This window comes from Oryzias latipes, chromosome 13 (assembly GCF_002234675.1).
Source record: "Oryzias latipes chromosome 13, ASM223467v1".
Lineage (NCBI taxonomy): Eukaryota > Metazoa > Chordata > Actinopteri > Beloniformes > Adrianichthyidae > Oryzias > Oryzias latipes.
Window position 1 is genome coordinate 25,747,854 of NC_019871.2, and position 144,179 is coordinate 25,892,032.

The following is a 144,179-nucleotide window of genomic DNA, read 5'->3' on the forward strand; positions in this document are numbered from 1 at the left end:
AATTAGAGTCAAAAGTCCTTGTATTTAATCAGTTTTCTGTTTTCATCACTGGTAATGCTTAAAACACACAGCTGATAAGACGCATCTTAGAGAACCGTATTGCAATTGCAAATATACTCTATATAGTAAAATTTATATACTTATTTTTTAGTTAAATGGCAGCTTTAACTGCCCTAAGAAAATCTAAACAAACACTCTTAAAGTTACAAAACTGTTGTGCCCCATTGTTTACTAAAAGAAGTCTCACAAATAAATGAATAAAAAAAAAAACACTTTCTGAAATTCCTGTCAGCACCCATCCTACATCTGACTGGACACCTGCATCAATCTGCATCAATGGGAGTTATGCACCAAAAAGTGTTTGTCTTATCTAAAGGCTCCAGTGTTTAGTACTGATTGATAGAACAAGCAAAAAACGAAGAATTTACCAGGTTTAAGAAAATAAATTCTCCTTTACGTAGAGGGAGCTTTCTTGCCAGTCAGACAAATGTTCCCCCCCCCCCCCCTGAGTCTTGTTCTACTTAAAAGTTTCCTTCTAGTATTTCATTTAAAGGGAGTATCCCTCTCAGCTGTTGCCTTTTTTATTGCTTAGTTCAGGGATTACACTAAATCCCAGTTGTAGGTCATTTACCCAAGACATTAGTAACCAATTAGATAATCTATCTTTATTGGACTTGTCTATATTGATTTGGATTAAAAAAGTAATAAATGTTAAAGGCCTGACACATTTTTTTGCTTTATGCAGCAGGTTGAGACGAACTCAGCGCCCATTCAATTAAAAAAATAAATATGATAGAAGCTGTATAGGGAAACAATTTTTTCCTATTTCTGCATATTTATGTATATTTCAGCCTCCTTATATTTTACTGTCCAAATCCATTGTATTTAAATACTTTAATCAAACCAGATTGAAAATGCAATAGAGAGCTCAGTAACTCTGCTGAGGCCAGGCTGCTCCTTATGTAACAATGCTTGGACGAAGCCATCGTTTGCACCTCGTGCACACAACCTCATCACTGGCACACTGCAACAATCCAGACGTTGCTTTGGAATCTGCCTTAGAGCAGAAACTGACAGCCAAGTACCAGTCCAAGTCTCACACATGGTGCAACTTCAGTTATTATTTGAAGACACAAGAGATTTTAAACAAAATAGAGAACATGTCTAATCTAGTATAAAACAAAGAACATATAAACTCCATGTCTCGTTTATTGTAATACAACTGCCATTCCACCAACAATTTAAAAGTCAGTTACGCTTTTCAACAACAAATATCTGAGTGGAGGCACAGTTTTTGATCAGTCCTATATACTATGCTACGCAGCAAGAAGATGCAGGCAGTCTATCTCTTTTAACAGGACTTTTCAAATATCTCACAATCTGATGTGAAAAATGTATCTTTTAGTCAATGGCAGCAGACATCCTGAAAGGCAGTGCAACAATGTGATTCAGCGATGAATGTCAAAAATCTCTCTGTCGCCCTTAGCACAAAACAGCAGCAGTGTGCTTGTGGATATCCACCACTGTGACACTTTTACATGACATGATACAGGGCCACACAGACAGCTAGAGGGGCTGCTGCGATAATTAAATAAACCGCTCAAATGGCACCTGGGCACCTAAGTTTGACAAGTGAAGCCTAATTTGGTGGCGCAAGGAAGGCACATCAGCTCATAACTTCATACTTAACTGTTAGTTGACAGTTGGGAACAAGTGTTCCTCTAAGATGGAAAATAAACACCACAAAGCTGACAGCTGTTTTCATTTCTATATGCTGTTTTCAACCAAAATTGCAATGGCAACATTGAATTGGCCATTACACTATAGACCCATTCAGCTGAAATGTATGTTTTTGGTGTTTTTAACATGTTCTTGTGGTATTTTTCTCATTATGGAGGTCATATATGAAGAAAATGTATGCTGGGCGGGCCACAGACTCCCTGCTCTGCTCCATTCTGATGCATCCACTTGCAGACAAATAGATCCATTTATACATTTTTTTTCCTCGCCTGATCCCGACTCTGGCTCAAATCTGTACGGCTGGATTCCTCCAATATTGCTCCCCATTTTTGTTGCACCGGTAACGACAGGTTGGGGGAGCTAGGGACTGTAAGCTAGCGTTAAAGTGTGTAAAAAGAGAGCTCTCAGTTGTGGGTAACATTAATAGGGGGTGGGGTTGCTTCTCACCAATGATCCCGCCCACAACTCAGAGGCAAATTTCTTCAACGTTTGCATCTCTGCAGAAACTATGTCCTAGAAAACAAAAGGGTTTTTGATTAAGGCATAAAACGGCATAATCATAATTAAGAGACCACTAAAAAATGCTTTTCAATAGATCATCGGATTGGGTCTTTAAAGGTCAGCCCAAAGGATGCTGAGTGTTGACTTTTTAGACGAGAAACGGAGCAATGCTGTGTTGCTTTTAGCATAAAACACAACGGTCATCTTCTTTAACGTGTGATAAAAGCAGCAGAATCCCAGCAGCACCTCAAGGTGGACCGCTCCCTTGTGATCTGCAACCATGAGTGACAGTGTGTCATCAGCATTCTGTCACATTTCACACTATTAGGCCAATCTCATTGCTTTGAAGAAGTTTTTTTTTCTCAGATAAGAAGCTCTCTCTTGATCCTGCCACCTCATTAGACACATGCTCTCAGCGCTTCAACCCTTTCACATGTGTAATTTAGATCCCACACAGCTGGCACACATCATTTTTACCTGGAGCTAGACAGATTTGTGACTTTGGTGGGGGTGACTGCTGTTCAAAGGAGGAAGGCACGGACACCTAATCACCATGCTGCTGTAGCAGCTAACGGCAGCCAGGTTTCATCCTAGAAAAAGCCCTGATTAGATCATAGCTGTCCCAGGTGGCAGCTCCCGTGGCAACAGGCGAGGATCTCTGTCCTTTCAACAATAGCTCACATCAGGTTCATGATTTAAAACAGTCGTGTTTGTTTGAGTTTTAACCACAAGTCTGTGGTCATAAATCTTCCCATCGCCCACATAGAGAACCACTACAATCCCTTTAATATGACTGAGGGTGTAGATACAATCAAAAGCGATGATTCGGTCTCCCTGAAAGGGATAACAATGATTCATGTCAGCATGTTGCCTCAAAAACTAGGACCCATCGTTTCTTTAGCTCAATACAAGGTCATAGGTCGCTTGTGTCAGCTACTTCAGAGAGAAAGCAGAACGTACACCAGTCTGTGGCAGGACCACGCACAGACACACACAGTCACTTCTGATGCTACGTCCACACCAGGCTCAGAAAGGTGCGTCCAATGAAACGTCTATGTGAATACACATATAGGCGCGTTTGGGCTTCTGCCTCTAAAACTCTTGTGTTCACGCATCGCTATGCATGATTTTCAGTCCGTTTGAGTACGTACAGAAAAAAGTACAGAACACTGAACGCTTGCTGAAAGTTAAACCAGTCAGGTTCTCAAATTTGGTAGTGACGCATGGGTAGTGTCCTTTTCAAAACACGGAAGTGCCAATGGGTTAAAAGTCGATCATGGAGCATCTTTGTGCCTGACACCAAGACTTTCATATATCGGAAAAGAGCTGTAAAAGAAAAGTCTGGAGGAAGAGTTACAAGATTTGCACCATTTCAACATTTTGCACAAAGTCTCTTGCAAATTTGGGTACATGCGCTAGTATCTGGTAGCGTCAGTCCTGTGTGAACACCATGTGCTAAAAAGCACGTTCGAAAACCTACGTTCAGCACTTCCTCGGATACGCCGCACATGCCCTGTGTGTGTGTGTAGCTCAAGGGACCTCTGAGAGTCACCAATCAAACTTTGACACATGTGTTTGGGCTGTGGGACGAAGTGCCCATAGAAAACCCACGTGCACGGGAAGAAAATTCAAACTCCTAACAGAAAGGACCCAGTCGGGACAAAAGAAAGACTGAATGTGTTTCTTCTTGGACTGTGCAGTCCAAACTCAAACTGGTATTCTCGATACGTTTGTCAATGCCCAAAAAAATCACTACTGGCCTCAAAAGACATAAAAGCTGCAAGTCACAAATGTGTCCACAAACTGCTATAAACAAATGATTTTTGAACAAAACTGATTTAAAAAAAAACAAGTGAACTTTTCAAACTAAATTTTAAAAGTTAAACTATTTTCCTATTTGCTCACACTTCTGCCCTTAATGTACATTTAGCTATTTTATTGTTTTTACCATATAGCTAATCTTTTGCTAGGAACTAAGATTTTTCACCCATTTTAGCAACTATTTATTTAAATGATAGCTCTTACACTGCTACAAAACTCACAGACTTATGGAAACTTTGATTTGAAGCCCATGTGGTTGTTATTCTTCTGTCCTGTCAGCTGAGGCTGCAGCTGGTGACTCAGCCTCTACCTTCAACAGCAGAATCCATCGCCTTATACAGATCATTGCCATTGCATCTGCAGGAGTAGCAGGTCAAGAATTTCACTTTTTGGGTAAAACAGTGTGACGGGGTCCCGCCGAGAAAGGATGCAGAGGAGCCAAGGTGAGGAGGTTCTGTCTTTATTCAAGAACAGTAAGCACCACAGTTGCTACACGCAGGGCCACACAGCGCATGGCACCTCCGTCACCCCTTCTCTTTCACCACCTGCAGTGCTCCCTCTTAAATGGGACGCCACGCCCACGGGGCGTTGCTCTCCATTCCCTCCAGGTGGCACCACAGGTAGCAATCATTAAATAACAAAATACAACAGTACACAAACAATAAAACCCGGTGTGGCCTCCCCAAAGGCATCTGACGGTGCCACACCGTCACAAACAGTTTTTGTTTTTAAACAAACTTTACATGTACATAATTTCACTCTAGTGTGCTGCTTTTGTCTGTTTTAGTTGTCTAACCACAGCATTTTAATGTTATTTTTGATTTTGAATTTGATTTTGTTTTTTAAAGCTGTTTAAACCCCCACAACTAATTTTAGACAAAAATATATACATTTCTTGTACATATTAAAAATTAATAACGTAAAATAGACAAGATTTAAAAGTGCTTAGTCAGCAGTAAGAAGACAAGAGGAGGACAGGAATTGATAAAAATGTTTATAAAAATACAAATATGACAAATTGTACCAGATTTTTTAGTTGATTTGTTTTTTTGTCTGGCCTAAATTGCTCTGAGTGGCCGGGTTTGGCTCCGGTCGCCCCGTGACCCCGACACGGACAAAAATGGGTCAAAAAGATAAATGAATAGATTAATGTTTTTCAAATCCTAAATGTTTTAATTCAAGAGTAATTATGCATATGTTGGATCAAATGGGCTGATACAAATTCTCACTCACAAGAATCACCTAAAATTTAAATACTGCTGTCTTTTAAATGATTTGTTCGTTTTTTGCACAAAAGCAATTAAAAAATAGTAGATTTACAGTCAGATTTCTGCTTCCTTCTTTTACGATAAATAGGTAAACAACGTGTTATTTTCTCAATGCTGAAGCACCTCTTCATTCATTTGCTTTGCTGGCACTCTTCCCTTTCAAAATAAAAGGTTTCTTTCCCCCTCCCTCCCACATTGTTGTCATGTGATGTCTCTGACTTTGAAAGACAACAATGACACGCACTTTTTGAAACTTTTTTTCTCCTAGAAAAGCAGAAGGAAAAGAAAACTCTTACCTGTGCGTCTGTCTGTCGCCGTAGGGGGAGTTTGACCTCCACCGTTCATGGTGTCCGCACTGAAACAGGCAGACGTAAATTTTTCCTTGGCAGCTTGTCCTCAGCTGGCTCTTCCACTCTCAGCTGAGGGATGAGGCGCCCTAGAGACACGTTCTACCAAACAGGTGTGCGCTCTGTTTGTTCCTGCTGGTCAAAAGCTTTCAGTTCTGTTTTAATATCTATTTTAAAATACAAAAGGGTACAGAAAGGAACACAATCTGAAATATTGAACAAATAACAGCTTTTTAGATTCTCTCAAATACTTTAACCTTCAAAAATATGTAAGATTTTCACATTTTTCTGAAATGTAAAGGCTTACAAAGCACAGTTACTCAACCCTTGTGCTATCCTAGGCACTTTAACATTGGGAGTTGGGTCATCTAGACCCACTAAATAGTGCTCTGAACCTTTTTTCTTCAATGATTTGTGATCTTCACTGGTGTCCATGGATTACATGAAATCTTTCCACCTTTATCCACCTTTGTCATGGTAGGGAGAACACATCAATGGAAGGGTGGGGTCATCTGGACCCCATAAGATAGCACAAGGGTTAAGAAAAACATTGCATTAGATACATTGTTTGAACTTTTTGTGCTACAAATTTAAACCCAGTACTAAAATTATCTTCTATCTTTTAGAAGAATTCAAATCAAACAACATAAATGTGTAAATAAAAGCTCAAACTTTTTCAAAATTGCCAAAGTACTTTGTAGTTGCATTGAATTGTTTTTTTTAAGAGATCCACTAGAGGGAGCTTTAAACATAGCTGTACTGATTCCAGGGGCCCCAAAAACAAACAAACCATATTTAATGACCTTTTAATGTTTCTTTAAGCATAATTAAATATTTTATTAGTCGGCATTTACAATGACAATAAATTCTACTTGTGGCAGGTGACTTGAAGAAATATACTGATAGTAATCAAAACTCATCAAAGTAAAAGAAAAAAAATGTTTTGCCACAAAAATGGAGCTCTATACTTCAGTTTGTTAGCAACACCTCTTTTAAGTTTCCACAGGTTTCAACAGAGATTTGAGATAACTAATCTAAACTGATTATGCCTGATATGTGATTAAGGGTTTTGCTCTCATTAAGATCCCATCAGCATCCCTGATAACAAGAGAGCTATCTCCTGTCAACCACAAAAAGGTGAAATGATTGAAGTAATTATGAAGGCCTTGTGTGGGAATCTAGGCGATTGCAGCAGAAAATGAGGAGTTGGTATTGTTTAGACAGCAAAGACAGCTCAGAACCAAACTGCTCGTATTTGCAATGCACCATTTGATTACCACTATGTGTTGCTGCGTGAGTGTCTCTAATGGCGTGAGAGAAATAGCAAAGCCAGACAGATGTAGGGGAGCTATAATAATCCTGGTAGAATCAGTCATGAAAGATACGTTTCACCAAAGGACAAAAGCTTTCATTGACCTGCTTCGGGGTTCCTCTAAGGAGTCCGTATCAGCAAACGATACCAGTAGGTTTCCTACCTGTATGGCAAAAACGTCACTTCTTATCTCCACAGCATCAGTCATTAACCTTGAGGTTCACAATCATTTTTCAGTTAACATTAGGAGGGTGGATTTCACATGAATGAGGTGTTTTTTGTGTTCTATTCACAAATTCCTTTTTCAATGTCCACATCATCCACACTGATGGGATATGAATGTGTCACATCAGCACACACCATCCCGCTCATTCCACACGGTTTCATAACCTTCATTATAATATCAATGTTGCTGGCTGCAACAATCGACTGTCCGTAAATGCAGCGGGAACATGTCAATGAATGACATTTGCAATGTTTAACATTGGAAATTCACTTTTTAGCTGGCCCATTGTGTAACCAAAAGTAGAGCATGGATGGGATGAATAAATGTGCAAAGGTATGTCAATGTGATGGGTTTATAACAGTGTCATCACACAAGGCCAATCATGCAGAACAATAGGAACAAAGCATAGAACAGGACATGCGGAAATAGGATTTGCCCTGAAAAATATGATCCTGCTTAATACTGAGGCGGTACTTTTTCAAAAGATGAACAGCCATCTCCACAATTGCTGCAAATATCAGGGAACATGGTGACTGTTTGAAGCCCTTTCAGTGATCATGTCTTAATTGCAGTTTTTAAATTCCCTAAATAGAGATGAAGTCACACACTTTCCACTTTAACAAGGGAAAGAGAGACTCTCCATCTTTGCAGCTCAATAGGCTGTGCACACTAGAAGGACTTTTTTCACAGGGAAGAGATGAATGTCAGTCAATAATTAGCTGACAGGTCAACAGATTTCCCTGACCCCATTGCCACCGGCGTCAGTGTCATGCTGACAGGCAAAGGAACTTCATGTCCAGGAGAATCGAGTCCTCTGCTCTGGATTTCATTTTTAGCTACCAAAAGTGCCCTCTAAAAAACACTATTAGATTTTTGTTCATTCAAAAATATACTTAATGTGAAACCATAATTCTTCGAGCATCCTGTTTGATACAAACACTTCTGCAACACCCTATGCGGTAAAAACTTCAGAAAATATGTTCTACACTGCAAAAAACTGGGAAAACTAAGAAAGTAAAAAGACTTTTTTTCAAGAAAAAATGGATGGATTTTTCAAGAAAATCCAGGAAATCGATAAAAATATGTGGGTGATCATAAAAATCAATAAAAATAATCTTAGTTTTGGAAAACAAGTCTTACTGACTGGAGTTTTATTTTTCAGGAAATAGGAATTCTTGGTTAGATCATTTTTGTTATCCATTAGTTGATTTCTTTGATTATTAAAAAAAAAGTTTTCAACTTTAAGTGTATTTGTATTATTCCCTTTTAATTTTGCTCCTTAATTTCACTATTTTCAAAATAATTATTTAAAAGGAAAATATATACCTCACCGAGGGAAGATAGGTCGACATGACCGTTATCACATTAAAACTGCAAAACAAACATTTTTAATACATTGAAACATGTACACACCCACAAATACACAAACCTCAAACAACACACGAGTCGAAAAATAAGGGCAGTTTTAAATCAAATTTAAATATGAAAATATTATATTTATCTGTGTCTGATTTTGGATTTGTTTGCATATTTCAAATTAGAAGTCTTATCACCTTTCAGCTTTGCTACATAATTATTGCTTATCCATATGCGTTAAGGATGTTCTTGAAATCCACATGAAGCTGCCATTATAACAGTAGTGTAAGCATTTACGCGATTATCTTTTTATTATACCATGGTCCGGATGAATACGCGATTCTGATTGGCTGCTGGGTGTGCATTAAAAAGTGATAAGGCACAGTGATAACTGCACGCCCCAAAAAGAAGTTCCGGTCACCTATCTTTATTTTTAATTAAAATAATTTTTTTTTTTTTTTCATTTTTAACTTGTCCTGTCAAACAGCTGAGCAGACAGATGAGAGAGATTTCCTGATACATTTGTGTATGTTTATGATATTTGTTTCAGAACAAGCTTTTTGGTAGATTCAAATTCCAGCTGGGGGAGCTAAGTCACATAGAATAAAGACTCTCTGAAAATAACGCAGCGCTCTTAATTTGAAAAATAGATTTCACGATGGATATATTTTGAACATCAAAGCAAAGGCAATACAAACGGTCCATCCAAACAAGTATACTTATTTGACTCTCAAAATTCATCCAAATCTAAATCAACCCAAGTGTAGACAAATTCAGTTGTTATAGAATATTTTATTTGCAAATGAAAGAGTAATAACTCAGAGGTCGTAAAAATATACATTTTTTTTTTGCTTGTGATATTTACATGGATTGTATTCATCAAACGAACAAAACAAAAACATAGTTGTAGTTTTTTTTCCTTTTTTTTTTAATTAACTGTTACAAAATCAAAGAGAAGCCTGGTCAGAAAAAAACGAGAGTATAGTAAACAAAAGTGTATTACATTTCCCTTTTAATAAAGCCATGCTGAGCCAGTCTCCTCCCCAACATCGAAACAACGCAGTCAAGAGGAACAGCCAGCCGCACATAATCCACGCAGGCCGGAAATGGGCATAGCACACTTAACAGAACAAAGTACATAGATGAAAATAACAAAACAATAAAAATAAAAGCTTTTGATGGTTATATTTACAATTCTACATTTTATTTTCTTTATGTGTTATTTTTTATCTTTAGCCGATTACAGTTATGATACATCAAAGCAAAGCATTCCCGTTCATCAGCTCAATCTTCTGTGACATGCAGGTACTTTGCTCTCGTCCTCTGCCTGCTCCACCTTCTTGAGGTTAAATGAACCATATTTCCATCTAAAGTAATATTCCAACACATTCTCTTATCCTCACAAGGCTGAATAACATTTGCCCTGCTTAGATCTTTAATCAGAAATAAAACCTCTATTATATTGGCTACATCATGTACCGAAGGCTCACCACTGATTTTACGGAACCTTTGAGTGCTGATAACAAGACAGTATATTTTACCGATGGATGAGTGTTTTAAAGAATGTTGGATGTGCTTGTGACACTAAGAGGTGTAGTGAGACCTTCTTTCCGCCTCTATTCACAGAACACACCAAAGTGCCTGAAAATTAATTTCTTGAAAGAATAAAGGAGAAAAAAAAACAAGTTGGTCACATCCACAAAGCAGGGTGAAAGGTGAAAACTCATAAACTAAGGAATTTGCCACCCGAGACTCCCAGATGCAGGAAAACAAATTGAAAAGCTTGGTGGAATTTTACAGCTGGAAGACTTAAATGCCAACCTCAATCACGACTATTTCTGCATCTGTGGTGGAGGGAATTTCAATGGCTTGAGCCGTCAGCCCTGGCTTAGTATCCATCCAGTTTATGCAGATTTTTATGAAGAAAGAAATCATTTGACGATAGATGTCCAGATTGTTAAAATCCATAGACATTTGTCTGTGTTTGCACCTTTGTGTTCGCTATCAGTGAATTCCAATCATTCCATGTTTGGATTAGATCATCAAATTGAATTAAAAGGAATAAAAGATTTCTTCCAAAATCTTGGGATTTCTGCATGTGTCGCTGCAGTTGCGTAAAGATCCACTCCATTAATGAAACCTATCTTTAACACGTTCTTGTAACAATTTTCTCATGATGGAGGACATCTATAAAGAAATTTAAGCTCAAAATTGAATTTCTGAGTGTTTCTTCATTCAAATCGCTGGGAATCAGGAGCAGGTTAAAATAACGTCATTGGAAAAGGCTCGTAGCGGGACGTAGAACCTACAACAGCAGGCCACAAGCTCCCTCCTCTGCTCCATTCTAATGCCTCCACTTGTTTGATTATATTCCATGTATATCTTTGTTTTTTTTGTGAATCGACATCTGGCTCCAAACTGTACAGCCGGACAGCCCCAATAATGCTCTCCATTTTTGTTACACTGGTAATGTTAGGTTGGGGTCTTGAGGGGCTGTAAGCTAGCAGGAGACATAGTACACAGATGGCTGACGGGAATGTGGCATAGTTACTCTAATCGAACAGTCCCGCCCACAACTTGGAGGCAAATTTCAAACGAACTGCTGCTGCTTTGTAGGAACTGTCCTTCAGTCTGGGCAAAAAAACGGCATAATCATGATTAAAAGATCACCGGGAACACTTTTACAATAGATTAAAAGATGATTGGAGTAGGACTTTCAGTTATGCGCACAACAAAATTGTTATTCTGTAATAAACGCAACTTTATACCTAATTCTTTTGTGTGCCTAAAAAAGCCACTTGTACACAGAGAACCATAGACAGCAATAGCAGGGAAGAAGCGTACAAGTGGCCTCCAGATATGACAATAGTTATGAATTATGAACGTTCTCTGTCTCAGGACACCGCCCCCACAAGCAAGAAGATGACTGCTCCCTGTGAAGCTAAGTCCATCAGGCATATAAAAGTTAGCAAAGGGTAAAATGAACACTGCCAGTGTGCAGTCATATAAATTTAGATTGAGGTTACTTTGCTTGACTGGATCTTTCTTGCTCAATGAATGGCTAACTTCAGAATGTGTGGGTGTGGCCTGAGGGCTTATACTGAATTTACATGCAAACACCCACACATGCACAATCACAAGCATGTATGCATGCAAGCACGCACACACAAGCACCCCCTGACCCCGACACACAAAGTAGCCTTCCTTGTCAAATATGAACTGCTGTCTTGAGTTAATAATAAAAGGCTTTTTTTTGTTGTTGTAAATATAACTTTCTCATACTTTTAAGTCACGTGAAATCCCATGTGTGAAGTCAAACCACATGTGTTTTTCAGACAGGCACTGCAGCTTTATTAGGGCTTCTGTGAGCAAACGCCTGCTTGATCCCCAAAGGGAAGAGCTAAATAAAGTGCTGAACATGCTCATAACTTACTTTGCTGTTGGGCTGCAACAGTAAATGATTGGGCTAAAAGATACATACAGATGCTATAGGAGCAGGAGGAAACAACAACAGGAAGAGTGTTTGAGTAGGGTCAGAATACTTTACTCACCTCTTCAGAGGCTATTTATAGTATATTTCATTGAAAGATAAAATGAAATTATATAAAAACATTCTTGATTAATCAAGTTGACAAATCAGAAGAACCGTGCCCCCCACACTAGGCGCATCCAGCTTTTCTTTCAATTCTTACCCGTCTGTATTGAGTAAAAAAAAATGTTTTGTTGCAGAGAACCCCGTTAACCTGATTTCAGATTAGAAGGCTGTTCAATGCTGACCAAAATGTTCTTCGTGAAAAAAACCTGACGCACAGCAGTGTTGCCTGAAAACTCCATGGGTTATTAAATGAAAGAGGTCTGTGAGGGAATACAGGTTAGTCAACCAGATTCAAGCAAGAGGAATCCGAACACAGAAATATTAATTTTATCTTGACTAGGATCAGAAATTTTGATTTTTTTTCTTCTTGCTACATTTTTACCACAAGTCAAGATAAAATCATAAATTTCACATTTGACATGAGGATTGTCATGTCAAACAGAACAAGTGTTTAAAAAAAACACACAGGGTTTAAATTCACCTTGGGTTTCTCATATGACTCCTTTGGAAGGAGGAAATCCCCCCCAGATACCCTTACTGTTGAAATAAATGACATCATGTGCATATCTACCTGTATGTACAATATAAAACAGGATTGGTTACAGAATGTACAGTACATTGTCCCATGGGATTTCTTACTTAGTATTCACTCTTTCTTGTCCTTCTTTAGCTAAATCTGTTCTACCAGGGCAAGGTAGTGATGTTGCATTGGTAATCCTTGATGCTGGCCCTCATGACTGCATCTGACACAACCACTGGTGTGCTGTAGATAAGGACAAAGAAAGAAACCATCACAGGGAAGAGGAATCGCAAAGGCACACTAGAAAGGCTACTTGCCTTTTTCTCTGCTACTTTCAATCAAACTGCTTGGATCTGCTTAAAGGTGTGATAAAAGGGAACGGGCTGACGATACAGCTCAACTATTGACCGGATAAGTGACTCCATGGAACGGCAATTGTGTGCAACACCACTGCTGTGGATACAAGGAGAGTTTCAACAATGACATTGCAAAACACCCTTAAGAAGAAAATGTTATCAGCCGCCATCCTACGCCCATTCCATTTAGACATAATGTTGTAAAGCAGAGGTTATTTCTTTGCACCTTAGCTTAATTTTTTTACCTTAAAGGAGGCTAAAGAGAAAAGGTTTCACCACTTTTTTACAACTCACATTCCTGGTGACAGATTTTGGCTTCAGTTCAGAAGTGTAGTGGGTAAACAAAAGCATTAAAAAAGTAACAATAACCCAACTTTGGGATTGGTGGCACTTCTTAATATGGACGATTGAATACATGGCTGCTTGTCACCCTTTATGCCCTGCACAGGGTGAAGAGATTTAGGATTGCAAAAGAAAAGAAAGTCAAGCTGGTCCATTAGATGCTAATCCATATATCGCTATAGGCCTAATAAATACTAGTATTATATTCAGGGAGGATAACTAATAGCAGACAAGGGTGACAGTAGGTGTAGACAGAATGTGGGAGGGTAACAGTTTCAGTCATTTGACAGCCCTGTCAGTGCTACATCCTCGTACCTGAAGTTTCCCCTGCTGTTTGGTAGAGCAGCTGAGCTCTGGGTGAGTCATTCACAGAACCTGGGGTTTCTCCTGGGTTCCGTATGAAAGCACAAGTGACCCAGAGCGCTGAGGCAGATGATGCACATGCCACACACTATGTCTGTCCACATGGATGGGCACAATCAACCCAGCCCACGGGGAGGGAAAGCGGTTTGTGGTTTCGGAGCAAGTGCTGCAAGCAGCCGAACAGAGGTGCAGAGGGACGATCAGAAAACCACCCCATGCTGCCTGTTGTCTCATTAAGAGAAAAACAAAAAAGGATGTTGCAGTCACAGTCAATTTCATCTCCTTCATGTCTACCATGCTTGCATACATCTAGAGAACCGATGGTGAACAGAGGTGTGACTACTGACTACAGGTTTTACTTTATTACCTTTTCCCAACTGCTCTTCTTGTCTCACTCCTCTCTACTGCATGCCTACCGCTTTGAATTGATGAATAAATAAAAGCTCTACTAGGGGGCATCTTCCACCTCAATGCACACGGTGCTTTCTCTGCGCCTCGCATGGCCAAACCAAAGAACTCAGAACACAAGTTCTGCTTTCTGCCACGAGACACAGACACTGCTACATCTCGCGTCTCTGCTATTCTTTTGTGGAGTTGTGTTATGTAAATCAGTAAGGGACAAGCATGTTTTTTTCCCCCTTTTTTAAGTATGCATTCATTAAAAGTACTTTTGGACTTGAAGTATTTGATTTGTTAAATTACATCACTTTAACTAGTTGCATTTCTTTGTTATGGAAGAGTCTCAGTCTTTGGATGGGCTTTGGGCCTTGGGTAGGGATGGGAATCTTCCATGGCTGTAGGAAAGAATTGGCTTTCAGTCCTACACAGTCTGAAATGCCTTGGTCTGGGCAGGGACCATAAGGGTTGGAGGTGTGGGCCCTGACATGTTCCTGGAGTTGTATTTGGGAGTGGCAGGGGGTTCAGGGGTCTTGGGGGGCACCACTGTAGTGTAGGCTGGAGGGGACTGAGGGAAACCTGGAGGTTGCCCGTTTTCCTTGAGAGCTGCAACAGCGGGTGGACGAGGACGGTGACCACGCTGGGCACTGTTGTGCACCATAGACTGGGTGGAGGAAGCACCGGAACGTGAGCTACCAGATCGAGATGAAGACAGGGAGTTCGGCTTTACAAGCTTGGCCTTGGGGGCTTCGGCGTCCTCCCTGTAGGTTCAAACAGATCAGACAAACACAACATTCATTTCTTCTGAAGTCAGAGATAAAGACCATCTGAACTCTACCATGATGAACTGCAACTCAGAACGCCACATCCCACAACTCTGAGACACAAGGGACTATTGCAATGCTGGGGCCTCATGTTATTCATGAGGTGCCCCCCCCCTCCAAAATTTGCATAGAAGAAAGAAATCTGCTGAAAATGAAATTTCCCTAGACAGAATTATTGAGAGGAAAACTCTTTCTGAGAAAACTTTTCTGTTGGAATCTATTTTCACCTTTTTCTTTTTTAAAGACAGCAAAACTTCTTTGAAGATGACAGAAGAATAGACACTCAATGAAAAAACACATTTGCTATTGAAGTTTGTGGCTGTGGTACGGAGATAGAGCGGTTGACCACAATTTGGAAGCCCGCAAGGTTCAATTCCTGCCCTGCCAGCCTATTTGTCGAAGTGTCTTTGAGCAAGACACTGAACCCAACCTTGCTCCTGGTGGGTATAGGTTGGCACCATTGTTATGCAGTAGAGATGGCATTAGTGTGTGGATGAATGTGAGCATGGATGAATAGGACTATATGACTGTAAAGCGCTTTGACTGTAAAGCACCTTCTAAGAAGGTAGTCAAGTGCTATTTAACCCTTGTGCTCTCCTAGGCACTTTAACATTGGGAGTTGGGTCATCTAGACCCACTAGACAGTGCGCTGAACCTTTTTTCTTCAATGATTTGGGATCTTCACTGGTGTCCATGGATTACATGAAATCTTTCCACCTTTATCCACCTTTGTCATTGTAGGGAGAACACGTCAATGTAAGGGTGGGGTCAAAGGATAGCACAAGGGTTATGTACACACTATTTACCATCACCTCTACAAAAATGTGAACACTTTGTGGGTAAGTGACAATTTTAGTCGATTTGTTTTGAATGAAACTCAATTATTTTTCAAAAAGGGTGAACAAAAACAAACAATTAATAACCATAGAGCTAAACCTTTCTCACTGAGCTCTTCAGTTTGTTTCATTCAGAAAAAAAAGTTTGTTTATTATGTAAATGAAGAAGTTAGACTTGTGATCAATACGTATTTTGTGTAGGTACTCACTTTATACTGCAATTTAGATTATCTGTTCTCAATTTGAACCAAAATTTGAAATTTGTTTGAAGTCTGTATTATAAGGTAATTAGGTAATAATCTTGAACAACAGCTGTTTAATCTTCTATATCAATAACCATCAGCTAATTTGTAATCCCAAAAACAACTAACTTAACTATCAGGTAGGTATTGGTGTATGACATAACCAACCAACTGGTGCTTAATGTGCAATACTTGGTTCAGGAAAGTCCAATATCCATTTATTCAATTCTATCAGTGACACTGGATGTACATACTTGAGGCATTTCAGATGTTATATTTTTCATATTTTATATTTATTTTTATTTTTAATCCTGACTTTCATTTATTATTTTAAACACCACCATTAGTTATATTATACATTAACTTAAAAGGAATTTCTGAATCTGATCCTAATAATAGAAATTATGACAGTTTTTCTGCAAGTTTTAACAACTGACAGAGGGAAATTTTGCATCCCTTTTACACAGAGATTCCTTCACTGTCCTCAAACATTTTAACAATATTATGAATGTGAATAGAGTTGTGAATAGAGTTGTTGGCAAAGTACTTAACCCCACACTGTTGCGTTTAGCATTTGGTGAGCGTGACAAATAAGTAATTTGTAGGCTAATCGAGAAGTGCTACAGACCTTATGCAACAGTTCTTATTTCATTTGTTAAAAAAACTTGGAATTCTCATTTTTTCTACATCTTTTCTTTTTTGGCTTGAATACTATCTATTTGCACACAATAAACTCTCGTATTAAACACATTAATATACATATGGACACACTATATATGTTTAATGACTTACTAATAGCAGTAATTAAATTAATAGAAGTATATTATAGATTTATATTATGGTAAAAAAATACAAGTCAGGCAAAAGATAGAACTTTTTTGGTTCATTGTTTGTACTTAGACGATTCACAGCTTTTTATACATTTGCATTTTTAATGCTACCCTAACTTTGTTTGATTCATTTTTGTAAATGTACTGAGTTCCTGGGAGGTCTGGTAGAGGACATTAGTGGGAATATTCAGACTCTTTTAACATTGTATAAGTGCAGAAAACACTTCATCACATCTGCATTATTTAGTTCCAGCCATCTCCCAAACACAATACATTTTTCATTGTAACATCTAAAAAACTGTGACTGGTTGAAAAGTGAAAATAAAGGCAAAAATGATGAAGAAATACACAGAAAAACAGTTCTATACTGCAATATGTGTAACAACATCATATAGGATGAACAAAATACATAAAAGGTTATGTGAAGAGAACTTGGATCAAAGAACAACTCTATTCTTCTCAGAAACACATCAAACACCCAAATATTTATGGGATTTTCTCTGTTTTATATGAATAAGAAACTTGGACTTAAACAAAAAATTTACTCAAACTGAACTTCATTCCGAATATTTGCATTTCAGAGTTACTTAGTGTAAAATCCATTCATCCATTGCATGTTTAATTTATGTCTTTTCTGTGAGATTAAAGAGAATTTTTTATATTTAAGTAAACCAAAATGTCTTTTTTAATGGTTTCATTTTACTAAAAGCAGCAATAGTTTTGGAAGTGGCCAAAACTTGATTGAATTTATAACTGTTGAACACAGAAAAACGGTAAAGTATTTATCCAGGTGATATTTTCAAGACAAGTACAGTTACTCTACTGTCAAACATTTACATTCTTACCTGATTACTTGACCATTTACGTATTTCTGTCAAGGATACATTTAGGTCCAACTTGTCACTTGTATATTTTCCATGATTGATTACAACTCAGACGGCAGGAAAACTACCTTTACTTTCACACACAGATTTCTTTCTTTTTCACAGCTTAAACGATACCTTTTGCTAATCATTATTAAACAAAGATGGCAATTTAGTGAAGTTTCAACAGACGGCCATGTACAGGTTTTTTAGATTTGCAGTAAAAGTTTTCCTCGCTCAGCAGCGGAGCAGCGGCCACAGAAAGACAAGCTGCTTGATCATTTGCCGCATGCACTCGCTCAAGAATTTCTGTTGGAAAAACTGTTAGGTAACAACCATAACTCACATTTTAACAGATATTAGAATGTGTTTCGTTCTCTCACTCCGCTCTGACGTAGGTTAACTGATGTTTAGCTTGGATTGTGCTTTTAGAATGTTTTATTTTAAATGACCAGCTGTTTTGAAGCTGAATGATTGGCCTTATCTCTGTCACACTATTTACAAACCTCTGGCCTGAATTTGTTTGATTTCATTTTCTACTCATTTTTACAATAAGTTTTACAATGAACCATTGCTTTTCTGAAATGCTCGTAAGAAATAGACGAGATCCAAGGATCTGCACAAACCTGATCTCATTGGGGGTCTCCTCCTCCTCGTACTTCTTCTTTTCTTTCTTCCGGAAAACGAGCCAGATGATTATTATGACAATAAGGACAGCGAGGGATATCCCCACCACTGCACCTGCTACCATCCCTACATCCTTCACATCTGCAATAAAAAGGAACAAATGAAAAATATATTCAAGAAGTGTATAGGGAGAAATAATAGGCGTTTTTTTCTTTACTGGGCTTTGGCTCTGGTGAGTTGAGAGTGCCATAATTCTTTGTGACTTTGACAGACAGATTAAACTGCAGTTTTAATAGAGGAGAACGTCTTTTTATCCCTCATTACTATGCACTGTCAGAGGCGGGTAATAAAAAATTAGACTTACTTAGTTACATACAACTTTTTGTAGAAGTTGTAACCCTAGGAGTAACTTTACTAGCTCAAACTGTAATTTCTACTTTTATGTACTACAGATAAGGATAAAACAGTTTGCTTACCCAGAAAAACCATATTCACCTACCCACTTTTTACTAAAACCCTTGATGCCTGACTTTATTTTAAGCTATGAAAAAAATTACAGGTTTTTGCTTTCCAGTAGATGCTAAATTAAGGTAATTTTGGAGCCAAAGTGATTTGATTCATATTTGCATCAATTGGTGTCAAGGGGTTGAAAATATTTTTGCCACTTATTTTAGCCAGGCGGTGCACAAAAAGCAAAAACATTTCATCAACATAACTTAACTTCATCTGTGCCACCAACAAAAGCAGCAGTCATGTGGAGCAACAGTTAATCCTAAAACTTTATTTAAACTGGAAACAAGGAAGGACTTGATTTGATGTATTAAATAAAGGAAAGGAAAAGTTTAAACATTTTGATTATCTGTCTTCAACTTAATTAAGATTATGAGCAATTTGAATTTCTAAATCCAATACAGTGCATCCCCATTTTATTCTACATTTAAGTAAAAAAAAGACAAGAGAATATTTCAGTTTTCTTTTATATTTCTAGTTCTTATTTCAACATCTGATAATGTTAGAATTCACAAATCAAGTTGTTCAATTTACCCAGTTTTAGACATCAAATTAAATATATTCAAACTGTAACTCAGTACATTTTTATTAACCAGTTAATTTTATTCAGGCTTTATTTATGAAAAAGCGCTTTTCATACAACACAGCTCAAAGGGCTTTATACTTAAAAACAAACAGACACGTTTTTTTTTGTTGAAGTGAATTTCTTTTACAGTAAAGCTACTTTTTTGGTACAATTTTGTGACACTGCTTCTGCTAAACGCTTCTGGTAATCACAAAAACAAGCTATAGTCATTCATTAATAGCTTTACTGTACATTGCAGAGATGAACTACCATCCTTACTAATAATGCCAAGACATCAATATTCAGCTTCAAATTTGGGCTGAAGAACTGTTTCTGCTGATCAGCTAGATCTGTCATTTCATCGCATTGACCTTGTTCTGAGGCTGTTCGTAAATGTACTAGTGTTAAAGTGAAACGCTGCTTTTGGATCAGGGGTGTTTGCCAATGACCAATACTTCAGTTTTACTGCTTCCCAGAATGAAAGAGCGAGGGATAAAAGGAGGTAGATGGTAAGGCAATGAGGGGAATAAATGTATTTCCAGCTTCAGCTCAAAACATTCCCATCAATCACCGTGGTAGTGTGGTGTGAGGTCAAATCCCCACTTTTCATGCAGAAACTCACGCTGCATTGTGACCTCGATGGTGCAGTTTTCCTCCCCAACGTCATTGCTGGCTGTGCACCTGTAGACGCCAGTGCTGTCCATGGTGAGATTCCTCAGGGTAACTATCTCTGGATTTTTGAGATCTGAGGGATAACAAACAGCATTTTCACCAAAAGCAGAAAGATAGTGAGTGTTATCATATAACTATTGAGGTGTTTTTTTGGTGTTAATGTGAACTGAAAGGGGTGCATTTCTGCGAAGAACTGAGTCGAGGAGGTTAACACCCATGAACGGTTTGTGCCGCCTCAGAGGAGAAACAAAGGGATGGAACAACCCTGCTTTCAGCCTTTCTGCTCCAAACTGTCTCTGTTTCTATTTAGAGTCAAAGAAGCTTGATTGTGATCCCTGTGAGTGAAGTGTGCCTCAGGGCTACAATGGGAACTTCTCTTTCCCCTGCTTTCTTCTACGACTATCAAAATACTTCATTTCAAAGTTAGATTTAAGTCCAATTGGTAAATGGGTCGAATTCATACAATCCGAGTTGAAATTTTGAGTTCATCTGAATGATTAAAGCATATACAGTAGATTATTAAAGCTAATATCCTGTAAGCTTTCTAACTTAAAAAAATATTTTTGTTTAAGGGCTAATTTATTAAATTTGAAAACATTTAAAGCAGCCTAAATATACTAAAAGCCTCCAAATTCAATGGATTACATGGTGCAAAAACGTCCTCTATCTGCCTCTTGAGCACAATGCTGTAACTTTTACTCATCAGCGAAGCAGCCAAGTCGGTAGAAAACGCAGTTCAAGCGTCAGTGATCAAAAAAATGTATGGACTCGAAGATGGGAGGAGTTGAAGAAAAGTGGCTTGCTCGGCAAAATTCTTTTTCTAAATCTGCACTTAAGTTTAAAAATGAGTCTTCATAGCCTTTCACTGCTGTGGGTTTCAATGGTGAATCAGTGTTTTCTTAACAGTCGGTGATTTTTCTTACCTATCAGTGCCAGGTTTGGCAACTTGCCCAGACTTTTGCCTTTGTCCAGCACTCGCTCCCACTTGTAGCTAATGGGGTCTGAACCGTCACTGGATTCACAGCCCAGCTTGACATCACTTCCTTCCAGGAGTTTGCCATCCATCCAGCATCTCGGCTTGGAGGGCTTCACTGTAAAAATTGTGGGAATCAGAGATAGTCCCAAATAGTTTTTCCCCCCCGTCAGATAAAAAAAAATATATATTTCGCTGTTTTTGTTTACAGAAAAAGTTGAACTCAAAGCAAAAATCTGACCATCAAATGACTGAAAAATACCTATAAAATAACTAATAAAATAACTAATAATTTAAAGTTATTAAAATAGTGTTATTTTAATAACTTTAAATAACACTGACTTTATGCAAAATGTCAGGAGATTAGCATCTTTGTGTTGAATGTAGGTTTGCGAATAAATTTAAAAAAAAATCAACACCAAAACAAGCTGCATATGTGATTTTGTTGGAAATCAGGTATGCATGAAAGCAGGAACTGAATGATCTGTGATCTACACATTGCAGGAAATGTCTGCATGCTCTCAGAGGAGACTCTTTAAAACTGTTAGCAGCTACAGCAAGTCCAGCTTGATAGGTCATGACATGCTGTATGTGTGGAAATGTATTTGTATATATGAACTGGTAAGAGAATTTCATTAGGATAAAAGTCATCACTGTGATGGTGGGCCTTGCATCAGACTGGTGACCTGGTTAAGAAAGCAGGTTAAGAAAATGGATGGAAGGATTGATTGTGTTGTGTGTCTTTTCTTCTCACATGATTCGATACGCATCTCCACACATGGTCCACAAGGAAGGTTGTGATTGGACGTATTTTAGCTTACATCACATGTACAAAAAACAGGCAAAGACAGCAGAAAACACAACAGGAAGAGAAATTGACAAAGTTTGCCTGAAACTAATTATTAACTTCCTGATTAATTTCATATCTTTTTGTTTCTATCTTTGGTTTTCATTCGATACTTCTGTTACTCTTGGTGCTTGATCAGTTTTTCGATATGAAGCTCTATCTTCCACATCCCTAGTTTTTTGGTTTGTTTATAAGTTTTTTTTCAACATCCAAGGCCTTTTGTTCAGATGTTTTTTTTATCGGTACCATAAAAAAAAGAATTGAAGTTGATTATCAGGGAAACCAATTAAAAGAAAAAGTTTGCTGTACATCTGTCAAAAATGCTGAAGTACAGCTTGTGATATTTTGACCTTTCTTAAGCAAAATTTACTGTTCCGATTTCAGTGTCTTAAGTTCAAATCTGGCAAAATGTGCATCTGCCTCAAGATTGGAGGTTATGGGTTCTAACTCACAGTTGCTGGACCCAATGGATCTTCTGCTTGACACTCAGCACTAAAGGTCAATACCACAGATAAGTAACAAAAGTGCTCAACACTCCCTCAGTCCACAGCAAATATCTGGTGTGTGATTTCAATATTTTAAAGTCATTATAACAGCTTACACAACAAATGGATAATTGTTGTGCAAAATCTTGAAGGATAAGATGTTTTCTACAGGTCCATGGTTCTGGTTCTACTCAGACGTCGATGTGAACACGCTGAGATCTGTACAGCTGCTTTGCTTACTGACAGCTACCGATTTGTAGCGTGTGGTTCCAGAGACGCTTAAGATATTATAGCAGCAAGAATCTGCAGAAAACTGAAATATTCCGTAACCGAAAGAGAGAACACCCAGTGATAAACACCAGAATTTGCATATAAGGACATAGGGAAAAACCACTGGAGGCACACATGCACTGGCACACATCTAAATGAATCATCTTGCATTCACTGTCACACGGCAAGCCAGCTACCAGCTCTGCTGCCAAGCTTTTATCTTAGCGTGAGGAATGGTTAAAGAAAATGCAAATGTTTGTTCCTCTCAAAATCAAAAGTGTCACCGCTAAGCTGAAGGCAGTTTGTTAAAAACTGAGCCTCTAACTCATTTAAACGTCTTTCTGGAAGTGAGAGGATTAACTGAGTGTTCCATTAGAAAACCAATAACTGCTGGTTGAACTAATCTCCCACAATGTTTTAATAAATCGCCTACTTTTCTGACATTGAGAACGATCTGGCTCCTCTCATTGGACTTCGTGTCTGGCTTTTGTGATGCCGCTGCTCCTTGGCTCGTCCTTCAAAACTCTTAAGCTATTTTTGATTTGCAGGCAGAGACACATACTGCTTTGGACAAACTGTAAAGCTGAGCCATTTATAGCCATCTGCTATATTGGGATAAATTAAGGGGGGGGGGGGGGGGGAAGTAAAATACACAGCGACTTTGTTGTGGCTCACACGGACAGAACAAAACAGGCTCTCTAGTGCATATAATAATCTCAGGGGCTTATTTTTAGATCAACTTATCCGGGTTGATTTTTTCAGTGTTATTCTAAATTGATAAATATTATTACTATGGGTGTGCATTGGCAAGAGTCTAGCGATACGGATCGCGATACAGATGTCACGATAAAAATATATATTTCGATGTATTCCAAGACTGCATCAGAGACAACATATCACAACTTTATAAAGACTTTCAAAAGACTTTCTATGAATATTAATGCAAGGTTCACATAAATAAAATTGGAAAATACATTTGATTTAATGATCAGAACTTGAAATAACTGCATCTCCTATACAAGTTGGTTTTACCAAAGCACATTTATAGTGCTTTTCTTTTGGTAAATTGTTAAGAAATAGTTTTTTAGCACTCAACATTGTCTGATTTACACAACATCATATTTTTCAGTATATAAAAAACAAGAATAAATGTGCCTTAACTGATAAGGCTTTATAAGTATGGTTAAGAAAATAAAGTGTTTGTTTCTATCTAACACTGTTGAATGTAGTCGAACCGGTACTTTTAAAATGGTGAACAGTGCTTGAAGAGGTGCTTCAAAACATGTAACTGTGATGCAGCAGCGTCGCAGGGTGAATGTGAGCGCTTGAATGTGCCTAAGATGCTTTATTTCTTTGACAATCTGCACTCCAACACCACATCTCTGTTTTCACACACACGGAAGTAAACACGTACTTTACTGTTCATCGCAACAACGATGGTCTTTTTTTAAAGCACTGTACGCGTGACTCTGATCCATCAGGTTGCTGAATTTTAATCGTCTTCGAATTTCTACGAAGTTCAGCAAAACTTTTGTTTTATCTGTACAACCTCACTCCTTCCTATATGAGCCCGCCTCAAAGCACCAAAATCCACGCTTTTATATGTTACCGGTACTTCCAAACACAGTGGTACTGGTAGCAACTTGGCACAGACTTTCAGTATCTATTTCTAGTTAAAAATTACCGGTAAGTTGTAAAATATGTGTCTCGTTGAGTTCTGTAGCAACAACAACCCCCAGACTAATCAGTGAACATCTACCACAAGGTGGTTCTCATTAGATTTTGTTGCTTTGACGCTGTGTAGGGCGATACAAGTATTGCCCATTGAAATATCGCAATATTTCACTACATTGATTTTTTTCCGCACACTCCTAAAGATTACAAACTGCTGCAGCTTTATTCTGTCTTGGACTTCATCAATCAGCTGCGTGCCCTTCCAAACCCTCTTGCATGTTTCTGGTCTCACCTCATCAACAACCCAATCCAAACAGTGCAAGAAAAATCAAATCACATTGTCTGAATCAAACTGAATCATTAGATCAGTCAGCATGACGGAGGAAATGTGCCAGGCTAATGGGCTCCTGATTATGCCTGTATGTGTCAGAGAGACAGCTTTTTTTCATTCTAATAGGTTTCTTTATGACCTGGACCTGTGTGCTCATGCATTATGCGTATGTCTGGAGCTTCTAAGCATTTGCGTTCCCTTTTTACATGCCTCTGCAAATACTGACCAAGCACAATGAGGTTGACCTGGCTCCAGTGGTACTTCCCACCGGTCTTGACTTTACAGTAGTACTCCCCAGAGTCGGTCAACAGCAGGTCACTGATCAGCAGGGAGGCGTCTCCACCCAGATACTCCCCAGCAAAAGACAGACGGTTGGCCTCACTGCCTGTGGCCTCTGTGTACACTTCCCCCCCGAAGAAGGTAATAATCTGGAAATAGAAAAAAAAACATAATTTAGTGTAACATTTGGAAAAAAAACACTCAGAGTGTACCCAGCCTTTGTCCAATAGTAACTGGGTGGGCTCCAGCAACCCTGTGACCCTGACCAGGGCAAAGCAGATTTAGAAAATAGTTGGATAGCATTTGGAAACCTGTTTATCTTACCAAAACAGCTGCAAAAATGAACTTCTTGTAGCCCTTTTAGTGAGGAATTCATAGCAGATGATCATTTTTTTTCGTTCTACTGCTGCTTCTTGTATTTAAACTGCTTCCAATTTCAATATTCATCTTATTAATGCAACCAATTCCCTGAATACAATTTTCAGGAGACCGAGGAGCACATTTGCTTGAGTTAATTTCTGTGTCTCAGCAGATATGCTGGACTGGTTGACTGCCAGGAACATTTAAAATTACATAACTTTAAAGATGGTTTATGCATAGCCAAGAGCTTTCTACACAGTCTGTCACTGGCTGCTTATCTTGAGGTAAAAAAACAAACAAAAATATCCTGGACCTTAGAGTGTGAGTAACAATGTTAACAAATACTTTATCATGAACACTGAAATAATATTTTTCAAATGAATGCAGCTATCCTGACAGGGTTCATTTAGCAGATTACACGTCAGCATTGTCTCCTTGTGGTTATTTGCACTGGCAGAGCTGTCAAACTGGTTGGAGAAAAGGAAAGAAAAATCTATTTTGGTGCTGATAAAAGATTCAAATACCCCCGGTGGCACCAATGTGGTGTTCACACAAAATAACAGGCCACACAGAAAAAGGAATGCCAGCATTTTTCAAACATTGGCTTTTTAAATAGATTCTTTTGCTTGGCCTGTTTTGAGTCTTGCATAGAAACTAGTTTTGTGTTTGTTAATTTAATATTTTACGAAGCCGGTAGGAAAAAACAGATAATTAGTTTGACAGGAATAAGTAATTTGTCTGGAGACAGTAGTGCTGCATTTGAAACTCTGTCAACCTTAGTTGAGATGAGCACACCTGTTTGTCATATGCCCAGGTAAGAACAAACTGCTGCTCTTGGACTTTGGGGGGAAGCTAAAGAACCTGGGGGCAAATACCTGCAGGCCCACAAAGAAGATGCAATCTCATACACAAACGCTTCACCCAAGACTCCAACTGTGAACCGTCATGCTCTTGGCAAAACCGCTAACCACCTTAAAGGCCATTATGCAAATCATTAGACGAATTAATTTGCTATATTTCCAAATGTCAACTTCTTTTATCTCATAATGAAATGCGGTTGCTTCTGTAAGACTGCCAAAAGTCTGTATCCTGGCTCATTTAGCATAAACTGACAGAAGTCTCTGCATATGGGGTCTGTTCCATCACAACATTCAACCATGAAAAGCTCACTACATTAAAGAATTGACAGAAAATTCAATTTTTGGGGAATTAAGATGTTTTTTAAGCCCTTTGTTCTTACAATATCATTTATTTTATGAGATAAAGATAGAATCTGTTATAATCCAGCAGGTGACTTGGTAAGTTTTTGCTCACAACACAGTTAGTTTATGATAGAAAATTATAGACATGAGCGTAAAATCCCCTTGTTTAGCCACTGTCTCAAATATGGTATAATGGTATCATAAAGAAGTCATTATCAACAAATGTTTGCATTCTTTAAATACAGAAAGTAGTAATTTTAAAAAATAAACAACAATAGACGAGTTTTTTGCTACCATAAAGTTTTTGAAAGTTTGCAAACCTTTTCCCGCCAAAAGTGTTTTTGAGATTTCACGGAAGCAGCCATTTTGAAATTAACAGGGAAAGCCCTTCTACTGCCCCTAGTGGAATGATAAATGGGACCAAGTTTTAGACAATGGGGTTTTTTGAAAAAAGTTTAAACCCTTTTAACTAAATTGGGGTCTTATAAATGCTATATCAAATTCATTTTATAATGGTCTTTTCCCCTCAAATGTAAAAAGACCAGATATTAAAAGAGTACTAAATAAAAGATTAGTCAAAAATTCAATATTTTAGAATGTATAATATTTTTATTACCATCTTTTGAAATTTTTATCTCTCGGGAAAGGGACTGGGGTAAAAAGATTGACCTGAATTTGAGTTTCTACGTGCCTTCCATTTGAAATAATTCTGCTTTTCTTAACAAGGGTTTTAGATGTAAATCTTCATTAAACCGCTTTTCATTAGCTGCATTTATTCTGTATTTGCATGGTTATGTCTTATCCTGTGGTGGCGGTGTGTGAGGCCCTCTCGTCTTTCTCGTTTGCTCCCTCCAATCCACAAACACAAACAAACAAAGCTGTCACAGTGGCCTATTACTCAGGGCAAGTGAAGGCCTGCAGAGGGGGGTTGCTAAATGCTGGTGCCACAGCACATCAGAGTCTAAGAAACAAGGGCACCTGCTGCGATCACAGGTGATGACTGGCCACTTACACGTATACCGAGACTATCACACCACCACGCTAGCTTCTCAGTGTTCGTCCACACTGTGGTATGGATAGATGTGGGTTTGAATTCATGTGCTATGCTGCAGGCAGACAGAAATGACAACGACCGGCAGCCGGAATAAAACAGGCATATTTGAAACGTTTTTGCTGGTGGGCACTTTTCTTCTCTTTAGTTGTAAAAATCCATTACTCACAGATATGTAGGTGCAGACTGCGCCTTATGAGCGTGTGTATTCATGCCTCTGGGTATGTCTGGGTGCATATACACGCTTATGAGCTCAATGTGGAGATGCTGGATGCGGATAAAGGTAAAGAATTTAGGAAAAATTTGGGGAAAATGACCAAAGGCTGTCGGCTTACTTTCCAATTAAAATCAGGTGCTCTGTTTATTCAGTAAATGATTGGAACAAACATTTTAGCGAACCTCTGGAAAAAAGGAAAGGAAATTGACTTTTTCTCTGTTGTACCACCTAAGTAGTTAGCCTGCTATGACTGGAGCTTCATGACTGAATTATATATTTTTGAAAGAGTGAAAACATGATTTATGCAGATGTCACAGTCATGTCAATAAGGAGAAAACAGTCAAAACACTGATAAGCTGTCATCATAAAAATCAACAGTTACTGCTCTCTTACTGATAAAACAACAGTCTCATCCGTCTGGGATGAAAGCAAAAAAAGAAATGCTTATCTGAATAAAAACAACAATAATAAACTAGTTTTTTTTTTAGGTTAAACCGAGGAAACAAAGCTTCTTGACATGATAAATCGCAAAGCATGATCATTTTTGAAGGAAATGAATCACATCGAAGGGGATGAGAAAAAAACAGAGATTATTTTTACTCAAAAAAATAATTTAAATGATCACATTTTGGTTTTCATTTATGTAATTTCCTGTATTGTATAAAAGCTTTCCCTGTAGTCATTTTATATGATTAGTCATGTAAAAACAGTTTTTCATGACGAAACAAATGATTTTTAAACAGCATTTGACAAAATGAATCAATTAAATTTAATCAAATAGAATCGTAAATCAAATGGAATTGTAATCTTGTGAACAGAAATAAATTAACATATGATGTGCATTCAAGAACGCAAGAACGCTTGAACCTTCAATTTTAGCACGGGTTGGCACCTTTGTGAATTAAAGGGGTCGCCACCCAAAGTCCCTGCCAAATTCAAGTCCCTGATTGGTCAGAGTTTGACCTGGTTTAACTCGCAATGAGCGGTCATTGGCCAAGTGTTTCGTACATAGAGCTTGAAAACAGTTGTAGAAACCTGTGTAGCTATACGTGATGACGGGAATTTTGAATCCTGTTTACATAAACTTTCAATAGGAAGTGGCCCTTGAATGCACGCTGCTAAAGGTTTTGTGAACATAGCATCAGGTGATGTGAGTTTTCACAACAGTGCAGCTGGTATTCAACCTCTATAGAAAGTTCTGTATACTAAAATGGAATTGACCCAACGTGTTTCGGCACATCCATCCTCCATAGCCCACTTTTTCCTGTGTGGGATCACAGCCAGTCTATCACAGTGGTCACTCACTGACAAACAACCATGAACACATTCACTCTTCAGGTGACATGCGCAGTCACCAATTAACCTACAAAGCATGTTTTTGGACTGTGGGAGGAAACCGGAGTGTCCAGAGGAAACCAAACATGCATGAGGAAAACATTTAAACTGCACACAGAAAGGTCTTAACTGGGTTTCAAAATGTATTGTGGTAACACCTACAACATCCTGCACCCTTATTACGGCACACATAACCTAAATAGAAGGACAACATAAATTAATGTCGACTTTAGACTTCATTTTTAGATACACTTGGTATGAAGACTCATGTTGTTCATGCTTTTTTGTTGACCTTCTGCTGTTTTTTTCTTATTTCAAAAACCTCTTGTTAAATGTTCAGACTGCCCAAATAAACCTTGGGTTCATAACCCATCAACTGATGGTGTCTCCATCATATGTTTCCCTAATATTTTTCAGAAAGCTGTATGTTGACGTGTTGCTTTGTTCTTCTGAGCATGGCCTCCCAGCGGAACAGAAGGATGATTTATTCATTCGGCTACAGGCACACTGTCTTTGCTAATCAAACTTTTAGATGTTTGATTTTAATTAATGGTGCTTTCAATGTTATCTTCCTTTTAAATATTCATCACAATGTGGCAGAGTGTCTGTAACATGTCCCTTAAAAATTATCAAAGCATAATCTACATCTTTTTCTTTATTTTAATTTCCATTCCTCCTTTCTCCTTTATTTTCTCCAGTCCACTTCTCTCTTTCAGGTTTGCTCTTCTCGTCTTAGAAACACAATACATGAATGATTTCCAAAGAGAAAAATAAACACATTTTCACTGCTTAGAAATATTTGGATCGTGTTTCATGGTCCGTTATAAGAAAATTCCCCATTTGGTGACTAAAGCTTTTATTCAAACCCATTTGCATCAGAATGCAATGAAAGACCATGGTTATAGACACACACAGTCAGCCTATTCATAAAAGTTTAAGGAAGATGCCAAACGGTCAATATAACAAAATCCCTTTTTTAAGAATTTGAAAAATGCATAATAGTTTAAATAATTCCTACTTCTCCAAGGAAACCTAGTTATATCAGAATGGAGTTTTTTTTTTCAATTCTGATTGAAAATAAATATTAAAAATATATGAAGAGTGCTGACTCATGTTTTAACAAATATTTTGAATTAACTTTGCAAAAATGACAATGCAGACTGTTATAAACACTGAAGGTGGCCTCACTAAACATTAGTGGGTCATTTTCATGTGCCTGATGTTTTTGGTGTGGCATCCCTCTCCCACTAGCTTACAACCCCTCACAACCCCAACCTAACATTTCTAATGCAAGAAAAATAGTGAGCTTAGCTATCCAGCCATACAGTTTAGAGCCAGATTCCAGCTCAGAAGAGGAAAACAAAGACGCTTATGGATGTAGTCATCTACAAGTAGATGCATCATGGAGTGGAGCGAGGAGCTTTTGGCCCACCTAGCATATTTTATAGGTCACAAATACGCTCTTTTTTTCAAATGGCACTTTTTGTTTGCTCCTGAGTTACAAAGATTTGAATACTTTTGAATTTGAAGACTCAGAAACACAATTTTAAGCTTAATTTATTCATCTTCTTCCGTTTAGTTCCTTTCGGGGTCACGGGGCTGCCGGAGCCTATCCTGGCCACTTGTGGACAAAGGCAGGAGGCACCCTGGACAGGTCGCCAGTCTGTCGCAGGGTAGAGTGTTCACAATCACACACCCACCCACACACTCTCATATTCAAACCTATAGGGACAATTTAGATCAACCAATTGACCTATGAAGCATGTTTTTGGATGGTGGGAGGAACCCGGAGTCCCCGGAGAAAACCCACACATGCACCAGGAGAACATGCAAACTCCACACAGAAAGGTCCCTCATTGATGTTCTGGTTCAGCCGGGGACTTGAACCGGGGGTCTTCTTGCTGTGAGGCAAGAGCGCTAACCACTGCTTAAGCTTAAGCTTCATTTTCTTGATATGTTAAAAACACAATTTTAATCAGAGTGGGTCTTTAACTTTTTAATAAAACAGTTTTAACTTGTTGTCACCTATAATTAGTTTTGTATTTCTTCCTATATGTCACTTAGAGTCAATGTCATTTTGCTGATGTAAAAATTAGTTACATTTATTTCACTTAAACCAACAGGCTTTTTAGTTTTTCCTTATTTTTCACTTCCATACTTCCTTTAATTTTCTGTGACTTTCTCGATTATGGTTTAGTCCCTCTAAGTTGAACAGAGAATGAACTAAATCCAACAATTAAAGTGAGAAGCTGTAGATCAAAATGAGAAGAAGATAAAAAATCTTACCACTTTCTGTTTGGAATTTGGTTTCTGCAACAACCACTCAATGTCAAGCGAACTGGACGATGGGAACTGGTGGTGGCAAGGTAACGTGGCATTGTCCCCAACAACCTTCTTCATCTCTGTCTGAGCATCCGCTGACAGCAGACTGGATAGAACTAGAGGAGAAAAAAACCGAGATAAGGAGTCAAAGAATGAGTGACAAATCAGACTGAGACAGTGGCTTGACCCAAGAATGATAAGGGACAGAATTTCTGTGCACAAGGCAAAAGCTCTCTGACAGAAGAGATTCTGCTAGGAAACACTCAGTGACATATGACCCTGTCTGACACATGTTCAGATATACCATATCACACGGAAACAGAGAATAAAGAAAATTCTAAAAAGTTTGTGGAGTTTTGGTTGATACGTTGCCAGCATACACACGTCTACTAAAAACAGAAGTGAAACGTAAAAAAAAAAAAGATTTAATCACATGCTTGTCCACAAAGACTGCTACTGCAGGAGCAACTACAATGATAGCTGCAGCAGAAACGTCCACAGGTGTCTCAGTGAAACGTAGACAATAGTAAATAAAAAATACCTTTGTTTGGTAGGCAGACAGGAAAGAGCAGTAATTCAATCCGGAACCAACACAGCTAATTTATTGGAGGATGTTGGACAGCAGAAGGTGTCAAGAGTGGTTTTGTGGAAGATGTCTAAGGCATACTGCATGTGTATAAAAGATAATGTATTCAGACAAGCCGTGCATTGGTTTGAGATATTAGACACCCATACCTGATAAACAGAGACGCAGAAATGTATTGATCTTCCATGCTCATTTGTGACTTGTTTTTTTGGCTCTCCAACATTTAATACTGGCGTCCAGAATTAATTTGATTGGTGTCTCAGCCTATAGCTCAAGGGAGCTTTGACTGATCCAAATAAACCTCATTCATCTTGGCAGATGCTCATTTAAGGTGAAATGTTGAGACTGCCTTAATATTGTTCTTGTGATGAGGATGCTTCTCATTGAGGCCTCAAGAATAAAACCTGACCTTCATTACATGCAATTGTGGCACTTTGTGCTGAGTGACCGACTAACAGAATGCCTTTGTATGCAGCAGAGGCAAACACAAGCTGTCAAATGTTCCACAAGAGGCCAGTTCTCTCTGGGCTTTTGTCCATTGCTCCACCCCATAGGAGCCAACAATCTGACCCTAAAGTGATCTTTGGGCCAATGAAAATGTCAGCTCTGCATTGTGAAACTAGTGAGTTGGGGCTGACAAAGGACACAAAGGAAAACAGTTTGAGAAACTGCTTCTTTTCCAAAAAGTTCATCTATGCTAATAAAATCTGGTGAAGTGGATACGTTTCGTAAACTTGGTTTTTCTTTTAATTCTGTTTGAGTTCCAAGATTTAGACCCAGGAAACTGTTTTTGCTAAGTGCAGTTTTTGCCTTCTGCTTGTTCGTCTTGATACTCCAAACTATTACTCAAATATAAGGGCCAACGTTTCCTGCCTAGGAACTCTTGAGCCCTAAAGATATTCCTGCTTATGATTTTTTTACTCTTCATTTTCAGGGTCATTCATCTTTCAGGCTCCTCACCAACACTGCTTTGAGTGTCAGTAAAAGAGGAGAAGACTTTAAGTATTGAGAATACTAAAGACAGCAGTGCCTACACAACTGCACAAAGTGTTAATGAATGATGATACAGATGTTTGCTGAGAAATCCTTGAATTATCTACAGCTGCTTTGATGAGCTTTGTAGTTGGCTGCTATGCAACATGGGACTAAAGCTACCATGTCACTGGTTTAACAAAGTCTCCAGTCCAGTCCTGATATCACATCATTTATACTGATTAATCTAACTTTATATTAATTATTTTACACCACAGCTTTAGCTCCGGTGTTGACTTTCCTTTGACTAAACTATTTATGCAATTAAGGTAAATCCAGCGCATTCTGAAGCAGAGAAAAACAGCCTTGCCCTGACATGCAACACTTTACAGCAGTGAAGTGCTTTCGCAACGTAAATCAGCTGATTCTGTCACGTCATTATGCAACACTTTACGTTAGTATTGTGTTGCATATCGGTGCATGAATCAGCTGATTCATGTTGATCGCGTGATCAGTCGAGGATTCACGGTGTGTCAAAGAGCATGTGTTGTTTAGGTGAAACATCTCTAGTGTTAAAAGGTTAAAGAAAGAGCTCAGGCAGACAAAGTGGGACATTTTGACCCAGTAGTTTTTGATTCAATGTACAATGACTAAATGCAGTCAGCTTCTGAACTTCGGCACTGGGGGTGTGAACGCTGTTTTGATTATGCAGCTATGGTCTAAAATAATCTGTTTCATTAACCCAGAAAAATAGAGTCTATGAGACATGGTGTGTGCATCATAAAGACTGTTGTAGTTGTTTTTGCAAAAAATACTTGCTTTTGAGGTAAAAGGGGGTAAACTGCCCATTAGAAAATCCTTTCTAACCACTTTTCTGTTCATTTATGATCCTGAATGGGGGCTTTTGTGCAGTGGAATCAATGACAAAGTGCTCCTTAAATAAGCTGGCCTTGATGTGAGTTGGTGCTCACATTTGGGTTAGCCTCGTTTTCAGTGTGCACAGCTGGGCTGGATGGCCTGCGCTGGCCCATTGTTTGTGCAAACATCAACACTGTGAAACAACAGGCTGTCTATCGCAGCTTTGCAGAAACACTAGGAAAATTGTGATAGGCTTTTTGCCTTGGCTTTAAATTTTTGAAAAGGTGACTAACAGACAGCCAAAACCTGTGAACCAGTGTTAGCTTAGCAAACATTTTGTTGTGCGTCATGATGCCCATGGACTAAAGCCTCTCTGTGAGATTCCACACTGGCATTAGAGATGCCAACGAAACAAATGTGGCCATCTTGAAGGTGAGATAAATGTAGAAAGGACTTGTGATATGAAATTGCTGCACCCTCCATCTGTTTTTCCCTTCAGTGGTGTCATTTTGTTTTAGCTTCTTTTGGCAGAGCTCCATGTTTTGTGGCTAGTATCAGACTTTACCCAATGAAAGAGAGGAAAGAAGCGTGTCACAATTAACAAATATGAAAGCTTACAGTTGAGGTTTAGACACAAAGACTGTGTGTGTGTGTGTGTGAGGGAGAGATAGTCACATTTGACGAAAAAAAAGAGAGTGAAGAGCTGTGGTGAAATATGGAGGAACCAATTTCTATGAAAAGGCCCTAGGGGGAGTTGTGCTCCAGTAAATCCGCCTTACAGAGCCCTGCAATCTCATTATAGCATAGCCAGTGAGACGGACAGACATACAAACAAGACAGCCCGGGATCTTTCCCGCTGCCCCAAAGTCAGGCTCCACATCCCCTCAGTCAGCACAGCCTGGCTGGGACCTTTGCCACGTCCAAAGCTTATGACCTCTGGTACTCAAACACAACAGATCAGAAAAGGAGACTGAAAGGGGAGAGATAAATGGACTGGGGATGGGGTGGAGGGATGGTGCATTGCTTTATTTAGAGCTCTTACTGCAGGCCACATCACTGGTGTGGAGAAGATTATAACCTCACAAAGGTAGTATAAGACACTTGCACAAAAAAATGAAGACACTTTATACTGTACGATGCATTTCATCTGAGTGGAAGTTCTTAACTTGTATCCACTGTTCTATATTCAGTTACATAATATGATAAAACTAATTCAATTGGCATTTATCAATAAAAAAGGTAGATCATATTAAATGTTTGCCACACCTTTTCCTTTGCAAGTTGTTCAATACATGATACAATTGTCTCACTCCCTTTAAATGTACATTACTGGATTATATAAGTTTCATTTTTATTGTCTGCATGGACTTTTTAAAATTTCCTTTTTATTGGTGACTTGTCCAGGGGGTATCCAGCCTTCGCAGCTGCAAAAGGCATTAGCTACCCCCATGATATTGCACAGGAATAAGCAAACAGCTTTTTTGGTAAAATGTTCTATTTCTATTCCACAAATTCCAAGTTCAGTTGTTTGACGTTTTATTTGCTTTGTGAGTGAAAGCTTCACCACATACATAAGAACTCTTTGTGAGATGCAATCGTTTAACTCCTATTTGATTGACACTCAGTGTAGCAGCAACAGGAAAAACAATCATTGCAAACAGGCTTCCAATCGGTGCCAGAACTGATTACAGTATCTCTGGTTAATTGCAGAATTAACTGAGATTGGATTTTAATGCAGGGGCAGAGGAAAGACAAAAGTCTGGGATTGACGGAAGCAGATAGAGATGATTTCACAGAGCAAACGCAAACACAACCCATCCGTTCGTACTGCTGACATAGAGCTAGGTTTTTTTTAGCTGACTTGGGGACATGCTGAGAGGAGCACAGGACATGAGGAAACAGCAAAATAAATCAAAGCTCAGCTTGTTTATTTCACAAGCTATGTTTTACCCAACCCATGGCAATGAGATCTGCACTGTCTCTTTAGCTGCATAAATATATACAACAAAATCCACACATATTTGCAGTAAACCCGTCTGTACCTCTCACCTTTACTCTTCTCTTAATTGTTTTTTGACACGCAGGTAACAAAAAATCCCACCTCATTGGAGCTCTTCAGTCATCCCCTGCTCGCTCTTACATGCAGCTTCTATAAAAATTTACCAAGCCATCATGCTTCATTTGAACTCGTTTTGCACACTGAACTATTCTCCTTGTAGTTTCAAGGTCTAACTTCAATGGCTGTATTATTAAAAATGAAATGCCGACTTGAGGCTGATCTATCGAAGGTAAAAACTCTCAAAAACCTTTTTTTGCCTCACATCCAGCTACTGACAACACCTCCTGCTGACAAAGATCTAGTGTCCCTTAACCTTGAGGGCAAGACTCATCAAAAAAGAAGAAAAATCCCTTTAGTACTGCCTAATCACTGCCTTAAATTACTTATAGTAACACTTGCACTATTGTACTTTTGTTGTTCATGTTGCATAGGCTGTAAAAACAATGGACGAATCGAGGTGTGACGTCATCCATGGGAAATGCCTTAACGCAGGTGCTCTCTTGCAAAATGAGGCAAAATCCCTCACCATGGGCATCGCCATGTTGGAACCAGTCGACAGTGATTGGTCCGAGTCGCTCTGAGTCATCGCATCAATGGCAATGGCAACAGTATATGGCGGCGCCGGTGTCAGGAAGCAATGATACTTCCTATTTGGGAACACGAGAAGGGAGAGGTTGAGCTGTCCATTGCTTCTACAGCCAATGTGACGTTGTTATTTGATTTTTTTAATAAATGATTTATTAAGCATTTTATTGAGTTAGTTCTATTTCCTGTGTTGAAAGAAAACCTATCTATCTATCTATCTATCTATCTATCTATCTATCTATCTATCTATCTATCTATCTATCTATCTATCTATCTATCTATCTATCTATCTATCTATCTATCTATCTATCTATCTATCTATCTATCTATCTATCTATCTATCTATCTATCTATCTATCTATCTATCTATCTATCTATCTATCTATCTATCTATCCCTGCATATACTCATAAATATGCTAGGAAGAGAAGGTAATCACTTCAACTGAGTAAACAACAATATTTTACTTATTTACTTTTTTAATTTGACTTTTTATTGTAATTTTGCTCAACATATTTCTGTATGAGTCAAGTTTGATTGTTTTAAATACAAGCTGAGTTTGTGACATCTTTATCAGTAGTCTTTTTTTTTTTAGCAATACTTTTTGATTCATTTGCCGCCTGAGTTCATATTGGGAATAATACCTTCTAGTTTTGTAGGTTCACCTGGCTCACACAAAGGGGGTATGGAAGTTTTGTTACAATACTTTCTTTCTGATTTGTTCAATTTAATTGAAAATTGAACACACAAATCCTTGTGTAATCTATACAACTCCCCAAAGCACCTCCCCATTTCTCAGCAATAAGGTCTGAGCATTAACTAAACCTCAATTTCGTTTGCTATTTCAAAAGCTCTGGTGGATATAAAGCTGTGCATTGGTGAGTTGCATGACTCTTCTGTTGCTCAATGGTTAGCTCTTAGACAAACAACCTTACATTAAAACACATTCGGAAAGGAAAGGTTTCCTTATACCAACTATCACAGCTCAAGCCACACAGCTTTTTTCAATTTGTACTGTTCTGGACTTTAACCTTTTACATGCTAGCTGAAAGTCTTGGAAGCAACCCTGGGGTTGAATTTTTTTTCTTTTTTTTTCTTTTGCAATTTCTCTGAGCCCTGCACAGTCTGACCTTGACCTGAACTCCTTGTTACCTCCACTTCTGAGAAAGCTGGCAATAGTCTTGTTGTTTCCCCCTGCTTGTATTTCTCACCATAGAATGATGGACTCCAAACTCTTGGAGACTGGCCTAGCGCCTTTCCCAGACTGATAAGCAGCAACAATTGCCTCTTGAAGATAACTCCTGGTGCTGTCTCTCATCCAAACTAACAAATTGCTGAGATGTCTGCTTTTACAAAGGTGCTCACTCTTCCTGTTAAGACATTACTCAAGTGCATTGCAGCACTTTGCTGACATTAATACATGCCAATAATAATGTTTACGAATAATTTATAATCGTTAAATTACTATGTCATTTTTCAATTAAAGAGCTATTAGAACCTGTTTTCTACAGAAAAAACCCCAATCAGGCTAGAACCTTTCTGACATCCATTATACAGGCTAACATATATCTAGCCTTTTTATATCTATAAACAAACGGTGTGAATTTCAGTCTTAGAAAATATAAACATGGCATTTCTGCATGCTTAAAAAATATTCTGAATAAAACAAAAATGTTTTATTTTTCCACGAGTTTCTCTGGTATTTATGTAATGAGCAGAACTTCAACAGTCAACTGGCTGAGAACTAAAAATGTCATCCACTCCTCTACTGAAGGGCCAAAGGCATTTAAACTTTAAACAAAAATTTGTTGGCTTTCTTAACTGGTTCAATCTCTAAAACAGACTGACTTAGACTTTTCAGAGCTGTGGTGTTCAACCGAGATGTACTGATGCTTATAGAAATGTTTTTCCCCTCTTCTGGACTCACAGAATCAGTTTGTAAAGGACGTCTGCAATACAATGAGGGCAGAATGGAAACACTCAGAATTTATTTATAATGTCAAGAGCTTGTTTGACCTCTCTTCAATCGTAGAAGCAGGACAGTGAAACCTTCTGTAAACTGCTGGTGCATCCTTTCCCCCGAAGAGCTGTGTAGGTTTATGAAGGCGTTGTTGTCATGTCCACCAAGACGTGGAGCTTTCCAAACCACTTCACCTGGTCCAGCTCAGGAAAGTTGAGCCCTTTCCTTTTCATTTCAGGAATATCTTCACCTCTTACAAAGCATTTCAACACCTCCTCACAGGACGGCCTGTGTTGTGCAAGCATAGCGCTGAAAGCTGCACACAAGTTAGTCTAAGTTAAAAAAGAAATGATTAAATCAAGAGGTTTTCTTCAATCGTTTATGTCTTGACAGATGAACCTTAAAATCCACAAGACCTTAATATTTTACCTCACCTTAAAAAAATATATAATTTTCTATTGTTTTTCGCTTTGTCTAAATCTAAATTTAACTAAGTCCATTTAAACAGGAACAATAGACTGACAGAACTATAGAGACATTCTGCTGCATCCATCTTTAAGAGTCTTCCAGAAAAGTAGCTGGGATAGTATCTTTATTGTTGAGATTACAGAGAGGGGAAAGCAGAAGCAGGGGGAACCTTTCTCACAACCTGAAAGAATTACCTGAATAATCCCAAATCATTTGGTATGTAGTGCTTATGTGCCTTTCTCGTCTTGATCATTGCTGTCATGTTGAGTGAAAGCAATACTATTCGTCTCACAAGTCCCCAAAATAGACACAGAATGAGTTTTGTGTCAAGTACTTTTAATTCCCCTGAAGTATTCTGCAGTTTCCCAGCATGCAAAAGAGGGGCGAAGGAAAGGAGATGGAAAAAAGGCTAATTACGCTATTCCCCAAGGGACTGAGAGGCTGTGAAACCTGCTTACATGGCTATACTCATCTTATCAAGACTGCATCTGGTGGCATCACCCATACTCATGGGTGTAGCTGTCTAAGATGAACTGGCTGTTCCATAAATCTTCCACTTTTAGCCTAAAAATGTCTGGAGAACCTACAATACCTTGTTATCAAAGCAAAACTGTTTTTCAAATATTCCTCCCTGACAGCTGGAGCATATTTTTTGAATGCCCCCTCTACAGGTTTGAATTGCTTTTTGAACAAATCTTTCAAACATGTTTTTATGAAATCTGAAATATACGGTGGCCTTAAAAAACAAATCACTCAATGCAAAAACATTTGAAAGATCACAACAACAACTAAAAAAAAGCAACAAAAAAAATTGTAGAAATCAAAACAAAATTCCAGAAACCACAACAAAATTCCATAAAAATAAAATACAAATGAAATGAAACGTTTCAGAAAACAAAAAGTAATTTCCAGAAATCAAGAATAAAGAGCAAAACACCATAAGAAAACAACCAAACCAACGTTTGTCCATCATTGTAACAAAAAGTTATTCGGTATGAAGCAATACTGGATATTATCATCCAATCAGCTATGTTCCATAGTTCCAACCTTTTCCGGTTTCTTCTTTCATTTCTTTTTTTTAGCACTTTTTCTTGATTCTGGAAATTTCTGGAATTTGGACTTCGTGGCCACCTTGGAAATAAATGTGTGTACTATTAAGTAATAAAAGAAGAAACTGTTCAAATGTGCCCATAACTATAAAAACAAATAAAAGAATGACTTAGCTCTTTTATTGGCCACTGGTGAGAAAAACAAAGTAAAACATGACCAACGCACCTCTAAGAAAAAACAATTCATAGTTTTTGCACAAATACTGACAGTCAATGATGGAAAATCTTCCATGTAAATTAGTATCCATTTTATATGTTAAAAAGCATAGGCCCATTTTAAATGTTAATTATGGGGATATATTTCATATACTTCCTCAGCTGACTTGCAGAAAAATCTCCACCAGATTTGGAGCTGTTTGAGCATTTAATGGACTCTGTTCTGCTTCCAAAAAAAATTCTGTTCAGGAATCTTTTTTCTTATTTCTTCACTGGCTTTAATCTTTCCACTGTGCACAAAGTCCAAATGTCAAATGGTCTGTTTTGCACCAGATAACATGATTCAGTTAAATGGGGCTTGGACAGTGACCTCTCTGTAACAACGGATCTTCCACACATCTGGCTAAACCTCAGCACACCGGTGTTTGTGGAGAGTTCCTTCTTCTGCATGAGCATCTCCGCATCTCAGAGGGTTGAAAAGCGGGCAGCAGAGGACAGAGGGAGAAGATGTCTTGCAGAAACTTATCACCAAGGTGACTGAAGCTCTGTGTTGGTGTGTGTGTGTGTGTGTGTTGGTTTGCGTGTGTAAAGGGCAAACCTTTCCTGAAGCACATCCACACAGCTTTGAATAAACCTGATGTGCCCCACTGAGAATACATTTTAAAGGAGAACAGGATAGTGTGTCCTTTTACATAGGAAGATATTTCTGTAAAAAAAACCCTATACATTTTTGTTTTTGCTGTTCTCAAGGACATTTTGCTGAAACTCGCTTTGGCTTATATTTGTTTGGAACCAAAGATACACCAATTTTATTTGTTTCAGAGTCAGCAAATATGGGATATCAAATAAAATAAAAACAGCACAAAATCTATTTGAAGAAAATTGTATTCCATTAGATAAAACCAGACTTTAAACATCACAAACAAAGCTTTCTCACTATTACTGCCCAGACCACCTTTTTCATTCCATTTTTTCCTAAAATCAACAACAACTGTTCGGAATCAAAGTTAAATCAAGTTCTGAGGGTTTAAAGGATGGCGTTGTTTTTGTTTTTTTTTCAGAAAAAAAAACTGAAGAAATAAAAGCATAAGAAAAGTTTGCAAAACTCGGCTCCTTGTGGAGATTAAGCTCTGCTTGACCCCACATTGACAGCAGATGGTGAGCTGAGAAAAAAGACGAGCTGTACTCATTAAAACACCTCAGAAGACAGCTCTGGTTGCATCTGATCAACTTATCCTATTTGCTCTCTGGCGCTCTTTATCATAAGAGCCAAGTGCTGTCAGAGCAGAAGGGTTTGCTTTGATTCAAACAGCTGTATAGTCCTCAGCGTACATATAAACAACATTGCATCTTTAGCTGGGACACCAGGTAGCCGTGTTGATGCATTTTTGTGTCGGTTTGCACAGTTGTTTATGAGCTCTAATCTTAATTTGTGGCTGGCGAGCGTGTGAATGAACTCCTCTCACATTGTTGGAGTGCCTGGAAATAGGCACTGACCTCAGCAGATCAATACTTAATAAGCTTTTGTGCTGCCAAGTCCATTTTGCTGCAACTGCAATATTTTATGTCCATTAGGTTGAAAATAGAGCTGACGAAGTGTATGGCCACAGGAAGTTGAGTGAATCGTGGTCATCCTGATGATAGATGTTTTATAATGGTGTGAAACTGATGAAAACTTCAAATACTTTCTATCGTGCTCAATAAAGTACTTCATTCTTGGCTTTTATTAATTGCAATTCACTACCCCGGTGGTGCATCTGCGAAGCATCACCGGCTTTTTTTGTGGGAAGACAATAAAAGCCACAGAAGACAACGGGTGAGTTTGCAGACATGTGACAAACAAGGGGAACGGGAAGAAAACAAGCCCAGAGGAAGAGTTCTATTTGGAGCAGCGTTAAAGTTTAGCCTCAGAGGCGATGTAAGATAGTTCCTGTCTGGACATGTAAGCATTTCGTGCTGTGAAGTCATGCTCAGATTCAATGAGCCTCCTTAATTCTTATTCTTTACTTGCCTCCATACACAAAAAAAAGAAAAAAATTCCCTCCCTTATTTAGGTCACTACGATTATTTGTCATTGTCTGAAGTCCAAGTTCACCTGGGGTTCGATGCCGAAGCCTCACAGCAAAGAAGCTAATTTACTTCACTGCGTCCAACAGGGAATAGGATCTGAATGCAGCAGAGCAGCTCCCATGTTGTACATTTCATTGGTTAATTGAAAACAGACAGGACGCTAACTCTCCTTCGACATCCGCCCAGCATCAGCGGACTACGTCACTGATATATGAGAGCTGCCTTCAGTCTTATGGTATGCATCTGATATGCACCGACTTACTTGATCGGTTAAGCGGAAAATAACAAATGCGGGGAATGCTTCATGCACAAACGACAGGATGACGCTGTTACCGCCCTAATGTAGCCGCGGCAAAGGACAAAGAGGTAAACTATCCATCCAAGCCCTTGACTGCGAAGGACACATCAATGGCTGCCATTTCCCCAGAGGTGAGCAGATGTCACGTCTGTTTTGGCAGCTGTACACTGAAAGGTGTTGACTGGTGGGGCAGCTGATAGAGCTGGAGAGGTGGCCGCATGATAGCCAGGGGGGTCAATGTACACTGCAAGACTTCCAGGAAAGGCCTCACTTAGGCTCATTTAATAGAGCTAACGGACCAACCCACCATCTGTTCCTATGATTAGCTAGGCTTGTTTATAAAGGGCCCTACTCTTCTTTCTGTGCAGTTTTTTAGGCCAGTAAAGGCAAAAGCTAGTTTTTTCTGTGTTAAATACACACAGAAAATACATTTTGAGTGCAGAGAAAAAGAAGAAAAAATAATGTCTTCTTTAATTGTATTGAAATTTGAGGAACCACGTGCAATATAAATATAAATTTGCAATTTTGCCAAAAGCAATAAAACTACTCACAGGAAGTGACTATAGGAATCCATCGACTACATTTTTTTTAAATTAAATATACAAAAATTCACAGATTTGGTATAATATTCTGAACTTTGTATATTGGGGCATGGTAAATGTACCTCATACTATTCATAGATCCATTCATTTACTTAAACAGCTGTATCCTGAGGTCATGAGGTTGCCAGAGCCTAACCTGTCTTGTGTTGGGTGAAGCTGTTGTACACTCTGGACAGGTCGCCAGTCTGTCGCCGGCCCACACAATTACACACTATCACAGTCACACCTATAGGGACAATTTAGAATTTTCAATTAACCTATCATGCATTTTTTCCACTGAGGGGGGAAGTGAGAAATACCACCCAAATTATGTTAAAAATATAACATTCCAAAAATATCAACAAGAATTGTTTGTGTTTTTACTTATTCTGTGTTTAAACAAAGGAATCCATATCTTAGTGTTTGCTATCTGTTGTTTTTTTCTTTTTATATATTGTTTTAAGACAGAGAACCAAAGTGTCCAGATGGCTTAATTATGAAGGGGTAGTTTTCAGCTTTCTGTTCTACTTTCACTGTGACAAAAAAAATAAAAGATTTGGAACACATTTGTTATTGTTTTCATCACTGTAATTTATTTGAATTGTCTATCACCATAAATCAAATGGGATTCATTAACACTTAACAGATTCAGAAAAATAAATAAAAAGAAATGATATGGAGTTTTCATGACTGCAGCTATTTGCCAGAGTATTCTAAGGAGAGAAAATCTCAGCAGTGGCTTTAGAGCCCATCAATCTGGAAAGGATTTGCTTGTAAAGTTATAAGGCAAGATTTGCAGAAAGTTTCCTGAAAATGACAGTTTTGCGGCAAACAATAATGAACCCATCATTTCTCAGGGGAAAAGGTTACCTGCAAGTGGAAAAGAGTCAACACAGGGGTTAATCTTCCCAGGTGTACCTGTCTGAGTGACTTCACCCGAAGTCCAGACAAAGTAATGCGCAGAAAAAAGAAAAGTCACAACTCACCAATGTTTAATAGCCATGTAACTAGGACAGGGCTGGAAAAGTAGAGTTTAGACACCCCCTTACCCCTCCCCAAGAGTCAATCCAATTAACATGACGCCCTGGTTTTAAATTGTTTTTTAATTCTTCAACTGCAAAACCAACACAACCACAGATATTTCAATGGTTTTTCAGTGAACACAATGTTTTAGGTGTGAGCTACACTGAGAGATCATCTACCACACCACACAGCATTCCTAAATCAGTCAACTGGGTTTTGCAGATGGAGTTTGTGCAAGTGTCTAATGTAAAAGTGATGTGAGCATCCATTCACATGAAGGATCTGCTCAAACTGCTGTCATATTTGTTTTGAACAGTATTCTTTTTCTCTTACAGATTCTGAGTCTAATTCATCACAACTTGCCTTGTTACTGGGAGAAATCTGCCATAGAAGTACCTATACTTCCAAAGACCATCAAGCACTCGACGGATGCTACCAAAACAGTGATGCTTTATGAGGAAGGCAGACCGACCATCTTTAGGGCAAACCCGTTGATCACACCTCTGTGATCGGATAGAGCCTTAGTCACAACTGCCCTTATGGGTGGATATGGGTAAACCTGTACGAGGAACCCAGGGGGCCACAAGAAATATCAAGGTTATACTGTCCGCTCCGTGAGCCCTTAGAGCAATATATTCATGCGCCTTTTTTTTTTTCATGGACATGTTGTAAGACGCAGGTGTGTGGTATGTTTTTTCTATCATTTTTTCAGGCCCCTAAACCCTGAACACTGTGCAAGGAGCCTGTTAATGCTGTTCAAGTGATAAGTGCACGCTCTTTGGAAAATGTTTAGCCTGACAGAAATGAGGAAATTAGACAATCAGAGCATAGTTGATGTAGGCATCCAACAGGCATCCTACCAGCACTTTAGTATCACCTACACACCCTGTGCATGCCGCGTTTGAGCCAGGTCAGAAAGAAACCAGTTTGCTCACTTTTGTAATAGCTAGTGTGTATAAGGGCACCGTACGAAAGCATCACCCGTATGTCATAAGTGCGTGCAACGTATTATTACAAACGCTTCACGATACACTTACCACATTCAAGACAATTGTCAATCCATTTTCATGACTGCAAGAAGCAACTGTCTTCTTCAGATGTGGCCGCGACCCTCCACAGGTCCGCACAACCCTAAAACCTGCAGCACCTGTAGGGGGTCAACCTCCGTACAGGTGCATGTGACTACGGCTAAAGTCAGCTAAAGAGAGACATCCTCTGCACTCTGATGAAATGTGTGATGTAAAAAAGAAAAACAAACTTTGATTAGCTGTGGCTTCTGAGTCAAACTTACATAGTAAGTAAACAAAATTATCCTCCTGAGAAACAATTCCATGACTAGCCATTTGTAACTTTTTATTTCATGTCGAGAGTCTACTTCATAAAACAGCAGTTATCTCATTTTTTTCAAGTATGAAGATTCAGAAAGCTACATCCTGCATTTTAACTTGATTCAAACACACACAGACACACTTCCCCAAACCAAATATGATTGTACTTTGTGCAGCTCTGCACCACGTCTTTCCACCCCCGTGTCTAGAAAAAGAATGCCCACGCGGCCAGAGCTGAGGACGGGAAGAAGATTGAAACCAGATGAATGGGGCTTGGTTGCAGCATTCTCGCTAGGGCAGTATTTCACTCCCCAAAGCCTGATTAAAACTAGCCGAGGCAGTAGCTGAGACGAGGCGGCTTACTCTGACTCGTAGAAGGGCGTTTGCTTCAAGTGACACCCCAGGCAAAAAAAGGAAACTTGGCAGAGGTCAACAGTAAAGACTGAAGAATAGACTCACAATATCCCAGCTGAGGTTTCCCTGCCAAGTTTCTCAAATTTTCACTCTTCAAGATAAAACCACAGTCTTCATTAAACATGGATTGGATTTGATCTTTCTTGAAACATTGAGAAGCTGGGTTTTTTGAAGGGTGCACTGGTTGTTAAAGGGGGATGTCTAAAGTAGGCTACTGGGGGTGTTAGCTATCTTGCCAAACGAAATGAGGGCAGACTGCAAGAATTGTGGAGCAAGAAGTATCCCCATCATGCTGATGTAAAGTGAGATACAAGAACCAAATTCAGCCTGCATACTGTACTTCTTAAACTCATTTCACCTCATTACCAAATATGCCAAATTTAGATTCATGTTTAATTTCAAAAAGCTAATTATTTTTTCCTGCTCATTAAAGTTAAACATTAAAGTTCAAATTGCATCATCAGTTATGTGTCTATCATGTGATAAAAAAAGACGTGTAATCATTTGGCCTTTAGGAATTAAAGCTGTAAGGAAATAATTTACACACCATTTTTACCCGCACCATAAGGCGCACTTAAAAGCCTCAATGTTTAAAAAAAAAAAGAAAAATGACAGAGCGCTTTCATTCTGGTCGTGCTAACTGACGTCAACGCGATTTTGAGAGGAACACGCACGCTCTGTCAAAATGTCAGTCTGTTTTTTTTTAAGTTGCTGCAAACAAGGTTGGGTTATTGTGAATATGCTAACATGGCTCATATGTAGAAGTGTCGGACTGTGTTTTCTTTCTTTTTAACCTTGTTACCAACAAGGTAGAGAGTGACTGTAGTCAAGGTAATATTTGTTTTAGCTGTATCAGTCTAGTTTTTCATGTGTTGCAAACAAGGTTGAGGAAATGGTCTATTTCCAAACTTATATCATATACCCTATCAGGCGCACCAATGTGAAACAAAAAAGTCAAAGAAACCTCAGACTTTAATACTGTAACTGCCCTTCACAGTAACTCTAGAACTTGTTTGTGACACACTACACATTAACCACGTCAGAGGCGTCAGCATGTTCACAACATCATTCATTATGGTACGCCTTATAATCCGGTGCAGCCTACAGTGCAGAAAATACAGTATATAGTTTGTGTCCTGAATGTATGCGAGATCTGATCCCATTTGTGAGGCAGGAAGCTCGTGTTTGTGTCCACAGTTGAGCAATGTGGCGACCGCTGGACAAGAATACGCTTGGACAGTGGAGAGGAAAGATAAGGAAAGAGGACCAGCTAAACATGCCATGTGCTGTTCCCCCTGCCTTTACCAGTTAGCCTTAGTGTTCTCATAGAGGTCATGCTGTTGTAAGCATGTTGTGTACACAGCAGGAAAAGGCTTTTATTTGCATTTTTTTTCTCTGAGTATAGAGAGCAGGGCCGCTACACAATGTGACAAAGACGGACTCTGGATACTTTGGGTGTCCGCCTGTTTTTGTGCGTGGAGCTGAGCACATGCGAGAGTGTGACTGACTGATTAGCAGCCTGTTTTCATTGACGACATGGCGTCTCCTCCCCAGAGATAGCCAGGCATAGAAGGAGAACTCGGAACTATTTTCCAGTGCTGCTTGCTTTTTCCTTTCTTCCCATGCAGCTGGTTGGCCACACTTGCGACTCGACGCCAAACACGCTCCTCTCTATCCCCTTGATAATTCAGCAATGTTACCACTGAAAGACTTGTGGCTCGCCTTCCTGCCGCCTGCCTGTGCACACGAGTAAATAAAGCTCAGCTCACTTCATTTGGTCATAATGTTTAATGTACATTTGCTTGGTGAATGAGAAGTTAATCTCATTACCTTGTGCTAAATAACATGCTTGCGCATCCTCTGACAAGACGAAAGCTAGTCACCAGTTAATTAGGGGAACAATTAAAAGGAGACATCGAGCCGCAGTAACATTAGTAATGTTAGCTCCCCTGACACCACTGCATTGATGTTGGGTAACATCATCCTCCATTCATCTGTCACAACTGATAAACCATTCGTTAACATTCACAAAGCAGACGAGTTCCACTAGCAACAGATTAGGCTGACGTTAGATGATCTTTGAGGCTGAACATGTGCTTCACACCAACCCTTGGAAGGGATTGTGGTTTGGTGTGTGTGGATCCCCAAGTTGAAAGCAAACCTCACAACTACACTTACGCCCATGCACCTACTAAAAAGTTAATTAACTCACAACATTTTGTTTAAAATGCAACGTGCAATTAGTATGGATTAGATCGGGGAAGGCTTAAAGATCCACTCCGATCATCTTTGAGCTATTTTATGAGTGTTCCCACTGGTCTTTATATTAGCGCAACGTATGAACAATTATTCAGATAACCAAAGCATAAAAGAACATGCGAATAAATCTTCTAAAGTCTTGATATCTTTTCAAATCAATAAATCTTTTCAATTCTGTCTTGTCAGGAACAATTCTACCGAGCCTCGCAAAAGACTGAGTTCTTCTTCTGCGTTGATGTCAGTAGCAAATACTGATACACACACCTACAATGCCCTCTAGTGGTTGTTGTTTTTATTATTTAAAAAAAAAATCACATATTGGTCACACCTGAGTATGTCGCACCCCTGACCAAACTATGTAAAAAACACGACTTTTCCTCTGAAAAATACGTTATGAAAATTTTAGCCAAAGTCAAAAAACCTTTTGGTTTCTGCAGAACAACAGTAGTTCTTTAGTCTGAGTTGTGGGCAGGATCAATGGTGCAAAGCCTGGCCTTCTGTGTTACCAAGAACTATCTGTTTACACGCTCTTCTGCTAGCTTACAGCCCCTCACATCCCCAACCTAATATTAGCAGTGTAAAAGAAACGGTGAGCAATATTGGAGCTATCCAACCGAAGTTTTGAGTCAGATGTCAGCTCAGACGAGCAAGTGGATGCATTGGAATGGAGCAGAGCAGATAGCTTGTGGCCCGCTCAGCGTATGCTCTACGTCACAAATAAGCTCTTTTTCAAACAGAATTTTTTCGTCTGCTCCTGAGTCACAGCGATATGAATCAAGAAAATACTCAGAATCCAATTATAAACTTAATTTTCTATATATATGTCTTCCATCATTACAAAAATACAGCAAAGACACATTAAAACCACTCAAAATACAATTTTGATTGAAGTGGGTCTTTAAATCCATGGTGTCATGAAGGGTTAATATTCGAACATCTTTTTCTGCTAAACCACAGATAGATAGATATGAGACAAAACAGAGGAAAGAAAAGGCAGCAACTTCCTCAAATTATTTATGTAATCTATAATAACAAAACACTATTAATTGTTGGGGTACGTTAGAAAAAAACCTTGAAGTCCTGAGCGTGACCCTGTCTGTTCTTTTTCCTTAGTTCCTCTCTCCTGCTACATAAAATGAAATGTCTCGATGGAGGACTGTGCCGCAGGACTTAAAGCAAAAAGGCCACATCTCCTCAAAACAATCTATTTTTGCAAGAGTCCCCCCCCCCCTCCCATGTCATCTCATTGCGCTTGATGAGGCACTTTTAAGTGTGCAGTGTCCTGTTAACAGGCACAAAAGTGAGTGAGCAGCGAAAGGAGCCTGCTAGCTGCCTTCCCTCTGGGTACAAGGAGCGGTTGCAGCCTCCCTCCAGATGAATCATAAACAAGTCCCCTGGCCTCTGTGACTTAAGCCCCTGTGACATCGTCACGGGGAGACGGATAGAGAAAGAATGCAGGGAAAAGCAAAACATGCCCTGTGTTCAACTTTCACGTGAATAAAACATTAGAGTGAATGTGAATGAGGTGTATCTGAGGATATGTCATTGGATTGAGGCGGTAATTTAACAGATGAAGAATCCTGGTTGTAAGGATGGATATTTCAGGAGGGGGTCTTTGGGGAAGAGCTATATTTGAGTTTTTGGATGTATCAGTCATTTCATCTCCAGTTTGAGCTTGAAGCCTTGCTTTTTCTTGCCCCTCCAAGTGTGAATATGCTAATTCATTCATTCATCCACAGTCCAACATCCTGCTACTTTTAGAACTAAATAAGCAAACCCAGGGGAGTAAATAGATTTACTTGAGAAACCGGAATGAAGATTCTGAGCTTGGGTCAGACGTGGTAAGTGGTAAGTGCATCAGCCCTTTAGCAGTATTTCCTATGTGATAAAAAAAAAATAAGTAAGAGGAGAGGTGGGAGCAGCCCACCTCGGTGTATTTTTTTCTAAAAGTTTGGTATATGATTCTCACCCTGCCGGTTGTGCTGATGCAAGGAGCTTTTGTCTAGAGATTAATGAAAGATGTTCAGCTCTCTGGCATTTTAGATCCCACACAAAGGTTATGAACAGCCTCTGACCAGTAAAAGGTTTATGTGACACACCCCTGAGAACGTGGTCTTTCGTGTGAGAAGCAATTTTTTCATCCGTCACGTTCTCTTTCATTTTTACTGACACAACAAATAAAAAAGTTGAATCTCAGCTATATATCTGCTCCAAAACTGCATTTGCTCTGCAAAAAATGTACATGTCAGTCTGCAAAAGATATTTTTTTTTATTTTGTTTTTTTTTTAGTCTTTGAAACGTCCATGTGATCCTGCAAGCTGGTTATTGCTGTGGTTCTCTTTGATAGAAAAAATAGGAATCAGCATCTGGAGCTTGTGGGCTAGAAATGCTATATTATCCTGATTCAAGGAGCCCAGTGAAATTGCAAATCCAATCTGTCTACTGCATGTCAGGTCACTTGTAAACATTCATAACTCAATGACTTGTTCACGTCATAAATTAAAAGCAACAAGTCGGGTAAGGAAACAAACAAAAGAAATACAAAATATACACAATTAAGTTCTTATAAGGTTTTTTTGTTTTAAAAGGGCACACATTACCCCCATTTTATCCTCCTTGCACTGGCTCCCAATCAAGTGGCGTATTGATTTTAAAATTCTAGTTTTAACCTATAGAGCTTTGAATGGACAGACCCCAAAATACTTATCAGACTTGCTCTGTCCCTACGTTTCCAGCCGTGCCCTCCGATCCTCAGATCAAAATCTTTTAAAGATTTTTAAGACCAAGTATGAAACCAGAGTTGACCGGTCATTCCAGGGAATAGCCCCCAGACTCTGGAATGCCCTCCCTCTGTACCTTCGTGTAGCCGACACCGTCGATTCTTTTAAAAGTCAACTGAAGACACTTTTATTCAAAAATGCTTTTAGCTGACTGGTTTTATTGTTACTTTTATTCTATGTTTATTTTTCGTCAATTTAGTTTTGCTTTACATTATATCTAATTGATTGTTTTTCTGCTTTTACTGGATTGTATATTGTTTATTGTTCAGTGCTTTGTGATTTTATCTGTGAAAGGCGCTATATAAATAAAAATTACTTACTTGCTTACTTAAGGCAAAACTGGAGATCTGGAATGGTATTTCCTTCAATAATGGTATGTCTATTTCCAGAGTATATATACTTTGGAGAAAGACAAAGTGGCCATCACATCTTAAACCTCCCCTTCATTAGTAGTTTGTGGCATTTTTGAGCATTTTTTGTCTACTATACAATTCCCTCTGTTAGTTTATACATTATAAATCATGTTTTTGGTGTTTATTAACATGTTTTTTGTAGCATTTTTCTCTTGATGGAGGATATTTTGAAAAAATAGTTTTTGTACTATGTGTATATATATATATATATATATATATATATATATATATATATATATATATATATATATATATATATATATATATATATATATATATATATATATAAATACATATATATATATATATATATAAATACATGTTTTATTGGTATGTTTTTTAGGTAAACAATATTAATGTGGGGATCTGTGTCATTGCAAACAGCCAAGTTGGTTGGCAAAGTCACCAGAGACAACAGAAGGTTAAATAAAAGTGAAAGGAACACATTCTACATGCAGGATTCCTTATAGTAAAACATTCCAAATGAGAAAGATGCTACTTTGGTGATCAGCTTTCTGACCTGGAGGTAATCTGTGACAGGCCACACAGCATGACTTTACCAGGGTTATGAGTTATACTGCACAGGTGCCTCTAAAACCAGGTACCAGTTTCTGTGCAGGAACTCCCACATGGGAAACAGTGGGAGAGGTTAGCATCTCCAGCACTGCCTAACCCCCCCACCACCATCATCTATCTTTGTTTCCTCTTATCTCCTAGCCTTGCTGCACACCAGGACCCATAAAGAACAAACTGAGACGGTAATAGCAGTAAAAAAAAAAAAAAAAGCTAGGGAGACTTTTCCAGGTCATGACTGGTGTCTTTTCTCCTGGAAATACATATTTCCATGAACAATTTGTGGCTGGAGCAATGGGAGGATGATGACAACAGTAACTCTGGTGAGCTCAGTGGAAAAAACATCCTATGCTATTGCTAATTAAGCATGTTCCGAGTGCAAGTTTCACAAAAGCCCACACAAAGACGTTAAAGCTCCTGTCAAGGACAAAAATCTGACACAGTTCTGAGTTGCTACTAAAGTAGCACGGCACAACTCAGAACAAAAAAAAAAAAAAAACTCTCATTGTTCCCAATAAAGCATGGAAAATGTAACAAGCTTTTTTTTTTTTTTACACCTTTGACATCAATGTGTTCCAACATCAATCTTAGTCCCTATTTGAAGTAAGGGATAGTGCCCTTCAAGGTGTCTATTATTAGAAATGAATGGAGGCGTGAACTGTTGGATGGTTCACACCCTCATGTTGTCCATTAATTGCTTGTACCAGGGCCAAGATATAAATATTACATCAAATATTAGTACTTTAATTTTGTTATTTTTTAAGGTTTAAATTGTTTTTTTTTTACAAGACTATTTGCTACATGAAACGACACACTGTCATGATAACGGCTAGCAAGCCTGCATCAACGTTACTTTGCTTCAGCTGGCGAGAAACCCATGGCGGAAAGCGATTTATAAACTAAACGTCTTGTTCAGCATCATTTCAGAGGAAAAAAAAGCACTTTTTTATCGGTTAGTCTGTGTGTAGTTTCCTAGAATGCTTTTATCCCAAGAAATATTCACCATTTACCCTAATCATTTAATATGTATGAGCAATGAAACTATTTATTTCATTGTTTATTATAAAATGATCTAAAAACATGTGTTTACTCTGTATAAAGCAACAACATGAGCAGAAATACAGACAGCAAACTATTTAAAATTGATTGTAAAATTTGGCAGATACTAGCATGTTCATCATAAAGCCATTTGAAGGACAGGAATAACATCTGACCACCTATTTCCAAGTGTTTGTTGTTCTGGTTACCAACTGGCGTTAAGGACAGCTCAGTGTTATAAAACATTCAAGCTATGTGACGTAACTTCTTTGTAAGGTGTCAATTATCATGTTTAAAGCCCTCTGCAAATGGTATTTTGGTCTATTTTTTATGATGAGGCCATTTTTAGAGAAAATTAAAAAAATCTGTGTTGTCGTCTGGGTTTTAGTTTCTGTAGAGCGGCAGGAGTTCATCAGAAAATTCACTTCTGAGTTGTGGGCAGGACCCCTGGCATGGAGTAAGTTTGCCCCTGTTTTATTATCATCCCTTTGTTTACACTCTTAGCCTCTAACTTCCAGTCCCTCACACCCCCAACCTACCATTACAGTTCCAACAAAAACGTCGGACAATATTGTAGCTATCCAGTCGTACAGTTTTGAGCTAGATACCAGCTCGGACAAGGAAAACAAATGGATCTAATTGTCTGCAATTTGATTCTTTAGAATGGAGTGGCGCAGGGTTGCCAGTTAAATTAATGTTTTTTTAAGCAATGTGTAGAAACATCCGTTTACGGTAAAGGATTTCTGATTCTGGCCGTTAATGTCTGCAGCCATTTCCTCTTGACAATATTGGAGCTATTCTGTCCAGTTTTCAGGTCAGTTACCAGTGCAGATGAGGAAAATGAAGATCTACATGGATCTATTTGTCTACAAGTGGATGCATCAGAATGGAGCACAGCATGGAGCTTGTGACCGACCCTCTCTTTTTTTCTACAACACAAATGGGATCTTTGTCAAACTGCATTTTTTTGTCTGCTCTTGATTCACAGCTATGTGAATAAAGAAATACAGAGAAATGCAACGTTTGCCTCAATTTTCTTCATAAATGTCCTTCATCATAAGAAAAATGCCAAAAGAACATCAATAAGAACAGCTACCCCAAAGAAAGAAGCCTAATTGCAACAGACTTGTTTTTATTTGTCTCAATGTAGCCAGTCGTGAACATTTTATCTCCTCCATTCTTGCTGGATTAAGCACTAATCTGTTAACTGAGGGGGAAAAAGAAAATAGAGGGAGTGAGAAAAGCTTTTTCCTATCATCTCCCACGCATTAACGTTTCTATTAGTGGTGCCTCCCTGTGATGCGAAGTGACACTTGTGGCTCTGCACGAGGAGTCAGACTAATAGGGAGAGGGAAAGGGTGAGTTCAGTCTGAGAGGCAGAGGATGTCGTTCCTGGGAGAAAACATGTGGGCGCAGACGGTCGAAGTCAAACGTTTGGACACTCCTGCTCATTGAAAATGAAAGGGGATGCAAACCTCTGACTCGCGCTGTGAATCCACGTGAAACACGCAAAGAGGCAGATTCCACAGAAAAGTGTTTGAGATTATGTGGTCTGAGATCCGTGGATGTACCGTGTCCTAATGTGTAATGACGAAGAGGACCAACACTGCAAGTTTTAATGAGCAGAAGAGTTTAGGGTGGGTCGAGGTGTTTAGATGCAAACACACACCTTATCCCCTCCGTGTATTTTAGACAGAAACAACATTCCTAATAACCCATTTAAATCACAGGCACACCACTCAGATGGTGCCTTTCTGACTGCACACAAACACCAGCACATGCACATTTGAGTGGATGGGTAATGCTGCTCTCAGCAATGTGTAGCAAAGCAACCTTCAAGCTCCTGTGTCCTTCATTCCTAAGGTGTCCCTACTGAAGCCTTTCTTCTAAATCCCTACCTGATTTGTAATAGGGAGGAGTAACAACTGCATAAGCCGGAAAGTGAGGCTTAAACAGTAAAATAGAAGGTGAAAAAAAAACCCTTTCAGCACATCCACTCTGACTAACTAATGCATTCATATTGTTAGTGTAACAATAATTCCCTTTACTCGTGCTCATCTTCACACAACATAGCCAAGCGCAGGTTCACGTTCCATATTCATGAAATGTTAAACATGTGCATCACAAACGCATTCAATTTTCCATGCTCATAAAGGTGATTTTCATTCTGAACACGTCGGGAAGGAGGCTCCATCCCACTCCATCAATCCTCAGACGACCCTGTACTGTATGCAACTGGTCATCTCAACTGGTACAAGCAAGGAGGAAAATGTCTAATGACATTTGAAAGGCGGTTCATAAACTGGCCCTTCCCTTTCCAAAGGAACATTCTTCACTTAAGGAAACACTGGATTGAAGACCGCTCGCTCGCTCGGTGGTTGTGTTCAATTGGTGTAATGTCACTGGGTTTTAGTGAGAATTGGCTTTAATGTCAGTCTGTCTCCCAGATCAGAATGTCACTGGCTTTTAATTGGCCTGCTGGTAAAGCTAAAGTGTTACATGTGTCTGGGAGCTGTGGAGGATTATGTAGCCTCAAATAACAACAAATTCCAGACGAAATACTAAAGTACTTAGGAATGTATTATGGAAACAAAACATGCAAAATCAAGTGTACTTTAAAGACCCACTTTGATCATCTTTTAATCTAGTTTAAAAGATGATCAAAGTGGTCTTTAAATTATGACAGAGTAAGCATGCCCTCAATTCCCATCATTCTATAAGGGTTCTGCTTTTTAGTTAAGTGTCTGGTTTTCAGTTGCTCAGAGTCAGGTCATCTGCTCTGCTCCGCTCTTGTGTACCCTAGGTGCAAGAAAAATGAGGGGCATCAGGCTATGGAGAAGGTTGCTTCCGACATCATAGGAGGGAAATGAAAATTATACAATTTAGTGTAATCCTCAAAAATGGAAAAAAAAATGCTATTGATTGGGTTGCCAGTTAAAGTGAATTAAAATTAGTTAAAATTTTAAGCAATATGGGACTTCCGTTTACGGTCAAGGACTCTTGATTCCGGCCGTTAATGTCTGCAGCCATTTCCTCTTGACAATATTGGAGCTATTCTGTCCAGTTTTCAGGTCAGTTATCAGTGCAGATGAGGAAAATGAAGATCTACATGAATCTATTTGTCTACAAGTGGATGCATCAGAATGAAGCGGAGCATGGAGCTTGTGACCGACCCTCTGTATTTCCTACAACACAAATACGATCTTTGTCAAACTGCATTTTTTTGTCTGCTCTTGATTCACAGCTATGTGAATAAAGAAATACTGATAAATGCAATTTAACCTCAATATTCTTTACAAATGTCCTCCATCATGAGGAAAATGCTATAAGAACATTTTAAAAACACACAAAAAATGTTATTTTCACCAGAGCCAGTCTTAAAAAAATATTGCAGGATATTTGTGTCCTAACAGTCTTATTTCGTCCATGTCTGCATTTTTATTGAGCCCTGCACGGTCCTGGTGACCTTCCCACGCTCCAGGACAGCCTAAGGCTCCAGCACCTCTGCAAGGTGTGAGGAGGATGGAAGTAGTCAAGAAATTAGGTGAGATAGTCAAGAACCGGCATCCTCCCCTTCTGCAGATGCACACGCAAAATGTGGCTTTCCATCGTCCTACTAAAATATTCATGGACGTCCTTGGAAAATGTTATCCTGAAGGAAGCACAAGTTAGTTGAAATTCTCATTAACCTTTTCTGCATTACTGCACCACGGGGACCCATACAAACACACATTAGCTTTTTGACTGGTTGCTACTAATCTGGATGATTTCTTTTGTTTCTGTCCAGAGCTCACTGTCTCCATTTTGTCCTACTTTTTTTTTTTTTTTTGTCTTTTAAGGTAATCTCATTTAGCTACACATTTAAACTGTGAAATGATCTGACTCAAAAGCTTCTGAGCCCCATAATAAGTTGTATTGAATTCCTCTGCTTACTTTATGCTCTATAGAGAAAAAAATATGGATATCCCTGTCAGTTGCTGTCTCTTATAAATAACTTTTCTTTTGTTCATTCGTTATAAACAGATAAATACAACTGAGGTATAAATAAGTTGTCCTTTATCCAGCCTTTGTTTTAAATAGTCTTTTCTAATGTTCTAATAATTAATGCAAAGACTATATTTATTAATTAATGCAAAGACTATATTTATTGTTTTAAAGACATGCATAAAAAATGTTTGCCTCTAATTTGTTGTATTTTCAGTTCTGAATCCAAAGTGCGTTTTATTACACTGCAGCAAAAAAGCTGTGCCAAATAGCTAAAGAATCAGGACATGCACCATTACAAATGGATCGTTCTCGGCTGCAAATGACCTGCGCCGAGGCTGCATTGTGTCATTATTGTAAAGAATACACAAGAGTGGAAGAAAGTGCACAGAAGGTAAAACTTAATCGGTGCCAAAAATAGTTCCACTTAAGCAAAGGACAGTGCAGAGTTTGTTACAAACGAAACAGCAAAACAATGCAAGACTATTCATTAAAAATAAACATATGCTAAAATATGTAATTGGTCAGTTATCCAGAAAAACTATATTATCAAAATATCAGCTTTCGGAAACAAATACGGCAGCCTAGGATTCACCCCGCGAGTAAAATATTCAGGGGTCAGGGGCCAAACCGGTCACAGCTGCTGTGAGGTCCATGGCCGATGGGCAGCGCGGACACATGGAAACTAATCAGAGAGTCCCTGTCTGCTTTCAGATGCTCACACAGACATGGGCAATGTTATTTTTCAGAACAATTTGCTGAGACAGAGCGGGCACACACTTTCACATCGCAGCCTGGAAAACCATCACAGGCAAAACTTTCACTGCTAGAAAATCAAGCTTTTGCAAATCTCGACAGTATTTCAGCGGGCCCCCCCGAGGAAACGGCAGATCCAATGTCAGCGGTAAAGTTCTGAAACGCAACAGGCATCTGAGGAGAGTGCCAAAGGGGACTAAGTTGCATAAATGTGACTGGAATCCAGACGAAACTAAACAGGCAAAAATCAAAACTTTTGACAATTATACAGCTTTTTTCAGCAGGGCTAACAATAGTCTGTTTACTTGGAAATGTGGAATAACTTCACTTTGCTTTTGTAAAAATGTTTTCCTATTAATGCCCCTTTCATATAATCCCAGTTCATCCAGCTAGAGTTCATTCTCCAGAGCTTTGTGACTATACATGGCAATCAGGTAAGTTAGGGATAAAATTAGATCATCACCCTTTCTCCTTCTCTCTTTCACACAAAGAAAACAGAAGAGAAAAAGACCAAGTCTGTTTCTTTTTCAAGAAACGTTGACACACTCTCATTCTGGTTGACCCTCTGTGACCAGCAGTGCCGACATTCCTCATTCCGGCTCCGCCAGGGCTTTGTTTGGGTTAGCTGAGAGGGAGCAAAGCCCCTCCAGTCCCTGCGGCTGCACGGCACACGTCAGCCTGCTGCTTGGGTTGCACTCCACCGAGATGCACACCCACACAAGTTGACATGACATGCACTCCATTTTTTGTGAGCAATCATCCACATGCATGGCCAAACCAGAAAAAAAAAAAAAAACTCTTGGCCACGCAGCAGTCAGTACAAAACAAACACATGCAACACCGGCTGGTCATCTGGCCTTATACAGGCATGCTGGACGCCCATTGCTTTTCATAGGAGTGGGCTTCCTGACATCCTGTCATTAGGCTATTTTTTTTCAGGCCACCTAGCTCATTGTAAGAAAAAAAAAGCAGAGGAAAAAGTGGAGGCAAATGCAGACAACAGCATTGGTAGAGTAAAAATGGATGTGGGATGGGGACATAAAGTAGTGGAGGAGAAAGGTCAGATGATGGGAGTGATAGCAAGAATGCAACAGGGTGAGCAAAGACAAGGCAGGAAGAAAACCGAGCTTTTGGCAGCACACAGATGGAATGAAATGTTCTTCCAAACTGTTTATGTTTCAGCCTTTTGGCAAAAACATTCTCCCCCCACAACGCCTCTCTTCCCAGATTCTGTGACACCTGAGAGAATCGAGATCCAAGGAGAGTTAAGACTGTTGGAGTGTGAGTTTCTACAAAGCTTAATTTAAAGCTTCATTATTTAATATAAACCCGTTTTGGCACTTTTTTCCCCCCATAGAATGAAGTACAGTGTTTGAGTTGATGACCAAACCAGCAAAACAGAAAAATATAAAGCTAAATAATCTGCTGACTTATGTTCACAAATAGATTTTTAGATTAAAAAAAAAAAAAGTAAATCCATCAATGAAAGAGACAACACTGCATTGCATAAGAAAATGCAAAAGGACTGTTGCATCACATGCTGCATGGTAACAACGGGAAGTGGAGCTGCACACAAAACTGTCAAACTAAAGATCTGAGTTTGATGCTGTCTAAACCGATCATGCTTGACAGCATCTGAACTTACTTTAAAGTTGCTGATTTGCATTTTTCACAATTCAAAACGGCGTGGGCGTGACATAATGTAAGACGTGCCCCTTATTGCATTCTGTGTGAGGCAGATCTGCTCATTGTCTGAAGATACAAGCTTGGAAAGTTTCTTGTAATTTAGTTTTTCATTTGCAGATTTATATTGATTTAAACACAAAAGGCAAGTTAATGAAAAAGGACTAATATTGATATCAACTTTTATATATTTATTTACTTATATTATTGTCCATTCCTAAAAGTCTACCTAAGTTCTAAGTATGTTGCTGTTTTATGTTTTTTTATTTTACAAAATGTTACCTAAGCAACTAACTCAGTGAATATAGATCACTCCACACCTCTGTTGGGGACAGTTAACAGTTGACACGAGACATTAAACCAAACAATATATAGAATAAAATAGAAAAAATTAATAAATCTTCTGATCCCACAACAAGGACATAATTGTTACTATAGCTCTTTTGAAAATGCAGCAAATAATACATAAAACTAAAAAATGCCCCTATAATTTCAATACTAATAATAATGTCCAGTGGCTATGAAGCATTGTCCTTATTCAGACAGATTTTAATATTTTGACAGACATTCATTTGAGGGATATTGATTACTTGATCAGAATCTCATAGATTTCAGGGTGCTTTTGATTTATAGCTTTTTTGTGAAGTTCTAAAGTTTTTTCTAGTTCTTTCTTCTGGCCTTGTGAAGTTTTTATGCAAAATTGACTGTAATTAAAATGTACTCACTAAATAATGACATCTGAAATCATCTGGAATAAGCTGAACACTTGATTTTGCTGCCTTGACACTTACACAAAAAGGGCAGAGTTTCTCCTTGATTAGGAAAGCTAAACCTTTGGTGTATTTCAATCTTGATGCTGTCACATGAGTTTGTTGAAATGTTTTTATAAAATTGATGTTATGCTAATTTTTCCTGTCTTCTGGGGAACGAAAATGGCAGGGATTTAAAAAAAAAGTAGTTTGTAAAGATGTTTTAAAAAAAAAAAGTTTGCACATCATACTAAACTGAATTTATTTAGGCAAGTTTCATTTTTGCTTTTTTGGTTTTTGTTACAAATAAGTCTCCATTTTTGAAACAGCCGACTCATTCTGCTTCTGTTTAAACAAACAAAAGTAAAAAAAAAGCAGGCAGCTGGAGTTTTGCCTTGGAGCCAATGTAACTAAATCCAGCTGCTGTGTGTTAAATACACACATCATTAATAGAGGGGCGTCATAGTAACATCCCAGCTGCACTCCTTCAATCTGGTGCTAAAAACAAGTTTACTGTTGCACATCCACACCTGTCCTTCTCCAACAGCAGGTTCTGGTTGGCTCAGGTGAGTCATATCCGAAACATCACAAATGAACAAACTGCAGCGCGGCTACAATAATCACAACATGACGAGCTCATTTTATGAAAAAGGACATTCACTGCTTTTTTTTTCTAAAGCAAAAGACTTTCCAGAATATTGATTTTAAGTTGAAACTCAGCAGAGTGACTCAAAGTCACTGCAGGAACAGCTGGGTGGACATTTATGGCCATTTTCTTAATGACTCCTCCTGAGGTGTTCATGCTGGAGCAGAAAAAACAAAGCAGGCTGAGTGCAAAGCGAGCGTGGGCCAAAGTAATGCTTATGTTTGATGTATGACAGCGTGGTAAGCGGGTGTGGGATGACGTCCCACGGTGACTCAGTGGATTGCGCCTCAGTCAAAGCCTTTTAGGGGCTGGTTTGAAGTGTGTGAAGGAAAGCAGAGTTCTTTTGCCAAACCATGCAGGAGTGATGTTGCAAAGTCTGGACATCGTCAGATATCTATGGGGTAAGATAAGTGTCAAAATCAAACATATGCATATGGACAAAGCTATACACAAATTAATATTTTGTGTACAATTTTGCACAAAAGAAAACTATGAATACAACATTTTGTTTTCAATATAACATCACTGTTGTGAATAGGATTTTTTTTGTGCATGTCCATACTGAGGCTCATTTATCTAAGTAAAAAATAATAAAAAGGAACTTTATTAATGCCACAGTGGGCTATTTGTTACCATAGCAGATTTTTTGTCGCTTCGCCATTTTGTTGTTGCCTAGAGACAACAGCTTATCGTGTAAACAACCCGACATAAAGACCGTTTCAGACCCACAAGTAGTGAAAATAAATCTTATAATCCGAGATTGATGAGCCAAATACAGGAAAGCTAAGTCAGGGCTAAAGTAACGGGCAGCCTATCGTGGTGCCAGTTAAAAAAGTCTCATCACTGGGTTCAAATTACCCAATGATCTTTCTTTTCCAGCTGCTGCTAACATTTTGTTTCAGCTTGATTTATACAGCACTTAATGTGGTGTCATTAATTACTATTAATTATTTTTGTATTATGTTATTGTACATAACATCACTGGTTTGTCACCAACCAACATTACCAACCACATCAATGGTTGATGACCATTGATTGTGACCAATGGTCACACAATAAAATATTTGTTAAAAAATAAAAATACTAAAGTCGTTTATAAAACATGTAAGCTGTTCAACAGTTCCTGATTTTTCTCCTTTGCGAAGGCACATTTTTATGTCTGACGTTCTATCTAGGTGGAAGTATGTACACGTGTTTGCCTGTGACATATTTTTGACAGCAACTTAACGGGAAATTTCGTCTTCAAGGCAAAGAAAAGTCGTACTTAAAACAGAGAAAATTTGTACAGACATTAAATGTAAGCCAAATGTTGTATTCTTCCTTTTTTCCAGTGTTCACAACTTTGTCTATGAGCATACGTTTCATTTTGACAGTAATGCTTCCCAATAGATATCCTCCCTGCCAACAACGGTAGACTCTGCAGATTCACAACAACAGAATGACCATTAAAAGTGCCTTTTCCAAACTGCAGGCTACTTTGCCGTGCGTGGCTAAAATGCTACGTTTTGACCAACGCTGATCGAGTTCTCCAAGAAAATAATCCATGCTCCCATCAGTCATGCTACACTGCAATGCACCACAACCCCCCTCTGCTATCGTGCACTCTCGACCCAATCCATCATCCTGGAGTACGGTGGCCTGGAGGCAATGACTAGGGGTGCCTTCTGAAGGAGTGTGGGGGGAAAACAAAAGTGGCAGAGTCAAGAGGGAAACAGAAATGTAAAACAGAAATGCAGGGCAGGAAGACAAGAACTCAGAGGAGATGTGGAGGCGGCAGAGCAGGATGCTTTTAAGGGTGTGGTGCATGACAGACCGCAGGAGGCCACTCCCATGCTGTGTCTCAGCTGCGTTTGCCTGCATTTTGCAGTTTCCTCAAGATGGAGTTTCAGCACAACGTTGCATTTAATTTTCATCAAGCTTCTCATTGATTTTGTTCCTTATGGTCCTCGTCCTCCTGCTGTTTTATATAAGCTCAACTTTTCCCTTCGTCTAATTTTGAAATACTTTGCAGTTTAATCATTCATAGTTTCCTACTTCCTCGCACCTTTTGCTATCACAACGCCTTTTATTTTTTCCCTCCTATTTGACCCTTTAAGCGTCTTTGTGACACCATCTCTTTCCATCTTTTTTCTCTGTTGCCTTTTATATCTGTCCTCTGTTTCCCTTTCTTTCCCCTTTACTGTCTCATTAGGTGGCAGCTACAGAAGCACTCCCATGAGAGGGTCAGATGAAATCCTGAGAATACTGTGACCTTTGTTTCATGCCCGGATCACCATCAATGACAAACCATCATCAAATCCAAATGTCTTCATGTGTGCTCGGCTGCGAGCGTGCAGAACGCTCGCAGAGGCACAAACTCTGCCCCGTCAGGCCACGTAAACATAAATTACCCAAATCTGAGTTTATGTCAGCAGGCTTCAACCTTCAAATAGCTATTCACCAAGGCTGAAGAGGCGACACATCCAGCTGAACAAAATGATAGCCCTCTGCACCACCTTCCCTCTCATCCGCTCTCATGATACGCAGCACACGCAGGCTATGGGGAAGGTGTTGGTGCGGACAGTCTGCTGGGGCCGGAGTCCTTGAGAGACGTGCACACGTAAACAGAACATGCAACGCTCTCACAAGGGTCATGCTGTAAATAACACCTATCAGGCCCTGTTTTATTCAGCTTCAGGGACGCTTGGGCGCTCCCAGCGATGCTAACAGGCCATCTTTCACTGATGCGGTGAGCAGTGGGCTGCATTGATTTGGACGGTCAGTGTCATCTGACCCCCCTCAGATGGGATAGTGATATGTTTGTAAAAGGCTGCACCTTAAAACCGGAGAAACAGCTATTGGCCAGAAAGAATAACGACCTTTGAACCAGACTCATTTGCCAGGCAATGGAAGGTTTAATCAGACAACTGGTTGGTTAACTCACACACAGAAACTGACTGCCCACTTTGAGACAGAAGAAACAATGAGGATTGTGAAAACCCTCGGCTGAGATGACTGTGAAGGATTAGCGGATGCCAATTTAGAGAGAGGCGGAAAGAGCTGTCAAGTCAGTTTCTGCTTTTTGCCATGATTAGGTGTCTTCTTAACACTCAGAAAACAAAAAATGCATTGTTCAGCAATGTATCCTTGCAATTTAATCATTTTCTGCATTGGATGTTGTCCCTGATGCCAGTTAAAGATCCTTTTACACTGTTCTCTACCAAATCACATCTTTAGAGAATAAAAGATGAAGACATAATATAAAAAGGCCCTAGGAAGTAAAAAAATAACAGTGAAATGATTCACTAAAGTGACAACAAAAGTTGAATAGAAATTTAATATAAATTAAATTGTATGGGTTTAAAAAAAAAGATTGGAGATGAACCCACTATTTCAGGAAAACAAAATAAAAAAAGTCTGAACTTTAGTGAAGAATTCACGTTACGTCAACCAGTCAGGGACTCAGCTATGGCCCGTGACGTCTTGATGACATGATCAGTGGTTGGAGTCCAAAACCAAGATGGAGGAGGCAGTATTTTGGACGCAGCTCCTGCAGGGGATGGTCAACCTCATCATACTGGGAAAAGCTCTTAATGATGTCATGAACCCAGATGTGGAGACGTAGAGCTCTTCAGAACAAATAAACCTGATCTCTCATTATCATCATTGACTATATATGAGATATACAATACAGTCAATGCTTCCATGCAGCAATGACGCTCCCGTCAATTTTATTAAAAATGTTTGTTGGCCAACCGTTGAGCAGCAAATTTTACGTGTTTAATGAGAGGTGGCCAACATTAATTTGACACACGAATTGCGTTTGTTGTGAACACAACATCAGACAGTTACACACATGGGTAGTCCAGTAGGTACAGACCATTCCCATAACTTTTTATTTTTTCCTTTCTTAATGAACCTCCTTTTACCAGCTCATCTTAGGTGCTTGGTTGAATAATGTCCCCTTTATTCCACATCAACACTCTTTCCTGATTTTCCTTTTCAGCTTGTGTGAGGCCCTGAAGAGGTATCACAGGCTTCAGGCCATCAGCAACAGGCAAGGAAAGGTCTGGGAATGTGTGAATGTGCAGGCTGGGCCAGATGTGTAAACAGTGCAGAGACACACAAAAACCAAAGAATCCTCTTCTCAGCCCAAGAACTACAGGTTGCAAAGCTGCTGTGAAGACAAACAACCATTTGTGGACCTTTTTTTGTGTGTGTTCACATTTACCTGAGAGGAGTGAGAAAAATGAGTCCAAAGAAAGTCAGAAACATTGTAATCCCATCTACTTCAACCCTGTGGCACTTCCATTTATTTCCAATAATAATAATTTAAAAAGAAAATCCCTCTTGCTTTGCTGTCAGGTAGATGCTAAATTAAGTTTGGAGCGGAAGCAGTTTGATGCGTATTTGCATCAATCTGGGTTTTTAAAACAGATTTCTGATTTGTAGCTCTCAAAGTAAAATCCTTCTTTTTGATTTTTCTTTTTTTTATGTAAATGCCATGATCTGATTGTTCCAAGATTGCACTAAATACTACATCAGATTACAGTCAATGTGAATTGTGAAATTAAGTGAAGCATTAATTGTGAAATGTGAATTTAAAGCCCCGTTTTATGTCTCATTTGCGACATAAATGTCAATTACCAGCTACTCTACAGAATTCTAAACATAAAAGGCTTTGAATGGTGCCTTAACTGTTGTGTATGCAGGTAAGGCCGATCAAACTGACCACATTTTTTTTATTTTTATTTACAAGCAATGGATGCACCAAAATGCCTATTGGCTTAATTTACAAGTCCACCTGCCCTGCCGTTGACCAGCATGTCGGTGTAAGGGTGTGCCAAGCCCAGCTTTAGAGTAATGGGGAGGTGTCTCTCTTGCTAGAATGGATCATTGGGCTCCAGCTCCCAGGTGACACATGAGATAATTTGTAGGAAGAGGCAGAGTCTCAAAGTAGACGATGATTTAGCTTGAGAGCTGTAGACTTGGACAGATTCAGCTCAACTTGTATTATAGGAAAGAGTTAATAAAGGCCAGCCGTTAGTCCACTGAATAAAAAAAACAGATTTAAGTTGTAATACACCAACCACATAAGACGCATTCTAGCAAACGTTCTTTGAGGTGTTTTCAACATTTTCTTTTTATGACGATGGAGGAAGAAAAATAAGCTTTGAATTGCATTTCTGAGTATTTCTTTATTCATTGTGAATCATGACTAGTAGACCAAAGAATGCCATTTAAAAAATGTCGTATTTGTGACGTAACAAATATACTGGGCGGGTCACAAGCTCCCTGATCCGCTCCATTCTGATGCATCCACTTGCAGACAAATAGATCCAGGTACATCTTTTGAGTTTTGTTGTTGCACTGGTAAGCTGTAAACTTGCGAGACAGAGTGTCAACGGCTGGTATCGCCCCACTCTAGCTGTCCTGCACACAACTCAAAAACATTTCTAATTAACTAAAACTACTGCCACTCTGGAGAAAATATGTCCTAGGAAACAACGCAGGTTTTTCAGATTTTGGCTAATCAGCATAATCACAGGGAAAAGACAAATGGGAACGCTTGTAACCCTTGTGCTATCTTAGATGACCCCACCCTTACATTGACGTGTTGTTCCTACCATGACAAAGGTGGATAAAGGTGGAAAGATTTCATGTAATCCATGGACACCAGTGAAGATCACAAATCTTTGAGGAAAAACGGTTCAGCGCACTGTCTAGTGGGTCTAGATGACCCAATCCCAATGTTAAAGTGCCTCTTTTGGATACCCTTGTGGTATCCAAAAGATACCACAAGGGTTAAAATAGATCAAAATATGAATGGAGTGGGTCTTTAAAAAAAAACTAGATAAAGGTAATATCAACACAAGAAACAATGTCCAATTTTTGTCACTCCATGAGGGTTCAAACAATATGTCAAACAAGCTAATCAACAAACTGTAACAGTGCATGAGGAGGTGTGGAGAAAGGCCACTGAGGCATTCCATCATTAGCGTGCCATGCTTCCTGCTCGACTGTGCTCAAGCTTAGAATTTGCAACCAAAGAGCTTTATCTGGCAGACGCCATGTGAACTCGAGTGATAAGGATCAGCTCCCACACTGGCCACTACGAATGCTGATTCATCATCAGAAACAGTCCTCCAGAAAGCAATAAAGGAATAAAGCAGGCTGAGATTAAGCTGCTCCAAGCATCCTTTTTCCTCCTAATTAAATTCTTTGTATTGATTAATTAAAATCTTAATCATGGCGGATGCAGTTATAGAACTTTTTGAGAAGGAGTTTGGTCAAACTTTCCTCTTTGCTTTTGGGTCGCAGGTGAGAAAATATTTAAACTGGTCCAGTTTCCACGCCTCAGGATCAATCAGTCCCCCTCCTCCTGTGCTGATTTAAGCCTTTCAAAGCCGAGTTTAGAAACTTTGCCTTTGGATTTGGCAAACTCAGAGAAGAAACCCCGGGCAGCAAGTGAAAGAGAAAACATTTTAGGTATAAGAAAATGCAGATTACCTTCGTTTTTGTTGTTTTTGGTTTGTTTTACCTTCAGAGGCCAGCCACGCTACACAAAGAAGCAGAAATTCCATTGGCAGCACAGATCGCCATTTGAGTTGAAGGACTAAAAAGCAGATTAAAGCAGATTTTTCATGTAAGGTTTTACCGCTTTTTTTGCAAAGCTTTCCCCTTAATGAGTCCAAGTAAAACATACTTCATGCAGCTGGCTGCATAAAACTGACTTCCAAAGCCAAGAAAGTGATTTCAATAAACGAGGACAGCTTGAATATATAGTTTTTTTTCCCTCCAAATGTATTTTTTAAGCTGGTTTCCAGAGTGCACAAATATCTTAATCTCCATTCGAAATGATTTAAAAACAGACAAATGACATAGACTAATATTTTTTCTAAAAAATTACACATATTGAACTCATTTGTACTCTTGAAAGCTAAAAAAAAAAGAGAGAATATCTCATCATAGTTGGCTCCAGTTTGTTTACAGTGAAGTCTGTCACTTCCAGCACCTAAAAGCATTCTAACATTTTTATTTTAGCTATGCAATCATAACTGTTTGGTGTGGGAGTGAGACAGTCATATGACGGGACAAGAACATTATGACAGACATCTTTTGAGGTGGAGGGGTGTTTCTGAAGACAAGAGTGAGGAACCAAAGCTCCCACAATCCCCAGTGCCATCTGACTTGGTGTGTTTTATTTACTCTGTGCGGTGTAGGACTATGAAGTGATCTTGGAGTGGGATGATTGCACGTTAATTTGCAAAACAGTGGGGGTGTAAGACTAAAAAAAGGAAGGAATAACACAGACTTGTGTGAGGATTCTCAACTAGGATTTAGGTTTTTATTTTCAACCTTTTCATAATAAAATCCATCCATTCTTTGAATGTATTTGTAGCTTGTTGGCTTTATCTTGATAACTATTGAACACCCACTCCAATCATATTTTGAGCTATTTTAAAAGTGTTCCCACTGATTATAATCATGCAGTTTTTATCATAATAATAATTTAAAAAACCCGTGTTGTTTTTTGTGACATAGTTTCTGCAGATCTGCAGTAGTCCATTTAAAGGTCAGCTCATCTTATCACCCAGAACAGAATCGTATCAGATTAAATGCAGATTAAATGAATTTGCTAGCTAGCGGTAATATTTTTGGATCCCGCAGAAGTCCTGAAGTAATATTTTAGTATTTTTTTTGTACCTCTACAGAAAAGAGGAAACCAAGCCCTGCTGTTTTACGTTTATGCATGCAAAGAAACCTTTGTCTGAAAAGTTAGAGTGCATAAAAATGATTGGAAAAGATGTGCACATCTATGACTAATGTGTGAAGGGAGGGGCTTGGACATCATGACAACACAAAACATTGTGAAATTCATTTACAGCTGTAGATGTGTTCTATCTTGTTTTTTTTTTATCTTCATTTCCACTACAAATATGCTAGCTGCAAGATGCTGTTATCTTCACCCTGACTACAATCTTTTGTTTTTTTCTCTACAAAAAAAAAGAGAGGAATTGCATCTCAAAACTTAAGTAGAACTACTACTCTTTGTAATCAGAAGAATAGGGTTGTATCTGTTAGGGAGCATGATGAGAACAAACTAAATTTGTCCTTTGAAGACTCACCCCAATCATTTTTTAGCTATTTTCAAAGCGTTCCCAGTGATCTTTTAGCTTTACTCTTGCAATTTTTTGCTAAAATCAAAAACCTGTGTTGTTTTCTACGACATAGTTTCTGCAAAACAGCAAGAGTTTATTAGAAATTTGCCTTTGAGTACTGTAGTGAAACACCATTTTTTTTGTCTGCTCCTGATTCAAAATAAAAAATATATATATTTAGAAATGCACACATTTTCATCGGTGTGGGTCTTTAAAACGCAATTTATTCATACATTAAAGCTTAAATCGTTTTTCCATTGGAGGCAGTGGATTTATGGTTGGCCTTTATTAACTCTTTTCTAGATACCATTTTTTGAAAACTATCCTTTTTCTTCTTAAAACCAAGCTAGAAATAATTTTAACACCAAAAGCAGGACCTTTTATCTCCTGAACTTTCTTTCTTCTCCTTTTGTTGTTGTACAGCTGAAGGCCTATAACAGGCCTACAGCATCAGGGTCACATTACAGAGAACTCTCAGAAGATAGCATTAGATAGTAGCTGAAAATATTTGAGTATCATATAGTACTTGATGAAATAAGGACAAATAAGCCTGCATGTTTAAGTACTGTTTCCTTTTCTTTTTAGTATTACATTAGCAAATGGTTACGATATTGCACTAACAGCCATGCACGCCAATGCATTTCCAAACAGCTTTTTATAAATGTAGTCTTGCATAAATGAAGATACACTGAAATGACACATTAGCAAATGGTTACGATATTGCACTAACAGCCATGCACGCCAATGCATTTCCAAACAGCTTTTTATAAATTTAGTCTTGCATAAATGAAGATACACTGAAATGACACATTAGCAAAGATGTGCAGAAGCGCATGCACTGCCTCTTCTTTATGATCTTACTTACAGAATGGCAGCTAAGCTAATCTTTTTTTCTCTCACGCACATAAGCAAACATACTACAGCCCAGCACGGGGATGAATTTTTATCACTTAATTCATGCGCTGATTTTAGGTATGCTTATCCCAGGATTTATTACAGGTTGAGCCTGATTTGCTGACTTTACAGCTTCCCTCCAGAACCCACAAAGCCACACACATTCGGAATGCACAACTATTTGTACAAATCTCTGTAGTATAATACCTGTGGAGCATCTGTCTCTGCACTGTGCTGTTGTAAATAACCCATTCTGTTTTAAAGGGGGACCTGCTAATGAAGCCTACTGTATATGCCACTGCAGTGCGTAACTTACCCAGGCTTGCTGGCCGCAGAGCAGACTCCTACTCACCACGCCACTAGGCTTTGCTTTGTTACTGGCTTATACTGCAGTGACATATTGATTCAAGAATGAGAGGGATCATCGTGCCGCTTTTAACTTGTGGACCCTGCTCTCACTTTCACTCTGGTACATCATACGGGAGATAGCTCTGAAGGTAGTCATTAGAAATCCGCTGATGGAACTAGAAGGCAGGATGGGATGCAGATTATATATCGAGATAATAAAAAGCTGTCTAGTGTAGGAGCCCTCCTCCTTAATGTGTGCCACACTATCATCTTGATGTCTTTGTGCCGGAACATTGTTCCCTAGTTTGGAAAATGAGGTAAATCGGATTCAGAAAACAAGTGGATTAACTTAATCACCCCTCGGCTTTGACAATGACCTTCGCTTCTGAGGCATAATAAGGATTAGTTAGGAATGGAAGGACATATGCCATGCAGAAGAAAAGATTATAGCTCTCCCATGACAGAATGATTGAAATGTGCTATTCCTTCCTGGTGAGAAGCAGAGATAAGAGGCCACGGAGAAACACGCAAAACTCAAATGCAAATTCCAAATACAACTGGGAATGAGATTTGTACCTCTGCACAGAAAAAAAGACCTTCAGGGTTGACAAATCTGATTTTGAAGTATAGAAGTGCGCACAGACAGTAAAGCAGGAAGAGAAAGCCTTGCATTAACATTCACACTATTGATTTCAGCGTACCTAACAGGAATTCTCTACAATTTCTAGCTTTATTGGGATGGAATATCTTTTACAGGCCATGCCACATTATCGATCCACAAACAGGAAGGAAGTTATTCTTAGAGTCGTATGAAATACAATACAGGTATGTCACTGAGGACGTCAGTGAAAAGGGTCATGCCAATTATTATCAGGTGTGGACCTTTATTTAGCCTAAGCGGGAATGTGAGTCTTTCTGCGATTTAAAGGGAAATAAAAGATTCAGATACTGATCTTCAGGCACACCCAGGAATTTCTGAGACCGTTAGTTTAAGAAAATGTTTCTTAATAATATGTAAACACTGTGAAAAAAATTCTATAAGGGGAAGGCAAGGGGGATCAAAACTGTGAGTCAGCTGTCTGTGGCTGCTGTTGTGTTTTGGAGTCAGAATTGATGTTTTTGCTGATATATTTGGCTGAAGGGGAAGATGAGCATTTGTATGGACTTCTAGCTTTATGTCAGTGGATCTTTCTATCTCAGGCGAGTGCGGTTTGTTCTCCGAGCAAAAAGGTAGAACATGTGAGAATGAAGAGGGGAGCAAAAGGGCATGTTTTCCTCTGTCCCGACCTCTCCTCTCTTTTTTTTACCTCTTTAAGCATCCTGCTTTTTTCTCGTCATTTCATCTCACTGTGTCTGTAACCCACTTGCAGCCATTTCTGCGACAGCATGGTGCTGTTTTGAGAGAAATGACATTAAAATGTGCTGAGTGCAGTTATGTAATAACAGCAGGTAGCAGAGTTTAGTCTGTGTGCATTTACAGACTTATCATAGCTCCGGTTATGACACTGTTTTAATTATTTGCAAGATGCTCACTAATTGTCCCAAATGTAAAAAGAATCTATTGTTTTTTTGGGAGTTATTACATTTCAAATGTCTGTACACCTTCTAAATAAAACATTTTGATAACGTTCTAAGAAAATTCGGTTTTTGGGAGGTTTCCTGTTCAAAAAAGCCAAATGATTGTGCTTGTACATCTTTAAAAGGCTTTCAGTTTTTGACTTTTTCGTTTCTGAATGATATGTACGTAAAAATGGTTTTGAAGTCAAAGCTTAAAAATTCCAAACTTCATGGAAGAAAGAAAAATATTATTACTGCAATTTTGAAGACTTTGTGCTTAAAAATATACTTGTGCTCGTGTTAGACTCACTATAAGGGGATCATATTCTGGGTCTAGAAAAGTCGATTTATTTCAATACTAAAGAAATAAAAAACTACCTTGGGAATCACACACCCTGTTTATTGTTTAAGAATCAACAGAAAACAATGCACAATATGCACAGTAAAGGAGAATTGCAATTCAAGCAAAACAAATCAATTTAAACTCTTTTGCTACATAGTTGAAGAAGAAAGGACAAAACAAAAAAAATCTGCCATAATTTAAATTAATGACCGTTACCGTATTTTCCGCAGATTAAGGTGCACTTAAATTTTTTTTTTTTTTTTTAAAAACATCAGCGTCCCTTATTATCTGGAGTGGTTTATATAAAAGTTTAATTCTGGTTGTTTTTGATGTCAAAAAGATTTTGAGAGGTACATGGCGCTGTGTCCGATGTCAGTCTCCTGTTTTTTACGAATTGCAAACAAGTTTGGGCGTTTTTGTGAAAATGCTAACATAGCTAATGTGTAGCGGTGCCGTCGTAGGCACCATGGCAATTCAGCCTGCAATAACCGTTCGGGGTCCTTGCGACTGAGGATGACGTCATACTAAGGTAGCCCCACTTGGACAAACTACGTAGCGTGGAGATCTGTTCGGGCTCTACATATTTTCATTTCACGTTTTCTTTTGTTATCTAAAGTTCTTTTCCCTCATAAGTTGCGTCTGACATTATTCTTTGTGGTGTTTATGGAGAGATTTTGCCACAACCCACTTTGTAAAAAGATCTGTGGCTGCACCACACAAGTGAACCGTGTCTCTGATAGGAGCAGCTGGAGTCTCGAAGCTTCTTGTTTGCAGGCAGGCAGGTGCTTTGTTATAGTGTGCAGTCCGAAGGGTTCAGAACGGTGTTCGTTCTGCTGCAAATGCACTTAATAATAATCATAACAATAATAAAAGCTCGTTTAGGAGATAATTTCGCTCCATGTCTGAGCTCTGTTTGTCTACAACGGACCAGATCATATCTTCTTCTATGTTAGTATCGTAATTTGTCCAGATCAATCACTATCTGATCTGTCACCAGACCAACGGACAGCCAATCAAATAATATGACGTCAGCACTAGTCGGAGGACCCTGAACGGTTGTCGAAGGCCAAATGGTTATGGTACCTACACCGTACTGTTTATTTTTAGATGTTACTAACAGGGTTGGGAGTTAGCGTAGTTACAGTAACGTTTGTTTTTCCTGTGTCACCAATTTCCTTTTGCACGTTACTAACGAGGTTGGAAATGAGCAGTAACAGTAACGTTTATTTTAATGGTAGCCTTTCAGTCTGTTATTTTACGTGCTGCAAAGTTGGCTATCCCTTCTAACGTGTCTAGCCCTTCTAATACGCCTAACCTTTCTAACATGCCTAACTCTTCTAACATGCAAAACCTTTCTAACATACCTAACCATTCCAACATGGCTAACTCTTTCTAAGGTGCCTAACCCTTTTTTAACAAGCCTAACACTTCTAACGTGCCTAACCCTTCTAACGTGACTAACTCTTCTAACGTACCCAACCCTTCTAACGTGACTAACTCTTCTAACGTACCTAACCCTTCTAATGTGACTAACTCTTCTAACGTGACTAACTCTTCTAACGTGACTAATTCTTCTAACGTACCTAACCCTTCTAGCATGCTAACGTGTACATATACAAACAGGTTATACAGTCAAACAGTCTGAAGGATTTATCTCTGACTCTTGTCTGGCTTAATGTGCCTCATATATGATGTGCCCTAGTTCAGAAAATACGGTTGGTTATTCTCAAATTGCAATTTCCTTGTTTTTTGGATCTAAAAGGCCCATATTTGGCTACCTAGCTGTTCACGATTAGCATTGGACCATGTGGGTCAACAGCTGTCAATCAAAAGAACTCTAACATACTTTTCATTGCTGCAGCATGAACTTTCTGTTGATAGGACCCGACCCTGCAGGAAACAGACTTTTAGTGTTGTCTTCTGAGCTTTTGAGGCTATTTGACTTATTATAGGAAAAACTAATTATGTTGCTTTTTTCTTTCAGGGATCAAACTTTTTTCAGGTGGTAGGACGACTCTGTGACACTCCTGATTAGTGAAAAAGAGGTGTAACTGGTGACAATAGGCTTGGTTTGGAGCAGCAAAATACACACTATAAATAAAAAATGTGTCAAGTAAGTAGGCTTGTCTTACTGTCATGAATTTTATTTTTTTATTTTTTTTGCCAGGCATGCATTTCTTTGACCATGACACGTATTCCCCTCTGCAGTGATGGAGGGTGTGTCCAATGAACAGTAGTGCTTTGTCGTGCTTGGAAAAAAATCTGTGAGCTGAGGTGGAGGATTCATGCCCACCACAGCAGTGGTCTGGCATGCTGTTGTGTCTCTTCAGAGACGAGCATAAACAGATTGATAGGGCTGCTTTACTGCAGTTGCTCGTGCTGACTCACCCTTTACATTAATGGCGATGGGGAGGCAAGGGGCGGCGAGAACGTGGGATGCTCACAAAGTCGTCCCTTCCATCACCTCCTCTTAAGTCAGCAAAGGTGATGCCCCTCCCTGCCGATGTGTTATAGATCAGCTGTAGATGTACAAAAGCTCTTAAATGAAGTGCTCGCCTTGATTAAAAATTCTTTCCGCAATAGTTGGATGTGTAAACCTGGTTTGAAGCCTGAAAGGCGTGAGGGATTGCTGCATTTTAGCAGGCCTGGGAAGGGGGCTAGGGACTCCATTTTTCTATTCCAAAATGGGCCCAATGTCACAGTGACAGAGCAGCTCTCCTCTGAGGGCAACATGGGCCAGGGGGAAAATGATGGATGAGTCGCCAAGCACCCTCTCCTGCTCTATCACCACGTGCATGGACACAAGCGCAACACACAAAAGCAAACAGGCGAAAGCAGGGAAACACATAGACCTGGTGTATTCACGCAGTGACAATTCATACCTTGTGAAACATTCACACACAGGCAGATACACAAACAGTCTCCTGCACAAATATATATAAATAACAGATGAGCGCATAAGGCCATTTGGGAGTACACACAAACACACTCTTTGAGTGACTCATATGTGTTCATGTGAGTTATAATTCAACAGTGTGATATGAACTCTCCAAATGCACATATTTACAGCATTTATTAGTAGCGCAAACACAGCAGACTTGCAAAAAAAGTCACAGCGCCGGCCGGCTTCATTACGGCTGCAGCTCAGGCTAATGTTACCAGATCAATGACAGATTCTCTCCCAGCCTCTCTGCTGCGCCCTCCCCTTGTGCCTCTGACCCAAAAGCATTATGTGCTTCCACGCATATCACCCAACCGCATTTATTCCAACTATGACTGAGTATTAGCCTGCACTAATGTCCTCTGGTCATACTGTTGCTAAAGCATATCAATGCATTCAGTCATATCCCATCAGCCGCATGCAGCACCCTTACCCCAACCTCTGATATGGGGTTTGGGCAATTACTTTTGAAAGCAATTACTCAAAGTGCTGATTACCTGCAGAAAATTGTAACCCTCAATCCAGCCTCAATGGGTAATTGATGTCACACTCCTGAAAGAGCTTTTAATTAAGTGGAGTTCATTTCTATCAATGATTCTGTAAAACATGAAGAAATTGCATAATTTTGATGTCACAGTGGGGACAGTGCAATAACTCTGGAACATTATAAGCATTTGTGATTACTGCATATTTACAGTAACTGCAACAAATTACAAATGTCATCTTTTTGGAATCAGATTATCTAAACTCCATTAGATTCAATCACAAATCACTCAGCCACGCCAAGCTCACAGACAGCAGCATCCATGTAGACACATAACTGAAGGCAGCGAGTTATGGAGGCAGTCTGCTTGGGACCCTTACCCCCCTGCTGTTGACCTCAAAAGGTACAGAGACCAGGGAAGAGGAAGCAGAGTAAGTGACTCGGCTCAGAAACCTGCTCCCTCAGGATAAGGGAGGGTGCTGCGTAAGATCCTCCAACAATGAGATGAAGGAAAAGATGCCCTCTTTCAAGATTGATGGACTTCGCCTCTGCACTCGCAGTGTTTTTCCTGCAGCAGCATACACACATTTGTACAGTTATGATTACTTTTAGTCAAGATGTGGCTCAGAATGGATGGAGTAGAAAGTATGATATTAGAATTAATGACCAGGCTGGGCAGTCGAGTGAAACATCATCCACGGTTCTGTTCTGGTGCAAGACTAGCAAAGCAGAAAACAACTTTTCAGTCAAACATAGTGAGGAACATAGTGTGACCGAAATGAAAAACTAAAGTCAAAGTAAATTCAACCACTGGTAGTCATAAACAAAAAACAGAATCCAAGAAAATGAAGGATTTCCAAGCTTATATTGCGCTGCACATGCTAATGCACTCAAATCATGTTTGTCATAATACATCAAAACGTCTGCGCCTTGGACAGAGCAGATGAAACTGCTCCTCTGCACATGACAGCATTCACTTTCCCTTAAAGAAAAAAAGCTGGAACATGCAGAGGTAAATAATGAGTGTGTAGATAAAATTGGTTTTTGTGTCATTAAATATGACAAATAAATCTATGACATCATGTTGTCAATAAAGATGATTCTCGGTACTCCCTATAAAGAAATCAAACTATTTTTGAAGACAAATCAAAACAATAATAAAACAAATGAAAAAAATAAATCAATGTAAACTGGCAAATTTCTTAAATCGTATTATTTAGGAAACAATGTATTAAATGTTAGGCGAGAAACATTTTATAGTTCAGGGAATCTTTATGTTATTTTGAATTTAATGGTCAGAAAACGGCTACAACAGTAACTGGTCATAAAATGTTTACAGTTTTCAGTCTGTTGAACCATAATCATTAAATTGACTTTTAACTCAGGTTGTGTTTTAAAAGAAAAGATTTTTAATAGTGCTGCTATTTTTAACATTTTTTTTTGCATTTCATGTTGTCTAGACTAATATATATATATAATTTATATATATATATATATATATATATATATATATATAAATATATATATATATATATATATATATATATATATATATATATATATATATATATATATATATATATATATATATATATATATATATATATATATATATATATATATTATATATATATTTATATATATATATATATATATATATATATATATATATATATATATATATATATATATATATATATATATATATTTATATATACGGGCAGTTAAACTTGATATGTTATTAGATAAACTACAGAGTGAGGTCAAATCTATTTGCTGTTGGGTGGATGTATTATGTAGCTAAAGGTAAAGATGAACAACTTTCTCTCCGTCGTTTCCCCTTCTTTGACTCATGACTTGAAGCAGCAGGGTCAAGAAAAAAACAAAGTCAAAGGAATATTTAATTAGATTCTAACCCTCACACCCTGCCTGTTTACACCCAGGCCTATGGTTGGGTCAATGCTTTCAGTCAGTATTACTGACGGTATTACAACATTTTGGTCAAAATAAAATGTGAAAATGTAAACTTGTTGTTTTGCAGGTTCTGCTTGTGAATTAAGTATGGATTTAGAAGATGAACATGTTGATATGTTTTGTTGTGATTTATAGCTTCCCAACATTTATGTAAAAGCGTTTTGTTGCTGAAAAAACCCAAAGAGTTTTGTGCTCTGATCGTGCCAGGAGAGCTTACTTCAAATTCCAAACACCACTGAGTTATCTTACGGGACACTTTGCCTTTTAAAGGCAGAGCGCAGAAATGCTGTATTAAATGTAGTGTTTAGTCATTAATTTTTACCAGCTTTAAACACATGCTCTCTTTCCAGGGCGTATCATTGCTAACAGCTCAGTGTGTCTGGCACCCTTGCCACCATGCACCTTTAGTGTCCTGTAACTAAAAACCATCCCCGCTGCCATCCTTCAGCCAGGCTACTCACACCAAGCATGGATAATCACTCTGTATTGATCGAGTCACATGGCAAAGATAAATATGTTGGTGGTGAAACCCACATGAAAAAGGCTGAGGTCTGAGCAGAAAAGTGCTTGTTCTTTTTGTTTCTTTCCTGAAACCCCCCCGGCATGGTGCTCAAGTGTTAAGAAGACTTTTGCGGGCCTAAATAAGTCCCTTTGAATCTTATCTGATAGGCTGTGGCAGCCATATAATGTAGAGGAAGCTTCAAAAGACCAGAATTGATTAAAAAAAATCTGCCTAGACATCTCCGGTTTCTGGTTCAGTACACCTTTCCGCAGCTAATGAGCAGCCATCTTTACTCCCCACTGAGTAAGATGTTTTATCTCATGCATTGTGTCAGAAATCAGGAGGAAAAATGGTGGAGGGGGAAACAGTATGGCGATTAAGCACGGGCTTTAAGACAGACAGCTATATACCGTAATCCCTTCTGAGCACCCTTAAGCCTTCAGTTATCGCTTGCTGGAATTGTGCATCCCTTTAACACATTAACTCGGGCCCTAATGCTGGCCCTTTTTGTTTGACACAACAGCTGCTCAAAGCAGACAGTTGCCATGCAGAGACAGAAGAGGCGTGTTAATCTTTGTAAGGTAAAAGAGGTGTTTTTGTGAGCATCAGCACTTTTCAAAGCATCACTGCTAACCTGGAAACCTGGAAAGGCAGACGATGTTCTATTCCAGGCTTTTCAAAAGAATGTCTGACATCCAAACACACGACAAAACACACGGCAACAGTCTATCAATGCTTGCATTCGGTTGTTTTTCTCTTTTTCCGTGACACATGGGCATTGCTCTGCGCATATTGTCAGCAGGTGCAGACAAATTTACAGTTATGTTAAATCTACCTCACCGAGTTTTTATTTATATTCTAATCAATGTATTATTTGATATGTGAAATGGGTCTGATATATCTATGTTTTACATTTTTTATAGTAGTATCCAATTATTTAAATGCTTGGAATATATCAAAAACATCAAAATCAAGTTATTCATTTAGATTATGTCAAACAGCCTCCCCACTTGGTTACACTGTTTGACAGTATATCCTAAAAAAAAAAAAAAAAAAAAAAAAGAACAAGATCAATCAAATTTGCATTCATGGCTTAATGAGAAGCAGCAGAACTGTAGAATTAATGACTATCAGGGAGTATATGTCAAATGTTTTTTGTGTGTGAAAACTCTTAAAAAAAACAGTGGTGCAAAAAAAGTGGTGCCAATCTCTTGAATCTTGCTGCAGGCTTTTTCCTTCCAGTATACGAAAGACTCTGTGTCATACGATTCCAACTGGACACAAACCATTTTTAGTCATTTCTCCCCAATGTTCAATTTTCAAATGACTAAGACTTCTGGGAAATATAAGGGACAAAATTGATAAGTGACTATCAAATCTGAGACATTGACTGGTCAAAGTTCAACTGATTTGATTTTCAACGCTTCAACTCGTGTTCAAGGGCTGCGTGTTTTTACGTAGGTACTGAAAACGGACTTAAAAGTTTGCGTAGCGACATGTGAGCATGAGAGTTCTGAATGCGGAAGCCCAAAAGGCGCATTTACGCATGTTTACATAGACCTTTCATTAAAAGTAGTCACTTGAAGACGTTGCCAAGCCTGATGTGAATGTAGCATCACACACACAAAAAAACATTAAATTGTACCAATTCTATACAATTTCCATCACTCCAAGAGTGGACATGTTTTTGTTTTTTTCTGCCTTCCATTTGCTGAAGTGCAGCATGCTTGGATAGACAAAGCCCCGTGCTGCTCGTGCCATGGGTCACGCTGACGAGGTAGAACCACAAGGACTGGGCAACCACTACAGCGGAGGAGGTCTTGTTATGCTTTCTGACTGCTGCAGGACTGAGATGCTTGCTGTTAGCTGAGGCAGCAGATGACTTGCTCTAACAACCCTTTGCTCGACCAAAGCAGGATAGGCTTAATTGCCTCATTAGCAAAAGGGCCAACAAGGATTCGGCCTCTTCCACATTGTTCAATGACAAGAGTGCAACTGAGGGAAAAGGTTAATAGAGTAAACAGCGTCTCCATCTCCTAATCGTAAAAAGAATTTGAGTATCATGAGTCGGTGGCCAAAACCTCCTTTTGACTTCCACTTTCAATACATTTTTTGAAATTATACGCTCATTTCATGCTGCAACAATAACAGACTGCCTCTGTGGCGCTGTAACTCCTAAAGCTTCCCCTTTTAACTTTAGACCTGTCGACAAAGCAATGTCATCGTGCCAAGTGTAATTATTTTAAGAGCTTGAATCTGCCAACTCAGCTGTTTCCTTCACAGCTCTTCTGGATCCAAGGCGGCCAATCAAGCCAAATGAAAACACTCTTGATTTCCATCTCAATGACAGATGCACAAAAATCAAAACGATGTCTTGTATTGACAGAAAGCGTGAGAATAATAAAAAGAAAAGCTGCACAATGTATACTTTTGTCAAATCCAGCTGCAATGTTATTTTAGTGAATTAAACTCACCTCATCCCGCAACCGCAAAAAGACAATTGATGCTGATCCGACAGTTTTTGCCCCTATGCCAAACCATGACATGAATATTGAATGGTGTGCAAAGCTGCTATCTGTTCCTAGGGAAAACATAGGATGCTTTCTAATAGGCCCTCACATAAAATTCCAAATTTATCATTATGGCAATATCAGCCTGTGCGATAGCCATGTCGCTAAAGATGGCATAAACTGTGATAATTGGTAACCTTAAATATTTACACACATGGTAAAACAATGTCATGGCAGCATGAAGTATTTAACGAATCAATAGAGCCATTCATATGTTAACTAATCGGAGAGAACCTTTGGGTCATTTGGAGTATAATTTACATGATTTTGTCTTTTATTTAAATAAAACTTGCTGTAAAATGGAAATATTTTATTAATTGTTTTGGTAGTTGTTCATGCATCGCCAGTCATATCATCATTTCAATATTGATCACTTATTGTATATCATCACAAGTTTTTCCTCACATCATGTAGCCGTGCTTTCAAAGTTAGATCTTGCAAACTGTAAATAGATGAAGAAAAAAAGACTAGTAATGACTTAAAGGGGTGGTTATGGTGCACATGTAGAGTGGTCGACCTCTGGTCAGAATATCACACGTTCGGTTCCAGCCCTGCTCGCCCATATGTTAAAGGGCAATGGACAAGACCCAGAAGCCCACATTGCTATTGGCGGTTTTAGGTTGGCGCCAGTGTTGGGCAGTGGAGCCACCATCAGTGTGTGAATGTGTGTGTGACTGGGTGAATGGGACTGTAGAACACTTTGGGCTTTCTAAGAAGCTAGTAAAGCGCTATATAAGTATACGCCATTAACCATTTAAAGACATAACAAAACCGTTGTTTATTCCCTGCTGAATGAACTCAGTGTACAAGAGTATTCTGCCAAATTAATTTGTGAGTGCCATAAAGTACCAGCTGAACCATCAAATTACAGATACATCACAAATAAACACAGTTTCTGAACAAATCTTGTCTTACTGGTCTTTGAGAAATGCACGAGATTTTGGAAAATACTGCACAGAACCTTAAAACGTACGCTAATTCAGGGTATCGCTTCCACGTTCTGTGTTGTAGTGCAGTTTATGACAGAGGGTGAAATAAAAGATGTACAACTCCACATCTGCATGGGCGACATAGCGTAAAGACTCCATTTCATCAACAAGTCAAGCCTAACGAGTTGGAAAAAAAAGATGGTGGTGCCATCTGCTCTTAACCACTTTGCTCAGAAAAGGGAAACGAAGTAGGAGGACAACAGGGAGGGGGGAAAAAGCTTTCTCAGCAATGACACTGTACTACAATAAGAACACTGTTTAAAGGCTGGAACAGCTTCCTTTAACTCCTGTAGAGCAACATCTTAAAATAGAGCTTGATAAAATCCTCTATTGCTGTTTCATCAGAGAGAGTGCTGCAATCAGGGACACCCCGTACTTAATTTGTGGACAACTTACAAATTGATCAATGATATTCAGTTTACAGGGATTTTGCTGTGCTATGAAAGACCAAATGGCTGGCATTGTGGGTGGATAATTAACTCATCCATCACCTAACATACTCTGCAAGAGAACAAGAGTGGCGGGACAGGACTGCACCAGAAATATTGCCTTTTGCAGTCCTCACTGAACGCTAACTATTCTAGGTAAAGTTCTGATGACAAAGGATTTTGTTCCTATAAATAAATAATCAGCAGAACTGTGTGTATTGGGCAGAACAAAAGGTCACTTCTAAGGGTTTGCTGCAGCTTGTAAAACAGATTAAAACCATTATTTACGCTCAATGTAACAGCAACATTACACTTTTCTGGTTGATACGACATGCCGTGGCTACACGGCCAAGACCTGACCAGCATTACGATGATGAGGGATTCTCCAGATGGTGCTCAGGTCTTCAGGTAAACACTTTGTCCACCAACACTGTAATCATTGCCCAACAAAATCCCTCTCTTCCAAACAAACACCATCTATCTTGAGGTCATTTCTGGCCCCTCTGCGGCGACTGAATGCAACTGAAGATGAATGTGTGAAGGAAGAAGCAGAGTGGCCTCAGATGATTAAAGCTACAAACGCTTTAGGGAAGACCGGCGAGCAAAGGAGGAAATGGAGTGAGACAATGGAGCGTGCAGGTTCAAAACACCTAATGAACTATCCTGCTTGCTGAGCTAATAGACTGCTTCAAATTGAAAGGAACAGCAGGCATCTAAATAGAGCGACGTGGAACATTTCTTCCTGTTCACTCAGTCAGCTCCCAATTGGAACAAGGAGGGTGATGGGCGGGCGGCGGGGCGGGCAAAAACATAGCTGACCTGCCATTCTTTAGTGCAGTGCAAGTTGATTTCATTCATCTGCAGTCAATTTGTGTGATTGTATTACGCAGAATCCAATGTAGAGGGAAAGAAGACTCAATATTTTGTGCAATGGTGCAAACATCGGAAAAATAATACAATCCTAGCTATTTTCTTGAAATCCTTTGCTTTTTGTGGATTTACCAAGACTCCCCCTGTGTCCAGCTGGGAGCTTTATTCTCTTGCCGTTCCTCATCTTAAAGGCAGGGAACAGTTTCAATGTCCAAGATGAAATCTGGACATGATAATCAGTAATCACAGCATGAGAAGAGGCACGGCACAGATTGGGGTCTAGCAGGTGCACACCATGACCAATTAGAGCGCTTAACAGCTGAGGAGAAGTGAACGGTTATTGGATGGCGCTGTCTGTGTTGGTTTTGACACGGAAATTTTTAAGCAAGCAAATGACTTATCTGGCAATGATTATCTACATGCCCAATCATGGTTCAGTCTTTTAATGAAGCTGTGAGATGAAATTAGCACCTGATTTCTCCAGGTCAGTCATGCTGCTTGGCATCTAGGCAACAGTGACGGCTTAAAGCAACCAATGTCACCCCCGTGCTGCTAATTGGCTATAAATGTTTAATCAATAAGTGCAGTTTTTTCCCCCCCCTTGTTTGTGGCATTGATGTAAGCACTATGCTAACTTGCAACTCAGTAACGGGGACTTTGCATTTTTACCTGCTTGTTTACCTGGACAGCTGTATCGCACAGCTGCACACAAAACAAAGAGATTTCTCTGGTTTCGGAGACGGGGAAGATAGATCAAAAGCGCCTTCTGCTTAGAGAAGACAAGCGCGCTGGCTTTATGCTGCACCGCCAGATTTTCACTAAGGCAGAAAGCATTTGAAAGCATCACAACAAGGCTGGGGGCTCCGGGGTGATAGCATCTCAACTCCACCATGATAAACAAATCACTTTTAAATGGTACTTTTTGTGAGCTCTGTGAATTTTGATCACCTTTGACCCCAATCCTTGTATCCTATTTGAAGGCAACGCCGATATCTACCAAGAATTAATAGGGTGCACCTTGAGAGGGATTAATCGATGCAAGACTATTCTATGTTTCATCACACTGACAACATCAGCATTATCTCAGCATCACTGACTCTTTGATCTACTAACTGATTACAGAAAACAATCACAGACTTTGATTAAAATACGGTGCTAATGCTAACAATCTGCAAATTACTTCACATTTTCCAACACATGAAAAACCCATGAATAGATCTGTGCCAGTTGTTGTACATTTTCATAAAAACTCGTCCAGGTGTTTCAAATGGAGCACGTCTACAGCTGGATGAAGTTCAATAGCAGAAGGGTATAGAGGGCAATCTAAAACTTAATGTCAATATTTCAAAGACCCACTCCAATAAAATGGTTTTGTTGGTGTTTTAATATGTTCTCGTAGCATTTTTCTGATGATGGAGAACACATTAAAAGAAAATTCATCTTAAAAATGCGTTTGTGAGCTTTTTTTTAATAAATCGTAGTGAGTCAGGAGCAGATGAAAAAAATGCAGTTGGAAAAAGCTGGTAGCTGCTCCATTCTGATGCATCCTCTTGTAATCAAATAGATACATTAACGTCTTTATTTTCCTCGTCTAATTTGGTATTTGGATAAAAACCGTACAGGTGGATAGTTCCAACAGTGTTTGTAATTTTTGTTGCATCGGAAATATTAGGTTTGGGTTGTGAGGGGCTGTAAGCTAGCAGGAGAGCATGTAAACATGGATGATGGGAAATGGGGAGGGGGAAACTTTGTACCAAAAGCCCCGCCTACAACTCAGCCTACAGATGCAAATTTCTTTTGAATTCCTGCTGCTCTGCTGAAACTAGGTCCTAGAAAACGACAGAAGTTTTTTGATTTCGGCTATAAACATCATAATCATATATAAATAAAAGAAAACACTGGGAATGCTTTTCCAATAGATCTAAAGATGATCTGAGTAAGTCTTTAATGATCAAGGCAGTGTGATTCTTGTTTGGTCCATCTAAAAGTTTAGTAAACTCAAAATCCATTTCTTGTAGCTTAGTCCCATTCCTAAGCTATTACATAATTTGTTAAGAGCCATCCCTTATGAGTAAACCCAGGACATAGTAATGCATTTTCCATAAACCAACTATGCTCCATTTGTCTTGTATATTCTCTGAGGGGCAGAACTCTTTGGAGGATGCAGTCCCAGAAGTTGGACTCAGCCACTGCGGGCTGGTTGGAGTGTTGTTACTGACTGCAGTGGTGATGGTGTGCGTGACACAACGGCCTAAAGTAACATGGTGGGGAACCAGTCTTTGGCAACAGCTCACCTTCATTTATTATGCTTGTTATTTATTAGAATAAAACTTCTTTTTCTCACCATATCTGTCCAATAAAGGCTCATTGTTTTGCTCTTTTTTCTGTAAAAATAAATGAAGGACAAACAAGAGGCAAACCTTGAAATGTGCTTTGTGTTCATTTTCCCTCAAACAGATCATCAGAATGACAGTCACCCTTTATGAATAACATCTTTTTCTAATAGTGGGGAGTCTTGAAATGAGTGAGACAGCAATGTATAAACGTTCACACCAAAGATGTATGTAGATGACACACATTAGAATGTTCAAGTCTTTAGCCTCAATGTTTATCACACTATGAACTAGAGCCGGGTTTACAGATTTCAATGGATTCAAATCAAACAAATCTTTATTTAGATCTTCCCTTAAGAAAAACGTTTCCTTAAATCAAATTTTTAGGGGTTAGTTTTTCATTACTTTTTATTAAAAAAAAGGAATGCATATTCTTTAACCCTTTAACTCCCTGTGTAACCCTTGTGCTCTCCTAGGCACTTTAACATTGGAAGTTGGGTCATCTAGACCCACTACAGAGTGCGCTGAACCTTTTTTCTTCAATGATTTGTGAACCCCACTGGTGTCCGTGGATTACATGAAATCTTTCCACCTTTATCCACTTTTGTCATGGTAGGGAGAACACGTCAATGTAAAGGGGGGTCATCTAAGATAGCACAAGGGTTAAGCAAATGGTCGGGCACCTTTAGAAAACGTATTATCAAAAACATTGATGTGTATATTACTCCCCAAGGAAAAAGCAGCAGGAAACAAACAAACAACACAATTATTGATTTTGTCTTGCTTAAAGGGTTAATTAAACGACTGGATTCCAACACTTAAAAGTGTTACCTTTGTAAAAATGTTTGGTTAAACAGAATTTATCCTTGCAATGAACAATTGGCAAATGGATTTTTAATCAAACTTTCCTAAAAATAAAATTCAATAAAAGTATTTTGGCAGGTCTTAAAAGAGTCATTTTGCAAATGTTGCTTGTTTTCTCTTGAACATGCAACTAAGATATTGACATATTCGTTCAGTTACCGGTAGTTCAATAGTAAAAACTTTAATTTGTATGATTCAATATTTCCTCAAACTTATGGCTACATTGTGTGGAGCTGTTTCTCAATGATTTATGACAAAAATGTTTTTATTTAAAAAATGTAAAAAAAATGTCCAAAGTAGGAGTGAAACGGAAGGTTTCAGTACTTTTACCATTAGCTGGAAACCTCCTACGTGGGTTCTGTGGTCTCCCCAAATGGCAGTTTTTGAATTTTAAAAATTCCCACTCAGCATGAAGCAGATAATTGTCCTTTATGTGGTCAAAAATGTTGACCACTCATGAAACCATAAAACTAAATGATATTAAATGATAGACTTTAACTCATCTTCTTCACGCCTGCCATAAAAAGGCAGATCCTGCATCTCTTATTTTCAGCACAAGAGATTGTCGATGAGATTGAAGCTGCTGCAAGTGTGCCGAAACAACACAAAATGTCTGCCTCATTCAGTCTTTCCCAAAAGAGCTCCACAGTTCAGGGTGCTTGCGTGGAAGTCGTGTGTGTGGAGGCTGCACATGTGGCTTCAGTTACTGCGAATGTGAGCCTCCCCAGAACATCTGTCAAAGATTAGCAGTAAAGTGAAATAGGCAGTTCCTGTTCATACATTCCAAAATAATCTGGGAGTCATTTTTTCCCGTGAAGGATGAAAGGGGGAGGGACCACTGGTCAGAAGCCCCTCACAAACCCCGGCCCTGTCAAAGCATGTGTCTCACATGTAACAACATCTGTATGACAAAAGGCCTATACAGAAAACTGGCTGGAGTGGCTGGAAAAATGTGGGTGTGGCCAAAAACACAGTACGGAAAGAAAAAAAAGAGATATTGTAGAAGCCGTCGTGTTTGGAAAAGGCTAAGAATAATGCCAGCATTGTAACCTTTATGTTTTTTTTTGTTGTTTTTTTACCTCATGCAACTCAAACCTCCATGGCCAGGAATAAAGGCTGTTACTGTATGAAGGTGCACACAAACATTGCATTCGATTCCCTGCGTTGGAATACAAAGGCTTTCTGTCTAAAAGCACCATAATCAATGAAACATGACAAATCCCCAAGGTACAAAAATAAGATAGCTTGTTATTTTTGGAAAGTTTGCTGTCATTCAGTGACGGAGCATTTGAAGGCAAATCAGCATTTGTTAATGATGAGGGTCATTCCTTTTGGGCACCTTTAATCTTCTGCGGGCCCTCGTCTGTCACCCTTGGTGGGAGGTTTTGTATTCCGCGCCGCACCATCGTTGCTGAGACATTTAGATCGGCCACTTTAGCTCCTCAGTAATACAATCTGCTCATTGCAGGAATCTGCACTTTGTTCTGGATGTGACTGACATTGTAGGTCATTTGAAAACTGTGCATATTTTAAGGTCATCCTTACTATTTCGAGCACGGCGTTGGAACAACTAGATTATAATTGCGGGCTTCCTTAAAGTGTGTGCAAGTGAAAAAACTGAAAGGTTGAAGTTGAAAAATCATAATTTTGTGAATGCTCATGAGTACAGGTGAGATTGACAACCCTCCTCTCCTCTTATGCTAACTGACAAATGCCTGAAATATCTCTCATGTCCAAAACCCCACCAAGCAGAGCTGCCAGTTTTCTCACACACTCTCTGAAGACAAATATTTTCAAAGCTGAGATGAAACATGGGGTGGGGGATGCCGAGAGATAATGCTGAAGAATAATGTATGTCACAGCTAGAAAAAACGCAAGCCTGAACGTATGGTAACTAGATGTCAAATATCGAAAATGTCTCTGGGTTTGGAATGTCAGAAGTCTTGGGCTGGCTGTGTGTGGGAGTGTGATTCAGGCACAAGCACGTCAAGATGTCACTTCATAACCTCTGGCTCAGGAGGCTCCTGTCATCTTCACATTTCAGAGAACCTCTGCCTACCCCGGCAGACATGCTAAATATAGAATGGGGACAGAAATTCTGTTTGGAGCCACTGCTCTCTTTATCTACATCTAACACAGGCATGCGCGCATAAACACGGCCATCTTCTCACTATTACATCCACCGATGGTCCCATCAGTCACGGTTCAGACCCTGTTTTGCTGTCATTATCACTCACATCTGAAGTTTATGAGAGACTGATGGGGGTTCATCCCTACAAGGGAGCAGGGTGGGGGTTTAGCGTTTCTATAAAAGCTGCTCACCCTTTTCGATTTCTGTCGAGCAACTGACACATGATTACAACTTAAGTCATTAGTTGAATGCATTTTCAGCCTGGCAAAAGGACATGCACAGAGTAGTCAATTCTCCTCTCTACCTGCGAAATCTTCACGTGCACCACTCAGCGGGAAAGTTATTTATGTGACATTGCCCTGTTTCTTACTTTTGTCTGAGCAGAATTACCGAAGGGAGTTACCCAGCACCCCCTGGCAATAATTTGAGCTATATTATCTGTAATGTGAACGGTGGAAATTACATCACTTACAGATATTAAATTAAGGCTGTCTCAGGACGTGCACGGTTGAAATAAAAAAATAAAAGAACCAAGTAATGACTATTGATTTTTTTTTTTAAAGAGCCACTTTTTTCCAATTTTTTTTAACACCAATTTGAGAAAATATCCTAAACTCTTGCATTAAATAAATAAAATGAAATTAAGGCGTGCAGTCAGAAACTGCATTCTGCATCCAGATGATTTTATTGTTTCCATTTGAATGAAAGGCATTCTATTCTAGCATAAACATGACAGGGTAGGGGGGAAAAAAAGAATGTCTCACCATGGCAACAACAAGTCTTTTCATACTCTAGGCAGAGCTATGTGGTTATTTTTGGAAAACGTAGAACTATTATTAGCTGTGTACATTTTTTTTTTAGCTCGCCTTGTTCCGTTATCTTTATCAGTGAAAAAAATAAAATTCAAATCACAACAAAGGGGATGAAAAAGGATGTGCTGCTAGATTGCAAGCTTTGAGCACAACCGGTGGACTTTCCTTTTGTCCAGTTCATAACAACCTTCACCTCTCGAGTTCGAATGTTTGTGCTCCACGCAGAACTACAGAGCCGAGGGATAACTGCTGGAGATAAACAGATTAGGGAGAGTAAATGAGCGCGTGACAGCTCTTGACTCTTCCTCCACATTACAACACAGCAAAGAGTACAGGAACGCTTTCCGGGAGAACGCACAGGCACAAGCACACACACACACACACACACAGATTCCTCACCCCTTCTCCACTGACACGGAGAACAAAACTTTTTCACTCGACGAGAAGGTGTTTCCACTTCAGACTGCAAGCAAGCCTTACTGGAAGTCAGTTTCCAGTGCAGCCCCAACTTCCAGTCAGTGGAGTCATAGTGGGATTAAATATCCCTCATTTAGCTCAGGACCTGGAAACTCCTTCAGGCCATTGAGGAGATTATAATCAAATATTTAGTACTGGAATTGTGGAAATCATAATCAGATATGTATTACTGATTTATAAATGTGTTGTAAACTCAAGCCTGATGAAGAATAGGTCTCTACTGTGAAATTTGAAAGAACGCTCAGCAGCAGCCTTAAAAGGGCAGTGAATGATGTGGGTAAGAGCAACCCTGTGCTAAACTTTATGCTTTGTCAAAAACACCTCCTTCTTTGGCACAATGTAAGAAGCTGAATGTGTAGGAAGGAGATCATGTATTGTGAAACAGGATACGAGTGTTCAATAAAAAGGCGAGATTTTTGACACAGACTGAGATGAGAGGTTGTAAGCAGCTGTGTTGAATTCTCCCTCTGCAGAGGCGAACCAAAGTTTCACAGTGTAAAGTCTCATTATTAGAACCTTCAACTACAGGATCCTTCTGACTAACCCAAATTAAAGAACCCGGGGAAGTCAATTTGGACTTCAACACCATCTACGCCACACTTCTCCAACAGGAGTTCAAGCAGTCATGGAGCAGAAAACATCATAAATTCATCCACTAATAAGGAACCATTTTTGGATCGTATCCAGTATCCATACAATGTGGCACAAATAGCAACCTTTTCTCTAATCAGGTGCATTTGAAAGCAGCCTGTCTGGGCATGCTCCTGTCTTTGAAAACAAGCTGGGTGGCAGATTTAAAGGGAGGGGTCAGGTGAACTTTTATCTCCATTGTGCCACTTTTCCTGAGCTGCAAGAGGAGCAGCAGGGAGGCTTTAGAAGTCATGGAAATGGAAACCTTTCTGTGTTTTTAAGACCATTAATTGTGGTTTGTCAATAACGCGTCTTTGCATCGTAGCAGATACGCTGTAACGGAAGGGAGGTAAATAAATAAAAATAGTCTGCCATCATTTTGGATCCTTAAAGAAAAATGAATAATCAGGAACAAATGGATCAGTGTAAACAGACTGGCATGCTTTGTGAATGAAGTGTCTTACCCAGAAACAAAGAGCCAAATAGCGCAGACATGACGGCTGGAAATCCCACATGAAACGGAGCTGGAAACAATGCGCTCAGAGTGCCTTCACACTCATTCAGCTGACCTCAGCGCGGGCACCATCAGCGAATTCAAGACGAGAAAAATGACAGCAAAACGTCTCCTCTTCTTCTTCCTCCTCTTCTTCTTCTTTTTCTTCAGCGAATGAGTCCAAGGGCATCATATGTTGCGCACGCCCGACGCATCTAAACCTCCCGAGAAGGAGAAGACGCGGAACAAAGGTGGCCGCTGCGCCTCATGCTCCTTCTCATCGCAGGGCGACTTGGCGTCAATTCAAAGTTCCCCGGCTGTCTGGCTGTGGCGTGGGACGTGTTGTCTCTGGGTCTCCTCTGTCTCCTCCTCGACAGCCTCTCTTCATCTCCTCCTGCGCTGCACAAAATGCCAAAGAGGAGGAGGAGGAGGAGGAGGAACAAGAGGAGGGCGATGAGGTTGATGATGTGGGGGGGGGGGGGGGGTGCTGAAGGATGGAGACCTCTAGAGTCTGAAGTTTTCTTAACGCAGCAAAGATTCAAAGAGCTCTGTGGATAGTAACATCCACACCATCCCTCAAGGAAGCTGGCTTCACTGGAAACACGGGAATCAGGAAAGTGAATCCACCCCCCTCCCCAGTGATGCACTTTTTTCTACTGATCCTGCAGCAAAAAAATACATTATAAAAGTGCAACTGTGTGCCCTCAAAGGAAAGCAAAAGAAGAGTGAGCATATTATGCTTGACAAAAATCAAGTGAAAGGCAACAAACACTTGTGAATCTGTCAACAAAAAGACACAGAGGTCCAAAGAATGTCACAATAAACCTCAGGTTTGTGTGGTTTATTCCACATACACACACACAAAAGTGGACAAATAAATAAGTATAAATATATATAAATAGTATGACAGTGTTTTAAGGCCACTCAAGAAAAATAAATAAATAAAATTAAAAGAGATAAAGTCATAAATGTAGGGTTTTTTTATCGTAAATTTACAACTTTAAAGTCAAAGTTAAATTTAATATTAAAGTCAAAGTGAGCATGCAAGCATGAAATGCAATAAGTGAACGCCATGCAGCAGCAGGGCAGACCGACTCAACTTATTGAACAGGTGAGCTGAATGTTTATTGATAACGTTACAAATGTTTGGATGCTCATTTGTTTGATTTACGATTTATTAATGTTTTATTTATTGATGGGCGGCTTGCAGGATCTCTGCAGCCCGTTGATGAAGCCATCGGTATCCCTGCAGCTCTCCACTTCAACCCTTCTTCCTCCACAAAAGACAAGATCTCAACGTCTGTGTGACGCCTTCGTCCGAGGAGGCGCACTTTTTTTTTGGCATTTTCAACATTCTTCTGCTATTTTAACAGTTTACTTTTATCTTTGTTGTTTTATGTTGAAACGATTCGTTTCATCTGGAGGAGGGGACATGTGTAACACTGTTTTCCTACCGGTTTGGTCTTCTGTGCATGACAGATACATGACGGAAGGCGACAAATGGACTTCTGGGTATGTGAATGATCAGGGCAGAATAAAGTAGCAGTCATCTACACCCTAATGTGCCTCCGAGCTCTTTATTTTACAAATGAAACTCCGCTTTGTCGACCCCAAACCCAGGAAAACCGGCTACACTAACAACAATTGGATTTTGATTGTCCAAAAGGTTCAGAATTTTGGTTTTTTAAAACCAATCCGGACATAAAGCTTCTCCAAGCATAATGCTCCACATTTTTTATCTTCAAGCAAGGCTCTGATAAATAGACAACTTTTGTGTTTTTTTCTCGTTAATTTATGACTTTTTTTTTCAAAGTTTTATGACTTTAAATCTTGTAAATTGAAGAGGGCCAAGTTTTAGGGCAAAGTAAACTGGCCTTCCAACTCTGTCGTAACATAGAGATACCAAACAGTATGGAGTTTTTGTCTTAAACTGATTAGAAAATTGAAAATAAAATTATGTTACCTTTCAGCATCTAAAATCTTCATGTTTGTTTTGATGATGTCTTTAAAGATCAATAAAGTCTCTATCCATCCGTTCGTCCATCACATAAGTGCAGATATTTACATAACACATCTCAGCTCTTTAATCAGATACCTTGATGCTTCTTGGGTGAATGACACGTCACCTGACACCTCGCTTCTGGGGAAGTTACAGAAAAGTTGCCCTTACTGGCAATTTATTCATTTAAAAGCTGCCCTTCAAGTCCAAACATTTGAATGTTTAGGATGTTTTTAAACGTTTTTTTTTCTTGTAAAATGACATTTTCCAAGACTGATACAAATGAAAAGGGAATAAAAAATTAATATGTCATGAAACAAAACAAAGCTTATTTTAAACACAACTTTCTTGGAAATGGTTAAAGTTTCAAAAGTACAGGCTCACTCAGGTCGTTGTGCTTTTTTCCTCAGATAAATGATAATGATCAGCAGTGAAGATATGACCGAGTGTCTGAAAACTGAAGAACGTCAGTGTTTTCTCTTGTATGTCAGACCTGCAATCTGGTCTCAAAGCAACAATGTTGAACTGCTGCAGCAATAAATGAACTTCACAGAGCCAGAGAGCAGCTTCGTCTTTTGTGACTTCACTATCCTTGTTTTTTGTCAAGAAGCGGTTGTGGAGGACTCCAAATGTAGATGACGCAAGATTTAGACTTTAATAAATATTCTACACAGGACATAAACAGCTATAAGTGAGAAACAAAAAGATGATAATGATGAGGGGGCTGAACTGAAAAGCAGACTCTTAAACGCTCTGAGGATGATAGTTTGGTAACAAAGGACAGCTGTAGATAATCAGCAGCATCAATTTGGTTCGACTGTGACAGGTGAGGAAGAAAACAACAGGAAATGACTTCAACCACAGAAAAGATACTGAAATAAAAACAAAGAGAATCAGAAAATCCTCTGTTGTGATCAAAACACTTACTGCACATTCAAATAGAGGTTGGATGAAAAGAAAAGAAAGTAGATGAGAGGTTAACAGTCTGTTGACACGGATGCATTATGAGTAAAAGCATTATATGTACTGTTTAGTTTGAGAAAAAAAAACAATATCCTTTTGCCAAATTCCTTTTAGATTACTTAATGTTTAAGGGAGTTTAAAAATTAAGATATTTTGGCGCACAAGGTTTTAAAACCTTCCTTCTCATACAGTCCGGCAGTGTTTTAGAAACAGTAAAATAGGAAAATATCAGCAAACAGAATTATGGAAAATAAAAAATCATGATGTTTTGGCATTCAGACTGAGGTTCTGATCGGTCAGTTGTCACACCTTTCCATGTCATTTTTTCCAAACAGTACAACTGTAGTATGTAATAGCATTTCCTTTTCCTGTACGCTCAGTGAAAAAATACAACCTCCCCATTTCCCATAAAAGGGGGAAAAAAAAAAGCAACACAGAACAAAAATAAAACGAAATAATGCTCCTGGTCACTGGGGATCTCTCAGGGCTCCGTTTTAGACCCTCTTTCATTCTCCTTTTATTTAATATTACCCTGCTTTTCACTGTCGAGCAGATGATTATCAACTCTAAGTGTCGAACAAGAATAGTCCATCTGCTAAAACAAACTTTAGAAATGTCTTTTGGACGTAAAGTCATGGATGAATATATATTTTTTGGGCCTCAGTGGCATTAAAACAGAGGGGATGATTTTTGGCGACAGCTCTGGGTCCTTTACTGCTTATCCAGCATCTTCCTGAAGGACAAATTCATTTAGTTGTCAAGCATTTTTCACTTAAGACAGCTTGCAAAGGTTAGCCCCATTAATTATTTTAAGCATTTAGAATGATACTTTATTATGTGTGTATATATATATATATATATATATATATATATATATATATATATATATATATATATATATATATATAGGCTAGATTATTGCAATTCCTATATGTGGGGGATAGCTTCAGCCATTGGTCGACCCCAGCTGGTAAAGTGATCATATTTCCCCTATTTTAGTGTCATCATACTGGCTGCCCATTCATTCTAGAATTGATTGTAATGTAATCTTATGGGTTTGAAATCCTTGCATGGGTTGGCACCTGTCGACCTTTCTGAGCCGCTGAAGCCTTATGTTCCCTCCTGCCCTCTTAGGTCAGCGGATCAGCTGCTTAAAAGCACCAAAGACAAAGTGTAAGCTGCAGGGGGCAGTGCTTTTGCCTCAGCACCTCCAAAACGTAACAATGTAACTATGAAACCATTCCAGATAAATTAGACAGACAGACAGACAGACAGACAGACAGACAGACAGACAGACAGACAGACAGACAGACAGACAGACAGACAGACAGACAGACAGACAGACAGACAGATTACTATTTTTGTTGAGCAATGGTCCAACGTTTTTTTTTTTTTGTGGTAAAGCATCAAGAATGTTTCAGAAGGGTTTTTGATGAGTAAGGATCGGTGATGGACGTTCTTTGGGTGCATGGCTGGGGGATGGTTCTCCGTATTTGCGAACTCTGCACATTCGTGTCTCTCGTCCATGACCCCTGCACAAATACTGTACTAAATTTTGGTTAAGGGATGTTTTCGTTTTATAATATAGTTTGTCAAGTTTAAACCCTAATGTTTATATTTAGAACTTTTATGAGTTAAACTAATGTGAGGCAAAGCATTTAAGCATTTTTTTTTTTAAACAGAAATCCTATTCCTATTTGTTTACCTTCCTTTTTTTGTTCTTCCTTGTCCACCTGCTTGTGTATTTTGCCACAACAAATGTAGCCCTGCATTGACTTTGGGTGAGATATTTTCCAAGTGCAGGATGGCCCGAGCTAGGTAAGCTAACAGCAAAAGGAGGAGTGCAGCCATGTGCTCTGAGACCCCGGAACAAATTAATCCGCCTCTCCGCTGTGTCTCCTCAGTCATCAGAAATAACAAAAGGATTTTCGTTTGCCTGTGGCCACTCTGCTCCCGCTCCCTCTTTCCCCCTGGAGTGCCCTGCTCTTCAGCACCAGCCTTCCTCGCTTCCTTTCCGTTCCAATAACTAGATAGCTTGAAACAATGTCTCACATGCACAAGTACATATCCACACATCCACACACACCCTTCTTTCTCTATTTTTCAGAGAAATAGCAGATGGAGGACCCCAAAAAATAAACATCCTAATTTCAGATGTCAGAGGGGACTGATAGTTCACCCCAAAGGGATAATCTTAGTCGTGCTCGAGTGCCTAATTTATTTGTTCACTGTTCTTTTTTTTTAATTATTTTGCTTCCTCTGACTGTCTTTGTGTTTTCCGTGAAACAGAAAAGGTCAGAGTCTCATTGGAACTCATCTCCACAGAGGTTGGTACTCTCGGTAGTAAGCTGCAACACAGTGGAGGGAAGTAAAGAAAAGCCTCTGCAATATCCAGCTGAGGAACTTGCTTTCAACAGGCACTTGTTTTGGTTGGAAATACATAAAATGTTAAATTAATTTAAAAAAAAATAACATAAAAAATTACCCCTTTAACACCAATAAATCTTCTTTTTCTTTACTTCCAAATGAGTATTTTCCAGGGATCGGAGGGCAGGTTAAATAATTCTGTGTCGCAATGCATTAAACAGTACTGAGGTCATGATGTTTGTACTGTTAAAAAATGGCTTCACTTATGCATAAGTGCATGACAACCGTACATGAGGCCTGGAGGCAAATCCACAGTTGATAGTAGTGATAGCATGATAGGTTGCTTGTCTGGCATGCAGCATGAACAGTGCCATCGGAGGCAACCTGTCTGTGTTTGGTGGCTTGGCCTTGGTGCATGATGTAGCACCCCAATGCAGATGGCCTCGCAGATGGTTGATATTTATACCACAGGGGCCTTGAAAAGTCACTTGTGTGGAAACTGCTCTTTCTCCCTGATTAGTTTTACATCACTGAAACACAGAAATCTACGACAGCCTTTCTCGTTGGTTTGAAAAACCCGAGCAGGTTGGGAGAGTCGTCGCCTGACATTGTTCACGAAAAAAGTAGAACCTTTCTACTTTGATGATGAGTTGGGGCTCTTCTTCTGCTTTGGGGCATGAAAATGTAATCCTCCTAAGTGCAAGGTGCATGATTCTTTCAAAAATCTTCCAAGCTCAACATGGCTTGCATTTTAGCTGGGAGCGCTTCTGACTTGTGTACTTTAAGTGGATCTGCAATTTAAATTGCAGCAACAAGATGCACCTCAAACCTCGTGGCAGAGATGGAGCATTCCCACCCTCCAGAACAGCTGTGCGCTTCTCATCATGACATAATAGAGACGTGTTAGTGTTTTGCTGATGCACGGATGACACCCTTGCAAACGCACATGAGCACGCTTTGATGTCTGAACCTCAGGGAGCGAAAGAAGCGGGTAGTTAAAAGGATTTTTGAGTAAAAATGTGGATGAGAGGAGAAAGTCTTTTGTTTAGACCTCTCTATTTTTAGCAACCGATGTGGTGCTGTGCCATTAGAGCTTCACGGCTCACGGAGCCTTTATGATTTAACGAGGGAGATGACGGGCCAGAGATTTATGGTGAACATCTCAAGTTGGCCCTGCCCACTCAGCCGATTGATTCCAATTGAATGTTTGTGTATGGGTCAGTGATGCTTTTGCCTTTAATCTGCGGTGCTATGAATTCCCAGGCTCCTTCTTTAAGCCAATAGTAAAAATAAGACCGCAAATGCGCTAATGAGGTTGCTAAAATCTCTAAATAATAAAGTTGCAATATTATATGTTTAGTTAAAACCTTACACTGTATGGGAGCCCTGGACTGAGCACCCCCTTGGGTTCCAAACAGGAAGTATCTGTCGGCTCCAAGTAGTCAAAGGCCCATAAGCTACAAACACATCAGGCGTATGGTGCAAGTTCAAGAACGCGTTAACCACAGGTTCTCAAATGCACATTTAGCCCATCGTGTTCCCAGTGGACAAACAGGGAGGGGCTTCTTTTGTTTTTGCCATTTTTTACTAGCGCATGTCTGCCCCCTACAGTTGGAAGAGTCTTGGTTCCAAATGTCAAAGGTGTGCAAATCTCGAAAATCTTGCTCCAGGCTTTTACTTTCACACCTCTATTCTGGTATATAACAGACTTGGTGTCATATTATTCCGGCTACAACTATTAATTTATCTTTCATGATCATTTTTGAAATGGTTGACACACACAGTAAATGAAAAGGGACACCATCCATACTTTACTACCAAATCTGACTCCCTGATCAGTCAAAGTTTGACCTGGTTTAACTTTCAACACGAGTTCAATGACTGGATGAAGCTCATCTGTTGGACTTTCAATGTGTAGTTGTAGGGTTAGATAAATTAATTCTTTATTGAGTTTTTCCTTACCGTGAAGGAGGGTCTAAGGGCAGGGATGTCCAGTTTTAGTTTAGTTAGTTCAGTTTAGAATCTTTCTATTGAATTGTGTGTGTTCATGAGCCTTTTGATTCTATGTTTTACCGTACATTTATCTGCACAAAGCCCACCGAGACGACTGTTGTTGTGATTTGGGGCTATACAAAATAAAATTGAATAGAAAAATTGAACTGTAGTGCAAGTTATTCCAGGTTTAAACTGGCCAATCAGATGCCTCAGTAGAAGTGTGTGCTTGCGTTGAACTTTTAACAGATTCTCCATAGCCTGCTTGGTAAGAGTGTGTACATCCAATAAGCTCACTCCAGACTGGGGAGATTGGTTGCCATAGACACGTGGGCTCAGACCAATTTGGACCAGTCAACCATTACTGACAATAAATGTCTGGTTCCGACATGTTGACTTTTGTACTACAAAAAAATGGTGACTGAATTGACTTCCTTTAATTGGAGCTAGAGGGAAATAATTTCCTACGGGTGACACTTCACCCATAAGAAATTATTCACTCTGTCCAGTTTTTTTATACAGTCAGTGGTAAAAACAATAACATTTGAAAATTTCCTAGGTCTAATTTTTCTGCATTTGGATTTTTTTTACTGCGACCTTGGAACAAAGGGTTTACAGACAGTATAGCCAGTGGTGGCAGGAAAAGGTCACATCACAGTGTGTTTAATGCTTCCTGGACAGCAAACAGAACTTGTCAAACAAACTGAACTTCAAAAGGTGTAAATTGCTGACTATTCAAAAGGAAAAATAAAATGTGCTGGTCCAATAAACAGAAGATGAACACTTGTTCCATGCATACATTACATATCTTTTCCTAAACATGAGCACATGTCCTTGAGCACAAACCTCCCACCAGTGGGACAATATGTTCCCCTGATAGTCCAAATAAATTGCAATTTCAACCTCATTTTGTAAACCAACAGCTCACATTTCTAACAAGGTTGAGTGACTTCTTTCAGTACAAAACAAATGAAACAAAAACACTGCATCAACACCAGCCATTTTAGCATTGTGTAAATGTAAATGGGACCTTATTATTACACTAAACAGAGTGTCATTATTACGCCTTTTATTGATACTGTTTGTGCAATGTTCTTTTCATTTGATTTGCAGTATCAAAGTTGTTCAATTATTAGAAGAAATCTATTAATCTTACCAATCTGGAGGTCGTTGCACTATTGAGATAACTGTATTGGTCCAATGATTCTGATTTATTTCTTCTGGACGTTGACAAAAAATGTGGTTTGTGGGGACCAAAATGCTGGAGACCATTGTGGACACGAGCTTACTATTTTAACCCTTTAATTCTGTAGTATTAAGTGTGTTGACACTTAATGATTCTTAATTCTGTCCGATAAAAATTATGAACCGGATAATGATAAATCATGTAATAAAGTGGTTACGGTAGAACAGGGGTGGGGATTATATAAGTTTGCTTCCTTCCACTCCTTTTCAAGCAATATTTATTAATATGTCTAATTTTCCTAAGTTTGATTCGTCGTTGTATGAATGTATGACTGATGATTGTATTTTTTTGTGTATTCTTATTTGATTGCTTGAAATAAACCCTTTCAAATCAAATCAAATCAAAAATACTAAAGATATTGCAGGAGACACCTAAAGAAACACATGATCTTCGACATTCCGTAACTCTTCGAAAGTGTTGCATAACAGCACAAAGTTGCTTATCTGCTCTTCAGAATATACTGGAATTATATTAATTGTGTAAAAACGGTCAAAGACTTACTGTATTTAAAGGAATGTCAACACTGCTGCTAAAGCTTTGGTGACAAATCAAAAATATGACCAATGCCAAGACAGTAAACCAATTGTGTTGTAACAGTTAATAAGCTAAAACAAGATTTGAACATGAGGAAAAGAGGAACTGAAAACCAAACTTTCTGCACACAAAACACGACTCAAGCCAATATATAAATAAACAAAAACAAATAAGAAAACCAATCCTAAAAAGGGCATTTATCATCCAAAATATCTTCTAAAAAATAAATGTTTCCTGTCTTAATTTATTTATGAACTTTGCACACGGCCCATGAAGTAAGCCGAGACAGTTTAAAGATCTCTTATCAGTGCTCCCATTAAAGGTGAGGCGCACATTGGAAACGATCGGGAAATCATGGGCTGACTTTATATTCATTTGTCAAAACTGATCAAGCAAAGAAAAAAGCCAAAACAAAATAAATAAATGAGTTAATCAAGTGAAAGAGGAGCAAAATGACTGATTAGTCCAAGCGCACATGATGGTGTAATTTGGAGGAATAAGATAAGACTAATGGTTGCCACTTCAAGTTGAATGACTTTGGAAAAGATGGGAAATGGTAGCGTGCTCCAGACTGGGATAAACAGATCAATCATGTTTGGAAATCATTTCCACAACACTGCATCCTTCATCAGAATTTGTTTCTTTTAAAACTGACATTTTCCAGTCTAGCAGATGCATAAAAGCATGGCATCATGGGTGCTGCTAGAAGCTTGCTAAAAAATAAAAACCAAAAGCATTTTAATCTATTTACAAAAGTCTATATCATGAAAGTATCACTAAAGGATAAATTGCATCCCCAGTCTCACTTTGCTAAACAACGTTAACCTTAAAACCTGACATGAGACTAGAAGCTAAACCGATTTGACAATAATTTCATTTATATACACCCAACAAGCTAAATATTTATCCCTGATTACACTTTAAATAATATTAAACTCTTCAACTGATCAGATAAATCATAATACAGTTTTCTTTAATAAGAAATCAGCAACAAATATAAAAAAAACTATTTTTGTGCCATTTTTTTTCTTATTAAAACAAAAAAATTAACTTTTAGTTACAATTTATAGTCAAACCTGAATTTATGCCTACCCCAGTAAAACCTTTGATAAAGGAGGCCCTGAGGGACAGAAGTTTACATGTAAATGTAAGTAATGACTTTTGTTTTGACCTTTTTAAAGATATAAAACTGATGCTGTTAGGCATTTTTCGAGCGCTGGCTGCTACAAGCTAACGTGGATGACCGGCGACTATTGATGACACCATCGAGTGAGAGTGATGTTTGAATTAGAAGACGCGATTTTTCTATAATACTCTGTTTGGAGGTCTGAATGTAGGGCTATGGAGAAGAATTTGGATTCCTCCATGATCTTAAACTGGGAGAAAAAAAACAACCAACAAAGCCACATTTTTAAAAGATCTGGCAGCCATTTCTAGTGTGGCAAGAGAAATTGTGAGAAATTTAACATTGAATATTTATCCTTAGCCACTTTTTTAACTTTTACTTTTTTAACCCCTCTTTTAAAAGTTGTAAGGATTATGTGCTTCAGATTAGTTTTAAAGTTGTGGATTCGGTCATGATTTGAGTTGCTTTCCCTATCAGTCACTCCAGACAGACAGACGGAGAGACGGAGAGATGGATAGATTCAAATCATGACCGCTCGATAGATCGATCCTTATTTGTCATTGTCACACGTACAAAGAAATTAAAAGTGCCTCCTGGTAAGTGCAACATTCATTCCTTTAATAAAACAACAACTTAAAACTACAAATAATAAATAATACATAAAAGTGAAAAAAAAAAAATTTTTTATGTTGATCATCCACAGATGTTTCGTTTCTGTAAATCATCCTCAGTCAATTTAACAGTCTGGTTGTCAGGTCATTTTCTCTGCTCTGTAACCATTTTGTTTCATGTTTCAGTTTATTACTTAAATGTTTAAGTTTCTGCCATCAAGCCTGGTCCCCTGCACATTTGGCCATATACGTCCAGTTCTTCACAAGTTTGTCTTTGTCATTACTTTTGTGTACAGTACAGTTTATTGGAGGGGAACTCCAATCCTCACTGGCCGGCATGTCAGAATGATTGCCAAACATCTAGGCCCTACTTATTGTTGATTACCTGGATCAGATGTGTCAATCAGAACATGCCAGAGCTTGAAAACAAGCAATGTTTGTTTATTATTTAAAGGCTTGGATTTTTAGGTGTCTAGTTTTTACGATGGAGTTTTAGGGCCACCAAAAAAAAAAAAAAAAAAAAAAGTAAAATTCAGGAGATAAAAACTCGTAAATTTACGAGATAAAAGTGGAAGTGAGCATGCAGAGCAGCAGGTGAACGCCGCGCAGCAGCGGAGCAGACCGACTAAACTTAGTTAAACAAGTGAGCTGAAGATTTATTGATAACGTTCCAAATGTTTGGAAGCTCATTTGTTTTGATTTACACTTTATTAAAGTTTTATTTATTGATGGTTGGTTTGCAGGATCTCTGCAGCCCGATGAAGCCGTCCTCCCTGCAGGCAGCTGTCCACTTGAATCCTTTCTTCCTCCACCAAAGACCAGATCTCTACGTTTGTGTGACGCTTCCGTCCGAGGAGGAGCACTTTTTGCCTTTTTCAACGTTCTAATGCTGATATAACAGACTATTTTCATTCATCTTTGTTGTTTTATGCTGAAACGGGACGTTTCATCTGCAGGAGTGGGCGTATGTAACACTGTTTACTTCCGCATTGGTGTTTGGTTGACAGGTTCATGCCGTAAGATGACAGATGAACTTCATGTGAATGAAAAGGAGAATAAAGGCTGCAGCGGTCTCTTTACACCCAAACGTGTCTCTGAGCTCCTTATTTTACAGATGAAACTCCACTTTACCGACAACGAACCCCGGAAAGCCGGCTCCACTGACAATAATCTGATTTTGAGTCGCCAAAAGGTTTAGAAACTCTTTGTTTTTTAAACCTATAATCCGGAAATAAAGCTTCACAAAACGCTCCCCATATTTCATCTTCAACGTAAATTTACGAGATTTTAAGTCGTAAATTTATGAGATAAAATCTCGTTATTTTACTTTACTTTTTGGTGGCCCTAAAACTCCGTCGTGAATTTTGTCACATTTTCTGCATTTAAAAAAAAATATGAGTGTGTTTGTTGTTTAAAAGGCCAAGAAAATATTCTTGAAAACACAAACTGCTTTTACAAGTGTCAAAGAAACATGTTTACAGCTGTAAATATTTTTATAGATACATTTTTGAGCCATAATAGGTTATTTACACCAGTGTTTTTCAACCTTTTTTGAGCCACGGCACACTTTAACCTTGACAAAAATCCCGCGGCACACCAGCATCCCAAAAAAAAAAACAACAGAGATTCATGGTCTGTATTGATCGACAGCCCCCCCCCCCCCCCCCCCCCCCCCCCCCGCAATCTCACGTGCATTTTTGTGATAATTGTGGCCGGAAAAGCAGGAAGTTGCGGCTGTTTTTTCTTAGAGATGAAATGAAAGTTAAATTAGAAAATTTAGAAACTGTTTGTTTGTTGTGGTTTCAAGGCGTTTCGCAAGGACAACTCATTGTGCGCTGGGACACTGGCTCTTTAAGCCAATGCATCATGGGAGATGTAGTGTGAAAACTGCCGAAAACTTGCAGAAAGACTCGCGTCTCTGAGCTTCATTGGATTGTCCACTTGTTTCACGGTCTGACACCGGACTCTGTGGAAAGCTACACCGCTAAAGACGAGCTTTAGCTGGTATTTTTGTTAGAACTGAGCGACTTGATCAGCAGAATTAAGAACAAGGAAGTGAAGACTTTAAGCACTTCTGATTGGTCAGACTGATGACATGTGATTAAGCCTTCAAGAATGATTGGTGGAGACAGTTAAAGGGGCGGGACTTTTCCGCAAACTGTCATAGCTGCAGGGAAATCGCGGTAGCGTCATTCTTATCAAAATTTCTTTAATAGAATTAAATAAACACAAAGAAAAAGTAATTTTAAGATCTTTTATATTCCTAACTACTCAGTGTTTTATCAGGGCCTGTTTGGATGAACAAAGAGCTGATATCCTGGAGATGGGAAATGTTTTTAGATCAGTTAATGATTAATGAGGGCAATTTCTCCACGGCACACTTGACCATCTCCCACGGCACACTAGTGTGCCGCGGCACACTGGTTGAAAAACACTGATTTACACAATGACAAATTCTTTTTGCAAAAGCACAACATTCTACTATTCATTATAAGGCTTATTTACTTGCGTTACCTTAATTTTACAGCAACAAATTGTGGTTAAAAGGGAAGTAACTTCTTAGAGATGCCCTCAGAAGGTGAAAGAGCTTGCTCTAGATTTTATGGCTTTCAATCTTTTCTTAAAAGAATCTCAGCATGAAACAGACAAAAAGGTTTTTCTTTTTCATTGCATCACTTGGTGGTCTATATAAAAAAAAACACTTTAAACTGAGCTAATTAGCTGATTAGCCTCTGATTTAAACATACTTTGAATGTCCTCTTTGCAATTGATTGCTTTGCCTCTTTGAGTTTATCGACGAAACAGAAGAGCTTGCAAACCAATTTTTGCCTGCAAAGGCACGAGACTTGATTACAGTATAAGAAGAAGGGGGCTGGAATGCAGGTGAAGTGCTGCTAGTCCAGTTCTGATTACCTCTGCTGCCACCGCTGCCCATTCCTTGATGAAATGGTCTCCATCCTGGACACTGAGGAGTGAGTTACGCGACCCATATGGGCGAGAAGAGCGGACATAAATCAGCAGGCGCTTTGCATCATACTGTACGTCAGTTGCTGGTGTAGCTGAAGGGGCATCCATCTCCAACACGTCTCCATTCATCACTTGTGGGAATGACCAAGCTGTTGATAAACACTTTCAGAGTAACAGCACCGGGAACATTTTACGAATCACCTTCAGTTACTCAGAGGATATCCATACAGCTGTGGAACCAATTACTTAAGTGGTGCTTTTTACAACAAAGCTGCACTCAGAAGTACCGTCACTAAAGCCCATTTCTTCACAGAAGCATGACACTGCACCTCTTCCATTAGTAGACGGCAACCAGGCAAACAGACACAAGTGTTGGTGTTAAAAGGCGAGGCCTTCTTTTGTAATGTCAAGGGGTTCTCGGAAAAAAAAAAAAAAAAAGCATTCCACTTCTCTGTGAATTGACAAAAGGATATCTCCATAACCTAGCAACCACAGCAATCTTCGAGGGAATTCATGCAACAACCTTTCCTGTGTCATATTTGCTGCAAGATATCTTTCACCTTTTTAAGGAAAAAAATTGAGGTAATTTGATATGAATCTAACACTAAACCTGAAAAAAAAGCCCATTTGTGAAGGTAAACACTGGATTTTATTGTTTAAAAAAATGCACAAAAGCAAACATTTTTTATACATCTATTGACAGTAATTTGAAAGACCCACTTTAGTTATCTTTTAATTTATTTTAATATCATCCGCAGTGCTCCTTTTAACATAAATATTCATTTTTTACCTTAAATCAGAACACCTGTAACCTGTCATTTTTTTAGGACATATGCACAGTGGCAGTACTTTATTAGACATTTGCCATTGACATTTTGTGGGTAGGATTTTTGGCGTTGAGCAACCTCACTCCCCCTTCCCTTCCCTGTTGTGGAGCAAGGAAATTGTGGCACACCCAGTGTATTTTCTTTGTCACAAATCAGGCCCTTTTCAAACGTTTTAAATATCTGCTCCTGATTCACAAATATTTGAATAAAGAAATGCTCAGAAATGCAGTTTTCAGCTTCATTTTACTCATTTTTTAATTGTCACAAGATTACATTATAGATGTGATTTAAGAAAATACTCTCCTGTATTTGAGGTTGACTTAAAAAGTCATGTACAATTATTTTTGCTAGTTTCAGGAGCTGCTTGGCTAACTTCGAAAATTGGGGACTAAAACAGAAAAAAGAAGGAACACAAATCATTTTCAAATTGAGCTTGTCCCCGAAAATTCCCTCTTCCAAACTGGAGTACTCTTGAGCTAAGGCAATTTCCAGAGCCATTCTTGGCTGAGGCATGGCTGATGCAGTGACCACTGAGGCAAGATCATTTCTTTGACAAGGACTGCCAAAATAGGAGAGATGAAAAGAAAAGCTCAGCACAGCAATAAATGGTTTGTGTACTGTTCTGGATGCCTTTTGTTTTGCATCTGTTCTTTAAAACTGTAATGATTGATGTGACAAAATGAAATGATCAGCATCTGAAGATTTACACACAAATCAATCATTTGATCTAATAATTCGTTAAGTCTCAAGACTGTTCAGTTCTGGATGATTTGTGAGCTTCAGCTCTCAGAAGACAGTCTCTAAAGTAACACCATTACAGATGGAAAGACTAACAATTTTTGTCGTTTATAAAAAAAAAAAAATCCATTTTGATTAAGTCAGTAATGTTTGGTTGAGGCCTTGAAGGTATTACGTTGTCGATCTTAATTCCCCACCTTCTTCCTCACAGACAAGTTTGTTTTTAGACTTCCTAATTTGTCTTGATGGGTACTTCCCAAGTGTGTACGCAGTCACATCTTTGAAAAGAAAAGTCATGAGATAGAATGAATGCTTGTTTGGTTAGATGGAGTAGCATGGGATAGTGAGAGTTCAGCATTAATTGTACGGTCCCTGTTGGACATGAATGTGGTAATCCAGTCCTCTGGGCTGTCAGTCAAACTTGCATAAATCCCAATAAAAGCCTGAACACGGGAAGGATACCCTGATGAATGTAGTTATTAATTCTGATAAGATAAAGTCAAAATCTAGAAAAATACACTGAAATGTTTTTCAGTGTACATTCAACATTTACCTAAAGCAAATAAGAAAAAAAAAAGGATAAGAGACATTTATCAAAGAAGAACAACTCTAGAATCAGCTTTTTCCAGTTACAAAACCACGAGGGAGAGTCAAGAAATATTTACCATAAATACACAACAATATACTTGAAATTATCTGTCTTTTGTTTTTGTCACAGTCAATAAACTAGTGTGTCTAATCCTTATTTTTATCAGGTTTGGCTCATTCAGAAAAAACGAAAACGTGATTTTTTTTTTTAGTCATACAAACACGCCAACAAGGTTACAAATATATACGTCAGTTCAAAGACATAATTCATATTTTTCCATTAATTGCTTGATTAATGTATTCATGTAGAGAATGTTTAGTGGTTATTTGGGGGATCTTCTTTTGTTCTTGCTTCTTATTTCTGATCAGCAGAAAACAATGTTTTAGCTTTCTTCAGCTTGTGAAACCAGCTTGTATAAATTGTGTTTGTTTTTGTTTTTTTGCATAGTTTGGCCAGGGGTGCGACTTATACCCAGGTTTGACTTTTGTTTATTTATTTTTTAAATAAAAAGGCTCACATATTGATTATTTTCCCACTATCAACCACTAGAGGGACCTGCAGGTGTTTGTATCAGTATTTGCTACTGACAGCAACGCAGAAGAAGAAGCGACTACCTCTACTGAATTGTTTAGAAAGCGACAAAATTAATAATTCAATGGATTTAGCCATTTAAAGTGATATAAAGAGTTTGGTTGACTTGTTAGCATCTTCTTTATAGATATCTTAATTGTTGTTTATATGTTGTGGTAATATACTAGACACATCCTCTATTCCTTCATGTTTCATGAAGCTAAATCCAATTACAGTAGTGATAGTGAAGCGTGCATATATTCTGTATACTATTGTTATGTATTTTAAATTGTGAATTTTATATAAACTCTGTTCTTGTTCCTGTATTTCGTTCAATAAATTTAGCCCAAAAGTGCCACTTATACTTGATTTTTTTTTCTTATTTAATATACATTTTTTGGTGTCGTGCCACTTATACTCTGGAGCAACTAATAGTCAAAAAAATATGGTGTAATTGTCACTGACATGTTTTTTGATGTATATATATATATATTTTTTTTTTTTACTAACCATAACATCATGTTTGATTGTTATTATAATTTTATCTGCCACCTTTAAATTCCAAACCAAAATATATTGTTTTCTTTAATAGTTTGGAATGAAAATCTAAAATAAAAATACAGTAAACAGATACTGAATCACAATCCTAAAAACGATTCATACTCGTGGTAGATTTTGGACATGATACATTTTTTCAAACGTTAATACAAGCTAAGACTGTTTTTTTTTTTTTTACACAGTAATGCTTTATCTTTTTACGCTTTGCATCATTTTGAAACAAGAAGAAACTTGCTGGTTGAATAAAACCCACTCTGAATCAAAATTTGCCAGAGCTACAAATAGTTTGCACCTATAGTAGAACCCATAAAAATAATTATCTCTGGTATGTTGTCAAACTTCCAAACCTGCAACAGTAGTACAGTTTAGCAGAGTGATTGTCAGGAGCTGGTGGTGGAGGACCCAAAATGCAGGAGACCAGGCATGGTGACAGAAAATAAAACATTTTAATGAACAAACTGGAAAAGACAAAACCCATGGAGCAACAAAAAGGTGACACAACAGAGCAGATGACCTGACAAGGATGAACTGAAAACCAGACACTTAAATAGGCTGAGGGCAATCAACTAAAATGACGACAGCTATGGATCATGATGGTCCGGGAAACAGTGTGACTGAGGGTAACTCAGAACATGACCAAAAACCACAAAAACCAAACAAAACCGCAGAACCCTCACAGTGATGATGCTATGTTACATCAGTCCTTAGGTAGGATAAGTGGTTTTGTGTACTTAAAACTGCTGTTTGCTTGCTGCTGGAACAAAGTCGGTGACACATTCTCACATGTAATGAGCTGGGACACAGAACTGGGGTTTTATAAGAAACAAATTACAACCTAGCATGCAGCTGTCACTTTGCTTTAGTCTGGAGGGCCACCCACTAAATATCACGTAGCTCATTATTGTACTTTACAGCGCGTCACAGATGCTGAACATGTATACAGGACTAAATGACAGAAAATAAATATCCCAGTTTGTATTAAGCTTGGATTGTACAATTTGTGTATTTCTGTGTTGTACATTGCACAGATTCAGAAAGGCTCACTAATAATGCAGTCAGCTCTGGGAGTGTCACGAATAATCCAACTATATCAACATGACATTGTGGAAGTCACTTTTCCTGAAGGTATATTCACAAGATAAGGTTAAACTAGGTATGTTTTTTTTGTATATGAGAAGCCCCATGGGAATAGTTGCCATTTATGCATGGCTGGAGCGGTCTGTACCAAGCAGGGTCAGCTGTTTCACTGTAGGTGCATAACTGTGCATACTACTTCTAACACGTGTTCTCTAAATAAAACCCAACATGGGCTGTGGGTAAACGAAAAAAAAAAACCAGCTCTGTTCAGTGTTCCGGAGCGTATCAACCTCTGTGGTCACTCGTCAGTGCTTTGAGCACCAGTGGTTGTTCCACTGCAGACACCGGCTATGGAAACCCACTTGCATTGCACTGACTGATTTGTGTGCCTGCAAAATAAATGTGTTGGGTCGATGCCAGCTGGGCAGCCTCTATGTCTTCTCTCTGTCACTACTTCTTGCCATTTCTACCTACAGTCTTTCATAACCTTCATTCATCTTTTCTCTGCTGTGCGTCTGGGTGTGTGCCATCACTGCTATTTCAAAAGAAAGCTTTGACTTTGCAGATCCTGGCGACGCAGATGTAGAACATTTTTATATGGCTCTTAGAGTATTTCTCAAAACCACTGTGCTCATAAGAAATCACTGTGTAGCGTTTGAGATTACTTGACATTTACAGACAACGATAACTTCCTGAATAGAAAACAATTAAATTCTTTGATTTTCCTTAAAATTAAGACCGTTTCTTTTGATCTAATAAAATCAATTTGGTCAGTTTTTTCTCTGTTCAGAAGACAATGCAGTTATTCAGTGAATTTTATGGGTCTTGTTTACTTTCAAACACATGACAAAAGAAGAGTATGAATCAAGGTGTTTGCTGCTTATACTTCTTCAAAGTTGTTCATAAACCTCTTTCAGAACAGCAGAGGCAAGGTGACAACAAGGGGAATCTATGGATTTCTTTTTCTTTCATGGATAAGTCTGGCTCGAGGTCAAAGAAGAAAAGAAGACAACAGAGTCTTCTGTAGTTTTCAAGAGGAGGAAACAGGAGTCAAACAGAAGTGAAAAATGCCCAAGGAAGCACACTTCTGTTGCTGCAGAATTTAATTCATCTGCAATAGTACTGCAGTGTCAATGAAGTCTTATGTCCAATGTTATCTATAAGAAAATGTTGTTTTTGTTTTGTTTTCACACTTGTTTTATCATTTAAAGTAGGTCCAATGTGTTAAAATGTTGAATGTCTGTGAGAACTGGACTGAGTGAGAGTGACATCATCTATAAAAAATGACTTTCTTCTGGCTCCAACAGAATAAAGTCAGATTGGTCGACATTTTTTCTCGATATGGACGCTGTTGTGTTGGAGCCAGATGACATCAGTAAACTGTAGTCATCATTTGTATGGGTATCATTCTCACCAGCTTGTTATGAGATGTTGTTATGAGTCCACGCTAAGTCAAATAAGGTTTATTAAATTACTTACTTAACACATTTACATGCATTATTATTAGGATGTTTTTAAGATGCTAATGATACATTTCTTGGCATTATAGATGCCTAACAAATTTGTCAGTGTTAATAGGCTTAATAAGATTCATTAACAACTTTTGTTAACAAATTAAGAAGTATTATTATTGTTTGGGGTTCTAGTAAGACATTTATTAGCATTATAGATGCCTCGCACAAGCCCAAGTGTTAATAAGCATAATACGTTTTATTAACTAACTTAACAAATTAAAAGGCTTTATTAATGTGTAAGATGCTAGTAAGATATTTATTGGAATTATAGATGTCTTGCAAATACCTGAAAGTGTTAATAAGATTTATTGACATCTAAAGTCAGACTATTGTCTTTGATTTTTTTATTTGATTTATTGAATTATTTCAAGCATCGTAGTCAAAGCAATAAACAATTTACACATATTTACCAAACTCATTACACAAATTATAAAATATTCTTCAATCTTCAAAATCCATATTACTAAACTGCTTGTAAGCTTTACATATGTATTAATTAACTTTGTTAATAGTTTATTAATTGTTTTGCAGGACATCATCTAAAGTGAGGAATGTTTTTACCACAAACAACCACGAAGCATAAAGATTGTAAAAAGAACTTTATAACATTAAAACAGACTAAACATACAAAAATCTTTCTGTAAACCTAAAGAAATATCACAATTTAATTCAGACAAATTTTCAAAAGCATCTGTAATGCTAATACATGTCTTACTAAAATCTTACACATTAATAAAACCTTTTCATTTGTTAAGTTAGTTAATAAAACCTATTAAGGTTATTAACACTTGGGCTTGTGTGAGACATCTATAATACTAATAAATGTCTTACTAGAACCCTGTACAGTAATAATACTTCTTAATTTGTTAACAAAGGTTGTTAATGAATCTTATTAAGCTTATTAACACTGACACATTTGATAGGCATCTATAATGCCAATAAATGGATCATTATTATCTTCATGATAATTAGCATCTTAATAATAATCTTACTAACACCCTTTATTATATAAAATTCTATTATAACGCTTGTTAATCTGTTAACAAAGCTTGTTAAGGAATCTTAATATAAAGTGTTACCAACTTTTCAAATGTTCGAAGTGAGGCCAGCGTATTTCTATTGAGCCATCTGATTGGTCACTTCATAACTTGAACAACATCCACTCCAAAAAAAAACAAAAAAATGCAACGCATCAGAGCAAGAATGGTTATTCCGACAAATAGAATGACAGAGTAATAGCTGTTTATGTCTCTATAAAAGTGTATGGGACTTTGACTTCTTAGAGCCAGCGGATACTTCCTGTTTGGAATGTGAGGGGGGAGGAGTCACTCATTCCAGTTTTCTTATACAGTCAATGGTTAAAAGTGAAACCCTAGTTGTCTTTAACACTTTAAAACTGGATATGTCACCAGAAAATACTGAAATAAATCAGTCCAGTTCGATGTGGGTCTTTTACATATCCTAACTCTTCGACTGTTTACGTTAACAACATGAATCAGCTGATTCTGATGCAGACAAAATCAAATCCTCTTTGAACGTCAGTAAAGTAAACCCGCTTTTCTCCATGACAGAATCAGCTGATTTTTGTTGATTGTGTAAACACTTCACTGTTATAAAGTATTGCATTTCAGCGCTAGGCTGCTTTCAGAATCCGCTGGAATCATGGTGAGTGCATAAATGGCTAAATAGCTATGGTATTTGAAAGAATGTAAACACTGTAGGTAAAGCTCTGATAACATAGGGGTAACCCTTGTGCTATCTTAGGCACTTTATCATTGGGAGTTGGGTCATCAAGACCCACTATAACCTTTTTTCTTCAATGATTTGTGATCTTCACTGGTGTCCATGGATTAAATTTATCCACCTTTGTCATGGTAGGAATAACACGTCAATGTAAGGGTGTGGTCATCTAAGATAGCACAAGAGCATCAGCTAAATGTTATTTGTTGTAATCTATTGTCGTTCATGTTGTTCATTTGTTTAGTCTGTCACTAAACAGGGCGGTAGTGGCTCAGGCGGTTGAGCAGGCTGTCCAATGATCGAAGGGTCGGCGGTTCGATCCCCGCTCCCCCCAGCCAACTGTCGTTGTGTCCTTGGGCAAGACACTTCACCCTCCTTGCCACCAGTGTGGCTCCACTGGCGTGTGCATGTGTATGAATGATCCCAGTGATGGTCAGAGGGGCCGTAGGCGCGAACTGGCAGCCCCGCCTCTGTCAGTCTGCCCCAGGGCAGCTGTGGCTACAACAGTAGCTACCATCACCAAGTATGAATGAGGAGTGAACGAATAATGGCCACAATGTAACTGTTTGAGCGTCTGGAAAAGCGCAGATAAATCCAATCCATTACTTGTGGTTTCACCATCATGTTGGTTGCGGAAGTGAGGAGGAGCATGGATGGAGAGGCAGGTGGTGCAGTCATGACCAACATTGGACAATTTGCAGTGGTGCAAAAAAGAAAAAAAAAAGGAAACCAGAAAAAAGGAAGTGTAATACAAAGAAGGATCAGAGCGAGCTGTAAAAATAGCTTTCCCCCTGACATTTGTCTATACCTTGCAGCAGTTTCCTCCTAATAATATCAAATATACACACAGCTTGGGGCCACTGCAAACAGAGCAGGGAGGGGCAGATCAACACACCCAGAGGACACATGTGCTAGGTTACGGTAATGCTTTTAGAAGACAAGCTTTATCCTCGGGACACACTTCTCACTTAGTTCCTTAGCCCTGTGTAATGAGCTCAAACAGACAGAAATGAAGTACATGGAGAGGAATCTGAAGGCAAAGATGTCAAGGTGATATATTGCCTACTTGTCAAGAACAAACACGAATCATTTTCAGCCCTGCCATAAAACACACTGGGAAAAAATTCACCTTCAGCACTACCAAATGATAGGGCCTTGGCCAATTCAGGGACATATTTAGTTACGCCTTTAAGAGAGAAGCACCAGATCATTGGGTAATTTAATTGAGTGACTGTCCAATGCAATGACTCCAATTACAACCATTTTCAAGGTTCGAATACAGTGGTGGAGTCATGGTCAAGTAGGAAAGGCTGACAGTGATCAATGCTTCCTTCCAGTATGGTGCAATATTCTGCTCAATTCTTCTTTTAAAGCATTAATTACTTCGTCTTACTTTGGATAAACCCATGCAGTCTGGAGCAAGTTAGCTCGGGGATTATTCTGATTTTTTTAAATAAAAAAGTATTTCCATTGATCTTCTGTACTCGACCAGTCTTTTGGAGTATTCTCTGCCATTTTCTCTTTGTGATCAGATGAATTTTTACCCAATGGTGGATACTAATTCTCCTGCCTTAACTTAAGGGATGCCTATGTGACCAAGGGGAATGTGTGTGTGTGTGTGTGTGTGTGTATGTGATTTATCAAGAAAAATGTTTAGAAGAGAGCAAAGAAACAACAAGGCTATGCACAAAAGAGGAACAAAGGCTCCTTCACCACATGACAAGTGTCATCATTCAACAACAGCTGATGAAATTCAGGATGCAATGCAAAAAACAAACAAAGACAGTTTTATTTGTGGCTGCAGTAGCTATAAAAAGAAATACTTCAACAAAATAAAGTACCAGAGCTTGTAATCTAAATTCACTGCTATAGGAATGCACATAATAACATGAAGTTCGCTGTTCTCTTTTCCTGTATCTCAATTAAAATATTCAAAAACATTCAAGCAAAACAGCCTATTTACATATAATGCCTGCATCAATATGACACTAAGAGGAAGGGTGAACCAAATCCTACATATGAGGCAGAGTGATTGAAAGATGTTTAAAATTAAAGTTTGATCAGTCGTCACACACCTGGCTGTGTTTTCTTACTGCTATGCGTTTGACAAATCTCCTGGGGGAGGGATGAAGGGCAGTCACAGGCATATTCAAGAACCATTTGGTGCTTTAAGCCTTCAATCCAAGGGCTTAATGCTGAGTGTCAAGCAGGGTCCCATTTTTAGAGTCTTTGGTATGACCCAACTGTGGATTTGAACCCATGAGCTCCCAGTTTCAGGGCGAACTCTCCATCTGCCAAAATGACCAATTTTGTTGCCTGCATCTCCTCTACAAAGTGCTACTTCAGTAAGAGAAGGTGTAATCAATCATTTATTTCAAAATGGTCACTTTATTCATTTGATGTTTAGGACAAATGCTGTCATTGACTGTTTCAAAGTACACAAACAAGGAAACAGTGGGCAACGCACTCCTGCATGCTTGTTAAAGGATGTCAGTAGAAGATATTTCTAATGCTTTAGTCTCAACTATCCTTACCAGTGGATATGGGGTGTCTAAGGGCAAAAAAATGGGCAAATCTTTTTAGAGAGGCGGACAGTTTAAGACCGTTGACCACTCTGTGAGCCCATAAAGCGGAAATGTTCATGCAGACTTTTATTTCTACAGTCATGCTGGTGGCATGTTGATGCGAGCATTTAACAAACAAAGGTAACCTAAGGTGAAGTAGGTGAGACGCAGGCGTAGTGTACAGATTTTCCCTCTTTTTGAAGAGCCCTTATTCCTGCACAATGCGGTAGGGGCCCATTGGTGTTGTTCGAGTGACGAATGCACACTCTTTGAGCACCCATTGCATCATCCTTGCTTGCAGGCTAAATCTTAGAAATTAGGAAATTAGACAATCAGACCGTAGCTTATGTGGGCATCCTATGGACACTTACATATCATGTGCACAATGTAGAGCTTTCTTAGCTTGCTCTGACCTACAGAAGATTTGTTCGACTCATGGAGCCAGAGTGTGTGGATAGAAAACGCAACACAGGGATAAAGCAATAAATTGACTGTATTAAAACAAAGAAAACAAATAACAAAACAATAATTTGAGACAGTGGAGAAAGGAGTATCCAGGGATCCACAAGGATATTTTTCAGTCTTTGGTGTTCAAAGTTCTTTTTCCTTTGGGTATGGCGTCTTTTTCAAAGTTCCTTTTTCATAGGTTCGTAAATCAAGTTTTTCATTGAGAGTTCATGGGTAGCTCGCCATGCACCATTTCTGTATGGTGCAGATCAAAAAGTTCTTCCAATAGGGATAGAAGTGGGGGTGGAAAAAAAACCTGACCGAAGAGTAGTCAGTTCAAAGTGTGGTAGATCCAGTGAGATGTTACAAAGTTTGGTGTAAAGTTTAAATAGCAGACAGCCACAGGAGAGACAGCCAGCCACAGCAGATCAGCAACAGCCAGAGCATGGATGACAGGAAGTGGCTATGTGACCCGGATGTTAACATAGGGAACTGGCCCCACCAAAATAAGAGCACCCAGGTGTTTCAAATCTGTTAATGCAAATGGGCCCTGATCCGGGTTACAACAAGGATTTGCAGACGGTCATTATGAAGCCAGCACTCGCACCTTTCTAATGACTAGACTACAACCACATCATCTGCACATCAAAAGTGCTTAACTTACATTAGCCTTAAGGTGACTTCACAATACACTCACCACAAGCATTGGTTCTCTTTTTAAGGTGTCTGCACAAGCCTCAAGGGAGCTGAAAGACATACCTGAGCTCCCTTTAAGATGGGACTGCACCTGTCTTTGACCCTCCACGGCCAAGGTAAGCCCAAAAACTGCCAGCACTCACACTGGTCGACCCCCCCCCCCCCTGTATGTCTGACTAAGGCCCAAGGTGTGTTAAATCCAGAATCATTTATTTCAATTTACACTTTTTAGAATGGACTACCATAGAATTACAACAGTTATCACCCAAATTGTGCACTGACCAGAAAAAAAGATACTTTTTTGTGATTGATTATGCCTCAAAACTACTCCTTGAAATTATGCCTTAGTCTGATTTTGATTATCCCTTAAGGTATGAAGGTTAGCATTTTCTGCCAGTAAGCCTGGTCTGCTGCACTATTCCTGACAGTGGCTTTTTTTAGTAACAAAACAATATTTAGCTGACAAACCTGGTACTAAAAGTTTACTGTCTGGTGCAGTCATGTTGTGTCACATATGTCCATAATTGGCTTTCCTAGCTGCAGATAAAATAGGTTCTGCAAAAATAGCAACAAGGCAGCTTTGCCTTCAATGCTAATACATTTACATTGAACTTAACTAGATTGAAACGAGACGTATACAAAATGCTTCCATCCACAAACATCTCACCAATTAATGTTCTATCCCTCCAAAATGTCCGTGACAAGACCTTTACAAGTCTGAACAGAGACTTTTAAAATCCCAAATGGACGTGTCATAATCCAGTAAATATGAGAGCCTAATTGGATTTTTGAAAAGCTCGGAATAGTGGCAGAATATTAAATACCAGCTCTGTCGATTTCTCTAATGAAAAAAGGGGTCGAGTGGAAAAGCCATCACTGACACCCACGCCTACTGATGCTTCATAGTAATTTACCTCTGTGCCAAAAATGTGGTCACCAACCAGAGCCAAGCACTAATTGCAAAGTAAAAGTCTGGAACAAATATGAGAAGTGAGCCTTTTAAAGTCCAAAAATAGACACTTTAACAGAGAACTTAGAAACTAATTAAAGCCCATCTGCGTGACAAAACAATATTCTGCCAGTACCCTTTTCAGAGACTTTTATTTTTGTTTTTTGAAAAATGACGCCACTGAAACACAGCCTCTTAAAGCCGGGTCTACCTCATTGCACACAACAATAGAGTCTCCCAAAGCCAGACATCTCATTTGTGCCCATGTTCTTTAAATAACTGGCATCTGAAGAGCAGAAAATACAAGAACAAGCACCAGTTCACTGAGCTGTCCTTTTTGGAAGAGAAAAGAAGATCAAGCTTGAATTTATTGTGGTCCAGACACTGGCTAATAGAACCGATGCTTAAAAATAACACCTTGTCTGTCGTGACCCACATTTGGCTAAAAATAACTCTCTAGAAGACCAGAAATGAACAGTAGGACATGGGAGCAAGAAACCAAATTTCATTTGCATTTCACTCACACTCTCAGATGGAGGCGACATTATTTATTGATAACATTATGAAGCAAGAAAAACACACGAGTTGAGCAGATCAGATCTATGTTAATTAACTTATTGCGCTCAGGAATTAACAAGGCTATTATGAAAGTGATACTCTTATTGTTCTACAGTTTATTTTTTGTCGTACCATATGTGTTTTTGTATTGTTGCATAAAAATAGCTCCTTGAAAGTTAAGTAAAAATGACAAGGCCTTCACATTTGTCTGACCTCTGGCCTGAACTTTCCCCACACTGGGTTTTTCCGTTAAGCTGTCTCTTCAAATTCTGAGTTACTGGGAGCATTTTCACATAATTAGAATTTAGTTTAGTCCACAAGCCTTTGCTCCTTGTGCATATAACTCAGTGGCAGGGCCTCTGGGCCGCCGGTGATTACCCCCTCATCATTTCTTTTAACTGCCCCTTATGCCATTTAAGTTCTAATCCTTGTCATTTGTGGCAAAGGCTAAAATGCAGAGGTGTTTATAGGGGTGGGACATTCATTTTCTCCTTGATAACAACCCAATGAGACAATCTTGACAGGTAAAGAAGTGGGAGTCTATGCACTATAATCTTGCGACTGTGTGCTCTCTAATGAATGTAGAGTCTGATCCATTTCCCAATCTGCCCCTCCATAATCAAAAAAGGACAGGCCTTCCTCTGCATCATTGCCTTATAAGCCAAGCACGCCGCACACACCACCCCTGTGACTTTCAGAGTGAATTTGCCATTAAATTATTCACTTATCTCTATCTACAAAAAGGCTTCCTAAACAGGCTGCCGTACACCGCAGTTCAGGCTGTTGCTATTTACATTTAAAGTACTGCCATTTCTGTAGGAGGGAGGTAAAGACAAGCCGTTCAGTGGTCTTTGCAATGTACAGGTGTTTTTTTTAGACTCAATAAAGAGCCTGACTCCGTTTTTGCTTGTTGTTTATCATCTGATTCAGAAAGCATGTAAGAGCTACTCGTCTTAACTAGGAAATTTTAGATTGCAGCTTATCAATCAATAAAAAAAAGTTCTGGTCTCAATACAAGTCAAGAAAAAACTCAATATGAACTTCTTTTTCTCTTAGCCTGAACTCCATCTTCGTTCTTTTACCTAGTTGAATAGTAAAAAGGAGTGCTTGAAAGCTAAATCGTTTTGCACATTAAAATGTCAATTTCCTACCCAGAAAAGGCTAAAAAAAAGTCTTCTCAGTTAAACCCTGCAAGCGCAAAATCAAAATTCTATAAAGAAATTGTTGAAAAGAGGAAGTCACTGAGATGAGCTAAGCCTTCACCTGCACCTCAACAAATCATTGACTGAGCCAAGACTGAAATTTCACTGTAATGCTCCCATTCTAAAACTGATAGCCAAATTATACAAATACAAAGTGTGCAAATGCTGTATGAGATTTGGCTGGCCCAATAGAAAATGCATTTAGATTGTCAATTTCTTTTCTGGCGGCTGTTATTACCAAGGAAAATAAATGGTTTTTGGAGGGAGAGCAGTAATTGGTGATGGATCTCCCAAGATTTGCAGAGATTGTGTGACAGGTCACATTAGTCCATCAACTGTTTTCATAAGAGTGACTGAGTCTTCATGCTTAAAGAATATAACACTTTTAATAATAAGGTTTCATTGCAAATTGTTGAGTGCCTTGAAATTGTTGGCTTATCAACAGATAATGGTCCTTTTTTAAAGGTGAAAATGTAATTTTACCATACTGTGTTGATGCAAAAAGATCTGTAGGAAACACCACTTCTGTCCAGTAATGTTCCGTTATTAGATTTAGCTCCTTTTCCAGTCATGACTCACTAAATCAAGATTGTAGGTTCGATTCCAGGCATATGTCAAAGTGTCTTTGGGCAAGACACTGAACCCCCACCTTGTCTCTGGTGGAAGGTTAGCGCCAGTGTTCAGCATCAGTGTGTGAATGTGTGTGTGTTAATGGGTGAATGGGGCTCTGACTTCAAAGCATTTGGGGCCTTCAAGGAAGGCAGAAAAGCGCCATTTACCATTTTTCAGTAATATGCACCCATTTGCTGGTTGAACAGTATGAGTGCTGCAGGTTTTCGGGTTGTCCAGGGCTGTAGAGGGTCGGCCAGTTCAAGGCGCATCAGCAAGTATTGCAGTTCCCTTAATATTAGATAAAAAATAAACTTATGATTATTGCGCGTGTGAGAAGTGTTTAGTGGTGATGCTGTCATAAAGTGCCCTTATGCCTCACTCTAGTTGTAAGTAAAGCATTAGTCACAACTGCTCCCACGGCTAGATATGGGCTGTCTGACGGCAAAAAAATTGACAAACGAGGCATGTAAGGAGCATGCACTTTTATGCATTGCTCAATTTGTAGGATTTGGGGGGTCGGAAAAATGAAAAATCCATATGACATGCCTACCTACTTCACCCTTACTTTACCCTTATGTTTGCATAATTGTTCACTACCACGTAACACACAACACAACTGTTTCTTGCAGCATATCAGTAAAAAAAACAATTTAACTCAAGCTCATCAAGTGGTCTATGACTTTGCTATTTTGAGGGGTCACCTGCATACCCTGTACAGGTTTGCCCATTTTTCAGCCGCAATATTTAGCCACAAAGGCAGTTGTGACAAAGGCATTAGCTTCAGTTTTTAATCATCATAGTTTGATCTGATTGGGTTTTTGAATCCTATTAGCACTTTGAAGACCATAGTTTTTAGTTGCTCAATGTCAGATCCTTCTGTCTGTACCCCTTTCCACATGCCATGTTCTGGACTTTGCTTAGCTGCATTTTGGTTTGTTTTGCTCTTTGGTCACATTGAGGTTTAATAATAAAATGTGTCCAGAAGTATTTTTGTTCTGTATTTAGGTTCTAGACACCATGTCTCCCCACAGTCATTATTTTTTTATTTTTTGCTATATGACGCCTGTTTTCCTTTTCATTAGTAGCTAATCATTGTGAACCCTCTGACCTGAACTTTCTATCTGCATTCCCTGCTCTACTGTGTATTTTCTATCTTTTTACCCTCCTTCTCGCTCATCAGTGATCACCCTATCAAATTGCACCAACTCTCCATGCTCCGTTTACACTCCACTGAGCCCATGTCATCATTCCTACATATCTTGCCAGGTAGAATTGGCCTCCTTTTCTACTTCCTGTTGTTCACCTGCTAAAAATAAAACTCCCCTTTGCAGAGCTGCCACAAGGCTCCATTCTGGTCCTCCACAGGGCTTAAACTTCACTTTCTGACAAACCAAATTCTCTCTTACAAGAGAACCTAGTTGTCTGATAGTAGCAATGTTACAGAAACAAAACAAAAAAAGTTATGCCAAAACAGAAAACAAAAAACACATATTTTAGTGCAAAATAAAGTAGCTGCCTAAGAATTTTTTTTTTTTTTGCTTTACAAATACTGCTGAACAAAAAGGTGCAACAGACTTAAATCTGTTAATAACAAGGGTACAAGAAAAGACATTTTTTTCCTATTTATGATAAAGACTATTTAAAAAATAAACTACATTCCTGCATTTCTTGTTATAATTGTCAATTAATTTATTTTGTTACGAAAAAGCTAATTAGTTGAAAAACTGCCCATAGAAAAAATATATAGTTAAAATTAAGCAGGTTTGGAAAATTGATAAATGGATCAATAAAGTAAATATAAATATATGTATCATTAGTACCATAAATGTAAATTATTCAGTAGAAATAAATCAAAATACCAAAATAAAAAACTTGTTTTTGCAGAGCAGCAGAAGTTCTTTATAAATTTCTCTCTAAACTGTAGGTGGGAACGTTTCTTTCCTTCCCCGTTATTGAGAGCTTGGAGCAGCGAGCTTGTGGCCTGCCCAGCGTACTTTTACATCAAAAATAAGCTCCTTTTCAAACAGCATTCTTTTTTTTGGTCTTGATTAACAACTATTTGAATAAAGAAATACTCTTAATTATCCACCATTCTAAAAAGAAAAAAACAAGAATATGTTTAAAACATGAAAGACAAATATTCATACGATTGGGTCTATAAGCTTTTGGATACAATATTTTATATAAAGATTCCATCGTCCTGCTAAGACCACCTACGTATAAAAGAAAACGAAAATGGACAATGAGAGAATACTAGTCATGTAAAAAGACATTTTCCACCCTTTACCATGTGTGATATTGAATTAAACCCCAAATCAACCAATCAGAGTTGAACCAGGATTTTGCATGCAGTAATTACCTCAATACAAGCATCCAAATATGGATTAAAATTAGCTGAGATGGTAAAAATCCAGAAATGATCCAGAAATGTGGCAGCACTCCCTACAGTTTCAAGTTTACACAACACTTCAATGTAAATCCAGGAAACATGTTTCCAGACCTCTTCCCTCAGGGTCAGTCTTTAAGGCTTGTGGAGAGAAGTTAATAAGATATGCAAAATTATTGCCGTGAGTGAAAACACTGGGTCTGACTCCAATCTTTTCCACCGAGCCCTTTATTTTCACACACATTTCATTTAGCTGTTTCAAACTTTTCCGTCTCACAGGCACAGATCCAGTTGAATTGCTTTAAGTGAAATGGATTTGACAACAAAGGGATATAGATGTGTTCACTCTTGAAAGCTTAAAAGCTCAAGCCAGAAAAAAAGAAAAAAAGGAAAAGAAAAACCAAGCAAAGGACATATTGCTACATTTATTTAAATGGGCATAAATTGTTTTTATTTTATTTTGAAATCCAAAGAGCTTAAACCAATAAAAACCATTCACGTAGGAGAAGATGTTTGGATTGCCTGAGAAATAACAGTCTAAAGACCTTTCTGCTTGTCATCAAGTATGGATGATCAATACTAGACTCAATTGGTCTGAAAGTGTAGTGAGCATGTTGTGGTTGTGTGCTGGGGAGATTTAGGAAAAGTGAAGTTGTATTAAGGATGTTTTCAATCATGTATTGATTTACTAAGCTAAAGCTCCTTTTTGTAATTGTTTTTAGTCTTCAGTTGTGTCTTCTTAAGTTGTGTCTGCTAAATGAAAAAAATGCTGAAGAAGATTTAAGCATGGTTGGGTAAGTCAGATTACATTATTCATCCAGTAATACACTTACTGTACATGCATTATTCCTGCAATGCAGGCCTTGCAGGAAAAGAAAATACATCTAGAGAGAGGTATAGAGTTAAAAATGCAGGAGGTTAATCAGCCTCGTGAGGACTTACCGTCTTCATAAAGTTATTATACAATGAAGTTTACAGAGCAAATGCCGTTCCACACTAGGAACAGCATATTTGTTCATCACAAAAATTGTTGACTCTTAATATTTGACAAATAAATACCATGCTATGATTGTTTTTTTCTTCAGATTTTGAGGCAAAAGCAAGATTTTGAATTTTACTTTTTATATAACCCTTATGTAAGTGTCCTTTAACCACAAGATAGGTCCAAGCCTGGATCAATGCACGTGTGTAATCCCGCATTATTGGATTAGGGGCTGTGCTCCGTTAAGGTGGGGTTATCCTACAACAATCAAGAAATCATGTTAGACTGGAAAAATATTTGGAAAAAATAGTCAGTGCACATATGGTAAGTGAGTTTTTTTGGTGCAGTGTTAACACAAACTCTGTTTCCTTTTTTTTTCCTCTCAAAATGTCCAAATTTGTTTGGCGCTTTCTGGCCAAACTGTCCAAATTTAGAAATCTATTGTTTAATTTAAAATGTTTCAACATAATTATTTGCCTGTGTTTCAATTACACTCCAGGTGCTTTGCCTTGTGAAAGCAGAATTAGCTGTAATATAGGAAACCCTTGCTCATAAGTGTGCTAATTGTTAGGGTTATGTAATTATCGTTTGCTTACACGCTATTATCACCATTAAATGTTCGTCTCAGTTCTATCGTTTAGTAAGAAAACAATGACCCGAAAAGTTCTGATTATAAATTAATATGATGTTCCTGTACTGCTTGATTGAATGACCTACCGTAAATTCCGGGTTATAAAGCGCACCCGATTACAAGCCGCACCCACCTATTTTAACGTGCTCAAATGTTTTTGTACATACACAAGCCGCATCAGTATACAAGCCACTACCTCGACAAAGCGCGTCCTGACTACCAGAGTGTGTATGGCTCATTACCACACTGTGGGCAGGTACTGGCCTTGTCTCAAGCTCATGTATCTATTTACACCCACATCTGAAACAGCATGGACCTCTATTCTGTTCACAAGTTCCTCAGTTATGGTTTTTTTTATTTGATTTATTTTTTATTTTTTTTAACTTATTGACAAACTAGATATCATACATAAAATTACTAACAGTAACCATATAATCAACATTACATCCTTCAGTTATGATGAGGAAATTTACATCCGCGATCCCCCATTTCCCATGAGTCTTAGGGGCTAAAGGCGGGGCCAACGCCCGGCTCGCCACACTGTTGTTCGTGTTTAAGAATGAGCAAGGAGCAGCAGTGCATGGAGGGGTGAAAAGGAACAGCTCTCCTTCCACTTGTGTCGCGGCAGCATTATGGTACTAACGGGGCTGGTTAAAAAACATCAGTAAAATAGCGCGCGCCTCAGCGCGGCGCGTTCGTCAGAAGCTTCCTTTCACAACAAACACTTGTTGCTCCCCGGACGCCTCTGCGCTCCGCGCTCGCCAAGCGGGCTCCTTGTCTCCCCTTCCTATCCGAAAAGCTCACATGGTGGCTGTGAGCTTTTCAATGCAAAATTCCGCTCAGTCAGAAACCGTAAAAACGACCAAATGGATTTGTGTTTCCAGTCGTGTCCCGACAAAATAAAGGCTGATGTTATTCACACATATTTACGTGCAGCCAGCCGAGTCACCATGACTCAGAGGTAAATACACTTCTGAGCATGCGCTGTTCTCTCCGTCACGCAGCTGACCGGCATTTCCATTTACTGATGGGGGATTTTTTCACGCTGCTTTTAACGATTGCTTTTAACTTGAAAGCTGCATCATATTGTAGCGGCGATCAAGTGCACGTTGGGTCTAATGGCACCAAAGGATTCTGGGATGCGGCCGGGCATGCGTGTTTCTTTTTGTTGAACCATGACTGAAGTGTCTAAGACCTGAAGTGACGTCCATGCTGTTTGGCTGCTCAGAGGTGTTAGAAAAATGACTTGTGCTTGGTGGTGGATGGCGCATACAAAACCATTCACCGAGCCCGAATGATCGTACATGGCGGCCGCCAATCAAATCCATAAATCAGCCGCGTCACAGAATAAGCCGCAGGGCTGTGAGCGCAGGAAAAAAGTAGCGGCTTGTAGTCCGGAAATTACGGTACTTTTATGTTATCAACCCTGGCCACCAATAAAACCAGACTGGATAAACTGGGAAGGCAGAACTCCTCTGTGACAGTTCACGCTGTCACAGACCGATTCTCCTTCTGCAGAAGTCTAGCAAAAGTTCTCATCTCCTGTGTGGTTCTTCACTTTATTAAGGAAAAAGTCAGAACCCTGACATCTTGGTGCCGTGACCCGGATCTCAACATACCCACCGGTGGTGGACTGGGGATGACGCGCTGAAGCCGTGCGCACGCCCAGACAACATAGGCTGTCCGGAAGAAAGTCCTGGGAGGTGAATTCTTCGCCGGGCCAGCGTCATAGGTCTAACCCTCAACTACCAGCGGTGGCTTGACGAGATCCGACCAGAAACTTGATTCTTAATAAATAAACTTTAACATGAAAAGGAGCAACAGAAGAGTGACAAAGCAGGATACCTGACCACAAAGAACTTAAGACCAGACACTTCAATACACCCACGTTAATTACCAGAAATTAAAACATATGTGGATGATCAACATTAACCTGGTGTGACTGGCATGGGGACAATTAAATACATGACCAAAAACATCCCTGAAAAACCTAACTAAACAGCACAGTCCTCACAAAGATAACCTATGCTAAAAGCAAAAAGATTACTAATATTCAAGAAACTACAATGATTGAGTCTGCTTTTATGCTCTGATGCGCACTATAGTTGTCCTCAAACCGAAACATAAAACCTTTTGTGATGATTCGTGTCTTTAGTACGACGGAGTTTTAGGGCCACGGTGAGGAAAAAAAATTCTGGCCAATGTGGCGAGATTAAAGTCGTCATGTCGACTTTAATCTCGTCATGACGAGAAAAAAGTCGAAATAAAGTTTCGAGATTAAAGTCGCAATGTTGCGCGGGAGAGAAAAAAACTCGTAAATTTACGAGAATATTGTGGAAGTTAGCATGCAGAGCAGCAGGTGAACGCCGTGCAGCAGCAGATCAGACCGACTAAACTTTGTTTAACAGGTGAGCTGAATGTTTATTGATAACGTTCCAAATGTCTGGAGGCTCATTTGATTGATTTACGATTCATTAAAGTTTTATTTATTGATGGTTGGTTTGCAGGATCACTGCAGCCCGATGATGAAGCCATCGGGTGTCTCTGCAGCTGTTTGCTTGAATCCTTTCTTCCTCCACCAAAGACAAGATCTCTACGTTTGTGTGACGCTTCCGTCTGAGGAGGAGAAGCACTTTTTGCCTTTTTCAACGTTGTAATGCTAATATAACAGACTATTTTCATTCATCTTTGTTTTTTAATAATCCAACGGGTCGTTTCATCTGCAGCAGTGGGCGTATGTAACACTGTTTACTTCCGCATTGGTGATCGGATGACAGGTTCATGCCGTAATGTGAACGATGAACTTCAGTTTATGTGAATGATAAGGAGAATAAAGGCTGCAGCGATCCACTACACCCAAACGTGTCTCTGAGCTCCTTATTTTACAGATGAAAGTCCACTTTACTGACACCGAAATCCCGGAAAGACGGCTCCACTGACAATAATCTGATTTTGAATCGCCAAAAGGTTCAGAATCTCTTTGTTTTAAACCTATAATCCGGAAATAAAGCTTCACAAAAGGCTCCACATATTTCATCTTCAAACTAGGCTCCGATAAACAGACAACTTCGGTGTTTTCTCCTTGTTAATCTATGAATTTTTCCCCGTAAATTTACGAGTTTTTATCTCCTAATAAAATTACTTTTTTTGGTGGCCATAAAACTCTGTCGTAAACTCTTAAGTACAAAGCCACTAGCTCACTAACATTAGCCATAACACTGAATTCTCCTGAAAGACTCAGCTTCACTTCTCTCGCGCAACATTGCAACTTTAATCTGGAAACTTTATTTCGACTTTTATCTCGACACGACGAGTTTCTTCTCGAAACTTTGTGTCGAGTTTTTTCTCGTCATTTTTTTTTTGTGTCGAGTTTTTTCTCGTCATGACGAGATTAAAGTCGACATGAAGACTTAAATCTCGTCATGTTGGCCAGAATTTCTTTTCCTCACCGTGGCCCTAAAACTCCGTAAGTTCCATTCTTTTAGTCACTTTATTTATTATTCTTAATTTTTTTTTAGTTTTGTTTCACTTACTTTTAGCACCATTTTGACTTGTTCAGGGTGTATCTTGCCTTCCATTTCCTACTGAACCTGCTTATGCTACTGAACAACAACATGCTCTGAGAGATCTCAAAAAGTGTAAACATGGATTGAAAAATAAAATTAATAAACAAACTCAATTTCAGGTAGGAAGACTGGGATTGGAAAATTTGAACAAGCAAACAAATCTGGAAAATTCTCAGCTAATCAATTAAATAACAACAAAGAAAAAATTACAATCTCCTCGATTAAGGAAGGAACAGGTATTATTAGCCACGACCTAAAAGAAATAAACAACACATTTAAAGAATTTTATCAGAACTTATATTTATCTCAAATTGACTAATCAGTAGAGAGCATTAAATCATCTCTGGATGTTGTAAATTTACCCAAACTAAACCAAGAACAAATTACAGCCCTGGATTCAACCCCCCCTGCGACAGAACTTCATGAACCTCTGCGGCTAATTCCCACTAACAAAACTCCAGGGCCGGACGGCTTCCCAGCAGAATTCTCCAAAGAATTCCGGGACCTCTTGACTCCAGTTTTTTATAAAATTGTTATATTTATTTAAGATCAGCACTCACTACCAGCTAATATGAACTCTGCACACATCATTTTCCTACTGAAACCGGAAAAAGACCTCGCCCTGCCTTGCAGCTACCGTCCCATATTTCTGATCAATGCAGATCTTAAAATTATGTTTAAAGCACTTGCTAGGAGACTAGAGAATATTACTCCCCAGATAATTCGCCCTAATCAAGCTGGATTTATAAAATGAAGACAATCCACAAACAGTGCTCGAAGACTTATTAATCTAATAGACTTTACCTTTATTAAAAAAAAGGAAGCAACCATAATCTCATTAGATGCGAAAAAATCATTTAACAGGTTGAATTGAAAGTTTCTGCTTGCTGCTTGCTTGCTGTCCATGTTGTCCCCTGCCTTCGCCCATAAGTGGGATAGGCTCCGGCAGCCCCGTGACCCCGAAAGGGACAAACGGAAGAAGATGAATGAATGAATGCTTGCTGCTTCATGTATTAATTGGATTAAAATCCTGTATCACAATCCAAGTGCATCTGTCAAGACCTATGAACAAACCTCTGACAAGTTTGTCCTCCAAAGAGGCACCAGGTCCACTGTCCCCCTCCCTCTTTGCTATATTTATTGAACCTCTAGCGGCGTATATGTTAGACAAAATAATGACATAGAGGTATTTAAAACAAAAATGTAATCATAAATTGAATCTTTATGTAGATGATGTATTACGTTTCCTCCAAAATTCAGAATCTTCAACCTAGTGGCAGTTAGTGACACAATTTCATCCATTTCTGAGTTCTCCATTAACTTGAATAAATCAGTGCTACTATCACTCAATTGTAATGTAGAGCCAAATTTAAACATACCATTTAAAATCAGGAAATATAAAATACATAGGTGTAACTTGCTCTGGGCTGCGCCTGGTCGGTGGGGTTCATCTGATGGGTCTGGGATTCAGGCACCTGGGGAGCAGTTCTCCCACTGGGGGGCCCGGTTGCTTGGAACTGGGGCTCTGATCTGCGACTCAGGGAAAGTATTTAGCCTGGCTCCTCTGTGGATGTGTGGTCTTTTGCTTGAGTGGGGGTTGGGAGACGGGGTTCCAACGGCACCAATCCATGTTGGAGCATGGGAAGTCTCCCTTTTTACATCTAAAGCATCATCAAGAAGCCTGGAAGATGGTATGAAGTGGGGAAGGGGGTGTAAAAATAAAATAAATGAATATCAGAGAAAAAAGCGTGAATATCAATGGTGAAAGTCAATGAAAAATTACAGGTAAATAGACACCCCCCCCCCCATTAGGCTTTATTGGCTTTAGACACGTAAATTCCTTGGTGAAAGCAACCACCAATTTTAATTGCACCCTCTGTCAGTACATAAACTACAGGCTTAACATCAAGTACACAAATACACTCACGCAGGGTCCTGTGGTGGACACGTTTGGACGATTGGACTCCGCTGTTGAAGAATGGAGGAGTCACTATTTAAAACCAGGAAATGACCATACGTACTATCCTTGGATGCTGAAAAAGCATTTGACAGAGTAAACTGGAAGTTTGTCATTGCTGCACTCCACAAATTTGGGTTTGGGGAATCATTTGCTGACTGTATTAGAATATTACATCACAACCCAAATGCATCAGTCAGAACAAACAAACAGACTTCCAATAGTGTTTTTCTTGGAAAAACTCAATAAATATGGCTGTATGAGCCTCTACCTACAGCAACAAGACAGCATGAGAGCATTAAAGGACTTAAAACCAAACACAGCCATCATTAAATTAGAGGAAAGCCGTTGTGGTGAATATGGCAGTGCCAAGCAATGGAAACATCAGGAAGAAGGAACATGAGAAACTGGAGAAATTCCAGGGACTCAGAGAAGAACTGGAGAAAGCCTGGAAAGTGAAGGTGACAGTGGTGCCTGTGGTAATTGGAGCACTCGGGGCAGTAACCCCCAAGCTGGAGGAGTGGCTACAACAGATACCTGGAAAGACTTCAGACATCTCTGTCCAGAAAAGGGCAGTGCCAGGAACAGCTAAGATACTGCAGGACCCTCAAGCTCCCAGGTCTCTGGTAGAGGACCGGAGCTTGGGTTAGAAACCACCCCTGGATTGTGAGAGGGGCATTTATATGTTTTAGTTCATGGCTAGTCATATTCATTTCCTCCATCTGGCCACCTTTTTTTCTGTGTTGCCTTTAATTTTAATTTCTAAAGTTTAGGATTTCCAAAATGTAGATAATTAAAAAAAAAAGAGATGATGAATCTCAGTTAGTTCAGTATATTTAATCAGATCTATCATGTAATATTTCCACACAAACAGATCTGATGGGGAGTGTTTGTTTGCATAAAATTTGAGCACATATTTAAAGGTAAATAAGTGTATGAAATGAGGCAGCCTCCTTGACTGGAGAACTCCTGCAGGGTTAACAATGAGCTCTGCTTTCAGCTGCCATGAGTGCTGTGAGGTCAAGTGTGCTAAACTCTGAGAGCGTACCTCCTGGGTTCTCCGCTTCTTATCTGTCTTTGCTCAAAAAGTGATTACCTCCATCATTTTTTTTACAGAGACCAATCCCCATCCCATCTTACCCAGACTTGTTTTTTTCCATTTGGCTCTACAGATATAAAAGGACCTCTGACTTACAGTGGGAGAGCAAAAATCACATTTTCTTTGCCATTCATGGAGCAATAAAACAAAACAGCCAGGCAGTGAAACAGGTAAGGGTTTTGTCATGATTCAAATTAAAATGTGAAAATTAGCATGAATGTTCGGCTTAATATGCCAACAAAACAAGAATATTCTGTTAAAAGTATTTCTTTTTTTATTCTATATTTTTATTCGGATTAGACCTTAAAAACATAATAACATACAAATCTTCATTAGAAATAGACAAAACGAAATAAAGTCCTTCTAAATTTAGGATGGGTTAAACATACACAAATCTTCAGGTTAAGAAATCTGTAGTTGACCATTGAAAAGAGCAAACACTGTCCCAGAGCTTGTTTTTGACTCCTTTTCCATTTTGCTTTTAATATACAAGGTGTTTTTGGCGCTGGCGTCTGAAAACTACGTGTTATTTTTAAGGTGACCTAACAAAAAAATGATTTATCTTAACTTAAGCGTATATAACTTATCCAACTTAAATGAATTAATTCAATTGGTAACAAGTAATTGAGTTAAATGTTTTCAACCTAATTTCTTACGTCTATCTAACTCAATGTTTTTTTTACAACTCAAATTTTTACATTTTTACAACATTACTCCAATTAAATTAAATTAAAGTTTTTCCATCTTAATTTATTGTACTTCTTGAACTCTCATATGTCTAAATTTGAGTCTGCAGATATACTCATTTTTATAACAATAAAATGAATGAAACAAAACAGATCTGAAGTATTTAATCATATATCACATCTCTGAATTTACCATTACACCTCTGTATAGTAGGGGTGTTATATAAACTCATCATCCTCTCCCTCCCTCCCTCTCACTCATGGTTCAGAAAGAATTAAACATAACAGGACAAATAACTAGACAATACACAGTGAAACAGCTAAACAACTAAACACATTTGGTCAAAAACCCACACTTGAACCCAAATCCGTCCAGACAGGCAAAGGAAATGATATCCCACAATTCCTTGCGGTGCCGATCTAACAGCAGCACCAAAGTTACACCTACTTAATTGAATTAATTTAAATGAAAGTAAAATAAATGTCTGATAACTACGTGTTATTTTTGAGCTGACTTAACTAAAGAGAATTGATTTATCTTAACTGAAGCAAATAATTAAGTTATATCAACAATGTAAAAAAGTTTATTTTTCCAACATCCATATCTGGTCTTATCACCTTCTCACAGTGGAAAAAGAATTATTTGAGCTTCTTCATCCACTAAATAATCTCCAAATGGACACGCCATGCACGGCAAACAAACTAACCTTCAACTAAACCTGCTCCAGACCAGGTTATGTTCAGAGCATGAGTTGCCAGGGGAACTAAGCATACCCTGAAACATACTTCTGTTTTTGGAACCGAAAGCGTTGGTTGTACACTTCTTTAGCCTCAAACTTACCCTGGGAGCTAGCATAACCTGCTTTATGGAATACCCCGCAGGTCATAAGAGCTTAAAAACAAAACTCCTGTGTCATTTCAGACGGAAATACTTCAACCCTAATTTTCAAAAACTTCTAAGATAATTACCTTCAAAGAGCACTACTTATGAAAATAAAGAGATATCTTGTCTTCTGATGACTGTAACTCACAGAGACCTGCTGTGCATTGTGACCTTTTACAGAAAAGTCCCTTTTTTTCTAATTACTTTTCAGTAGGAGCAGGGCAAACAAGCTCAGGGGCACAATTTGTTTATGTGCTCCTCTGGCTAATATCTCAGAACGAGAATTGTTTACTTATAGTGCACACAATTACTGAACACATTAGTAGGCCTATTGGCCAATGTCATTAGGGACACACTTTACATAACATTTAAGGTTTAGAAAATGGCTTTCTGTTAATGATAATGGATTACATTGATTAATAATGTTATTGTTCTCCACACGCAATGTGAATATCCATCATTTCTGTTTGGAAATGGTGAGAAAGAGATAAAGAACGTTGCTAAGGTTTAAATGTGATGTCAGCCATTACAAAGAACACAAAAGAAATGAAGAACAACAATTTGAAGCAAATTGTGTGTTTACCTGCTGGCAGTGAAAGAAAACGACGCATCGTGACACACAACTGTGGTGAGGTGAACAATGAATCACAGTGGTTAATGGTTTCTCTACGGAACCCAGTGTGTCAAACCAAAAAAATGGTTCCCGCAGGTGTACTTATTGTAATTAGAGGGCTTAAAGCTTTTGGAAGAAAGAGACGGCTCCGCTGGCAGCAGGGGTTAATTCAGAAGGAGAGCAAAAGAGGGAGGTGCAGGTGACGATGAGCAGAAAAGACAAAGAAAAATTGCTGTAATTTATGAAAGTTGTCCCTCAAAATAAGCCAAGAACCAACGCATCAGTAAAACGGACCCAGACATTTTAGTTCACTGAGTTTACTGTGACAGATGATTCTGGAAAACTTCATTTGGTCTGCATGTCAAAGCAAACCTGTCTCAGTGGATGAGCTTTTTAATTAGACATTTTGTTCCAAAGTGCTTCAAAAAAGAGGCTGCAATGTCTTAACCACACTTCACTCTGCAGACTACAACTATATCCTTCCATGAATACAGTCAAACAGAAACAAGCAGGTTTAAGATTTGGAAGGATGACTCAATACAATTTAATGATATCAGCAGCTTTTTTGTATTTTTCCTCTAGTAAAGTCTTTCTTCAGCATTTAGGCCACCAAGAAAAAAAAACAATTAAGAAATTCACGAGAATAAAGTTGGACAATTATTAGAAATATATCATAATTTTGCAAGAAATAAAAATCACTAAATTAGGATTAACAAGTCAATTTTTACAAGAATAAAGTCATGGTTTTATGTCATAAAAGTTGAAAATGTACTAAATTTAAGGTCATACATTTCTGAGGTGAAAGGTTACTTACCAAGGAAAAAAGCAACAACAGCAAAACACTTCCAATATTGTGGTCATATGTATATGTGCCGTACCAAGATGTACGGCGCATTGTATGCTATTACTTCAGTCTAGGTTCCACAAATATAAAACTACTAAGTCTTTGAGCTAGTCAGTATTGATTGATTGTAATTAGGACATTTAAAATAATTTGCAGGAAACCGGGATTCTTCAGAAGAAAATGTCGCACAAATTTGGGAGAAATTGAGTCTTTCGTGGAGGAAGAAATGGTTGAAATTGGCCAGCTACAGGGAACATCGTTGGTTCTATCAACAAACTTTAGCGCGGTTTTGTGGTTTCCCAAGAGACATTGAGAGGAGTGGATTTCCGCCAGGCGCACCGTTTACGCCGTCAGCAGTGGAGTTGCAGAGGTCTAAATGCATTATGGAACATGGAGTACTATGAGAAACTAAAGCCTTATGGCATCACCATAAATGGCTACTTTGATGTATTTAGTCAGCACGTAATGTGATTGGCAGGTCTACACAACCAACTTTTTTACAAAAATGCATTTACTTGAAAAACTGCAATGTTTTTCACATATTTTTATGACTTTATTCTCATAAAATTACAACTTTTTTCTCATACTTTTACAAATTTGTGTTTTTTTTTCTTTAATGGTGGCCTTAATATTCTGTCGTTTCTTTCTTTCGCATGTTTTATCTTTACTTCATTTCTTTTCCTCCCACTCTAGGCTCTGGCTGAAACAAAATGCAACAAAAAAATTCTTAAAGGCCCCCATTGACAATTCTTTTAAATATAAAAATGTTACCAGTGATGCTTTTAATTAACATTATGACAATTTTAACTAAAATCCGACAACCTAAATGTCTTAAAGAGCCATATTTTATCTTTATCTGAAGCCTCCGTTTCAAAAATCTCTTCTACATGGGTGTAGCCATTGGTGCTGAGGTGAGTAGCCCCAAGCTGCATCTTGCACAAGGGAAGAGCTTGATACAAGGGAGGGACCATACAACACCGACTGACAGTCTCCATTTTCAAAAGTCTCTCTTTAGCAGTAAAGAAACTGTAAAAAGTGACATATTTTTGGTTCCAAGTCAACATTTTTTGAACAATGTGCAGTATGGCAAATGAATGTACCAGACCCTGCTGTTTAATACAATTACACATGAAAAAGAACTTTGATAAGCCCATGACAAAGGCTTCAAATTACATTATAATATAGGCTGCATTACAGCAGCAAGTAGACTGATTTATCTCTGACTCTTTTGTCTGACTTAATCTGTGCCTTTTTATGAAATAGGTTTCAAAATAAACCAGCTGATCACTGTCTAATTTATAATCTGGTGCACCCTATACTGCAGAAAATACGTACATTTTCAGGAAGTACATAGTCTAAGAAAAACTTGTAAGGTAGTCTTTCTGTGACGGTGAGGCCAGGGGGAAAAAAAACCCAGGAGCAGGAAGAAGCAACACAGGTCCAGTTCTTACTCGAAAGGCTTTAATGCCAGAAGCTCAACCACATACTGAAGCATGACAAGCAGATGCTCCGACACAGAACACAAAACAGCCACAGTTTAAATAGAGACACTATGACAAACATAATGCAGAACACCTGTGACAGGAGGCCTCAGAAACGGGGAGGGCCTACAGGAAGGATCACAGCTGAAACCCAAGACAGGCCTTTCCATGACACTTTCAGAATACCCACACAAATAGTAATTACAAATCAAAAAACTTTTCTTGTTTCTGTTATTATTATCATTATTATTTTCCCTTACTTACTATTTACAGCTACATTATGACTGATTTTTTATACTAAACACACAAAGAAACAACTTTTGTGAAATTTTCAGAGTGCTTTAAGAAAGAAGCTGGGGACAGCATTTTATTTTCTTGACTGCAACATATCCACCCTCAGAGGGAACAATTGAAAAAACAAAAACAAAACTAGTGCCCAGAGCAAAAAAAAATTAAAAATCTTAAGGACGCTCAAACCTGTTTTTTTCCTGCGGTAAATGCTAGGCCAGCTAAATGATTGGCCGGGAAAGCTCGTGCTGTCTGTTAAAAACTGTACTTTTGGTTGCACTGTTAACTTAGCCTGTTTGTCTTAATGAGCATTTGCTGCTCATTTATGTTGCTCACAAGTGTGTTTTCAATGTAAACTATTTATTGTTCAGACATACAATTGTGGGTCCTTTAAAAATATTATATTTTTTTTAATTTTATACCAATGCTAATAGATTCTTTTTTGACAAAGTAATAGAATATGTTGAAGTTGACTGAGTTTTATTTGTCATGCAGGAAAAAAAATAGTTTGTAACAACAGACAAGTGCTTTCGAGAAAGCCTTTTTCTTAGATGCCAAACTGATTATGAAAAATTAAAAGTATTATATGACAAATAGGGACTTTATAAAAAACTCCTTAGGTGCTAAACTTTCTATTTGTAAAAGCTTAATAATTTACTTCCATTTCTTTTATAAAAAAATGCAAAAAGTTATTTTGTCCTTTGTTATTTTCAGCTAAAAAAACGCTTCTATAATATAGCCACGTAAACCATAGTTACTGCTTATGAACAAAATAAGGTTTGGGTCTCAAACACAAACATAATCAGAAAGTTCCATCCAGCTGGATTCTGGCTTGGGTCTGCACGTCTTCATGCAAGAATGAAACCATATTTAGTGGGCATGCTGCTGCCTCTGGAGCCCATCAGATTTTGCAGACGCACGCACACTCAAGCAGCTAATAGATTGCAGAGGGTCACCTTTTCTTGGTATGTTTGACAGCATCTTAGCCTGAAACCTCATCGGAGAGTTGTTCATTTGATTTGCCTTTAGGAAGAAAAATCATGCACTCTGCTTAGTGAAGCAGATGTTTCACAGTTCACAGACGCAGGGAACATAAAATAAATATTTTCCACAGAAGCATTAACAAAAGTTTCTTTTGCATCCTCGTGTGTGTCTCTCTCTGGCACTAATTTATGTCAGTACCTCAGATGCCAGATGGTGGAAGTTATCACGGGAATAGGATAACTGACAAGCAGAAAAGCCTTTAAGACAAATTATGAGCGAGGGTTGAAGGAGCAAAGGCAAAACACAAGAAATTTCTATTACCTCAGTAATTAAACAAAAGAAGACCTGCACAAAACAACTCCTCCTGACCAAAACTCCCCCTTTTTTTTAGATTAAATGACTTAGCAACATAGGATTCTTTTCAAGCTAAATGTTTCCTTCAGTTTTATAAAATTTAAAAAAAAAAAAACTTCGATTAGTGTTCAACATTTTGACTGCCACAGTGGATTGTGTTATCATGCCAGAAGCCTTTTGATCAGGAGACTACTTCACTAGTGTTATCAGAACAGGTGCACTCATGTAATTTTAAAAGCACATCCACCGTTTATAGCATTTATGGTGCTGCTGTCAAAGCTGACGGCTGTAATTATCAGTACTGGAGCCACAAAGCTGTAAAGCCTCTGATTCTGCAAAAGATCTGAGGACTCGTGATCAGAAAGTCTTTCAAGTTGCAGTGTTTGATTTTGCATGCATTTCAAACGCAGTTCCGTGGTGTGGATCATTGTTCATCCTTTAGTTACGGTAATTCTTCTCAGGGCTTTTACCTGAGTCTACTGTGAACATGTCCAAGAACCAGCAGCATATCTGCCATGATGATAAGTATTATTTTTATATTTTGTTAAAGCATTTTACGAGTTTTTATCATGTACAGATTTTTTTTCGCACTATAAGGCTGCGTTCACACCAAACACAATTCAATTCAAATCAGCAGCCGCTGCCTCTCTTTCAACGCAGGTCAAATTTACTGCTTGATGCCTGTCCAAAAATATGTTCTTAACTTTGACTCTCCAGATGCATGAAGGGCTACATAGATAATGTAAGTTAACATAGATAATGCTGAAAGGTTAGATAAGAACTCTACAAAATTGTCAGTATTAGGTTCATGACATCATTCAGAGACTCTTCCAGTACGGTGAGGTGGGAAAAAATACAATTAGAGGCTCTTTTTATTTTTGTCTCAATGCAAACAAGAAAATTTTCGTTTTTAGTTTTCAAGTTGGTTTTGGGCTCCACCCACTGAGCGCTCATCAACACATTACAGGGGGAAATCAAGTCCCTGATTGGTTGATACAATGAATCTTCTTTGTCTTTGTTCAGATATTTGAACTATCCACGCCCTGCAGTGCCAAAATCAATGCTGAAAATGCACTGCTGCCAGACTGACATGCCACGCTCGATGCTCAACTCGCGCCGCAGGACTTTTGCTCAAGTCTACACACTGACTTGACTTTGAACCTGGACCCTAACGCAAGATTTGCAATCTGTGTGAACGCATAAGTTCACAGTCTTTAATTTTTTTCAAAGACCACAATGTACCTTTTAATCCAGAGCCCCTTATCTATGGATTAATTCTGGTTGTGTCTCTGATGTCAAAGCAATTTTGAGAGGTACAAAATGCTTTTGTCAAAATGTTCGGTTGGACGTTGGTGTGAACACACTAACAGGGCTAACATGTAGCTGTGTCATGCTGTTTTTTTTTCTTTTTAGGTTATTAACATGGCTGAGAGTTAGCATATTAACAGTGACTTTGTTTTAGCGGTATCAATCTGTTTTTTTTACATGTCGCAAACAAGGTTGGAAGTTACGCTTGATGCGCCTTATTTTTCAGTGCGCCTTATAGATAAAACAATTTCAAAAATAGACCATTCATTGAAGGTGTGCCTTATCATCTAATTTGCCCGCTATAGTCTACCGAGAACCAGCCCATTAATTTATGACCTCTAAAGACTCACTTTTTCTTCCTAGGGAACCAAATTTCCCACTATCACACCCAAACACATGAGATATCATCGGAAAGACCACGGTGTCCTTATTTAAGCACATCAGGTCTTAGTAGAGAACTTCAATGGAATCAAAGGACAAAATCTAAAAAAAAAAGCCCACTACAGAAGACCTAAATGAAAAGTGTAGAAATCACAGTATGTCAGTGTTTATTTATTTATTTATTTATTTATTTATTTATTTATTTATTTATTTATTTATTTATTTATTTATTTATTTATTTATTTATTTATTTATTTTTACTTGTCCTGTCCAACAGCTAGGCAGACAGATGAGAGCTGAGGGCCTCTTGTGTTGGACATATTTTACTTTAACAAGAGGGGTTATTAATCTTCAGACAAACCAAAGGTGTGACTGAACAAACCCCTTTTGTAATTGAGGCCAAACTTTATTCATTTCAACCATGATTGAAAATCTTTGGTGTTGGACCGGACGGAAAAGGAAAGAAGGGAAGAAGAGGGAGGGATGTCAGAGGGGGGGGGGGGGTGATAGTGAGAGGGGTGGGTAAGACCGTGAAGCAGCATAAAGCAGACAGGTTTACTGGTTGTTTATCGTTACGGTACAGTTCAAATGTAGTACAAAAAGGGCGGGGCCTGTTCACACACACTCAAATATTATCAACACACCTGCTAGCTGCAAAAAATGTCAACATGTCAACATGTATACAAAACAGATAGTGTTCACGAACGGATACCTATGCCTTTAAACCAACTAGTGTGAAATCTTTCATTCATTCAATCATGCAAACTATAAGTGCAAAGGTGAGCCAACACCTGTGCTCAGGTGAGTGTTTATGTTCTTCTAAAATGGATGGTGGAATGTGAAAAGAAGGAGGAGGAGCGCCCAGCCACCCCCACACCCAGACCCCCGCCACAGCAGCAGCGGCAGCCGGAATTCCCCCAACGCCACACGGGAACAGGCAGGGAACAACCGCCCCCCGGGCGACCACGTTTATTTATTGGTTTATTTATTTATTTATTTAATGTATTACTGAGTGTTTTATGTATTCTGAAGACTTTCTTTCGAAAACCTTCTTTTTTTGTTTTCCTATATTTTTTTAGAAAGACAGTTGTTGCCTCATCTTACAACTCCTTTTTGAATTAAGTTTATGCATTTAACACATAAGCATTTCATTCATGTAAAAAATGTCTGTTCATTAACAGTGTCATCACTGCTGTACAGCAATAAGCGATGGGTATAAAACAGTTTTTCATATTTCCTTCCAAACAACATAAATAGTGTGGTGCTGCAGCAAAGGATAATCTCCCTTCATTATTGAGGTTCTCCAGTGTACTGATGCATAGTCTGCACTCCCTACTTATTCAGCATTTCAGCACCATATTGCCTAAAAATACTTCACATTTTCCAGTGGGTGAAAAAAACACACAGTCACAAAAACAAAGCCAACATCTCTGCAATGGGATGACTCAATCCCTGGACATCTGCTGATGAAGACTCCTGAGAGATGAGTCTGTGGAGAAGAAAGTATGGCTGTTTATTTTAGTCATTGCCTCATATGTGTTGGGCTGCACACACCAAGACCTGGTGGAACAGATTGCAAAGAAAACCAATCTCCTGCGGGGATGGAACACTTCTTGGTGTTTGTGCATAAAACTTGTGGTTAGATTTTTTTTCTACTTGTTAATTATGAGAGAGATCTGTTTTTTTTTTTTTTAACTTGTCCTGTCCAACAGCTAGGCAAACAGATGAGAGCTGAGGGCCTCTTGTGTTGGACATATTTTATTTTAACAAGAGGGGTTATTCTGAGAGATCTGTTTTTAAAGACAATCACTTTGACTTTGTCTCTTTTGCTTTTTGTCTTCTGAGTTCAAGCTATATAAGCCCAGACACAGAGGTAGAGGTTGACAAAAGACAGAAGTTCCAGTTGTGTGCTTTTTGTACACAGAGGTGGCTTTTTTTATACGCTGCTACACTAAACTCTGTTTACATGGCAGGTATTGTGACAGAAACCAAAAGTACAGACCGGAGGACAGGAAACCTTCTGTTTACTCCTGAAACATGGTTTCTTGGTGAAGTATAAATCTTAAACTCCTATCCTGCTATATGTTCCCTTAAGTTATGGAAATTTTCTACAACAGTTAAAACCACAGTTTTTTTTTTTTTTACTTGAATATAGCATACAGGAAAAATTAAAATCTACTAGTGTGTATTAGGAGGGGTTGAAAATGGAGGGACCCTGTTCTTAAAAGAAATAATAATGGAAGTTTTAAAACATTTTTTTTATTTCTTAATTTATTATTTGTACCCTAGTAGCTATGCTTGTTTCAAGTAGCTATTGTAAGAAGCAAACATTTAACAGGGGCAGCATAAATTATTTGCCTGTATAATGAATCTAGAAAATCAGAACAGTACTGACAGAAGAATGTTGTATAATACACAATATACATATTTGTTTTTTATTAAGGTCATAATCCGCATTCCCATCACATGCACATGTAAAGATGCAATCAGCGGTCCTGGGTCATGTTTTGAGCATTTGGCATATTGCAGTTCTCTAGCGGCATGCGGTTAAAATACTGACGCATTGTGAAATTTGCAGAGTTCAACTATCAGAAGTTTGGCAAAGAATTTGCATCACGTTGTGACACATTGATGATGTGATCAATGGGTGGTGTCCCAAACAAACAGAGAGGATGTGATTACTGCCATTGGTTTTCCTGCTGAACTTTATGATGTTCTTCTTATTAGCATAGAGACAGCAATAAAAAGTTCTTCTAATTTTATTCTTATTTTTTCCCTCATCGTACCAAAGTGGCACACCAAATTGTCAAACTGTGTCACAGAGGCACAAGGTATCGCTGAATGGGGCCGTCATTGCTCCTTCCTTGCTCCTGCAGTAGATGGTGAACCTCATTGTACTGGGAGACTCTCTGAATGATCCCATGAACCTAGACATGACGATGTTCTAACCAGTGTCCTTCTATATCTCTTCAAAATGAATATATATATAAATATATGTAAGTGTATGAGTCCCCAGCTAAATGAGTCTGGAAGGATTCATTGTGGAAGTGAAGTGGTTCAAGTCCTGGCTGACAGACATAAACAGAACACAGATGGGGGACCTTTCTGTGTGGAGTTTGCATGTTCTCCCATAGGTTAATTGGTTACTCTAAATTGCCCCTACTTGTGAGTGTCCATAGGTTTGAGATTTGTGGCCCTGTGACAGACCAGCAACCTGTCCAGGATGTCCTCTGCCTTTGTCCACGAGTGGCCGGGATAAACTCCTAAGCACCACATTGTGTCGCCAGGTGTAACGGCCTTGACTGAGGCTGATCTTAGATCCCACCAAAATGTGCTTCAATGTTGCTTGGCTTTAACATAAAGAGCCTGAGGGGTCTTTGCCATACCACTGGTTAAGGTTTGCAGGAGAAGTGCAAGACGTCATAGGTAGCCCTAATTATAAAGCTTGCCCTGGACGCCTCCATCTCCCACAGGTCTTTCCAGGAGAGCTTCCTCTTCTCCACTCCTTCCCACCCCATCCACTGACCTTGCTTTGCCTAGGCCACGGCTTGGGCACACCTCCCTGTTTCCCCTTCCTGGCGTATCTCTTGGACCACCAGTCTACGCCTCTCAGCTGGGTTGGCCTTCCTCCAGGAAGGTGCACTAGATGAGAGGCCAAGACCACTCCTGCACGCATCCCACAATGTATTTGTGTCTAAGTGCTGCCTTACTTCCTCCCAGTGGCCAGGATGGGAGCTGCTTGGACAACCAGTGAGTCACAGGTATCTTGGAGTGTCATCCCTAACCTGACCTTGGCACACTTCTACTCCTCTACCAAACTGGATATACATGTAGATAGTGCTAACATCCCCCTGCCATAGAGTCTAATGGTACTAAGACACCTAGGAACGCCAAGCCACTTTCTGGCATTGATCAGCCTCTCCAACTGTTGTACTTTTGACAGTGGCACTTCATACAGGTTAATGGCCAAAGAAGACATGGGAGTAAACCATACTTATTTAGTTTATAGTTTAAACTGTTTATAATTGTGTAAATAAACACATGTGTACACGCAATCGGTCAGCAAATTAAACACAATGTAAACACAGCTTACTACTGTGTTTAAATGCTACTTTATACTTCACAGTGATCAGCAATTGCATCAAATGTATCCACAGTCGTGCAGTCTAGTTTATTTTTAACATGGAGGACATCTTGACCGAACACTTGCTGCCTCTGTGAATGTGCAGGTAAAAGTTAAAAGTTAAAAAAATAAAACAAAGGGAATTGCATTCTCTGGTGCTGCAAGATATGAGATGTAAATTACATCTTTTTCAGTAATTTGCACTTTTATCTATCTGGTTGTTTGCTCTCCCTGGGTCTCTCTGTGTTTCTGTTTCTGTATGTGAGGTTAGGTATTTCCTAACTTCTTTAATTAAGCTTTCTTCATCTGCAAAGACATTACAATTGGTAAAAAGACATTTGCTCTGTGATCGCGTCCTCTAGTCGCGCAAAATAAATTTAGGTTAAATAACACGATTTGCAGGCGATTACTTTACTGGAGTAAAATTTCAGTCATGGATGATGTCATCAGCAGGATTCACAGCGATTCCACTCCGATGGCCCTGCGACCAATGCGACCCGAGCGATTACAAATCGCTTTGAAGTATAAACTGGCCTACATGGAGTCACCCAAATGAGCAGCTGCTCTTCATTTCATCTTTGCTACCCCACAAGTCACCCCTCTGTTTTTAACACAAGCCATCAGGGAGGTCATCCTCCTACCAGGGCCATGTGTGAACATTTCAGTTGCAAACATACACCTCATGTGTTGTGATGTTGTCAAACAGAGTCTTCCTAAATTCAAAATTACATCATTTAACAATGACCTTCTGTTTGAGACTGAAAGGTTGACAGTTTTAGAAACGGCACGTGTTGGGAACACTGTTGACAAGAGGATTGATAGACGTGACTTTGTCAGTTGTCAGGTTTGCCTTCTACAGTTCTGCCTCCAGAACAAAAGACAATAAAAATAAATGCCTGTTTTAGAGGTCTTCTCAATAAATTATTCAAATTTACCTCAACATAGTTTTGTTTTTGCATTAGACTAACGTTTTTATGGATTATAAAAAAAAAAAAAAGCCATAGTACAATGACATTTATTCTGCAGTAAATTAGGATAAATCCCTAAATCATTCTTGAATGGATACAGCCTTTTTACTGAAGCTGTATTGGATGAAGAGCGGAGGACAGCAATGCTTGCTATCACAACCTGACATGACAACATGCATACACGAACCTGTCTGAGTTTTGCTCTGATTCCTTTTAAAGGGTTACTGGGAGCAAAGCGAAAACAAGTTGAACCCTTCTGCCATAATTATCACGAAAGGTTCATTTAGTCTTTTTACCATCAAGTAAAGACTTTAAACAAATTATTAGTGGGAAGAGGGAAAAAGTCATGGTACTGGAATTGCCATAGGGCACTGAATAAGATTTAGGGTTTCTCTATTATAGATGCTGTTTTCTGTGCACTTGAAAGTTTCCTTGGGCATCAGAGTTTATCACGCCACTTTTCTTTTATAGTAGTTCATTTTTGTCTTATTTAAAATTGATCTGTTTCATGTGGAACTGGAATCACTATTTTTTTTTCATTTTCTCCATGTGCTTTTGTGCCCTTTTTTTGGTCTTTTCTTCGTCTTTTTACACATTGCAGCACTTGGTGCTTACGTACGAACACTTCCTTTCATTGAGTGCTGCAAATGAGTCGGTTATCTCATGGCACAAAGCATGGAGGCAGGCAACACTCTGGGAAGCAAGTCATAATTGGAGAAGACACTTTCGATGGGCTGTTGGGCAAAAGGATCACACAGTGTTGCATTACATTCCTCCGTTTGATAGGATTTCTGCCGCTTTACATTTGGCTCAGGAGCAAGGCAGGGTCCACTGCTCAGCTCAGCCACGATGCAACCATTTTCTTTGCTCACTTCCAGAGAAGCTGATTCTCTTTTTACAGCGCAAACAAATGAGACATGAGCAATGCTCTCAGGTTAAATAGTCTTTCGAACAATCACCATTACAGACAATAATTTACTACATGACTATGTCAGCTTCAATGGATTCAGTATTCTCCTACTGCTGTTTTTATGGTCTAAGAAAAGTGGGCATAAAAGTGATTACTTATATAATCTCACCCTATTTTATGATTTTTACCTCAAGAGCATCTGTATTTTGCTCTGATTTGTATCTCAGAGCATCTTGTTATTGACTTTCCAGTGTTTTGTGTGTTAAAAAAACACACTACAGTAAAAAAATAACGGCAGGGGTCCTTTGCAGGAAATTTTTTTTACTGTTTTTTATTGTTGTCAGAATGAGTCACAAAAATGATACATCTAGGATTTTATCAGGAATGAAAACCAGGAATCTACACTCTGTCAGCCATCATAAGTGTTAACTATTTTGATTGTTGACAACATTAAATGTTATTGAAATTTAATTTTCTTTTGTTTTTGTTTGCAATTTGTTAGCACAGAAAACTGCTGTTGGAGGCAACATGTTTTTTCTTGGATCTTGTTCTTTTCTTTCTCCTCGTACTGTGTTTTACTACCTGACCTTTTGGAGGGCCTTTGAAGCTACGTTCACACCGCCCTCGGCAACATCCGTTCAAGCAGCCATTTCCTATGAAAAGCCCATGTAAGCAATTGATGTGAGTTTCGGGCTTCTGCGTT

At 38.8% G+C, this 144,179-nt stretch overlaps 1 protein-coding gene across 1 annotated transcript; it reads right to left on the bottom strand.

The window, feature by feature from the left end:
- Positions 1-9,343: 9,343 nt before the first annotated feature.
- On the bottom strand, positions 9,344-90,994 carry clmp (CXADR like membrane protein). Its single transcript, XM_011482902.3, has 7 exons — positions 90,558-90,994; positions 31,423-31,574; positions 24,919-25,120; positions 21,036-21,203; positions 20,063-20,185; positions 18,365-18,506; positions 9,344-14,904 (listed from the first exon to the last, which is right to left on the bottom strand). The coding sequence occupies exons 1-7, from the start codon at positions 90,586-90,588 to the stop codon at positions 14,568-14,570; spliced, it is 1,155 nt and encodes a 384-aa protein (XP_011481204.1). The 5' UTR covers positions 90,589-90,994; the 3' UTR covers positions 9,344-14,567.
- Between the last annotated feature and the right edge of the window lie 53,185 nt (positions 90,995-144,179).

Bases quoted from the DNA above. Each gene is read 5' to 3' on its own strand.
- clmp (XM_011482902.3), bottom strand. From the start codon at position 90,588: ATGTCTGCGCTATTTGGCTCTTTGTTTCTGG. The intron at 20,186-21,035 runs GTAAGAAAAATC...GTTATCCCTCAG, and splicing joins GCCAAACCTGGCACTGATAG to ATCTCAAAAATCCAGAGATA. The intron at 18,507-20,062 runs GTGAGTTTCTGC...TTTTTATTGCAG, and splicing joins CATCGAGGTCACAATGCAGC to ATGTGAAGGATGTAGGGATG.